The 106,048-nt window shown below is 49.4% G+C and overlaps 2 protein-coding genes across 8 annotated transcripts; one reads left to right on the top strand and one right to left on the bottom strand.

The window, feature by feature from the left end:
• Positions 1 to 7,424: 7,424 nt before the first annotated feature.
• LOC144175955 (uncharacterized) lies at positions 7,425 to 62,401 on the top strand. Of its 7 annotated transcripts, none has more exons than XR_013323731.1 (3): positions 41,903 to 61,592; positions 61,675 to 61,737; positions 62,149 to 62,401. XR_013323731.1 is itself a non-coding variant. In XM_077705025.1 (2 exons), the coding sequence occupies exon 2, from the start codon at positions 58,275 to 58,277 to the stop codon at positions 59,541 to 59,543; it is 1,269 nt and encodes a 422-aa protein (XP_077561151.1). In that variant the 5' UTR covers positions 7,425 to 7,562; positions 58,111 to 58,274; the 3' UTR covers positions 59,544 to 62,284. The 7 variants fall into 7 exon arrangements, 2 of the variants coding, with proteins under 2 accessions (XP_077561151.1, XP_077561150.1); XR_013323729.1 differs by having other exon boundaries at positions 61,675 to 61,774; XM_077705025.1 differs by adding an exon at positions 7,425 to 7,562 and having other exon boundaries at positions 58,111 to 62,284.
• Positions 62,402 to 62,583: 182 nt separating this feature from the next.
• Positions 62,584 to 64,791, bottom strand: LOC144175687 (uncharacterized). Its single transcript, XM_077704728.1, has 5 exons — positions 64,097 to 64,791; positions 63,001 to 63,033; positions 62,853 to 62,921; positions 62,735 to 62,773; positions 62,584 to 62,641 (listed from the first exon to the last, which is right to left on the bottom strand). Exons 1-5 carry the CDS (start codon positions 64,327 to 64,329, stop codon positions 62,584 to 62,586), a joined length of 432 nt encoding a protein of 143 aa, XP_077560854.1. The 5' UTR covers positions 64,330 to 64,791.
• Positions 64,792 to 106,048: the final 41,257 nt, after the last annotated feature.

Below are 106,048 nucleotides of genomic sequence, written 5' to 3'. Positions count from 1 at the left end.
CGTTTTAAGTGCAAAGCACCTTAGGGGCTCACCTTGTCGTCATAGCTCGCCCGCTGGACCAAAGTAGAGCCACGTGCACGGCGTTCCGTCGTAGCGGCTGTCATCGCTGCGTAATCCAGAGGCTTTCAAAGCCAAGCAGTTTATATAGTCATAAGCGTTCAAAACACCTGAACCGCTGCCGCTTGTCATACTTCTCCCCGTTGTTTAGCGCAAGGAAAACTAGGTACATTTGAGGCAAAATATACATAATTAACCGGCAGCGCCCGCATTTATTTAGTTTGGAACGCTCGTTGGGTTGGTTTTTATGATAGTAAACAAAAAAAAAGTGGCAGTGCAACACCGGCAAATGTGGATGGAAAAGCAAGATCAGAGAGAACAGAACTCCCGCTGGTGCAGTTTCAGGCAGGGGGTACGCGAGCACTGCGAAGGCGGGAAATAACGGCACTACAGCCAATTATGGCGAATCACTGCTCTGCACTTCCGATAGCTTTCACATTGAGTGTAATGGCTTTAATTTTTTTGTCCATCTGTGCCAGAGGATCCAGTAGTTCTGCACTCTTTGCGGCACTTGTATTACAGGCAGTGTCGACGTCACCTTCAGTAACTTAAATCCCATCTGTTAGGCTATTCGAATTACCGAACTGACCTTTGTGCTGCTGCGTGTGTGCCTGCTCTGCATGACGACGATGTACGGGATGCCTCGAGCTGTTTTTCATGTGTAAGCACATGCAACAAGCCAGGGGGAGAACACCTGTGAAGTGCGAGCATGCACATGGCCAGGGATTCTAGGCTGACTTCTGGGAGGCAAAAGCTCGCCTTAATGAGTGGCCTTTAATTCTGGCTCGGACAAGGGGGCTAGGGACAGGCTGGTGACCTACAGACATCGCTCAGCACTGTCGCTTGGAGCGCCAGAAATATCCCGCAGCGCTTTTATTGAGCCACATTTATCCCGACCTTTTTAATGACCAATGGAAGTGGTGCGCCCAGGGAGCCACACTCACTCACATGATGTGGGCTTGTGATGCTTAGCCATGAACTATACAAGCATGCTTACGAATCACCAGTGTGGAGCAGTGGGAGACCTGTTTGCTTAGCTCAGACCCTGAAATACAGGTCAAGGTCGTCCAACTGGCCGAAGATGCCGCTCGAGCCGAAAGCTGCAGGCCGCCATCTGAGGGGGAGGAATTCAGGAAGGCTCCCACTTCCCCTTCCTCCTTTCACCCAGTTTTGGGCAAAATAAAGTTATCATCACCACCATTCCTGCATTTGGGCAACTTCTGCACCTTGATTCCTCCCATTTAGTATTAACTGAGTTAAAGTTCTAGTGTGTGTTCAGTCTCTTCTTTATTTAGTCCTGTTTGGCGTTAAATGATGAAGTCCTTCTCAAGTAACAAACTTGCACAACTTTCTGCCTTAGTTAAGCAGATTTCTTTCGTTTCGGTGGCTGAACCGAGGGATAGACAGACGTATACGTTCCGAAATTTTTGCGTTTCAAGTGCCCAAGAATGACTATTGTCTTTAATATTGTTGTAAACATGAACTGTCTGACCCAACACCACCAACAACCAGCTGTTAGACGGTTCTGTTGGTCCCAGAGGCAAGGTTGTTTTAGTAGATATATATTCTTGGAAACAACGCTGCCTGCTGGTGTCACCAATTTAAACGTGCTGTCGGAAAAGCGCCCGCTTAAAAAATGGTCTGCTCATGTTGCTGCAAATGTTGTCAAAAGACCCTGCCACGTAACTGCCTCTCCTCTTTCCACCACCCACACCGGTCCCCTCTTGCCTCTGTCGTCCCATGACCAATGCATGGCTGCCATCTAATGGGCAAGACCAGCTGAGTTCCTCCAAAAGCAGTTGGTGTGAAGATTGCACAAGTACGGGAGACTTTTGACGTCTGGATGGGTCAAACTTGAAGAGGTGATTCACCCTTCTCTCAGTGGAACTGCTGCTTCTGTGTGCAACACAAAGTGGGCCTGAAAAATGGTGGCGACGGTTGCAAACACTATTGTGGAACGTGTTACGGTCGGAGTAAGCTCGCCGTGAACTTGAGGATGAAGCACGACGACCTGTCGCAACCGGAAGAACCTCGCTTCTTCGCTCTGATTTACAAAGTCCATGATGACTCTGAGCTGGCTGTGCTCGTGCACCAAGGAAATACCTAGAGGCAGGACGAGCTGCCGGAACTGTGCATGTGGCCCATCTGTTAATACCTGGTTCTTGTAGTGCTAGTGTGTGTAATTAGGCCAAGCACCCCTTGCATATCGATCAACTGCACAAAAGCACATGGAAATGGAAAAACACGAGCATCAACTCTTGTTTTTATACAAGAATCACATAGTAGTATTGAACCATGACACACACCATTCGCCGCAAACAAGTACACGAAACAACTTCTTGGCTAGGTTTATTGAGGAACGTAATCTCTCTTTCCAACACGTTAATCAAAGCCTGGCTCACGCATTTGCTGCCTCTCTTGCTAATGTGCTATGCTTCCACTATTTGTGTGTCTTGTGTCTGAAAATGATCTTCCTCTCAGTCAGAACTGGATAGCACTGGTACGTGCACTCGTGGCAGTGCGCACCCAAGTGAGCATGCTTGTTTTGTTTAAATGGCTGTTCCCCTAGCCTCGTGTCAGTTAACACACACACTGGCATGTCTGCGTGCTTCTCGTGTTAGCGTGCCACATTGCTCTGAAAGGATGTCGGGAAGCTTTCATGATCACATTACCAGATTGAACTCAAAGAATTATTCAGATTCATTGCTTCGCATGGCGGGGAACAAACTGTTGAAACAGGTAAAAGCACAAGGAAAAAGCAGTAGCCCGGATCAACAAACAAGCGAAAGCCTTGCTGTCATCCCTTATATGCACAAAATGGCACAGTCTTAAAAGGTTGCTATGCAGTTTGGTGTCAAGGTGGCATTTTCGGCGCCTGTATAAGATTGGTATTTGTTCGGCAGTCCAAAAAACGCTCTGAAATGAGTGCACGTGGTGGGAAATGGGTATGTGGCATCGCCCATCAAAAAGTCTTCGTTCAGTGCTCCACAAATCAAACTCCCTTGTCGTGCGGTGCCTTGTACATCGGCCAGACTGGCCAGTGTGTTAACACGAGGCTAAGGGAACACAGAGCCACACTAAACAAAATTAACGGGCATGCTCACTTGTCTGCTCACTGCTGTGAGTGCGCGTGCCAGTGTTATCCCGTTCTGACGAAGAGGAAAATCATTTCCAGACACAATTAATGATCATACGATTCGCGAACTAGTGGAAACGTACCACATTAGTAAGAGAGGCAGCAAATTTGTTAGCCAAGCTTCAGTTAACCTGTTGGAAAGAGATTAGGTTCCTCACCAAAACCTCTAGTCGTGAAGTTGTTTTCTGTACTTGTTCGCGGTGCATGGGGTGTCACGTTGTGTCAATACTATATATATGTGATTCTTGAATAAAAACAACAGTTGATGGTCGGCGCTCATGTGTCTTTCCTTTCTTCCATCCGTTGCGTTTTCGCTGTTGCAAGGGCATCCACAGAACTTTTTGCAAGGGGGGGCATCCATCAGCGGGGGGGTACGGTTGGATAGCACCAAAAATGCGTTATTTGTGGTTACAAAAAGTACAAACAGCGAATTAGAACCACACTTGGAGAATATACATTGGATTTTATTACCAAACAAAGAAATAAAGTTAATTAAGAAAATGCGAAAAGTTACTGTCACTTTGTCACTTTTAAGTCTCGCTGCGTGAGGGTTGTCGACTCACGCCAACTGATCACAGCACACAGCACAATACATCCACATACACACAACTGCACTCCGTCAATCTTCCTTGAATAGCAGCTGCAGACGCCTCGGGTTTTTCTGGGCAAATTGCGAAGGGACATGTGTGATGAAGTCTTGAAATGGCTCATACAATAAAGATACTACCGGTCTCCCTGACTTTCAGTGCAGTACAGGCATACAAGCGTTTCGAGGTGCTGATTTATAGGTTTTGTTTCGCGGCTTGGGTGGTGCCGACATTTCTAAATTTCGAAGGAAAGGGTGTACAAGGTGATGGGATGGCACGGGAGGATATGTTACACTCTCCCAACTAATTCGGTGAAGATTTTTGCTAGATATAGCTGCAAATTTGTCTGAAAACTGAAGTTCTTAAGGTAAGATTGCATAAATCTAGAGTTAAAAAAAAAAAAACTCAAACCTTTCAGAATTGTTCGCTATCATCAATAGCCAGCACAGGCAGTCTGTTTCACTGCCGTCATATGACCGGCAATGTTAGTGTCTAAAGTGCAATGTTGACTGCAGTCCCGATCGAAGGGCGTTCCATACGGATACGTAGGACCTGAGTGTGCTAATCATTTGAGTAGCGTGGATTGTTGGGCTAGTTAGTTCGCGTACATAAATAAAAAAAACTTTGCGCTAAAGGACGGGACAAAGGAGGGAATGTCAGTGTCGTTCTCTCCTCTCTTCTGTCCTTCAGGGCAAAGTTATTTATATATGGGCCAACCAAGCTGTGCAGCTTTTTTGTAGTGCATAAAAATATCCGTATCTCCAGGGAGGGGCAGTTGCCGCCCCCCTTCCGGACGCCCATGCGCTGTTGTACAATATGAAGTCACACCAACTCGCCACTTTACTCACCTCCTGCAGTCGCGGCTGCAGGAGCTAGGTGCATAGCAGACTGGCTCACCACTTGCTGAGGCGATGGCAAAGTTTACATGCCTTATGCTTCCTGGCGATTTCTGTTTTAACGTTCATGCTTTTCACCAATTGGGCGGTGCGTAAGTGAGACACTTGTATTTGCATACCCAAATCATGCGGCTACCTGCAACAATCGCTGTCAATGCAAGCATCGCACTCTGCCGCTGAGCTACCTCTGCAATCTGCCGCTGACCCTCTGGGAACTATCGGGCCTCTCAATACAGTTCTGTCTCTCTCTCCTGGCATAAAGGGCCACACGGCATCTGTGATATCAGTAGAAGATAAGCATTGTCGGATCCAGAGGGGGTTTTTTGCATTTTTGCATTCATTTTTGCATTTATACCCCCGAGAAGATGACCCCTTAGGTCGTTGAAAAGGTCTAGTTAATGATTTTTTCTATTTCTTGAATATTTGCTTTTCCGAAATGTCGGTGAATAAACACGCTCCTCCTCCTCATCATCATCATCACTGATAGAAGCTGACCCCGTATCAGGAAAAACCTGGATCCGCCCTTGACAACTAGTGAAATCGACCACACCTTATGTGCATCTTTACAATGACGATTATTTTGAGGTTTAACGCGCCGACGCTACACAGGTGATGAGGCGCGCTGTAGTAGAGGGCTCCGGATTAATTTTGACCACATGGCGATTTTTAACGTGCGCCGAAACACGGGCGCTTTTGCTTTTCGTCTCCATCACAAAAGCAGCCACCGCGGCCAGGAATCGAACCCGCTTCCTTGGGCTCAGCAGCATAACGTCTTAGCCTCTGAGCCACCGCGGCGGGCGCGTCTTTACCATGCACTACACAGTCACCGCAATCACAATCACAAGCGGCAAGCCGAATGCGGTAGTACCACATACGTCGAGCTGAACGCCCCGATGCACACGGTAATTTTCACCTTACTGTATTTGCTTACATAACAGCACGGAATTTCCTTCAGGAGGCGGACTGGTGCCGTCGGGTTGTCGCCGATTCTCCGGCGAGGGCTCATCACGCCGGTTTCACCCGTTAGCTGTCTCAGGGCAGCTCACAACGCGAAGCCGAGCGTTAACAGCTCGACGCTGCATTTAAGGGATTTAAGTAACCCGCCACGACAGCGTAGTGCAAGAAAGTGACGTAAACATGGAGGAAAAAAAAGCTTAGGAGAGGCCCCCAGCTATCCCCGCGCATTGGCAAAAGTGTGGAGGAAGTCACTTGTTTTCGGCGGCCATTGGAAGTCGCGTTAGGAACGGCGTCCTAGCAACAGCCCGCCCGCCGTTCGCCAGTCATGGAGGAAAGGCAGCGCCTGCCTTGTCGTCCGATTGCGAAGATTGCTGCTTCGCTTTGCTGCGCTGTGGTCTTGCGGAACTCGAAAAGGATGCTGCGAGTTGCGACAGCTGCGCCGATGTGAATATGTCATTTAATTTCTACTTGCAAGTGCACCTTGTACCGCGTCAAGCTTTTGCTCCGGTCGCGATCACGACACGCCTATTGAAGTGCAGATATCATGAACGCGCCGTCACGTCGTACGCGCGGACACCCGTCAGGTAGATTTTCGGTAAGTGATACACGGTGTGCAGTACGTAGGCGACTTGCAACCGAACGATTCGCAACTCAATTTTTTGGTTATCGCCGCTGCAATGTATAGTTTGCTAGGCCGGCAATGCGCGGCAGTGCCTTTGCAACTGTTACAAGGTAGACTTCTATATAATTCCATCGTCCTATTACCTTAGTAGGTGTCCGTCTGTTGACTGGAAGAGTGTTGGATCTGGAATCTGGATCTTTTTGTGGTCTCGCTCTGGATTTCGCTTTTCAACGCTTCATACTGCGAGGTTAGTGTATCAACGTTTTCAACTGATATCACCTTGAATTTATTGACACTGAGACAAGTTGAAACTTGGCGAAAAAAAGTTTATTGATGCCACCCACCCTGTCATTTTTTTTACTCAATAAAACGTTTTGCCTCCTCCTCCTCCTCCTTCGCAAAAAATTCTATCGAAGGCACGCGAACAACGGTAAAAACATTCCACAATTTTTTAGCGTGAAATCTGCATGAAGTACTGCTTACCTATATATAGAACGGCCGTTTAATTGGCTAGTCATCTCTGGGATTGCCAGTGAAACTGCAACGCAAACTTGGGCACTTTCCAGTCCGGTAGCCGCACGGCGTTCGCCCACTGTTTGCGGCGTTCTCCATCGCTTGGGAACCTATAAACGGCGGCGATTGCAAACAAAGGATGAATGCACACCAATGTACAGCAATACTTGTCAGCGGAATGATGCACTAACCGGTGGAAAGTGACGCCCAATTCCTTGGGTACCGATCGCGACTTGCAGCCTGGCACCGAGCATTGCGGCATTGTTAGAGCGAGCCGCTTCGCAAACCTGCTGCGGCCACACTGAAGACGTGTAACAGTGTAACCGCGCGTTTAGGTTCGCGGTCACGCGCTGCAAAACGGCCTTCTACCTGCCTATCAGCTGATTTCCGCCGGCTCGGCGCTGGCAGATGCAGACGACAAGAGAGGCGATACAGGACGGAGGAGGCGGAGAAGGTGCACCGAGAGAGAGAGGCAAAAAGAGTCCGCCAATGGCATGGAGGGCCAATGGTCCGCCATTCGACTTACAGAAATGGCGTTTCCGGCTGCGCTGGGTGTGACGTCAGGGCCTCTCCTAAGCTTTTCTTTCCTCCATGGACGTAAATGTCTTTGTCACGTGACTTGTGACCATGACGTCACGTCCTTGTTTGGAGTGAAAATGCAATGGACGACGGTGTGCGGAGGCTATTGTTTGTTGTGTGTGGTGTTTCAAAGCAGCGCAGACTGTCGCATTTCTGTCAGCCCACAAAGCTCTGAGAACAGCAACGACAGCCGCGTTAGCCGCGTCGACACAGCGGTATGTACTGTACTGTCATGCTACGCTCCCCCTAGCCGGTCGCAACCGGCTCTCACCGAGGCGTGCCGGGGGGTGCTCTCGCGCGTTTTCTGAAACACGTGCGCATGCTTCGCGCGGGAACCAAGGAAACGATGCACGCAAATGAATGTTTTTTCATCCGAAGCGAGAAGCTGAAACTGTGTTTGCACCGTAAGTCGTCGCACTCGTGTGCCAGTACGTACAAGAGGACTGTGATTTGGGCGAGTTGGTGAAAGTTCATGATTGACAATCCAGCGCGCGAAAACACGGCACAAAAAGAACGAGAGTTAGACAGGACAGCGCTGCACTCACAACTGATTGTGAGTGGAGTTGTGAGTGCAGCGCTGTCCTGTCTAACTCTCGTTCTTTTTGTGCCGTGTTTTCGCGCGCTGGATTGTCAATCATGCCAGTACGTAGTTTGCGTGATAAGCTTTCGATAAGCTTTCGGGATGTCTATCTGCCCAGACGCAACTAGCTGGCTTGCACTGGTACACCGAAGAAGTAACCACGTGGAACTATTTTTGTAATAATTTTTATTCGTGCTCAGGACGGGTGGAGGAGCCAGGCGGGCAGTGGCGCAAAAAGAAGCTGTTGCCATGGGCGTCGGCAGGATTTTGTGTTGAGCGCCTGTCAATTTTTGCCACCGTCCTCGTCTTTTTGCGCTAGCCTAAGCCTTCCATTCTGTATGTACCAACTAGCCCAACAGCACGTTCTGTTGAGGTGTTGAGGGGGCCTAACCCATCAAGTGCCCCTTTTGCACCTCCCTACCAACGCCCATGGCGCACTACGTAATACACTGCCGCCGCACCCTCCGTCGGTCGTTTCTGGGCTGATTCTGGCATCATGCCATTATTTTTTCTGATACGAAATGTTATGTAGAAGCGTGCTTGCTGCTGCATTCAGTAGTAGTAGTGGTACCACTTCATTTTAACATTACCGACTGTGGAGTGAAGCCATTCTTATACACGTGCACGAAAAATGACGTGAAGTGCCTTAGGTTTCAATGCCATTAACTCGCTGCTACACAAGAAACTGTAATGCCATTTTATCAAATACCATTATTGGTTTAAGGCCTTCACGTTAAACATCGCCTCCTGTATTTTACAATTCCAACGCACCGCCCTCTTCCCAATGCGAGCGAGTGGCCTGCAGTGCCCACAATGGGGCCCCGAGCTAAAGTAACCGTAACGTGAATTCGAGAGCGGCTTACCGTTGTCAGGTGGTGGGGGGGTTGGCACATGAGTGCCGTGCCCTAGAGCTACAAGACCCATCCACCGATCATCACATCATTCAACTATGCCACTCATGGTAAGCCCCACGCCCCGAACCTCGAGCGCTGGGGGAGTATTTTTTTTTTTTTTCCGAGTGGCGGCCCTTCTCCCTGGGCGGAGGGAGGCGACTGTCTGCCATATCATCATGCCTGTGAGATTAGAGAACCATTACTGACACAATACTTACGAGGCGAGATTTCTCTGAAGAGAAGCATTAGTAGGTCACTGAAATGTTCCTCCAGGGGTTCACCTGGTGTTCCCCCAGGTGAACACCAGGTGGAGATGAAGCCCTGGGCCCCAAGCCGCTGCTGCTCTCTTTACAGGTGGAACCAGAGCTCTTTCCGTACTTTTGCCAGTACTTCATGGAGGCCTGGCCTCCGCTTAGAGTGACTGTGCAGCGGTCCAGCCAAACTTGGTACGAACATTTTACAAGGAGCAGAACAAACTGGTTTATAGCTGGCGCAGGAGCGGGTTGAGGAACCGTACTGTTTCGTATGGAATGCCAGGGAGATCGAACATTTTTGCTAATTTTCGGAGGAGCGCCTGCGGGATTGTGCATTCCAGAAAGATGTGCAGTGTGGACTGAACAAACAGTGTCCTGCGGTGTGCAGGAACTAATCCCACAGGGGCACGACGGCGTCTGATGTAGAAAACAAGATTCTCGCGCGCCAAGAGCCATTGGAAGGATGCCCTACAGGGCTCTAGAAAGTCTGCGAGGATTGATTTCCATCTCGGAGAGATGGGATGCTGGGATTTCCACCAATACCTTCAGTGGGGTGGCAAATAAGTCCATATCGGGAACCGATTGTTGGATGCTAAACAGGGCGTTGGCTGCACCATTATAGAACAGTGAAGGCGTACCGTCGCGGACGACGACTTTGCAAACGGAACTCTGAACAAACAAACGGAGACGGGTACTGAGAAAGTACGACGCGAGACAGCTGGTTAGTGGAATGTCACAGCCCAGCGCCGCCCGCATCCACTTTACGTGCAGTGCTGTCGATTGCACTCCCACATTGGTGAGGCCGAGGCAGGCCTCGGCCCTGTCCAGTTTTCTGCGCCAGCAGCTTCACACAAACAATAAACCTCTGGAAAACTACGATGCACCACACATCGGTCACGTTTTGAAGGCAACACGGTGCTTCGTACCTTACTGCACATTTTGGGGCAACATTTGGTTCTGATACGTACGTATTTGATATGAAAACATTGCGCTCTGCGCAAGCGCTGACCAGCATTCGCGTTGCTGCCACGAATAGTCATTGGACTTTGAAGACTGTGAATTACTGCAGAAGATACAAGCAAGGTGACACAGGCTTGGAGCTCATATGAAACACCTCATATGAAACGAAAACACAGCGCAGCACCACACCACTCGTGAGCGACTCCACACAACGCCGACGCTCGTACATTCTTGCTTGCCTCGGCACCACGTGAAGCCGGAATATCTGAAACAGGCCAACGGAACAAACTCGGAACAGACGTACCACGGAACAGACAAGCCCGTACTAGAGTGAACTCTACCCGTACCAGTACGGGGCCAAAATTCGCTCGTCGATCGAATTCGGCCTCTTCTCCATGCCGCTCGTCCGTAGGTCATCCGTAAAACCTGTTGTAAATCTATAAAAAGTGCTTTGTTTACACAACTTCTTCTACTCGAGTTTCGCAGAGAAAAATATAATGCAAACATCTACAAAGCATGTGTATGATGTCACGGTGACTAGGTGATGTCATATTAAAAGTCAATAAACTCAGGCTAAAAATAAATCTTGATATTGTAATATTAATTTGTTGCTGCCAAAAATATATGCAATACTATTAAAATATTTGCTGTGAGCAGGTCCATGGCTGAGGGTTAGATAAAGTGTTTAATACTTGTTGAAGCAAGTTACACGTCTTCTCTCATCCGTCTTCTCTCATCGGAGCCATTGTGATCCCCGGCCACAGGAGCTGCTCAATTTAAAGGGTAGGGGGGGAGAAGGGGGAGGCCTTGGCGTACGTGCCTCGAGGCTCGTTCGCATGGCGCGAAGCAGTTCGAGTATCCGTGAACATGAGACCGCAATTGCATTACGCGCACATGGAGTGGCAGGCACGAGTTCTCGCATCACTACACCGACACATACACTTCACACCTGTCTGGCCTACGTGACTCGATGCACGTAGTGATGACAGCGAGTGTTCTGAGGCACAGAAATATGTGACTGCGTTGTATCACACACATGGAGTGGCAGTCACGAGTTCGCACATCACTGTACACGGAGATGGAGGCGCGACTTCTCACATCGCAGTGTAATGCAATTACGCAATTTTTTTGTTGACGTACGTCACTTCTGTGGGGCGCAGGATCCAGTTCGGGGGGAATCGGCTTGGGAGCCCCGGGTTGCAGCAGACGCAGCCTTTGTAAAAACAGGCATCCGTACACGTCTGCATATGGTGGCCATACACCAGAACGCATGAGCGATTCATACAGCAGAATGGAAGTTTTTTTAACTCTCACAGAAGCAGGTCAGTCCCACCACCTGCACTTACGGGGGGTACCAGCCATCTGGCCAAATTAATTTCAAAAAATTAATTCACAAACTGCCTCCCACCCTCCCCGCTCCTTTCTTGCAGCCTGGGTTACGGCTTGTTTGTCAGATTGGGGCGAATAGCTGACACTCTCCTCCTACTTCTAATGGTCCCCATGGCAGTGCCCTTGGTCTTTCCTTTAAATTTTCTGTAATGAATTATTTCCATTGTAAATCAGCCCAGCCAGATTTCGCTGTATACAGGCAATTTCACTATTTCTCATAATATCACATCCTGGAGTCACGAATGGGCTACGGGGTTAAAACCGGATGACCCAGTCTCCCTTCATATCGTCGACAAAAAGAATCCACTCACGTTTTTTTACCCTTTTTCAGGAAAACTTGCCCGAAGCTCAGAAATGTACTCGTCTAGCTATGGCATAAACTAGCAACTTGAGCTGAAGTCACACATAAAAACCAATGATTTCTCATCTTGTGAAGTTGGTTTTATAAAGCACAAACTCACCGATACTGTAGCAAAAGTTAGATGACTTTTGTACCCTACTTTAATTTGATAGAAACTTCAGTATGCCGCACAGTCTCGGACCCCTATAAAGGAAATAATATCGAATTGCTTGAGAAGGCTCTAAGAAAGGCTGTTGACTTTATTTATTCTAAATATAATTGCACACATTCTCTTTGCGAGATCATCTAAGCTTATGGGATTCAAGTACTAGCCAAGGAGAAAGTTTTTGCATCTTACATTTCTTCACTGTTCAGAATTCTAACTGTAGTCGCATGATATGGTCGCACGGATTCTGTCAATGAGCTCATGCAAACTGGTGTGATAGAAGCACCAGAGAAAAAAGAAGTCTTAATGCCATAAATTTTTTGCTGTTATGCTACAAACTTGGTCTATATACAAGACGACATACTTCAAAATATTATTCATCATTACAATTTCCATTCTTTCACCCATTCTACACACCACTTAAAATTTTTTTTCCCCACATGTATATCGACTGGAAAAATACACCTGAACATATGTCATGATTAATTTGAATAAATAGAAGCAAAATGTTTAGTTTATTATAACCTTTTGTTCTTTCGGAACGTTTCGGAACGAAAGACTGTTTGTCAACTCCTGCGGCCGCGTAGGCCGTGCAGCACTCTTCAGCTACCCCAACCACAAGGATCAGGGCGCCCAGGGGACACCACGTGGAGGCGAGTGCTGCTGGCGGTTCGCTATACAAAGTCAAACCACCTGTACATGTGGCAGCGCTTTCTCATTGCTGCCACATGTAGTATCCTGAACTGCTGGTATCTATGATCTTGTTCACACCTCTATGCCCCTCCTTCTTGGGCCTCTGCAGTTTGCAGCATGCACTTCAATAAAAATTTAAAAAATTAGTGACAAGGGCAGCTCGAGGTGATGAAGAAAAACTGGCCTCACACTAATTGTAGAAGACTCTCTGCAGAACACAACGTGTATACCCCACACAAAATGAAACTCACCGATCAAATTTTATTTCAAAACAAGACAGCTATGTACAAAAACAGATAGGCCCCACAGATTTATAGATACATGAATTAATAAGCCTTAGCTATAAACAAAGCTGACTACGTTTTGTTAAGAGCAGTGATGCCTCAATGAGTTACCAATGTCTAGTTCATTTCTGTAATTTTCACTTTTAACGCTGTCTTCTGTTTTGAAATGAAGCCTCTGTTGGCCAAAGTTAGGCAAGTAAAAACACAACAAAAAGAGTTAGTTTGTTTAATGCTACCAAATGCAACAAGTATTACAGACTTGAAACACACAAGGTTAAAGGCTTCATGCAACAATAATTTAAGTTTATGCAGACTACAAAAAAAAAATGATCGACACAATGACGCTAAACTGCAGCACGGTTTATTGACATTTCATCAATGGGCACACAACTCGTAATAATCAAGTTGTCCCATGCATGTTGAACCCTTTCATTTTGCACCATTCATATTTTTCTTCTTCTGGGTTCCTTAAATATAAATTGATATTTGAGCATCATCACATAAACTATGTTCTTGCGATCAGTAAAAATTCTATGCACTCAACACCAACGCAATGGCTTAGAAAAGTGGACAGTCAGATTAAACCAAGTTGAACGCTGCACTTCTTCTGTTTTTGTGGGGTGCAAAAACTTTGACACCTGCTTACAATAGCATGTACCCAATTAAAAAACGTACAGATCATATGCCAAATTTTTGTAGCTCACAATGTCCTTGTTTTATCTCGTTGGTTTATTAGCTTCTAGTTAATCCTATTCCAGAATTTTCCTTGGTCACAAGAGGGCAAGAAGAACTGGTATGTTGTTCTGACTGCCTGTCTCCCTTAAGAATCGTGAGGCACCATGGTCAACAGAAGCTGAATGACTTGCCCGATGTGCTGGTTTGTGCATAACATGCATGGGCAAAACACAAGTCATCTTCAAACGAGTGGACGTAGTGCAAAAAACCTGGTAGGGTTCTTCAATAACCCCAGCAACGAAATCATTTGCAATAATATCTTGTATATTTCCTCTGCAAAGTAACAAATTCCCTACCTTTTTGATAGCTGCGATTTGCCGCATGTTCCCATGAGTCTCACACTATATCCACACACCACTACAGGTACACACCACATCCTGGACCAGGACTAATTTTTCTTCAGCTGCGAAGTTTCAGAGAGAGCTGTACAGCTTTCCTTTGTAGCCATACAGCTGCATTGAGGTGTATGTTTTTTTGTAGTAGCGAATATGTGTAGATCCTTTCGGTCGCTGTCGTCGTTCAATAAACACCACTACTCGTTCGAGTGCAAAGGAAAACAACAGGATTTCTTTATACAGAAGCACAGAAGGTTACAGCGTTCCGTCTTACATGCTTTCAACGAACCCACTGGCCCCCCCCGCTCCCCTTCGCCGCAGTCCCTTCTTTCAAGGGAGAGGGGGCCACGTTCCCCGGTGAAACAAGAACCTTATGTGGCGCGCGCGCGGACCCCGCCGGTGGTCCCAGTTGACAGCCCCCGGTGGCGGCGGCGCGCGCTTTGCTTCGTCCCTTCTCCCGCTTCTGCGGGGTTTCTTTCTTCTTCACGTTCTCAGACTGAATCTGTCGCAACAGATGTCACTTTCCTTCGTAGTCACTCGCCTCACTGCCTGTACCGAGACTCCTTTCTTAAATCAATTTGAGTCATTACTTGCAATCCACCCTATGTGGTGTGTATCGTGTCCTCGCCTAACAAGGCAGACACATTCAACATAGATGATTCATCTAAGCTGCAAACATTTACTATTGGGTTAGGTATATAGGTTGCTCTAATGTTTTTAGTGGAACTTCTCTCATGTTGAAGGAAGTATACGAGAGCATCTTCACACGAAGTCGTTTCATAAACGAGGCACGAAACCTTGGGGTGCGTCCGAACCAGCAAGGCGCACCGGGCAAAGCACTGCTGATGCCGACACAAGCTCTTTCCTGGTGAGGGCTATGGGTCACAAACACTATTAAGGATTCAAGCAGCGTACACGACAACTGCAAACAGACAACACCTGTCGCATCCTGGTGCCGTGTTGCTGCTACAAGCCGGCTGCCCGCCCCTTGAATTCTTGGGGACACTAGAACGCAATGCGAGAGGTATGGGGACATTAGAGAAATCTTTGCTCTCGCTGCAGAATTGAAAAAATTTCCTGCAAGACATCGCAATGCCTGTCCTCTGGAATTTTCGCAAACACAATGTCTGGGGCACACAGCGCTTGCAAAACGGGTGATCGAAGGTCGTCGATGTGCTTCTGCTTTCACCGCATGAGAGACTGCTCGGCAACATGCTTAGTGCACATGACCATGAGGACTTGCGCCTGGTGCGCCTGGTCAGCATACAAACGCCGCCTTTTTTGCGGCTGGCAAGGTGAGACGCTTGCAGGAGCCTGTTGTCTCTGGGACGTTCCTGGAATGGGTGAGGCTTGCACAGAACAGCCAGCTGGAACCTGCTGTAAAAGGCAATTCAAATAATGGACAGTTATAGCTTCCTGTGCTGGGCCATATAACATTTGCTGGTTGGAATGCATTAGCATGGTGACATAAAGCACGATTTTAACTTCCAGAATGTGGCCTCTATGCTGAACTTCATTCCGTCTCTTTTGCCTTATCACAACCAATGGTTAACGCGATTGGAAGTTACTACATACACTTTATGGAACTTGGGACTGCAGGTTGTCGTCATCGTCAGTGACATCTCTGGTCCCAGGTTCGCCAGCACTGTTCACCACGTCACAATCCTGATCCTCAGTGAACGTCGTCGATACCAGGTCTGACCCCTCGTCGACTGGGTCCCAGTGGCCCGTGAAGTCGGCGCCCTCCAGTTTTTGAGACCCGCCTTGTAAATACGCGGCATCAAGAATGACACGTGCGTGATAGCAGATAAGGGGAGGGTGGTGGTGGTGGTAGGGGGGGGGGGGGGGGTTGGGGTTGGGGGAGGCAAAAAGGATGCGCTGTTCTAGTTGCATCACATCAAGGTTGGTCAGGATGTGGCAGATGCGTGAGTGTACGTACCTTCAGCCACGCTTAGTGCCGTCTCCATTGCAACAGCAGCCTCAGTTTGCCCGGCAGCTCGCCCCTCGTCGTAGGCTTTTCTCCTTGACATAAGAAAGAGAGCAAGTTTTTCAGAAAGGAACAGCACCAACGTAGTCTGAATGTGTTCACAGTTGTAATCGGCTCCAGAAGGGGATTGAGCCAACTCCTGGTCTTGGCACGTTTAAAGAAGTTATGGCTCAAAAATAAAAAAAGAACTTACTGCAGTGGTCTAAAGTACGAGGCTTAATGTGGCTGAGTCATTTAGCCAGAAAATACGACCCGTCTGGCAAGTTTAATCTGCTGAATTCCCAATTTGCCTTTTTTTTCTTCTTGAAATTTGTTGCTGACACATTACTACCACTAGAGTTTTGCTGCTCTTGTAAGGACGAGTAGATGTTTTTTTTTTCTTGTAATTTTACTCACAATGTCGATTGCATCGTACATGGAAGCACTTGCAAGTGCAGTTTGAGTGCCACGCAAAGGTAACGATTGCTCCTCCATAACTTATGAGAATGATAAATGTAATGATTATTTTATGCAGGATGTTTCAAATGGCACTGTGCAGTTAGGTAAAAGTATTGTTTGAGTCAAGATTCATAGAAAAAGTCAGGGCTGACCTCTTTGCAAAAACTATTTATTTAGGACGCTAAAAAAACAAACGCGCCTCTATAGCACAAAATAAAAAATAACCATCATCTTCACCAATTGGTTTGCCCCCAACTTGAAAACACTTCCGAAGCTTCTGCTTGTAATGAGTGAATAACTAAAGCTGCGCCTATTATTCATGAACAGTAGAAGGGGACTGCCTGAGGCCAAAGTACTGTTTTCTGCACCCAATATTATGAGTACTGGAGGGCTGAGGCAACTGATGTTATGAGGAAGTGCCTTGTGCTGGACTTGGCTAATGGCGCAGTTGGAGGTCCTCTATGACATGCGGCACGTGTGGGTAGCTATAAATAATGCACAAGAAACTTCATCCTAGGGTGTCTCGCGGGTTAGCGGTGATGTGGGGCTTTGGAAATCCCATAATGATGACGTATGCCCACGGGTCCTTCTTCTGTGACGCTGGAGCACTGCTTGTTTTGGTTTCTTCACGGATCACCCTTGCATATTGGTCGCGAATGGTCTGCCACTTTTTCATGCACTCATCAGCTTGCAATGACAATTGTGAGCTGTGGAAGGAAAAATATTGTTACGTGGCAATATCACGTAACAATATCAGTTCAATGCACTGGAAAATGCTGCAAGCAAGTTTTTTTCCAGCCTGTCATGCCTCAGAACCACTAGGTGGTCTCGGTAGGCCTAATTACATAGGCCTAATAACCACACAAAGACCACGAGGAAAAGCGTGCTCTGGATATCAGAAATTCACCGAACGGTTGTTGAGATGTATAATCACGCATTCTGTTGCCTATTTGTATCACAAGAACTGGGCAGTACGCCGCAGCTAGGGAATGTTGATGCTTGTAAAAATTATGTTTATCTTTATTATTTCGGGCATTGTGACCACCATGGTCGTAGTTTCTTATTTCACCACGCAGGAATGAAGCAAATGCTGGTAAAAATTATGTTTATCTTTATTATTTCAGGCATTGCGACCACCATGGTCGTAGTTTCTTATTTCACCACGCAGGAATGCCATAAATGAAGTGCAAAAAAAAAAAAAAAAAAAAAAAAACGTATTGAGCACACAGGCCTCGGTACCGGAACACGTGAGCGTGTATTGTGGCTGCCGCTTGCAGTTGTGCTTTCACCACACGTCTGTTGCATTTCAAGTGCTAAACAACGGTTAAACACTACATCAGCATCGCAGCAGGTGCGCCAAAAGAGCGTGCCTCGACACAGCAGTAGCATTGTCACTGCGGCTGTCGTGCGGGCGCTCATAACTCGACAGCAGCAAAACTGAGTAGCAGCGTGCAGTGGAGCGCGTCACTCACCTGCATAACCAAGAAGTTGGCTCAGTTCCTCCCACGCTGCGTTACACTTGTTCGTGCTCTGGTAGTCTTTGTCCTTCTTGTCATACAAGAAAGGCAATGTCTCCACGGTGATTATTAGACTTTCCATCTTGTCAGCCAGCCAGTGCTCGGATTTGTTGTGAGACGTCGACGCGGGGGCTTTCGTGGATAAAGAAGGCATGGTTTTCCAGTCCGTAGAGCAGGGAAGCAAGAATTCCGGCGAGGCTTGACAGCCATATATATACGTGCATGGGATACGGCGGTGCTCGTGTTGCAGACAACGAATTGGCGCCATTGACGACAAGCTTCGCCGAAGGAGTTGCTCAACGGCAAGCTTCGCCAAACTATGGCGTTGTGTGACGGTGTGCTTTCACTCGCATAGCAATAACGTTTTCGTTATTTGAACATACCTGATGTGCTCATGAGATAACCAACACCCACAAAAATAAATGCACCAAGACAATTTCTTGACACCAGGGAAGATAGCCTATTTCCCGATAGAACGTAAAACAGCACCGGAACAGATCTACAGGCAAAAGTGAATGCCTTCATGCTGAGTACGATGCACACACGTTAATTTGAACAAGCAAGGTTAATCTGGGAGAAATGGTTCAACTCGCGCGTGCTTGAACAGCAAGAACGGATCTGCATCAGATGGTTGCAGAACTTTTTAAAGGCCAATTTTCTCGCAGTTTTGAATGAACATAATATGTCCACAGTTGAAAAAATAACTAAGAGGATTAAAATTCTCAAAATATACCAATAAGGCCAGCTCATTCGGCACCTGAAACTGTGCGGAAATTTGTTTCATTGAACGCGCAGTGCACACAAAATTGTACAAAAAATGGATCTCGCACTGAGGAAGAGAAACAGCAGCGCAAAAGGAGGGTAGGGCGCTGCTGCAAGTGCAGTACGAGCCGCCTCGAGAGTTCAAAGCACCGATGGGGGCTCTTGGCAATGGTGAGCGAGCGGAACGAGCTTCGCAGGATGGGCCGGTCAAGTGGTGACGCGAGCGGTCGCAAATTTCCACATATTTCAGCAGCAGGTCAACAGGAAGCTCCACGAAGCTTTCGCCTTCAGATTCTTACAAAATTCTAGGCATCGTCGGTCTGTTGCGGCTGTGGCTGCACATGAGCAAAAAAACTGAATTTTCGGGGAAGCACGTGGAGGCGCGTGCACCACTTCGTCCGAATGCCAGTGAAATGGATGTACTGAGCCCATCTGGTGTCCGTCATGCGGCCAAGTCTCCCCTCGTAAGCGATTTCGCTTTGGGCCTTGCGGGCCTCGAACAAGGACCAGCCTATGTCGCCTTGAATGGCAACTTTTGCCACGAGGCCGTGGCAACCCAACGCCACACGTCCCACTTCGCTCTGACAGTGCTCCAGCCATACTCTAGCTGAGCGTGGCAAGCAGACGACGGCATTGCAAATGTTAAGCACGGTACATGCACGGCTTTTTAGAGCTCGCGTACCATCATGTACCGGCTACATCCCCATAACGATCACTTGCGTAAGATGCGGCATGCTCGCTGCACTGACTGTTGTAGATGCGCTGCATGTTCCAAGTACTGATCCTGTCCCGTGCTGGGAGTAACGGCGAGGTATCGATGCGTTACCTCTTGCGGCACTATGTCGCCACTGGAAGCGTGATGCGTGCGTCATCGTCAGGGCCAGAGAAACGGAAAACAGCTGACTACTTCGCATTGCAGCAGAGGCCTAGTTCACCGAGCTGAGTCGCCGGCACAGTGACAAGCCCCTGTAGGGAAGTGACGTCCTCAGCCAGGAGAACCATGTCGTCGGCAAACACCAATCCTGGCAGTGTCCACGTCTCTGGCAATCCTGCCGCAGTGAAACATAACGTGAAGCCTAGTCCTGAAGTGAGAAAAGTGTGTTCTATCTTTGTGGCATACAGCATAAACAGGATTGGGGTAGATGGCATCCCTGCTTTGGACCCCTGCGCACAGGCACAGAGTCTGTTACCCTTCCCCCAAAGGAGGCCACAATGGTGTTGTTTCTGTATAGTCTGCGGAGCAGTTGAATCCATACAGGGGGCATGTCGATCTTGGCCATGTGTCGCAGCAGCCCATCATGTGGTACATTGTTGTAGGCTTTCGACATAACCCCCTCCGCGAGCCCCCATTGGTGGGCTCGGAGAAAAGCTTCCGCTTGGACTTCCTCCTCTCTTTCTTTTTTGGGGTGCTGAGGCGCACCGTCACCTGCTTGCATGGTTCCGTGTTTTGCTTCACAGGGGCGAGAGATGGTGCTGCTGTCTCGTCGGCGGCTGCTGTGGCCTCGTCTGCCACCGCGACCTCTGCAGGCACCTGCTCGGCTTGTTTTGGCTGCTGCTCAGGTTCGGCAGCGGCCGGCGCAGCAGGTTCATCGCTCTTGCGCCTCGAGGCTATTGACCTCCTCGCTGCCGTTGGTCGGCTCGCTTGCGACTGCGGGTTTGCAGGCAGAGTGCACCTCATCCTTCCGCGGTGTGCTGACGGCTGTCCGTCCCAAAACCGTGGCCGCGAAAAACTACACGTCATTGGCAGCAGCGTGGTCTCCCTGGCACAGCATGCACGGTGCCTCGCATGTCTCGTGCCCGTACTGTTCGCACCGCAAGCACTTAGGCGTGGTACATGCGGCTGCATAGTGGCCCGTGGCACCGCAGCGGACACACTGATGTACGACCCTGTCGTACTTGTAGCAGGCCACGTACCTGTCCAGCACCTTTATGAGGTTCGGGACGGGCCGGGCCATGTCCATTCGGACGCACCTAGTTCCCGAGAGGAAGTCGACGAAGTCCGGAATGGTCTCTCACTGCATGCCATGAACCTGGCCGTACTCGCTCAGTACCCTCCGCAACTCGTCATCTGGCTCCTCCAAAGGGTACTGGAAGATTCTCACTACTTTCACCTTCGACCCACGATACTCGAACTTGACCTTCTCATCTCGCACTTCAATGACGGGATCAGCTAAGAACCGCTCAACCGCCACCTTGGTCTTAAAGACCACCCCAAAGCGACCACCTGAAAAATCCTGTACTCCGCTCAATTCAGCCTTCGTGAAGTGCTGAACAAGGATCTTGACCAGCTCGACGTTCGTGACTTCTCGAGGGAGCCGCGCATAGAAAGTGTACGGCCGCAGCCGTACGTTATAGCTCGCCACGGCGGCTTGCTATCGGACACGAGATGAACACTCTGTCCTAACAAGACGTGCCTGACAATCGCTAGAAAGAGGGACCCTCCTCGCCACTCACCGGCCCGACTTCGTACTTGCCGTATCCAACTATCCAAGAAGGAGGCTGAAAATAAGACAAGTTATGACATCAACCAGCGAGCGAGAGAGCGAAAAAACACAACACCAAGGTGAATGCCTTGCGGCTACATGCCGCCACTGCCACCACACGAGACGAAGAACAGAGCAGCTCTATCCAAGGGGAGAGAAGCTCGCACGACCACGCTACCACCACCGCAATTTCTGCGGCTTGTGCCTGGTTGCCAAGGTAACCGATGTTTTGAGATTGCCAAAGTAACGGCGCTCTTGCCAGCGTGAAAAAACTCAGATCCGTGGCTGAGCACGTTCTGCCAACGTTGCCGCTTTCAACCACGCGCCGCCGCAAGATTAACCGGTCACATGACTGAAGCACTGGGAAGGCTAGCGATTGGGGAGAGTGCTTGAATGGCCGGTCCGGGCTGAGCAGCTGAGGTTGGCCTGAGAAACACGTTTCTTCAGGTTAAAATTGGCGTCAACACCATAATGTGATCAAGTAACGTTGACCTAAAAGCGAGTGAACAGAGGGTGTTGAGCAAAAAAAATGTCACAATCTTTTTTGCCATATCTGTTTTTCTTTCAATTGCTTTCAGTGACTTAGTTGAGCTCTCTGCTTCAATGCTAGCTTTGTTTGCGTAATCGCCTTCCCGGCTGTCACCGCCGCCACGCTATCGTCTGCTGCTACATTTCCATGTTTATGGCGTGATCACAGAAAAAGACGGCCGTGACCATTGGTTGTAGATTCGGAAAGGAGTGGAACGTTACGCCTGAAAACAGCAAAGCGCACTGATGCCGCCTATTCACTCATATGTCAAGCTTGAACTCAATGAGCGCAGTAATGCAGTGATGTGATAGCTGCGCCACTTGCGCCTGACTGCGCTGAGAGGTAAATTCTGCTACATCTTGCTACAAGGACTTTGATTTCAAGCAATCTGCGCCAGTCTTGCGCCAAAGCTTAGTTTCACCGGGCTTCCTTGATGTGTCGTGCTCTTTACGCCATGAGCGTTGAAGAGGAGGGAATCTTGGAGTGTTTTCTGCTCGCGAAAACGCGCCGTGCACGCTGACGCTGCCGCAAAACACCCGCACGCTGCGTGCGGCGCGGCCGGCGGCGGCTTCGGCTGCGACATTGCATGATTGGCGATGTTAACTTGCATAGGTCGTCGCACAATGCTGGTGATGGCAGGTAGCTGCCGTTGTCCTGGTTAATTTGCGACGCAAAATCGCGCACCTGATTTCGCGTCGCATTTGCTTCGGCGTGCTGAGACGCCACTGACTGGCCCTTCTTCCGCCGCAGCGAATAGCCAAACTCTGTGGCCAAGGTCCATATTTCGGTGAGCAGTCGCACCTTTCCATTGTAATCTTCCTCTGTGCCGGATTTGCGAATAAAACAAGTGCAACGCATCAACGCACATCAGTGTACCAGATACAAGATGTAAATATGCGGAGCAGCAGAACCACACGGCAAATTTGAGCCCGCATATTTCAAGCTTTATCAACATGGTAAAGGGGTGTGTATTTTCAGAATCATGCTATCTGTTTGTCGTAGAAACGCGAAGCAATAATGTGGAAATAAGTACTTACTTTTTCAAGTTCGTTGTGTCTTCGTTCACGAAGTGCCGCAGCAACAGCTCCAGACGCTCGCGCAGAGCGCGCACGGTAAACTGCTTCCGTGAAGCTATTTGAAATGTGTGCGCAAATAGTTGGCCACTTCGATGGCGTTTTGAAAGGGTTCGCACTTAGTACTTCTGTAAGAAGGCGAACATCGTCGTCCGGAGAAAATCGAAGCCGCTGCGCTTTCTCCGCTCCGGAAGCTGCCATGTTGCCCTCTGAAGCGGGTCTCGCTTTCCGTGATTTCGCGAGAGCGGCACGCAAGCGCTTTAACGTACGCTCGCTATTTTGCGGAAATAGCGTACGTAGGACGAACGTACGCTAAGCGCAAAATTAACGTAGCGTACTACGCATGCGCAGTGCAGTGACGTAAGGAAATAACGCACGCTATTTCTTAACGTTGTGCTCCGTACAATATACTAAAACTCTCTATTAGGATGCTGTGCTTGTGTCGGCAGCAACTACTCATCTCGTTCTTTGCATTTCAGAATCGTGAATATTTTTGAAAGCTCAGTCTTGAGTAAATCACAGGTCGTCAGGGTGCACTTGTGGTTCTCGAAACAAATGCAAGCAGAATCTTCAAGATAGAACACCTGCGTCTATGTTTTGTCTTTGTCGTCGTCCCATCGGTTAAATGCCCAGACCAGCTCGAGATGTTAGACATTCATCAGGATCTTCTGAAGGTGACCCCGTGAAATGATGGTAGCTCCCAGGGTTGCTGCCGAACTACAGAAGCGCTGGCAGTGCTGTTCATCAAGGCTGCATTGTTGGTGGCACTGGTTGCAACGTCTTCCATCTTCACTTTTTCCAATCGTAGTCCAAACTCCGATTGGAGGCTTTTCTGTTGGCTTGAGTTGGGCTTGGTTGATGACTGGAAGAAGGTTTAAGGTGCATGTTACACCACACCAGATGTTGTGAGCCAAGGATGACTCGGGTTTCTTCTAAGGAACAACAGTTCATTGGAGCGAACTTGTGCTCCTCCAAGAACTCAAAGCGTGCACAAGTCAACGTGTGCAAACGAGCGTCGGTGAATCAAATCGGATCTACAACATTGGTGATCGAAGACATTCTATTCTAGTGACCCAAGGCGATACTCTTCCTGTCAAATTAGAAAGCCTGTGCGGCATACAAAAAGAAGAGATGGAAACGTGCGCTTCACTTCTTAGACAAGACAGCTTGGGTGTGGCGATGTGTGGGCAGCAAAACACAAATAAACAAACCAGAGGGTATAGCTTGTGGCAATATAATCTGCAGGGAAAAGCATTGCAAAGTTTAGTGGATCTACATTGCTGCTGCTTTTGTGTGCCCACTGTATAAGCATAACAGTACGCTTTGTGTGGGGGGGGGCGGGGGGGGGGGGGAAGTGGCGGCACTACAAAACAACTGGCAGACAATTGCAGCAACGGGTGAAGATCAAGAAAAAAGGTTCAGAAGTGCCACAAAGACCATAGAAAAGCATGAAAACCAAAGGGAAGGACAATGGCATTGCAGAAGCTGCAACACAATGAAACATACTACAAATAGGCTTTTTGAAAAACGTAACACTTGAAGATAGAAGAAATAAAAAACAAAATGCGCACACACATACTATGCTATGTGCTGTAGGCGTACCGTATTTGTAAAGGCAATGTCAACATAACTCTTTTCGGAGCCCCTAACCACTTTGCTTAAAGTAATTGGCCAGTGCAGCCCGCACTTCCTCCCCATTGCCTCTCGCAATCGGCGGTGCGGGTGGGCTGGGCTGCCTGTACATTGCGTTGTGCATGGCTACTGCCTCTTCCCATCGTGGGTCAATGCCATTCCTGAAGTATTCGCATACGTTATTTAAGACGCAGCAGGCTTTATTTGCCAGCACAGAAGTTTCCCTTCATAATGAAGCGAAATCTTGCCTTGAGTCGCCCAAACGCGTTCTCGACTATTCTTCTGGCCTTCGAGAGGTTATGATTCGAAGCTGCTTCGGGCGTTCCTAGAGAAGCACTCGCATAAGGCTTCTGGAGGTCCTGTGACAGGGGATTCCCTCAATTCTCAACGTTCCCTCAATCTCGGTAGTTAATCCTTGAAACGCCCTTTTCTCCCCGAACTTACACAGCTTCGACCGCCTGTATATGTGTGCGTCATGGCAGCACCTGGGCGACCCAATGTTCGTGTGGGGAAGTCTGTACTCGTGATCCACCAGCGCCAGCAAAATAATGCTATACCTGCATGAAAACAGAGGTATGTAGATCATTCATACTGATGAAAGTCTCTTTCGTTGTTTTTTAACTTCAGATGAATGAACAGCTGCAAGCATTTTCATTACGTGGATGATTCTCGGCCTTTTGGCTAAGATCAAAGTGTAGTGGAAAATAAGTGCTTTTACCAAGCAGCCCGTGGGAACACTATAAGTATACATTATTAGTCACAATTAGGAGATGCCCGGAGAAGCTTTACCTAACATCCTTTGTAGTTGCAATAATCCATAGCGTCTACTTGGGTCGTTGACGCAGCTAAGTGGCACCTGTCCAGTGCTCCGATGCCTTGCGGAAACCCAGTAACCGTGGCGACTCCCTCGTGTGCTGGGGCATGTTGGAGGGTGAAACAGCACGTACTTGCTCGTCTTCCAAATTGTCCAAGACGGCGGCGCAGAACTCTTTATATATCATATTCACCGTTGGCCGCCCCAAAGCGAACAGCTCCGCGACAGTTTTCTCTTCGGCGGTGGAGCTTAGTCGGTAAAGGCCAATGGCCACTTGCATCATTCGCATCAACGGACGCCGCTTGCATCATTTCAGTGTCCTGGCCTGTGAGATCAGCACGGCACGCTTCACCTAGTGAGGTAGTGTGTTCTCGAACCACCTCTCGTTCTGCATGAACGCAGTCTCTCAACGGTCACCAATTATGCACTGCCACAGCGGTCACAATGAAGGAATTCGCAAGAAAGAGCTGCTCAGTGCTTAGCAAACGCTGTTTGGAGGCTTCACGTCGTCGTTCCGCTCCACACCGGGAATGTCAGCACACGACTACCTTCTTGATGCCGATAATCGGCTTCACACAGGAGCCATTTTTTCTTCCTTTGTCCCTTTTTTTCTGGTTGCCGTCTAGCACGAAGTTCACAAGACGACGTTCAGAATAAGTTCATGAATATAGTGGCGAAAGGGCTCCATACAAGACCTCCACCCCAAACGCAAACTCTGTCAGAAACCTCCTGCTTTTTTCTCCATCGTGCTCACCGACAGTGTTTCAGAAGGGGAGATACTCCTGTCTTAAAGAGGCTCTAGTGTTCTTGTACACACTATCCAAATTACCGCTGGGGCATGGTATGCCATAGTGAAGCAACCAGCCTTGCCATCCCGAGGCCTTCCACTTCCTCCTCGTTTCAAGAGCCCTCGGATGGTGGTTCACACATTCCGGCATTGTCATGGAGCGCAGACTTTGGCAGATGACCACTACTGGCAACTCCTTGGCACAGTTGTTGTCTCCGCCACCACTTCGCCACAGGTCAGTCAACTGGCCACTAACACTCATGAGAATGCAATGCGTGTAGTCGGGAGGCCATGCCCATGCAGGGCTTAAACCTGGGAGGTTTACGCCACTCACCGTGCTTCCTTCGGTGCGAGCAGGTCTTATGTCGTCCTCAACCTTATCTGTTCAGTCAGAATATGGTGTGCCCAAATTGTGCTCCACAGTACCTGAAATAAAAGTGGCAAAAGCGCGGACAACCTATATAAAGCACTGGGGGATACATCAGGATACACAAAGCATTATGCAGGCCACAAACTTGAGATGGCAATCGGCTGTTCTAGTGCTATACCGAGGAATGAGTGGCAGGAATAAACGACTGCTATGCACAGTGGTATAGAGGTGAGGGTAGCAAGATCACGGAGATGCAGTACTTTGTGCAAAGTGCCGCCAATTCACAAGGTGTTGCAATATCTGTTGCTAACAAAATGCAGCATGTATTTGATGCAAAGCACTATTCTACAAGAACTGAGTTTACTGTAACTAAAGACATTGAGTAAGAATGGCAAAGTTGCCAACCGGTACCACCTAAGTATAACCGGTAAAATAAAAAAAAAACAGGATAGAGAAGGAAGAAAGTTAGGAAAGGTCTAAAAAATATTTTTTTGGAATAAACACAGAAAAAGAACTATGTAATAAAAAAACCAAGAAGAAAAGCAGCAGAAAAAAAAATTTCGCTAAGGACAGAAAGGAGAAGAGAGCATTCCGCTCCGAAGAGTGAAAATGAAGAATTTAGTCTACTACTGCTTACCACAGCCTCGGGAGGCACCAGACAAACAGCGGCATTTATTAAAAAGCCAATAGGGGTGTGCAGGTGCAAGTCGACAGAGTCGGTTAGAGTAATTTAAGTTAACTGCACTCGAGTGTATGGGGCGTACTAGCCCATCCCTGGGGGGTGAAAAACCATGCCTCCCTCTCCTGGCTGGGCTAAAAAACACCCCCCACGGTGATGGGACTGGTCTCGTCCTCTCCTGACCAAAATTTAAGGGGACACTGATGGCTTCAAAACTTGTTCCAGTCCTGGCTATTGTTGAGAGGGCTCCAAAGGTAACATTCAGCTCGTTGGTCGGCGTTGTTGAATCTTGAGGGATGAAAGAAGATCCAGAGCCACCACTGCCGTTTCTGCCGTCTCTGCACCTGCGGTTTGCCTTAAAAGAAACTAGATTAGATGCCCCCCACCCCAACCCCCGTTACTGAAGACCCCCTGTGGCGTCCAACCAGGGCTACCACAGCACCCGCCGAAGATGTCAACAAAGAAAGAACGAAAGGAGAACTAGAGGCCACCCCATGAATATGTGATGACCCAACACCACAAAAATACAAAATACTGCCACCCTTATGGCAGCCACCCTTATGGCAGTAAGCACCATGCGGGACACGAAAACAAAACAAAAGCGAAAAGAACCACAACCTACCCCTCCCCCCCCCCCCAGCGAAGAGCAGAACCTATTCAAGGTCATGCTCTAAGGCCGGGGGGGGGGGGGGGGGGGCAAGGAGTGGTGCTCGCCCCTCTCTCCCCTCCAGCCCCACTCCCGTGCTTCGAGAGATGCACCCAGGAGTGTCTTGCTGCCCCCCGTGGGTGCCCTGCCACGGTGGGGGTCTCAGGCTAGCCCACATACCCTGCGCGCCAGTAGCGCGGCGGCTGAACCATCGTAGTCGGTGAGACTGGCGCCCTTGGCGGCCACCTGACGGAGCTGCCCCTGAATTGGGCCACGGTCTACGGCCGCCAAATGGGGTCTTCCTTAGCCATGCTCATGCATGTTGGGCCGATGGCAGCTTACTTCTAAGCAGCTACCAGATCGGGGGGGGCCCGCCCTCTAGACCTCTCCCACCGGGCAGCCCAGAAAAGCATGTTACTGCTCACGAGACCCATGAGCCGGCAGCCAGCCCATCTTTACCCCTGGAGACCGCATGGCCCCCCCCGCCCTACCTGCTTGGTGCCGACCTAAATTCCAATTTCCCACGGATTGCTTGTAACCCCCTTTGCCCCTCAAAACGAGTGCATGGGATGCTACTGGTGATGGAGAGGGAACTGCCTCCGGGAGGCCTGATTTTCAATCAGGCCACCCAGAGGCAAAGGCAAAAAAACAATGCTCAAGAATGCAGGCAGAAGCGTGCTCGTGAAATTATACTCCCTTCCTTGCCCCGCGTCCCCAAGGCATTTGAGCCCTTCCGCCCTTCAGAAGTCATTCTAAATTGCCAGTGCATTCACTATTTTGATCATCTCTTCTATTATCAGTAAAGATCCTTTGTCTTTTGCTATTTCAGGCTTCGCCTCTACTACTCTTCCCCGATGTCGCTTCGCTAGGTCTTCCCTTGGCTGTTTTGTGAGGGTACATTCCTTTAAATAGTGATCAATGTCCTCTGCAGTGTTCCCGCACTTACAATTCATATTCTCCCGTATCCCAAATTGCCAAAGGTAGAAGGGAAACTTCCCATGACCTGTTAATGCCTGTGATGTCGGAAAGTGCTCCGGAATTTGCTTTACATTTCTTACCCATTGATACAGTGATGCCTCCCTGTTGTCTGCCAACCACATTTTGTTCCATTTTTCATAAGCTGTCGTTGCTAATTCTTTATTTATGAACTTCTTCGAAATTGGTACTTCAAGATACGTCCCCGTTGTGACTGCTTCTTTTGCCAATTCATCCGCAACTTCATTTCCGTATATTCCGCTATGTGCCTTCACATATGTCAAATAAACTGTGACCCTTGCTTTAACTGTCCTGTATGCTTCCTTTATCAGGTTGATAAGTTCGTTTTGATTGCCTGGGTTCGCCAGAGCCATTAATGATGACAAGCTGTCAGTGAGAATTTGTATGCACTGGACCTCTGTGAGGGTTTGTATGTATTCAATTGCCTTGAGAATTGCAACTGCTTCTGCCTCAAAGTTGTTGCTATATTTTGGTAACTTTATTTTCCTGGCCTCTATTTGACTTCCTGCCGCGTTAAAAACCACAAAAGCCGCCCCCACCCCCTCCTCCTTTTCTGACCCGTCTGTATAGATTCTTAATTCTATGTCTCTGTTGGACTGCGCATCAAAAGGTATGCTGATTACTTCGCTCAGGTGTTTTTTCCACTTATCGAATTTTGTGGCTATTTTGTCTTTCTGGAAATTGATCCCCTCCCAATGAAATGACTGTCCTTCCTGTAACATTCCATATAGTGCCATTTCTTTTTCTATGGTGAGGTGTACTGGCAGGACCCCCGCCAGGACACACAATGAGTTGTTGGGGGCCGTACGGTATGCTTGTGTAATTTTAATTAAAGAAGGTCTTTGGATGGCCCGCAGCTTACGTAGTTTATGTGGATGATTGGAATACCATACTGGTGCGGCATATACGATAATCCGTTCAATGGCATTTTTGTACACCCTTTTTTAATTTATTTCCTGCAAAACCCCAGTCTATGCCTGCGAATGCGCATAGTTTATGATTGAGACTACGTACTGTTTTTTGTATATACTCTAAATGGGGCAAAAATGTGAGTTTTGGGTCAAAAACGACCCGTAGGATTTTCATTAAATTCTCCTTTTTAATTTTTTCGCCATCCATGACCACTTTCGGTGGCTTGGTCCCATACTTGTCATCCATCACGAGCATTTTGCTTTTTGCCGTATTGAATTTTACTCCCGTGTCTCTTGCCCATTTGGCTGCAATTTGTAGGCTAGAATTTGCTCTCTACTCCAGTGCTCTCCTGGAGCGGGCGGCCACTACCATTACGATATCGTCAGCAAACGCCTGTACGTGTACCCCTCTGGAAAGGATCGATCTAATAATGAGGACACCGGGGTGTTCCATAACAATGGACTTAGGGGGAACCCTGAGGGGAACCCTTACCAATTTTGAACTCCAGCTTGCTGTCCCCGCACTGATACATTAAACTTCGGTTCCTTACAGCATCTGTACACAACGCACGCAGGTCACCGGGACATTTGTAACTTAGCAATCGTTCTTCAATATGGTCTGCGCTAATGGAGTGAAATGCGTTTGAGATATCCAGTGCTATTATTACGGCATTTTCTCCCCTTTCTTTTATTTCCCGCACTCTTTGCGTTACTTTTCTTAATGCGTTCGTTGTAGACGTGAGGTGCCTAAACCCAAATTGATGCTTGTGCAAGAACCATTTTTGATTCATGAAATAGTACAGGTGATTTTTCATTAACTTTTCCAGGAATTGAATCGATTGCAATGGGTCGCGTGCATTTCGTAGCATCTGCTTCAGGGGCGGTACCTGACTTTGGGATTAGTATGATTTTCGATGTTTTCCATTTCTTCGGAAAATGTCCTATTCTTAGTGCTGTAATAAAGATATTTTGAAAAAAAAAACCGGGTGGTAACTATAATTTTTTCCAAAAAGGTGTCATGCCGTCGGGTCCCGGAGCTACGTTATTACGTAGATTCTGAAAGCAGATATCAACTTCCAGAGTTAAATGGATGCTCAATATCCCCGTCCCCCTCCTGTTCTATTGGCTCCTGCTCTTCTGGTCCCGGGAACTCTGACACGGTTGGGTACAGGCTTTCAATTACGTATCTCACTGTCTCCTCCTCTGTCTCCGTCCGTTCGGAGTTTTCCTTTTGGATTGTTCCCAAAGCAAGAGGTTTCCGGAGTTTATTTCGAGCAATCTTGTAGGGCAGGTTGAAGGGGTTCCCCTTGGACATTGCTGAGCACATTTCCTTCCAGCTAGCTTTTTTTGCTTTTGATATGTTCTCCACATAAATCTTGTGGGCCTCGTAGTATTTCTTTTTGTGCACCTCCCGTTCGGGTCCCGTTGATTTTTGGTATCTTTTACGCAAAGCTATGTTGCGCTTCCTTTCTATTTCGAGCTCTACGTTCCACCATGGTTTCGCTTGCTCATTATTATTCTGCACCAGTTCAGTGTATTTCTCCCGCACCTTCTCGATTTTTTGTACAATGCGTCGACAGTCTCATCCAATTCCCTTGCTGTTCTTAATTCTGCTGCCCCCGCTTAGGTAAACCATCCATCTTCCTTTAGACTATTAAGCACCTTTTCTTCCCCTTTCATTGTAAGTCTCCTTGTTTTCTCTTCCGGGGCTTGAAATAATCTGATTTTAATGTACCTGTGATCACTAGCCGTCGGATGATCCAGGACGTTCCATTCCTGGACCTCCCGTATTAGGTTTGGAGAGATTATAGTAAGATCTATCCAGCTCTTGCCGTTGACTGTCTGAAAGGTGGGGAGTGAAGTGCACTCATTCTGAATGTACCAGTTTTTTGTGATTATAAATTCTGATAGGACTTTACCTCTGTCATCTGTTTTACTTCCCCCCCAAACCGTGCTTTTTGCATTAAAGTCACCTAACACTACTATTCTTTCGTAGCTGATTGATTCCAACACCTCTTCAATTTCCTGTATAGTGTCGTTTATATCCTCACGGGGTGGTGCATAGCAGTTAATAATTAACATTTTCTGTTTCCGCCATGTTATGCCCACAGCTATCAAGGTTTGTCGAACCCGAATGGGAAGTGCCTCTGTGTTAGTATCGTGAATTATGGTGGCCACTTTAGCTCCAGCCGAGGCAGCAATTATTCGGTGTTTTATTGGGAATCCAATGAGGTTGTTGTGCAATAGATATGGTTTTTGAATAAGGGTGATTTTGTTTGCGTTTTCTTGCTGAAAAATGCTTAGATTTTCATTGGCTTTATATGATCGCGCTAGGTTAGCTTGGATAAGGCTCAGCGATTCCATTCTTCAACCCAAAACCTGGTGGCTTTAGCCACGAACTCCCTGTACACTGGGCACCAGGCTGACGACATCGAGCGCTCGCGATCAGCCTGGCGACCCTGGCGCCGGCAGGTAGAGCAGTTGCGGCGTTCCGCCCTACACTCGCCTGAGTCGTGCATACCCGAGCAATGCATGCATGTGGGTTGCCGTTCCGGACATGCCACTCTGAAGTGTCCATAGCTTGCGCATTTGCTGCACCTGGGCAGATTAGGGCTCAGATACACCGCACAGACCGCCCACCCCACATGCACCTTTTGCCTAGCCCTCAGCTGCCGGCCCACTTGTTGTGGCACTGAGATTATGACCGTGCGCGCTCCCCCCCTGCCCACGAAGTCCTTCAGGATGGCACACTCCTCCGCCTGGCCTTCCAATTCGTTCTGTGCAAACAGTTGTGGAATGATGTCTGTTGTGCCCACGCCCGGGTCCACCCCCACGAGTTTGTAGGTCGCCTTCCTGTCTCCTCCCTTTCTTACTGACAGCGCGCCGGCAGCCGAGGATTCTTGAATGGCCTCTCCAGACCTGCCTCATCATGAGACAGTACCGCCACCCCCTTCGAAATCCGTCGCAGCCCCACTCTTTTCAACCCAAATTTCTCCGGCTGGAACGTTTTCCGAAGAAATTCCCCCACCCTCTCCGGATGTATGGCTTGCGAGTCAGTCGACTCTACCAAAAGCGCTGCGGGATTTGATGCCTCATTTTTGAACAGTATCCCGCTGTGTTAGTCCTGCTCCAGTCGATGCTGCCTGACAGTAGGTCACTGCCCTCCCATCCGTCTGCGTCTGTAGCTGCGTTTGGGGCTGCTGTTGACTTTCCCCGCTAAGCATCCCTTCCAGGCGGGCCGCCCTTAAAGCCTGCCTGAGTGCAAGTTCTTTCATTTGTTGGAACGCGGACAAGAGCACCCCTGCTGCCTCGTTCTTAAGCCCCTGATTTTGAGCCTGCAACAGCTGTTTGAGGAACTCTGAGTCTGTCCTGACCAGGAGCTCCTCCTCTGTACCTTCCTCTAGGTTGGGGAACTGTGTGCGTTCCCCTACCCCTGGTTTATGGCTGGACGCACCCCTTGCCGGCGTACTGGTGTTGCTGCTCGCCTCCTCCGTTTCATCTTCTGGCTGCGTGTCGCGGTTGTCTGACTCTCCGCCACCCACCTCCTCTCTCCTGCTCCTGCCGCCTGCACCGTCCGAGCGGGCTGCGCCAACCCCACCGTTCACTGACCCCTCATGATCACTTTCGCTGTCGGAGGTGGCTACGAACTCCTCCGACTTGTGCTGCTGCTTCCCTCGTTTCGGTGTGCCCATCGCCTGCTCTGCTGGCTTGAGTCGCCCAGCCTCACCCCTTTTCTTCCCTGCCATACGTTAGCTCGTGTGTGGCCACGCGGCAGCCTCCCCGCAACAAAATTGCTTACAAAAAAAGGGGGGGACAACAGGGGGGAAGGGGCCGCAGGCGCTGTTTGCGGCCCTGGCTCACACCCTTGATGAGTCTATGCAAACATCCCTGGGAAGCCTCACTTACAGGCAGAACCGGCCTTCTGAAAGTTAGGTTGTTCTGGTGAAAATCCCCAAGTCGGCAAAACTGAAAATTCGGTTAAAAATCGATAACTACCCCATTTTTGGTTGGATTTTCACATTGGAGGTGTCCCCTTAGCCCCGGTCAGCCGAACACGACGGTGGCACTCCCGCCACCCCGCCGCGCCTGCCCCCGGACCCAGCCGACCACGTGCGTGGCCGCCCCTTCGATCCGAATTCAAGAGCCCACATGGCGGAAAAACACGTAAAAACTTGTCCCAGCCGCTCGCGGCTAGTGTCAACCCAATCGCGCGGGCGGGCGCCCCACGACCGCGTAACCAGCCTGGTTCTACCTTGCTTACTTCCTAAGTTACAGGCCTCAGTTTCATGTGGCTGTAACCCTTTGTTGTTGTAACTCAGTCTAGAAAACCGTCTCCAAACTCGCCAATTCCCAACCGACCCCGGCGACTCGGATGCGGCTGTGATCGGGCCCACATTGCGGAAACCGTGCTGCAGCCGGATTCCAGCGGGAACCCGGAAAAAGTGGTTTTTTGAGAGAAGTTAGTTTTTCCCAAGTTCTTGCCTCCCAATCAAAAACTAATTAGCCGATCCTTGCAATCAAGGTGCTACTGCCGCCGGGCGCCCCCAGCGAACACCCGGTGCAAACTTGGGTGCTCTAGCCAGCAGCTGCGCGGAGTTACAGGGGTGAGTCAACTCAAAACAACCAAGTCCTGGGGGATGCCTCTGATTTTAAAATTCCGCCCAAAAAATCCCCAACTACGTCATTTTTCCGCGGATTTTGACTGTGCGGGTCTCCTTTTTTTCGCGACGGGACGCCGGACACGTCGGTGCCACTCCTGTTTACCCATCTAATCCAGCCCCTGACCCAGCCGACCACGTGGGTGACTGCCTTGTTTGCTAGAAAAGTCACAGGTGTACATGCTGTCTAACTCACAGAAAAATTCACCAATCAAGCCGCGGTTGGTATCAAAATGATCGCGCGGACTAGCGCCACACCGTCATGCCAATCACTTTGTTATACCTTTCCCGGTTCGTACGCCACGCGCGAAAGCCCAATCCGGGCAGGGAGGGCGAGGGGGAGCCCTCAGAAAAACCGCTATCAAATCGTTATTTCTGGGCCGATCCACACAAAAACGGTGTCTATGGAATCGCCAAACATTCCATGAGTCCATATTAATGAGTGAGACATGTTTTTGCCTGGATGGCACCACCAGCTGCGGCTGAAGCAACCATTGTACTGCATCACGTTCTGCATCAATGCTTTTGCCAGGGCATCTGTGCAGCATCAAATGCAGAACACCTGAGAAATGGGGGTTAAAAGCATTTATATACCGGTGAAATGTGCATTATAAGCTTTTGAAATGGCAGGGCATGAAAGAAGCTCCTACCTTTGAGCATCATCCCCAAATGTCCAGGCGACACCCCTTTTGTTGACCTCCTTCATCTCAAAAACAAATGCTCGAAGAAGCAGGGTCATGTCAGGATGCTCGTTCCCATACTAAAGCATGGGCATCAATACATTCTTTTACCGGAGGCAGGGAGGAAGCTCGTTAATGGTGACTTGTGCAAGGCAGCAGATGCTGTACTTGGAAGGCTTAAACGCGTGCTGCCGTCTGAAGTTATAGTCAGTGCAAGGGCGTGAACACCTTTTTTTCTTTTGAATAGTGTGGTGGCAGTTGCTAATGTCGCGTGTGCTGGTCACGGGTTCATTGTTTACTTCCGCTAACAAGGCCATTACTGCTGACCAAGCTTCCTTGCTCAAAAGGGCTGTGGAAAGCTGCTTATAATAGGGCAAACCTACAAAAAAGCTGCCTGTGCGCACAAGGCTACGTCCTTCATAGTCCTTGCGTATTACACTCGCATACTGCTGTATATTGGTACGCTATATATCGGGCTAGGGTGCACGTGCCCACGAAAGACGAAGACGAAGTCCTGGCGCGCCAGAGCGGGCAGCTGACTGACGCCATGTTTTAGCTGCAGCCAGCGGCTGGATTCTTTTCTGGTTCCTGCTGTTGTTGTTGTTTGAGGTTATTGGAGAGGAAAGGGAGTGAGGAAAAAACCTGGTAACTGTCTCTCAGAGAGGACACCTTAACTGGGTTTTGGTTAGGAGGGGGGAGGGGAGGAGGAGTGTAGGGGGTGGAAGGTGGTAGGAGGTAGAGGGAGGGTAGGTAGGGTTGAGCTTAGAGGAGCTCAGGGAGGCCGGAGGCTTCGACGAATTTGACGATGAGGGATGCTACTTTGAAGTGGGTGGAGTCCGGTCCATTTGGGAAGAGCACATCTTGAAGTGTGGAGTGTGGTAGTCTGAGTCTTCTCAGTGCGTTTATGAGAGAGGTGCGAGGGGCGTCAAGGTGAGGGCATTCGCAGAGGAGGTGTTGAATTGTCTCATTTGCGCCTTGGCATAGGTGTCACAAGGGGGAACCTGTCTTTTGTAGTTGATGTCTGCGTTCGGCGGTCCAGGAGTAGCCTGTCCTGAGGCGGAGAAGGAGAGAGCGGTCTTTTCTGGAGAGGCCGTGGGCTGGGAGGGTGTGCGGAGGGCGTGTGTGGGAGACTCGGGGGTCGGGGTGGGATGTACTGAGGTGTCGTTTAATGTTGCGGGCCTCGTCGATTGGGAAGACGTCGAAGGACTGCTGGTGAGAGTTGTGGGCAGCGCGGGCCGGGGCATCCGCTTTCTCATTTCCTTGGAGACCTATATGGCCTGGGATCCATTGGAAGTGGACCTTGCACCCTTCTTCAAGTTGGTGAATCTTTCCAATTAGGTTGTGAATGCACGGGGCAGCACGATTGGGGTTGAGGATCTTTTGCAATGCAGCCTTTGAGTCGGAGAAGATGGTTATAGTGTCAAGTGGGAGGTGGTCTTTTGCCATGTTACAGGCCAGATGTAGGGCTGTGATTTCTGCTGTCGTGGAGCTAACAGTAAAGTTGAGATGGCAGCTACGATTGTCGTTGAGGGATGGGAGTATACAAGCAGCTGCGCCTGTTCCGGTGCTTTGGAGGATGGATCCATCTGTGTAAAAGTGTGTACTGTTAGAGAAGGTTTCGTGTATGCGTGCCATTGCCTCTAGGTACATGGTGCATGTGGGTGGGGTACGTTTTGACGTGGTACCTGGTAAGGTGGTGCTGATGCACAGTGGGGGTCTTTTATGAGGGGGAAGGCCAGGTTTTGAGGTTGAGTGGTGTTTATGTGTGGAAGGGAGGATTTCTTGGTATAACGTGGCCAGTGCTCCCATTTGTGAGTGAGGTCGAAACTGGAGGCGTTCCAAGAGTGCCATTCCTTGTTGTGTTTTATGGAGGCGGGCAATGTGTTGGAGACCTCTTTGTTTGGCTTGCAGGGAAAAGGGCCACGCCTGAGCTTCAAATAGGGTCTTGGCTACTTGAGAGCTGCGCGGAAGTCCTAGACATAAACGAATTGTTGCGCGTTGGTGGGCATCGAGGCGCTGCCATTGAATGGCATTGAGGTTGATGAGGGGTAGCGCATTATAGAGGATCCGGGAACCTGCAAGGGCTTCGTAGATGCGGAGTGCCAAGGTGTGTGAACAGCCCTTGCCGTGGGCGAGGAGTTTGCGAGCAATATTTTTGCCAGAGTTAGCCTGTTTTTCGAGGGCATTGAGGGCAGGTCTCCAGGTGAGTTGGGGGTCGATGAGGAGTCCTAAGTATCGCACCTTTGGTGCCCATGGTATTTTTTGGCTTCCAATGGTGAGGTGTGTGGTTTCTTGGCTCCTCGGGGACAGAGGAAGAGGGCTTCTGTTTTATTTGGCGAGGCTTTGAGGCCGAGGCTTGAAAGTGTGTTGATAACACTGTCCAAGTTTTCTTGGAGACAAGTTCGGATGAGATTTGTCTCAGTTCGAGGTCCGCGGACGAAGAGGGCAATATCATCTGCATAAATGGTAATACAGTGAAATCTCGATATAACGAACTTCAGGGGACCGTGGAAAATTGCTCGTTATTCTGAAAGGTCGTAGCGAAAATCGCAAAATTTAAGACAACAAATAGTATTTCAGTGCCTAAAATGACCTATGTGTACATCAGTCCATCCTTGAAGTCATTTTTCACAAAAAATGCACAAGTGATCATGAAACAATGCAGGTTTATTTAAAGTAGTTGGCAATTTTCTTCTGGTGCGTGCAGCACAAGCTTCCTAGCACGAAGGACTCTAACTCTTCCACATTCCGGTGGACTGAGTCAGTGGCCGTGCGGTTTTTCCCCGGAAATGTGCGGAGTTTTCGTATGCTGTCCAGCACATCTGTATTCGTCACGTGCTCGTCGTAGTCTTCGAGTGCTGCCGCGGTACCCTCAGAGGCATCGCCGTTCATGCCGTCCTCGCTGCCTTCTTCATTCTGAACGCTCACGCTCCGCTGATGTCCGTGCATATCCAGCAAGCCACCTGAGCAGCGGCGGAACGTAGAAAAGCTTGGAGTGGGGCACGAATAGCACGGCCGCGGCTTTCTGGACGGAGAAGGCCACCCATGCTTTATTTTTTAAGTGCGAATGCACTTCTTAAGCGACCCTGAATCACGCGTCCACCGCCGTCCGTCCGTCCGCACCACATACCCACTTAGGGCGATTGGCCAAGAAGAGTTCCTAATTTCTTTAGCACATACCCACTTAGGGCGATTGGCCAAGAAGAATTCTTTCGCATCACCCGTGCATTCCCACTTCCCCATCGACGACTGCTGCTTCGCCAGGAGCGGAAGTCGGGGCGAGTACTGCGGCGTCTACCTCGTCGGTCAAGTCTACGCGAACCTCGTGTCGCACGCCGTGTCCACCTCGCCGGTCAGGGACGAGTCGCCGTACAGTGCCGTCTACACCGACGCGTACTCGGGCGACGGAATCGTGGTCGTCACCCTCTACCTCGCGCCAAACATCTCGCGCGACGACGTCGTCGAATACGTGGACGCGGCGATGGAGAGTGTGGCCAGGCGCGTAAAGCCCTCGGACCCGGTCGTGGTTGTTGGGGACTTTAACGTGGACGTGCGAAAGGGCGGCGAGTGGTTGATGGAATACATGCTCGCCAACCACTCCATAACGTGCCTACCGCTAGAGGCTCCCACCACCATCAACGGCAGCTACATCGACCTGGCCTTTGCGAGGAACTGTCTGATACGCGCGGTCTTGCAACAACTCTTGACCGTACATTTCAGTGACCCCAAGGCGGTCATAATGACCGTCAACTACGACAACACCAACAAGTGCTGAATAAAGAATACTGTCGTTTCACTTTACTTGCGTGTGTGTGTGATCTCCTCGAACATACACTTTAATTCACCAATATTTCCAGAGAACGACTAACGGGGTGTGTGAATCCCCACTTGATCACGCGGGGGTGTTAAATGCAACTAACGGGCGAATGCCAACACAGTTCAACATAACTCCCCCTCATAGCATCACCCGTGCATTCGCACTTCCCCATGCTCCCCTTCGGGGAAATGCGGATGTTTTTTTCTCTTCTCCTCGCCTTTTTTCTCTCTCTCGCATCTGCTCACGCATTCCGCGGAGCAAGTTTCAAGACGTCCTCTTCTGCGCATGTGCTTTGCCGTGTCGTCTACTAGCATATGACTCTGGTTGCCGCGATTGTTTAACGGAAATCTAAGAATCTCCGGCCTTGAAAATATGAGTTCGTAGTACTGAGGCGTTGTTAACATGGCACGGAACTAAATAAAATGATCGTTATTTTGAAAAGTTAGCTATTCTGAAGTACGTAGTAGTGAAATAATTTTACATTAAAACTATAAGCAGTCGGTGTGGGATTTCTTAAATGCTCGTTAATCTGAAAAGTTCGTTAATGTGGTGTTCGTTGTATTGAGATTTGACTGTATGCACCTTGTATGTTTGGGTCGGGGAGATGGCATAAGGGAGTCGGGCGAGAACAAGGTTAAAGAGAAAGGGAGATAGTTTGCTTCCCTGGGGTACCCCAACTGTGACCCGCCGTTCTGTGCTGCTTATGTCTCCAATCTTGACTGTGAAGGTCCTGTTGGAAAGGAAGGCGTGGAGGTAATTTCGTAAGTGGCCCACGATTCCAAATTCGTCAAGCGCGTTTTCGATTTGAGAGTGTGGTAGATTGTCGAAAGCTGCTTCAATGTCGAGGAGGACAAGGAAGGCAGCTTCATTGGCATACTTGGCTTCTTCGAGGAGAGAGACTACATCAGCCAGGGAGTCGGCTGTACAGCGGTATCTTCTAAAGCCGCTCTGTTGCTCCCGGAAGGTCCCAGCAATTTCAGTGATCCATGTTAGATGCTCTAGGGTGATGGCTTCCATGACTTTCCCTATTGTAGAGGTTAGGGCTATCGGTCGATAGGACGTTAGGGACGAGCTGGGTTTGCCTCTCTTTAGGACTGGGGTGGTTACTGCCAGGTGGGTGTTGGTGAAGAGCTCTCCGGAGGCCCATGCTCTGTTATAGGCATTAAGAAGTCGATGTTTTTCGGGGTCGTCAAGATTTTTTAGTGCTTGATAAGTTATTCCATCATGTCCCGGGGCTCTGCGGCGTTTTGTGTTTCTTAGTGCTGAGTGGAGTTCAGTGATGGTTATTGAGGCATTGCAGGTCGCCGATATGAGGGGACTGTTTCGGCTGCTGAGACATGGTGATAGGGAGGCGAGGCGCTTTTCGAGGGCGTGGGCAGCTGGGGTGATGGCGAAGCCGCATCTGTCCCTTTGAGGGCGTGGGGTGTCAGTTGCTTGAGTGTTGCACCCGACGTGTGTGAATTGGTCGGCAAGTAGTTCGACCAGTGCCTCCGTAGAGATTCCATTTGCAACTGCTATGCTTAGGGCTGGTTGGCGTGGATTGCGGGGATCGAGGAAGGAGCGAACTACTCGCCAGGCCCGTGAAGAGTTTGACAGTTCTTCAAGCGTTGAGCAGAGGGATTCCCATCCTTGTCTGCGACGTTGGATGGCGTGTCGACGGCAGGCAGCGTCAAGCCGGTTGTATGTGTTCCAGTCAAGGGGTTTGCCAGTTCTTATTGCTTTGCGCTGTGCTCTCTGTCTGGCGGCTCGTAGTGCTAATTGTTTTATATCCGGGACAGGTTGATGTGGTTGGGTTTCAACTTGGAGGGTTGCCTTCTTGAGGCAGTTGCTGATTTTTGAGACGAAATCCGCATCTTCAGGGATGGCTTGGGTAAGGTGTCTAAAGTGGGGCCATTTGGTGACATGGTAAATTTGTTTTGGGGTGTCGTTTTTTCCCCCAGTTGGGGTTAGGATGATTGGATAATGGTCTGATCATCAAGTGTCGGGGGTAGTGGACCAATTGTATGTGCCACTGAAGTTAACGAAGGTAGAGCACTGCACGGGCCTGATTTTAAGGCCCGAGCCCGGCCCGGGCCCGCTTTGTGAAGCCCGAGCCCGACCCGGGCCCGTAACACCAAGCCCGGGCCCGGCCAGGGCCCGGGCATTCATAAGTGAGCCTAGCCCGGGCCCGGCCCGGGCCCGTCGTCTCAAGCCCAGGCCCGGCCCGGGCCCGTCGTCTCAATCCCAAGCCCGGCCCAAGCCCGTCGTCTCAAGCCCACACCAGCCCGGGCACGGTCTTTTTTTTTTTAGCCTAGGGAGGGCCCGCACGTGTGTGACCAGGCCTGGTCTTAGACGTTGAAGAAAATTTGTTTATTATATTTGGTCGAGTGTCTTCGTAGTGGGAAATCAGACGGAGCATCTAGTCTGTACAAGCACACCCTGAATTGTAACGCAAAAAATAAGGGTTTAAAAGTACACGTAGTTTAGCTCACACCATCTGCAGTTCACGCCACATGGGCGTAATAATAGCTCGTATTCTTACACGAGAGACACCATCACCTTCGATGACCAGACTCTTGGCAACTTCATGTGGTTGTTTCGGTCACAAGTTGGTGTTAATGAAATTTCTTGCTCTCCATTTGAATCCACGAGTATGTGCGTGCGTTGAAATATTTTCTCTAGAGTGGTTGTTAGGCGGTGGCGCTTCTCTAGCAGGATAGTTTGATTTCCAGCCATGGCAGCCGCATTTAAATCGGTTCGACATCTAAAACACGTACATAGACATAGGTGCACAGCTCCAGGGTGGCTTAATTAATTCCTTCCCCGCTAGGGCATTCCGTGTGACCGTATCTTTGATATGTTATACACCAAAATATAAAATCTTGGTGCAGCAAAATGTCATTAAAGTTACAGTATAGTGATTATCAGCCCTAGCAGAACACGATTTAAAACAATGTGTACAACTAACATCAAGAAGCGCGTAAAAGTATACTCAGAATATTGAATTTCATGCTCTTTTCTACACTTCACGTCGGAACTATTAACGGCCCAGCCTATGAATTCAAGCCTGAGCCCGGCCCGGGCCCGTGGCGTCGAGCCCGAGCCCGGCCCGGGCCCCCCGGCACTGAGCTCGAGCCCAGCCCGGGCCCGCGGCACTAAGCCCGGGCCCATCCCGGGCCCGCCGATAATCGACTTCGGGCGGCCCGGCCCGGCCCGCGGGCCGGGTCGGGCCCGGGCTTTCGGGCCGGCCCGGGCCCGTGCAGTGCTCTAAACGAAGGAGATGTCAATAGCAGTTTTAACTCCGTTGCGACGGACCAAGGCGGGTGCCCCAGAGTTTAGGATATGGTAAGAGGAGAGTGCGTCCAGCAAGGTTCTGCCTCTAGGGGTGCATGTTTTGCTTCCCCAGTCGGTATGGTGAGCGTTGAAGTCCCCTATGATTAATGCATCTTGACTAAGGTGAGTGGAGAGGGTTTTCATAATACCGGCATCCCATGGTACGTTCGGCCGGACATAGACGTTTGCAACTGTAGTATCCGTGCCCCTCATGCGGACGGTCACGGCACAGCAGTCCATGTATTCGCTTGCTAGGTCGTGGATTTGGATTGCAGCTTGTGGAAGGTCTTGTCGAACATAGGTGCATACTCGAGATTTTCCGGGAGAGTGTGAGCTGTCGGTGCATTGGATGAGTGTGCAGTTGGGAGTCTAGCAGTTGGGGGCACCAGTGTAGCATACATATCCTTGTAGTGGCATGTCACCTCCTTTTATGTTTGATTCCTGGAGGGCTATAACGTCGAAGCGTTCTCGTTGGAGGTGGCAGACTAGGTCGGTGTAGCGACTGCGGAGTCTGTTTACATTCCATTGTAGAATGCGTGGTCGGTTTGGGGGCTTTGGGCGCGTTGGTCTTTTAGGTAGTACGCACATGTTTCTTGAAGATTTCGATGGCTGTTGCGAGCGTCTCAATTGCCGTGTTTAGCATGCTTGTTATGGCAGGGTCGATAGCAGTTGTTTCTTGGTTGTTTGCAGATGTTTGTTGCGCTTGTTGGGTCGTGTTGTGGGTTGCTGCTTGGGCATAGGTGCGTCCATCGTTCGCTGTTTTTCTGTCATCGTTTTTTGTGGCCAAAAGTTCGATGAGAGCTTGTTTTTTAGGGATCTTTTTTGCCGCAGCCTCCATGAGAACTTTTTTCTCCTTCTGCCAGTGGGGCATTGGGGGGAGGAGAACTTGTGATCCTGTTGGCAGTTGACACACTTGAGTTGGGTTTCGTTGCAGTTGGCTTCATCGTGATCGCCTGCGCATCGTTCACAGCGGGTTGCGCGGAGACAGGTAACGCGGATGTGGTTGAATCTGCCGCACTTGTAGCATTGTAGAGGCCGAGGCGTTGTGGGGTGGACAGGAGAGCGAACGTTGGCGAGGTAAATATGCTCGGGAAGTGTGCCCCCAACAAAGGTGAGGAATAGAGAGTTGCCACTCCTGTTGGCCTAAACGATCTCCTTCGAAGACCTGATGTGGGGGACTAATTCGGCAGCGGTGCCTGGGATATCAATACCTCTGACGACGCCAGTGACTTTGTTTGGCTCTTTAGAGGCAAGTTGAGGGGCCACAGTTATGCCACAAAGGGAGGTCATTTCTAGGAGGGCGATTTTTGATTTGTTGCTCGTGGTGTCAACGGCCACAATGTTTCTGGCTTTGTTGACCCTGATGTCCTTGATGTCCCAAAGGTGTTCTGTAGCAGTGCCCACGGAGTAGGCGCTCACCGTGCGAAAGGTGGACTTGGGGTCTGCGGGTTTGAATAAGACCGTATGTAAAGTGTCGCTTGTAGGGCTTTGCCGGCTTGCAGTGGGTGGGCGGGCTGCGACCGTTCGTGGAACAGGGCGTGTTCTAGGTGGGAGAGGCGGGAAGGAGTCTAGGTTGGTTTGAGCAACTGCTTGCTTTTGTTGACCTTCCAGGCTTGTCTGGGGGCAGCTTTGTGGCGTTGGAGATGGGTCACGGGTGGTGTCTGTCCGCCTCTTCTGTAGTGAGCCAGCAGGGGCAACCTCCTTCTGGGTGGTTGTCTCGTCGAACCATGGGATGTTGTAGTTCTCACTGTTACTATTAGCCAGGGGGGTTGCTTGTTGAGGATTTTTATTGCCGGATTCAGTGGGTTCTGAGAGATATTCGGGGTCCTGAGTGCCCGCCTTTCCAAGCCGTTCTGCACCTTGCGTGGACTTGTCCCGCCTGTGTGTGGGCTCATGGTTCGTCGTGGTGGGGTCCTGTGCAGTGGTAGAGGCCGTAGAAGTAGGAGAGTCTCCCGTGACGAAGGCTGCTCGTTGCTTGCCCTTAAGCCGGCGATGGCGAGCTGCTGAGCAGGCTAGCCAGGATTTGGTGGCTAGACGGGTTTGTCGTGGGGAATGCCTGTTGTCCTTTTTCTTGCTTTCTTTGGGGTGAAAGGTGCCTTCAAAACGTCGCCTGGATTTCTGCTGGGTACATTTCCAGGCCCGCCTAGTAGCTGCGAACTTGTGAAGGAAGCTGTCGCAACTCCGACTTCGTCTTGGCCATTCTAGTTTCGGGGGGCGTTTCGTCTCAAGGGTTTCTATCAGGGGCGAGGGACTATCATTCCTGCTCCTTCCGGATGAACTGAATGATGAGGTCGAGCTTGGAGAGCCATCGGGGGGAGGTGACTCTTCCTCCGAGTCGGGTGGGCCCATTTTAGAGGGTATAGATTCCGCCCATGTGGCGAAGGCAGCGTGGTACGGGAGAAACGTGTTGGCCCTCTGTTTGAAGCCTCTGCTTTGTATAAACAATGGGACAGGGGTGGGGGAGGAGGGGCGAGAAAGTAGAGAGCGATCCGGTGACAATTACTCACCAGGGAAGGGGCTGGGTGGAGGCAGAAATAGATCCTCAGGGTTAGAAGTAATCGAAGAGGCGAGAATAATCCATGGACAGTGTAGAGTTGGACAGTAAAACGAAAAACACACTCGCGACATTGTAGCGAGCCTTGGGGAGCAAGCCGAAAGAGCAGCGGCACGCGAGAGGCGAGAGTTCACCAGACACGAGCAAAGCGAACTCGCGACACTCCTCGGGGAGCCGGCCTAGCAGCGACAGCCCGCGAGAGGGCACAGATCGAGGCGAACTCGAGGCGAACTGATGCCACGGCCTGAAACCACGACCTGAAACCACGACCGGCTTTATAAATACATCGCCTAGCCGACTAAGAACATCAGCATTTTGATGGAACTTGCCGGGGCGGTACGCCAGCTCATAGTTGTACACAGCCAGATTGATGCACCAGCGCTTCATGCGCAGAGACGCAACCGCCGGTACCAGTTTCCCGGGACTCAGAAGCCCAAGTAGAGGCTGGTGGTCCGTGTAGATAATCACGTGCCGGCCTGCCAGGTACTGGTGGAAGTGAATGGCCCCAAAAACGACAGCAAGACCTTCTCTGTCCAGTTGCGAATAGTTCCTTTCGGCTGGCCCTACAGTTCTGGACACAAAAGCAATGGGGGCTTCCTGGCCTTGACTGTCTTTCTGGGTAAGAACTGCGCCAATGCCATACGGAGAAGCGTTGCAGGAGAGGATCAATGGTTTCGATGAATCATAATAGCCAGCACAGTTTTCTGCGGCACAAGCTCTTTGAGCCGTTTGAAAGCTGCGGCATGCTTGGCTTCCCATCTCCAAGGCACATTCTTGGCGAGTAACTGGTAGAGCTCGTTGGCAATGGTGGCGCGATGCTCCAGGAACCGGTCATAAAAGGAAATCATGCCAAGAAACGATTGCAGTGTAGCCTTTGATGTAGGTTCCGGCAACTCCTTAATAGCCTTAATCTTCTCGTCCGTCGCTGAAATCCCCTTGACGTCAATCCTATGTCCGAGGTAAACAACCTCCGGCAGCCCGAAACGGCACTTCGACATTTTGGCTCGTAGACCCTGAGCCTGTAGTCTTGCAAGGACTAAACCCAGGCACTCATTGTGCTCCTCCTGCGTTGAACCGGTAACTATGATGTCATCCAGCTACGCGCAAACGCCTTTGATTCCAGCCAGGGTGGTTTCCATACATCGCTGGAAAATGGCAGGAGCAGCCGAGATGCCAAACGGCAACCTCTTGACATGGTACACGCCCTTGGACGTATTAATCGTCAAAATTGCGGCGGCTTCATCCGTGACCTTGAGCTGCTGGTAGGCTTGGGTCAGGTGCAATGTCGAGAAAATCTTCCCGCCTTCGAGCTTTGCCAGCACCTCACTTTTACGAAGATACGAAGCTTTTGTCGATGCCTCGTTGACAGTGCTTCGATAGTCGCCACAAAGACTAGTGCTCCCGTCCTTCTTCAGAATGATGACAACGGGAGTGGCTCGTTCAGAGTGTTGTATCGGTTCGGTGATGCCTTGCCTGGTTAGCCGATTGATTTCTTCCTCGACACGCTCTTTAAGTGCAAACGGCACAGGACGAGCACGGAGGAACTTCGGTGATACCGAGTCCTTGAGCTCCAGCTTAACCAATGGCCCCTTGTACTCATTCAGGTTGTTGTCGAAAACCGAACCAAACCGCTCCAGAATGGCCTGATGCTGCTGTCACAGGCTAGAAGGGTAATGCCATGGATGTTGATGCCTAGCGGATTGCATCCAGGTGTATTCATAATAACCAGAGGTAAGCTTTGGGTCGTATTCTTGTACTGCACCTTGACAACAGCCGTTCCCAGTGCTTGGAGGCCTGGGGGATTCCTGGCGTGCTCCTCGAGAGGAAAGGCCTTCACTCGTGGTTAGTCCAGACGTCTACTGGACCGGTTCGCAGACACCTGAACCATTTAGCGTAAGGCGGATGGAGTACCCAGGTCAGCCGTCTTCTTTACCGCTGCCGTTAGCACTAGACACATCGAATCCAGAGCTAACCCGGAACGAGAGGCTTGATGCTGAAGGTAGCACAACCGCTGGGAGCACTTCTGGAGAACAGCTATCAGCCGGCAAAGCAGCATGTCCTCAGCCAGCATTTCAACGCCGCACGAATCCACCGAAGAATAGACGTCCTGCAAGATACAGAGATTGCAACTAGGAGGGGGGAGGAGTGCTATATATCGGTACGCTGTGTACCGGGCTAGGGTGCACGTGCCCACGAAAGACGAGACGAAGTCCCGGCGCGCCAGAGCGTGCAGCTGTGTCTGACGCCATGTTTTAGCCGCTGCCAGCGGCTGGATTCTTTTCTGGTTCCTGCAATAAACGGCCTCAAGACTTGACACACACACACACAGACTGCATATTACACTTGCAACTGTAGTCGCTCCTGCAGGGTTCTTGTCTTCTCTGCGAGGGTGACTTTGCACCGTGGGTAGTAAAAATAAACTACCTCTACAAGGTTTACACCGTGGAGCTTTATGAAAAGGTACTTGCTTTTGAGAAACACATTTTTTTTGGGGGGCTTGCGTCTGGCAGCTTCTGGCTGGCCTCTGGCCTCACCAAAATGGGATTGTGGAGATCCTGCTCTCACGGAGTGCTAGAATGTGTGCTCTGGAATAAAAGCCAAAGACAGGTAAAAGCTGTAGGGGGTAAGAAGCGCCGTCAGCCCGACACCCGAGTGTATGGCCACTTGTGTCCAGCGGATGTGCTGGGCTGTGGCCATGGCACGGAGATGGAGGATTCCCAATCACCCCTTGGCTCTTGAGAGCTGCCAAGGAGGCAAGCTGCCATTGAGAGCTGTCATTGGACTTGATTTTCTATACTCCCACTCCGCAAGAATGGAGGCACCAAGCCCATTTTTTAGACTGGTAGACGCGGGCATGATGGTAGCAGCCACAAATGTTGACACCAATAGAAGTGTGCAAAACAATGCTTGCCTGGGCCAACACAACTTATAAAGCCTGTCCACAGTTTCGTATGGTGCCACCATTCACTGACTGTCCTGGAGGTTTGGCTTCTGCCAAGTTCTGCAAAATGACTATGCTATTCAAAAAGAAAATTATTTCTTTGAATTGTGTTTTGCTGATGCATAGCCTAATAATGTTTTTGGGGGGTTTTCTTGAAGGTATAGCCAGTTTCATTTTGACAGACTATTACTGATAAACATACTATTACTGATTATATAGCATACATACTATTACTGATTATAAAGATGGCCGTCCACACCAGTACACAGCATATAAAAAAAAGAAGGAAGGCTAAAAAAAGCAGCGAACTGAGCAAACAGGCAGCGAAATTCCCCATCGTCATCAACTGTCCCAGAGCATGGCGGAAGAAAGCAGGCAAGATGACAGTGCCCTTTGAGAACGCTTTGGGAATGGGTGAACAGAAAAATTTAGGCTCAACGAGGTATTCTTGCACCAATCATGCTACTGTCGGTGTTAACTTCAAACCCAAATTTTTAGCATCAGCCCTTTTGCATGGGTTCTACATTTACCTTTCACATCAGACTGAGCAGTGTCATGAACACCAATCTCAAAGCATTGTCCTTGTCATTGCTATCTACCAATGATTGGTAGCCGTAGAAACCTTTTGGCACATGATCTTGTAGGCACACTGCTGGGACACTTGCATTGACCATTGCAGGTTGTTCATGCGGTAAACGCGACCTGCGTAGGCACATCGTAGGAATTGGTCCACAGGGTGCAGGAAATCACTACACCGTCATTCTAAACTGCTAAAGCCCATGGCATCTGAGTTGAGATCTTAAAAACGAAATGATTAAGTATATATTACAATTCTTTCAATGTAAGAAATGTATTTGGGCGTTACGGTTTGCTGTATTCGAGTAACAGAAAATCTACCTCTGCTCTTTTCTGATGATAAGCTTCAGCCTCTTGAGGGATTTCTTGCAATTGTGGTGACAGTGCTGTGGGCATTTGCGTATCTGCTGTCATCTGGAGCACCACCTCTGGAAGGGAAGCGTGACAACGGCTTCTTTTTCACAGTTTAAGTCCACACTTGCTACACCTCCATCGTGCGTCTAGCTCGTGAGCGCTTCTGTAATGCTCGAGGAGAGCCGTTCTAGACCTTGGTACGTAGTCACATCTGGTGCACTGCAAATCTTTTGGTGGGTAAGCCACTATGGCCATGTTTGCGAAGCCCAACTGAGATGCATACACACAGTACAGTCACAACACAATAAAACAAAACAAACTTATATGCAAAGTCACACTGCAATAACAATGGTGGCAGCAGAAATAGTGTGACAGTCTTGGAGTGTGATAGTGCGATAGTCTTGGCAATGCAAACAATGTGCACAAGCGGGCAGCAAAAAACTTTGCAATACAAAATAAAAAAAAAAAGGTGGGGCCCCCCTGATGGTGCACCATGACAGGCAAGTGAGAAGAGAGGGAAAAAAAATTCGTGACCTGGCAAGGGTTAAATCCAGTCCCGCTATTTTGATGGCTGAGAGGTTCTAATCCAAGCCCCGTGGAGGCGTTTGAGGCAGTTTCTAAAATTACCTAGAGGAGCTGAAAGTTTCCCAAATGCGCGGTCGGGGCCAGAATACTGAACCCACTGAAAAGTGGGCGGGAACGCTGAACCCACACGGAACCCAGTATTTGAGTGTGACATGAAAATGAATTGAATGCCCTCCTCTCAGCCCCATCCGTGGCCGAGAGGGCACGCCGCCATGGCCGGGGACTCCCGCCGCCGCCCTCCCCGGGTCCGAAAACCCAGAGAGGCCGGCGGCAACACCCCCCAGATGCAAGGCAAATGAGCCCTCGAGGCCCCGGCCGTGGCCCAGACCGAGGCCTAAAGTCACTAAGTTTGAACGAAACTGCGGTGCCCACACCTTGGCGCGCACGCACCGAACACCAGCAGCTTAAAGCCGGCACCCCGAGCGCGCCAAAGGCTGACATTGCCCTCTCAAGAGCTTGAAAATAACAGAAACTAGGTAAAACAGAAAAATGCCAAAAATTCCAATATCAAAATAAGAACCGGCTGGCCGTGTCAAAATGCACGGGACGGGCCGAAATGAGACTGAAAATAAATAGGTAGCGTTAATAAGGGCCAATTAACAAAGAAATGAAATTGCAATTCAAAACTCCCGCCACCACCGCGAGCATTGGCTACCATCCACGCAGATGGCGCCACGTGAACTTGCATGTAGCAAACCATGCTGAAAACACATACTTGTCACACCTGAGAACTGGCACAATTGGTGCAGCCCGCTTTGACGACTTTACAGGCACCAGGATGACCTCTCGCTGCAACCATTGCAGCTCCTGTGTGACTCCATGCATCAGGGCAATTGAAAAAAACAAGGCCAGGCTCCTTCAGGAACATGGATGCTAGCCGCTGTGCTGGTGAAAATGCCCGCCCCCAGCTGAAATAGGGACTTGAACTCAGTCAGGAGGCTTGAGACATGTTTCACCAGATGTACTGCTTTCTTGTACTCAGGCAACCGCACGCCCAATGCCTGGATCCAGTTTCGGCCCAGCAGCAAGTTCCCCATATTATTGTCGAACTCGTAGTATGAAATTGGCCATAGTGGCCCATTCAAAAGCACACTCTTGTGCATGTGCAGCAATGTATGAACATTAGATGTCATTTCTGCTTCTTCATAATGATACTGCATCATAATCACAAATTCTGTGTTCTGCTTTGTGCTCCGGTCAATGTCTTCCATGGAAACGAGGCTCTTCAACAGGAGGTATACAGCAGATACCAAAAAGCACAAAGTGGTTGAGGAACTGCGCAGGCAAGATGTCTTGGAAGCATGGAAGGCAGTAGTACAGCAACCATGACTCCCATTCTGATGCCTTCCAGCGAAGCTTCCTAAATTCTGGGAAGCATCGGAATGGGGGTCGCAAAAGCTTCAGGTTGAAGCTTTCGAATTGAGGTTCTTTCTTTAGCAATCCACCGCAATTATTTTAAGAGTGCTCACTGTGCCCAACGTATTTCCAGGGCACAGGCACCATGAACAGCCATTGTTCGTATTGTTGTACTGCACTACATTCTGCATGAAGGCTCTCACTGGAGCATCTGCTACACTGGTTATGCAGTGGACCAAAATGTCTTCTGCATAACCAGTATCCAGTTAGCCAGCTTAAAAGTATCACTCACTCAGTGGGTGATTTGTAGGTGATTTACAGCCTGTGATACAAAGAGCACGCATAGAGCAAGCGCATTTTTATTAGATTTAAGTAGTTGGCCAGTGCGTATGTATGCATACCAGTAAACATTTTAAAAGTTATGTCCATAGTATGAAAGAAGGCAATTGGAAATCGTTATATAAAGGACAAGTTCGGATATGACCAGCTCTAAATAATATAAAGTCACGTTGGCTATTGGATGGTACCAGAGTCCTTCAATGCTTTTCTAGTCACGAAACTCCGGCTCCCGTTTCATACAGGGACAAAAGTTGCCGCTAGGGTCGCCGTTGTCAGCGCGGGGGCATTTCATGCCCGCGCCACCCGCGCGCAAGCATTCTGCCGAAGCTGGTACCCATTCGAGGCAGTTGTTGATAGCTCATAAAATATTCTGCTATCATTCATATTTAGCTTGACGTACAATGTGGTTGCTGCACTCGCGTATGAAAAGGTTTTCTCCGCTTACCTTTGCATGATATCAACGCTTTGATCGAGCCAGTCGTGCCGCAGCAGTTATGAATGTACCTGTTGTTGCGACAGTTCTTTCATCTCGGGCAGGGCAGTGTAAAATTGTGCTTTAATTGTGCTTTGTCGGAGACTTCGCGTTGGCTTTCATCAGGCACTGATCAAAGATCAACTTTTCACGAGCAGACAGCTTCTGGGTGTCAGTATGCTGCCTTTTATGCCTGCTCGCTAACGCGGTCATTTTCGCGAGCTTCATTTGGCTCCGGCAGAGTCGCTGCGTCGTGCTCCAAAGCTGGCCCTTCACTGCCAGCAACTCAGAAATGGGGCAGATGACCTCTTCTGTTTGGCAGGCTGTCTCTGCGTATACACCAATACCCACTGCCACATCCTACAGGAGGATGAAACGTAATTATATAGCGCTTGAGGCTCCTGGGAGCTTCAAACTCTGTCCAAACGAGCAGAATCGCCACGAAAAACTGTTTAGCTTACCTGCAGCGCTTGTTACTGCTGTTTGGGATGCTTCCGTGCTTGAACAAGGCAGAATTTCTTCTGCGATAGCATCAGGCGACGACAAACGACGTCTCTTTGTTGCTGGCTGGACCCTCGTTGAACGGGATCGCGGCTTCGGCTTGCTCAAATACGCCGGCAGCCCGTCGAAGCGCCTTGGAACGACGTCGGGCCGCAGCTTGGGTTTCTCACGTCGCAAAGAGACGACGTCTCCTTTCACCAAAAAAGTGTCGTTCCAAACAACGTCCGCAGTGTCAAAATGTTTTTCGCAGACACGGACATGCTGTGAGTCGAAAGAAAAGCCGCCGGCTTCCTGTCGCGGTATTGCACGTTTCCACTGCTCGCGCTTATCGGCGTCACTTGGCAGGAAAAACAACGAGACCTTTTCACTCGTACCTCTGTAGCCGGAGCGGCATCCCGGTACGCAACAAGTCTTGGGCATTTCCGCCCAGTGTCCTCGCACAATATCACCAAAGGCGTCACATCAACTGGTAACTTAAAACTCAGAAAACAACGCGCCGATGCTACCGGATTCCGTGGGAGTGCAGCTTCGCCGACGCAGCACGCAGGTTTCGTCTGTCCCCCACTATGCACTGAGCGCCGCCCCGCGGCGGCTTCGGCGACATAGCAAACTGATCCCATAGCGTTACGGCGGAGTTTCGTGACCAGAAAAGCATTGAAGGACTCTGATGGTACTAGGGGGAAGAAAATTCAGACATGGGCCTTAGAGAGAGTTTTTGCTTTTTTGTAACCCGAGTGGTAGAAATAGGTGTTTAAACACTATTTCAATACAAATGGGATAAATGCAGGCCCGACTGAACCAGGTGCTGCCTGTTCACTACTTGCTGCAAGTGGTCACCACTTGCAGCAAGTGGGGTACCAGTTCAGGTCCCACTTCAAACCAAGTGGTGCCTGTTCGGGGACCACTTGCAGGCAAATGGAGCCACTTCACATCCCACTTTGAACCAAGTGGTGCGTGTTCTGGGTCCCACTTGCCTGCAAGGGGTCCCACTTGCAAAGCAGTACCACATCGTTTCCATTTTTCTATTTTTTTAATTGCGCCATTTTGCCCCATTTACTGTTTGGCCGCGACATGCGCACATGTTATGCATTTGACCATGCATTTGACTGACCAACTGTGGACAGCTGTGTAGGGCTGTGACACCTTTCGTCTTGCCCGTGGAGGGGAGATTGGGAGATTCAATGTGCGTGCTGAGAGGCTGCGCGGATTGCCGACCCCGTTTCTCCTTGTTGCCGCCCTAATGGGATTTCGGGAAGCACTGCTCCCGTTTAAGGTGCTTCGACAGGATGTGCCCAATTATGGCAACAAAGCGCCGCCGTTGCTCTGGAGTTGCGTAGCTTGGGGCCAACGGGTTACGTGTGCATTGTGTAAGCGTGGATGGCGACTTTTGTGGGCGCCGTGACACCTAATAGGCACGCTGACCGTGGGAATCCTGCCTCTTTGACGTGTTTGCGTTCTCAATACGTCTGGGAAGAGGAGGAAAACGTTTGAAATTTGTTGAGAGGGCGTTTGGCTCCTTGAGTGGATGATTCGAGATTCATGTGATTCAGAAACCACTTGCCGGCAAGTGGGATGGACCACTTTGGATGAAGGAGGACCACTTTGAAAATACTTAATTTTCCTCTGGGGCCTGAGTCTCTAATGCTCCTAAATTAGGTTTTCCTGTCAGAGCAATGATATAGGGGAATTACCAATCACACTAAAAAAGCCAAGTGTTTGAAAAAGCACTGCAACATGTGCAAAAGAATACCGGGTCTGGAGGGATGGAAGCTTCCAGAAAACATGCAGTTTCTTTGTCATCGGGGTGTTGTACCCTCTTGAACATATTGCCACGTGGCAGCAGGTACAAAGGGAGTGATCCATAAACTTACAGAAGTGATACAATTTTTTAATATAAATCTTGCAATTTCCAACCAGAACGACTTTCTGTCCACCCGGGGCACAATTTTCTCTGCCTGCACTACCTAAGTAAAACTTGGCAATCAAAAATAGTCTCAAAAGGCTTGTGTGGGGGGGCAGAATGACTGGCTGCTATTTTCATCCCTGTTTGAGAACAATGGTCACAGATAAGCAGACATACGTGACATTCATGGTTCTTTATCTTTAGGCTGATAGGATTTGCTTTTATTTGGTGGGTTCCATCCTCCCTCACTTCCAACTTTTACCCTCGAAGATTTGAAAGATGTGAAGGTGTAAAGTGGAGCCAGGTGATGCAGTAGACTGTCACAAATAACATTTTAAAAAGTTACAGGTTTGGGTTTGAATGATTGCTGCCAGTGCTTCCAGGTCCAAGATTATATGTCTACCATTACTGAAAGTCTACACTCAAGCAGTGCGACGTGGTCAGCTTGTGATTGCCGCTAAAACGGTAACATTGCTTGAAGTATGACTTTAGTCTCCTGGCAGTAGCCGGTGTTTTCCTGTGGTGAAGAAGTTGGTAATTTGTGACTTTTACAGCCATGAGTGCGAACTTTCCTGAGATGAACTGTTCACCTCAGCACCCCATCTGTGGCTGCTCAGAAAGGGAGGATCACTTTACACTGTTGTCATTACTCAACAGATGGTTCGTCCTGGGTGCTTTGTGCACTTTATGACAAGAAAATCTGACACTGCAAACGGTAGTGATCAGGTAGCTGAGTCCACCTGTTGCTGGACCGGTGGGTGGGTGAGAGTGCACCCAAGAGCAGGGCCGTGTTTGGAGCAGCTGATGGGCATTGTCAGCCCATCAGCTGAAAGCTTTGTCACCATGATCAGCCTTTTTTCCAGTACATCACCAGTGGTAATGAGAGATGTGTTGTTGGGCTGCATAGAGGCTACGTTGCACACTGCCACTTCTTGGACCTGTGCTGGTGGCAAGTGGGTAAGGAATGGCGATGAGCCCCTGGCAGATGACAAGGTTGGAGATCCAGTCAGGCCCGACTTTAGTCAAAACAGCGTGTTGCTCTTCAGTGCTACTACAAATCTATCCCAGCATGATGGAAGGTATCGCTGGCTGATGGAAGGCCCACACATGTAGTCATTAGTTGTAAAATGCTGGGGGCACACTGCTGCAGGCATTGGATTTTGGAATTCAAGCTTACTCAAGTGCACAGTGTTCAGCCACTGGCTCCGCTGAGGCTCGTCCATCCGCTGTGCTCGGCAAAATATTATCCATCAACCTTCGCTTTTGGCTTTTCAGACAAACGACAACAAATTCTGGAGGGTTTAGGAGTGTGCAATGCGGAGATGAACGAAACTGGCAGTAAAGTTCCACATTTGGAGATGAGACGTAGGACAAGCGAAACCTGCCATCACAACCACATGTCCTGTGGCTTGGAAGAACAGGGCCCTTTGTCAACTTGAAGTGGCAAAGGAGACGAACAACCTGCACCTGCCAGCACTGCGCAAGCATGCCTGCAAAACTTTGCACTTGGAAGTGCTGTGGATCGAGATCTGTGCAAGTGCTCAGAGAGAACTACTTTTTTGGGAACATTGTACTTATCATTTGCGCGGCAATTTTTCTATGGAGTTGGATTTCTAATAAACAAAGAATGTCTTATAGAACACAAAGGTCATTCATAGAGAAGAAGTTTACCTAGAAGAGTCTGCAGCAGGTGGTGTTGTGGAAGTTGATGTCACTGACAAGATGAATTATACGATCTGTTGTTTCATCATCACAGGTAAAATGAATTGGAGGAAGAAGCAGCAGTGGCCCAATTTGTTGGTCATTCAACTCCCATATGAGCATCCGATGCTCATATTGTGCAATCGGGATGCGCCCTTTTAGTGCAATGGGCCAATGAAAAGCATCCAGTTCCTCCAGTCTGATGCCTTAAAATCCATGATTTCATACAAACACCTAGGCATCCTAGACAGCTCTCATAAGCCAGTGAGCATCAAAAGGCAGCCATTGGCCTCGTGAAAATGATTTCGCAACCTGAATTTTCTACACTTTTGCAACTCCAGTTGCACAGACATGGACAGACATGGTTGGTTTCACAAAGCCAAGACACTGAACACATGTAATTAAGCACAAAACCAGGGCCAAATGAGAAGAAAGCAAGCAGCGTGCGCACACTTGCTCCCGTGACATCACAGCTTAGGGCTGCCAGTCTTGCCTTGTCAGCATGGCTAACAAGAGTCACAAGTCCTCGGTATTGGTGCAGAATCAGTTGGAAGTTCCATGCGGCAAGATCCTTTTCTTGTTGGAGAGACCTTTCCAGCATCCTCACACCATGCGCATCGCTGGGACACATTGAATTGCACCGTGTTCATAACATTGTGCCCGGCCATACTGCCGACTGTGCATGGGCCAGGGTACGCCCTCGAGACATGCGAAACAGCAGCTCTGTTTTTCCACACTACCCCAGTTGATGAGGACTCATTCATGGTCGTGACAAGGGGAACTAAACAGGCAATTCATCTCTGGCTTACTTAGGCCGTCATTTTTTGCAACATGGCTGCAACGTAAATTTGGCTGCGGCTGTGGTCAGCTAGCATCTCATCATAAAATAAGAGAAAGTGTTGTACAGACACAGGTTTTTCAGGAGCAGTAGTCATGCAGTGAGGGTACTCAAAACAGTTGTCCTTGAGTGCAAACATGTGCAGTAGTGAATGCACATACTCCTTGCCTGCAACATGCACAGCAGGTAGTGCATATGCCTTGCCTGCAGGTAAGTTTATATTGAACAGAATTTTACAACTTCGTTGGTATTTCGTTCTCATAATTGTGCAATCACATTCTTTCCAAAAGCTCACCATTGCAATGTGTGATGGTTTAGTGATCTTTTGCAGCTCAGTTTTTGGTGGCAAGGCCTATGTTGGTGACAGCTACAGTACAGTGAACTAGAAGAGGGCGGTGAGTGTTCTCAGCAAAGAGCACTGCACAGGGTCTGATTTCAAGAAAAGCAGGATTACTTTAGTCCACAATGAAAGTCTGCTTTGGAGTTATTTTTTATTTATTGTTTACTAATATATTATACACATAAGGACTGACACACACAAAAGGGGGGGAGGAGGAAGTAGAGAGCAGTGTTTAAGCTCAGTCTGCTCGCTTGATGCCATACACTAGAAAGGGACACAGTATTATGTTACTCCCAATATTTGATCAATTTTTTAAACATTGCAATTCAGCAGGCAGAAATGTAAAACATTTTGTCTTGCCTCTCGGCAGGACAGGCCACTTAAGCATTCTGGGATCTAAAGCCGCATGCATATCGTGGTCGTTGTTATAAAATTGCACGTGTTATTGAGTTATTGATAACATTTTGTGGGAATCAACACATTGACATCTTTCATGGGTACTCTGCATGGGATTCTTGATTTCGCACCTGAAATTACTGGGGCGTAGCTAAAAATCCCTCAAATCGCAGTTCTGCAAAAGCTCTATTTCAGCTATGAGGCATGCAATAGGGGCAAATAATGAAATACCTTTGGCCACATGGGTTTGGGTTTTCTGCGAGTTCTCATCTTGCAGACCCAATGGAAGAGGCTCGAATGGCTGAGTTCTGCAGCTTATAACTACCATACACAAATAACTGTCCTCCAAGGCTACCTATGATATTTATTTCATTAAAACACCAAGAAGCACCAAAAGTGAATCTTCATAAAATTCATGGAAGTGAACAGCGTAGGTTGGTGGCAGTGCACTTTGCACGTCCATTAGGAGGCCTTCGTGAGCAGCATCTGAAAGGTAGAATAGCGAATACTGTCCATATCTGATTAGCTAATGGTGCCATTGCGATGGGGATTCTTCTTTCAAATATGTGGCAACTGTGTCTTGCTGTGTCTTCTGTGACTTCTGTCACTTCTGTGTCTTGCTCCTTTGAGAACTGGCCATTTTGTAGGAAAGGTGGCCCATGGGTTTCAGCAGATCCTTGATAGTGAACCCTTTGTCAGCCATGACTGCGTCCCCTTCGTGAAAATGCTGCATAAGTCCACTGGCTTTTACGAGCTTTTTGTCTGAGATGCAGCGTGAAAAGCGCAGACACAGATGTCAGTGTGCCATCTTGTGAAACTTCAAGAATGCCCTTGAACCTGTTTGCCAACTTGAAGTTAAAGAACTGGGCACTTCACACTTGACTAGTCGCATCGATGATGACTTTAGTACTAGAATACTTCTTGAATTCTCGTGGGATAAACTTGCCAACCACATTACGTCAGGGCCACAAGGACACATCACCCAACTGGTGAAACAGGTTTATCCACTCATTGAAAATTCTGCTGACAGTGCTCTGGTGGATGTTGAACCGATGACCGACGTCTGTGAAATGACTGGTTCTCTGTGCAGAGAACAGGAGGCCGGCCTGGCTCTTTTCTCGATGCCGCAATGATGTCTCCGGTACAGGCCGCTCGTCAGTCAAGACCTGTCCTTTCTGCTCCCACAGGCTGGTGTCGCTGGAAGACATCACGGAACACTGCGTCATCGCCCACCAGATCCGCCTCGGAATCTCTGCGATTCTGGACCTCATGCTGAAGGCAACGCACGTGAGCATGGAAAGGGACGAATCGTTGCGCTGTCCCTTCTGCGACGTTGCGCCAAGCGACAAGGATGAACTGGAGCGCCACAATGTTTGAAGAGTTTGAGTACGCACCCATGCAGTGCGAGGCCTGCGGCTACTCCACAGTGAGCAGGGAGGGCCTCAAGGAGCACTTCCGTGTGGGCCATCCTCAGAGGCGACCCACATACATGGTGCGCAGGCATGACGACTTTGAATCCTGGGTGGCGGGTTTCGTCGCAGCGCAGGAAGCTCGCCGCACAGTTCTGGAGAAGCCGTACCAGTGTTTGCAGTGCACAGAGAGGCACCGTTGCACCAAGGAGTTAAGAATGCACCTCTACGCTCACCTCCAGTACTTCCCACACCACTGCACCATCTGCGAAAAGTGTTTCACCAGCCAGCAAGATTTTGAGGAACACCAGCGCACACTGCACGCGGTCACCGACGTGTACTCAATCGAAGAAGTTCAATTCGAAAACAAGGAAGTGAAGATTGATGACTTTATAGACGAAGCCACGGCAAAGCTGAGGGCTGTTGTGGAGAGTCCTCCTGGCAGGCAGTGCATGTGGATGGGTTGTCCGTACAGCTCGTCCAATTCGGCCGAGCTCATCGCTCACATGAAAGCACACATTGAGCAGCGCAACGTGTGCACCACGTGTCAGTTCAGCTCGTACTGCGACGACGTCCTTGCTTGGCATAGCAGGCAGCACAGCCCTGTGTCAAGCAGCACTGAAGTCCTCCCAAACTTCCCCGTGGTGGCGAGCTCCATGCAGAAGGCCAAGTTGCGAGCCTACGCGTGCTGCTGGTGCAGCTTCAGAGCTCCCACCTCCATGGAGATTCGCACGCACTGCAAGGTTACACATCCCGGCAAGGCAGTCAAACTGGTGGCCCCAAAACGGAAGGACTTCCACGCCCCCGTAGCCAGAAGGGTGCCGAGTACAGACACCAGAAGGCGAGAAGACACCACTAACGAGGGGCTCAGAACCATAGGGGTGAACGAGATGATGGATGTGGGTGAACAGCGCAATGTTCTTACGCCAACCGCACAAGGCAGCGTTGTGCGCCAACGACAGCCTGTGTACTCTACCTCAAGGGGGAACCTATCGCAACTTGCCGACCGCACACTGGCAGTGCAGCAGTTCAAGTGCGGACAGTGCAACTTTCTCGCATCATCGCCACGTCTGCGACATTTGCACGAGAGCATCTTCCACGTGGGCGGCATGGCCTTTTCTACCCCGGGGTTGAACGTCTTCAGCGCACTCTCCAGGGGGGGGAGTGGCAGCACTACAAAACAACTGGCAGGCAATAGCAGCAATGGGTAAAGATTAAGAAAAAAGGTTCAGAAGTGCCACAAAGACCATACAAAAGCATGAAAACCGAAGGGAAGGACAACAGCGTTGCAGAAGCTGCAACACAATGAAACATACTACAAATAGGCTTCTTGAAAAACGTAACACTTGAAGATAGAAGAAATAAAAAACAAAATGCGCCCACACATACTATGCTATGTGCTGTAGGCGTACCATATTTGTAAAGGCAACGTCAACATAACTTTTTTCGGAGCCCCTAACCACTTTGCTTGATGTAGTTGGCTAGTGCAGCCCGCACTTCCTCCCCATTGCCTCTCGCAATCGGCGGTGCGGGCGGGCTGGGCTGCCTGTACATTGCGTTGTGCATGGCTACTGCCTCTTCCCATTGTGGGTCAATGGCATTCCTCAAGTATTCGCATACGTTATTTAAGACGCAGCAGGCTTTATTTGCCAGCACAGAAGTTTCAAGCTCACACTCCATTCCCTTCATAATGAAGCGAAATCTTGCCTTGAGTTGCCCAAACGCGTTCTCTACTATTCTTCTGGCCTTCGCGAGGTTATAATTCGAAGCTGCTTCGGGCGTTCCTAGAGAAGCACTCGCATAAGGCTTCTGGAGGTCCTGCGACAGGGGATAGGCCTGATCATGCAGGATGATAGGTGGCACTAACGTTCCCTCAATCTCGGTAGTTAATCCTTGAAACGCCTTTCTCTCCCCGAACTTACACAGCTTCGACCGCCTGTATATGTGTGCGTCATGGCAGCACCTGGGCGACCCAATGTTCGTGTAGGGAAATCTGTACTTGTGATCCACCAGCGCCAGCAAAATAATGCTATACCTGCATGAAAACAGAGGTATGTAGATCATTCATACTGATGAAAGTGTCTTTTGTTGTTTTTTAACTTCAGATGAATGGACAGCTGCAAGCATTTTCATTACGTGGATGATTCTCGGCCTTTTGGCTAAGATCAAAGTGTAGTGGAAAATAAGTGCTTTTACCAACACTATAAGTATACATTATTAGTCACAATTAGGAGATGCCCAGAGAAGCTTTACCTAACATCCTTTGTAGTTGCAATAATCCATAGGTGAAGATTGACACAGTTGACACAGCTAAGTGGCACCTGTACAGTGCTCCGATGCCTTGCGGAAACCCTGTAACCGGGGCGGACTCCCTCATGTGCTGGGGCATGTTGGAGGGTGAAACAGCCTGTACTTGCTCGTCTTCCAACTTGTCCAATACGGCAGTGCAGAACTCTATATATCATATTCACCGTCGGCCGCCCCAAAGCAAACAGCTCCGCGACAGTTTTCTCTTCAGCGGTGGAGCTTAGTCGGTAAAGGCCAATGGCCACTTGCATCATTCGCATCAACGGACGCCGCTTGCATCATTTCAGTGTCCTTGGATGTGAGATCAGCACGGCACGCTTCACCTAGTGAGGTAGTGTGTCCTCGAACCACCTCTCGTTCTGCATGAACGCAGTCTCTCGACGGTCACCAATTATGCACTGCCACAGCGGTCACAATGAAGGAATAAGCAAGAAAGAGCTGCTCAGTGCTTAGCAAACGCTGTTTGGAGGCTTCACGTCAAAGCATCACATTATGTTTTATGTTGCACTTAGATTATGTTGCATCCAATATCGGCTGGTGTTTCTTTCGCGTTTAATATACCGATTTTCTCAATATACCGAATTTCTTTCAGACCTGCAGAAGTACAGAACGCTTGGAGCAGATCGACAGGAGTACCTCAAGAGAGCCACCTTCAATTATCGCCTCAGCCGTGCTCGACGCCTTATTGAGAATTCGTTTGGTATCCTGGCCAGCAGGTGGCGAATTCTGCGGAGAGCATTCCGAGCTTCGGAAGAGACAACGGAGAACATTGTGCAAGCCTGTGTGGCGCTTCACAATTTTCTCATGAAGTAAAATGGCCTTTCGAGAACGACTTACAACCCTCCAGGCTATGTCGATCATGAGGATTGGCAAGGTAACGTAATACCTGGGGCGTGGAGGGCGGAGCAACCAGCACTCGAGGGAATGGAAATCCAGGGACATCACTCGTCCAGGTACACGTGTGTTTTTGAAGTTTTAAACTAGCGCACTGAGTAGAATTGCCCATTTTACCGGGCATTGTGTTGATCATTGCAGGGATGCCTTGGAGGTGCGACATCGGCTTGCAGAATATTTTGTGACAGAAGGAGCAGTTCCTTGGTAAGACAAGATTGTCACCCGTGCTGGGTAGCATAAGGTGAACACAGTCAAATTCCCAGGCTCATTTTGCAGTAGTTTATTTTTCAATGAAGTCTGAAAGATGAATTATGCACTACTTTAAACGGTTTCGTCGTACAGGGCCATTTCAGCTTTGTGCAGAATTGAGTGGATATCATTCATGGCCTCACACTTTGCCCTGTTTGGAAGCAATCGAAGCCGGGCAGCAATGTAGTTGGCCACGTGTGCCTCTGTGTCTTCAGCGCTCCTGGCCGCCAGTGCTCTCATGTTTATTGAGCAATCTCCCAGGACATCTTGGACGGCCGCCTCGAAGTCATCCGCTGGCTTCCGTTTTCTGCAGGGCACGAAATGCACATGTATTGGCAAACTATTCTCTTTCTCAAACTCGCGCAGGAAATGGGACTGGTGCTACTACCGGGACGATGTTGGCGTGGTGGCGGGCCTCTTCGTTGACCTTCGGAAAAAAGCACAAGAAAGTTTGTTGCTGTGGCTTGAAAAAAAAAGCATTTCTTTACCTTGGAGGAGGTGCACGTGCTGCTGCTGCTGCGTTATTGCGGGATGCGCTGCAAAACAAACACATCAGTCTGTAATTTTGCTGCAGTATCACTGTTCGCTTGAGTCATGCTATGTACCTGTTTGTGTAAATATTCTCGTGCAATACAAATATCTGTATGTAATGGTGACTCGTGTGTGTCCTTTTCCTTCATCTTTATTAGTGTAAACACAACATTTACTATCTGGAAGTTACACCCCGTAGCAGAAACCTAAACACTGGCTATACAAACTTCGCAATGAAGCCACATACGCTTATAAGAGCAACGTGTTATCTTACAGTTCGACGTCATCATCGTCATCCTCGAAAATGATGTCCGCCGGCTCACTGTAACTAAACAACACAAAAGGCAATGTGCGGCTTGTTAGCTACCACGCCATGTGATGCTGGGAAAAATAACGCCTAAGTAATGTGATATGTCCTTACATGTCATGCAGCAACTGCTGGGCAGCACTGGCAGAAGAGCTGCGACAAGGGAAGACATCTCGTGAACATATTTCATTGCACCGTCACAACGCGTAAATGTACAAGCGTATCTACGTACCCAGCTGAAACTTCAGAACTGCTGTGATCTGACATTGTACCCGGCGTCGACGGCAAGTCAGTGGTAGCACTACAGAACAATACAAAAGTAAACTGAATGCATCCTTTTTTCCATGCGGTGGCGATCACGCCAGAAATCTGTAACGTACCTGCCTTCCATATTTGGAAGGTTGGTTGTGGTGCTGAAATGCAAGAAAGAATACCGTATTTATTCGAATGTAGGCCGGCCCCGATTCTAAGCCGACCCCCGAAAGTCCGAAGGCGCGAAAAAAAACAAACTTACCTCGAATGTAGGCCGAACAAAAAGGCGAGGTTAGCGTTCACAAAAAGAAAACACGTTTATTGAACATGAAGATGCGATGCTGGAACTCAATCAGTTTCTCTTCAAAATCACCGGGCAACTTCTGGACGATTGAGGTTCGACGACGGAGGCTAAAGCCGAAGTGCTTCATGAATTTCTGTAGCCAGCCCCGACTGGCTTTGAAGTGTGCCCGCGATAAGCCTCGTTCCCTTAAAAGCTCCCTTGCTTTTGCCTGGAGCACTTCCGTCGTTACTGGAAGGGCAGCTGCTCGCTGCGTCTGAACGAAGTCAGCCAATGCCATCTCCATTTCATGGTGACAGCATTTTCGTGGTCCGGTGATTGCCAACCTCGTTGCGGCGCATGCAGATATCCTCTCCCGTTGCGTCCTCCAACGACTGACATTTTTTTCATCCACGCCGAAGTCCCGCCCGGCTTGAACGTTCCACGACAACTCCGCGGCTAAAACAACTTTTCTTTTAAAAGCGGCACTATAATGGCACCGCTTCTTTTTGCGCTGTCAAAACCAAACGCCACACTGCACGCAGGCCACTGTCCGCACAATTCAAAATGGCGGCCTATGGCTCTTAAGTGGCTACTGGCTCGTCTAGTAATGGCTACAATACTGTCTTTTCTGGGTGGCGCTAGCTGCGCGCTACTTCACTTGGAAATTGGCGTGTATTTCAAAATCCTCGAATCTAAGCCGACCCTGGAGTTTGATATATCAGTATTTCAAAAAAACTATCGGCTTAGATTCGAATAAATACGGTAACATGTTATTTTTGCGAGATAAATTACACTTGCGCCTTGCACCCCTTCTCCCACACGCACTTTTAACGGAGACACTTGACGTAATCACGTTTATTACATCCCTGCTAAATGCAGTTAACACTTGACTCAAACGAAAGAAATGCGTATATTTACATGCATTCATTCTTGCCATTTACCTTTTCGCGTAGATTGGTGCATCCCTGAGCACGCTGTCCAAAACGTCAAATAGAGCCCACTTGGTCTCAACTCTCCCAGCTTTGCCTGGGGCTCCACTCTTCTGCTTCACGTCATGCGCGGACACGATTTTCAGCCACCTGTCCCTGAGATTTTTAAATTTTACAGCTGCTTGTTCGCCTGTAACATACAAGAACATCAAAAACTCATCAACGGGCATGCCGTGCGCGATCATAAAGGGCAGCAAATAAACTCACCGGTTATTCCGAATTCAGTGCCGATTATATCCCACCGATTTCTCTTCGCGTGCTTGTCTTTGAACTCCGGGTGCGTCTTGTTAAACAGAAACGGGAATTGTCGCACTGCCTCAACGAACCGCTCTGTAACCTGGACGATGTTCATGCTTGCAGCAACAAGTGTCCGGCGCAGACCACGGTGGAGGAATGTGGCGCAGACGACGAGACAGATTTGCCCGCGCGCTCCGACGGCCCGGGCAGCCGGGCCCACCGGTGGGGTCATTTCCCTCGCTGCTCACGTGACCGCGGGCATTCTGATTGGTTCCTGGGGTTTCGCTCAACGCGGCAGCGAGCGGAAAATGGGTCAAAGACCCATCTTTGCGCGGCAAGGGAAAGTTGCCGCGAAAGGGCGTTTTGCGGCGCGCGATTCTGAGCGCGCTTATTGTCGCAAGTGAGGACGTACCTATATAAAGCACTGGGGGATACATGGAGATGCATGGAGATGCAATACTAGGGATGCAATACTTTGGAGGCAATCATGGAGATGCAATAATACTTTGTACAAATTGCCGCCAATTCACAAGGTGTTGCAATGTCTATTGCTAACAAAATGCAGCATGTACTTGATGCAAATCACTATTCTGCAAGAACCGAGTTTACTGTAACTAAAAACAAGTGAACCTTACAGCTACAAACATTCCATGAGTCCATAATAATGAGTGAGACTTGTGTTTTTGCCTGGATGGCACCAGCAGCTCCGGCTGAAGCAACCATTGTACTGCATCACGTTCTGCATCAATGCTTTTGCCAGGGCATCTGTGCAGCATCAAATGCAGAACACCTGAAAAATGGGGGTTAAAAGCATTTATATACCGATGAAATGTGCATTATAAGCTTTTGAAATGGCAGGACATGAAAGAAGCTCTTACCTTTGAGCATCATCCCCAAATGTCCAGGCGACACCCCTTTTGTTGACCTCCTTCATCTCAAAAACAAATGCTCGAAGAAGCAGGGTCATGTCAGGATGCTCGTTCCCATACTAAAGCATGGGCATCAATACATTCTTTTACCGGAGGCAGGGAGGAAGCTCGTTAATGGTGACTTGTGCAAGGCAGCAGATGCTTTACTTGGAAGGCTTAAACACGTGCTGCCGTCTGAAGTTATAGTCAGTGCAAGGGCGTGAACACCTTTTTTTCTTTTGAATAGTGTGGTGGCAGTTGCTAATGTCGTGTGTGCTGGTCACGGGTTCATTGTTTACTTCCGCTAACAAGGCCATTACTGCTGACCAAGCTTCCTTGCTCAAAAGGGCTGTGGAAAGCTGCTTATAATAGGGCAAACCTACAAAAAAGCTGCCTGTGCACACAAGGCTACGTCCTTCATAGTCCTTGCGTAGTACACTCGCATACTGCTATATATCGGTACGCTATATACCGGGCTAGGGTGCACGTGCCCACAAAAGACGAAAACGAAGTCCTGGCGCGCCAGAGCGTGCAGCTGACTGACGCCATGTTTTAGCCGCAGCCAGCGGCTGGATTCTTTTCTGGTTTCTGCTGTTGTTGTTTGAGGTTATTGGAGTGGAAAGGGAGTGAGGAAAAAACCTGGTAACTGTCTCAGAGAGGACACCTTAACTGGGTTTTGGTTAGGAGGGGGGGAGGAGGAGTGTAGGGGGTGGAAGGTGGTAGGAGGTAGAGGGAGGGTAGGTAGGGTCAGTCTTTGGCAGTAACTAGTTACTAGTAACGCATTACCGGTAACTAGTTACTTTTTTCAGTAACTTGCAACTGTAACTAGTTACTTTTAAGTTATAGGAAATTGTAACTAACACTGTTACTTTTTTGTGGAGTAACTGTAACGAGAAATATTGTTACAGTTACTTTATTTCTATTAAAAAAAATTATCCAATGGCGACACTCATTAACGACCGATGTACAGTTTGCGCGTTTCACTTTTTTGGCCTTTCTTCCACAGAACCTTCGTCTACTTCATCTATGCCAGCTTACTCCCTTCTCATGGGTGAAAAACATCTGGAATGGAAATGTTTAGGCGTGCATGTGTGCGGGGTGTCCCACACGGTCTACTAAGGGCTCGAAGGTTCTAAGTCTAAGCTGCAGTATTTTCCTCAGCAGCGCGACATCGTTCTCACCCAGGCCATAAATAAAGCTGCGACACGCGCCTAAGCGCACGTGGATGCATATTGATGCGCCACAACCTATAGTCCGACGCGCGGCTGCACCATTTGTGCCACATCTCGAGTGCTGTAAAAGTGTTTGACACAAAGGCGAACAGGAAAAAAAACACCCACAAACGCCTCAAAACGCACTGAAACCTTTTCACTTTCGTGGAAGCCTGGAAAACTCCGGTCAGGGCGTCGCTTTCTCATTAGCGAGATGCAGCCCCGTTTGCAGGGTCATAAAACGCCTGTTTCTGCCGTTTTCATAAGTAGTTCATTGAAGATAAACTCGCTGTTATAGACAAGTGTGTGGCACAGTACTCTGTTTTGTTGTGTGCTGGGTATAGCAACGCCCCAACATTATTTCCGAGTAAGAGCCAAAGGGGTTGCGAAGTCTTTCATCGCATGAGAATCCCTAGACTTGACTTTAGCCGTACGAGTGCATACTAAACTAATGCCGCGACAATATGCCCTGCGAGAGACTGAAAAAAGCTGCGAGAAAGTGAGACGAAACAGCGTCCCGAACAATGTACAAAGCAACGTTTGTACCTTTCAGTTAAGGAACACAGATAGCTACAATGTGGTTTTAACGTGATGAATGGCGATCGCTACAGGTCATCAATTTTCTCTGTGCAAAGATTTTGCTGTAATTAAATGCCAAGGCAGCCAGTTGTCTCATCCGCGTCGCTGGCTTCCTACCTGCCTAATGTGTGCTGCGTTTTCTTTCGTTTGCATTCAGATTGAACAACCAGATTGTCTGCGAAACACCAAAGATTGGCACTATTAACAGCTAGTGTCAACGGATTCCAACAGTCATTAGATGCTGAGGTAAATTTACAATGATCGTCCGTTTAATTTGTCCACGCGGATCGGGTGTGAAACCTCGTGACAAGTCTCGGTCTCGTGGCGGACAGCAAAGAAGGAAGCGTAGAGGTATTAAAAGCGTTGAATCGTAACAAACTGGTCGTATGTACTCGCCACTCACCATGTTGCATCGCTGGCGATCCGTTGGTTAACCCGCCGCTGCTGAAAAACGACGAACGCACATACGCTACAACAAAGCCGCCATCACGAGAGACAAAAAAAAAAGGAAAAGAGAAGTACGCTTGAGGGCGCAGAGATCACCACCGAGCACTGGTCTGGTAGCGAGAGTAGACTCACGTTTTTATTGTTTTTTTTACGGAATGTCGCAGCGGCGAAGCTCTCGTCCGTTCCCAAGCCAGGTGGTGAAGCCGGATGGTTGGAGGCCCTGGTGATAGATTGCAGGCGAGCCATATGGTGCAAGGCTGAATTTTGTTGACACCATGGGTCCAGCATCGCTCAACAGGACAGCTGCAAAAGATGTCTTCCCCAGAGCCATTAACCTCTCACCGAATTTCGTGCAAGATTGAAGCACTTGCTCGTCATCCTTGCTTTGGGCACCACACAGATTCACTGACTTAGGGATTTCACATCCACCGTCATGCACCCTCCGCCATTCCATGGACTGGACACCGGCAGGCTTAATTCCTTCGTGTCGGGGGCGCCTCCACCGCAATGTAACTCCGTGCAAGAAAGCACGGGTGGTGGCTCTCTCTAACAATGTCATTGGAGGAGGACCAGCAAACGCAAAAGCACATGGCTGCATGCACTCCCACTACCAGCTGGACACTGGACTGTGATGGCTTTGACAACACCCGAGCTTCTGTCCAGGGTTACATGAACTGGGTAGGGCGCACATGCCTTCTTTTGGCTCCTGAAGCACATGCCACAAGCGTGGACAAGACCGCAGCTAAAAAAAGAAAAACAACAAGCATTATGGAAGCTTTAAGTTTACTACATACCTTAAAAGAACCCTCAGTTCAGTGTTTCTTTTGCATAAATGGGTGAAGTTTATAAACAATGTGCCTTGTGCGGACAAAAATACATAACCCCTCCATTTGTTCTACACTGATACTTGCTGGGAAATGTGCGTACTGGCAATGTACAAACCCCCGCTACACGCACACACACACACACACATTGGTGCTTACTGCTTTTGTGCTAAAACTGAAAAATAGACAGAACATAAAATGAATAATACATTGGCTCAATACTACATTTTAAGAAGCAGCATGCAGACTTACTCCTTAACAAAGGGCTGACTATATGTAGCCGGCATCATTTAGATCCATCTGTAAAGCTTTTGCAGTTTTGGTACGAGCACAAAAATCTATAATTTACGCTCAGGAGTGAGCGCTTGCTTCTACCGGGTTGCACTGTGGGTAGCTTTGTAAACAGAACATCCGCAGGTATGGGAACGAACGCCAAGTGAAACTACAAGCAGCGAAACTAACGAATTAACAGTACTTATGACATACCGTATTTTCCGGTGTATAAGTCGCGGTTTTTTTCTGACATTTTCGTTGGTGCGTCTTATCCACCGGTGCGACTTATGTATGGAAGAAATCCGGTTCGCGGCGGCCACGCCTGGCCAGCGCACGTTGAGACACAGCTCTATGGTCTAAATGAATACAAAGCCCACCGCTACGGCGTTTCTCATAGCCCATATGTCGCTTCAGGACGTTAAACCAGAGAATTTGCAACTTTTCTAGTCAAAAACAATCATAATAGCCTGCAACAACTGCGCTGACTGCGCGTCACTTTCTGCCATGCGCAGTAACCAGTAACTACATTTTAGAATAAATTCAAAGTAACATCGAACTGGGTTGCAAAAACAACATGCAGCTTATAAATTATTACAAAGTTACTCTGAAGGAGGTAAACGTGCTGCTAATTTTTAAAATGACAGCTTGCTGATAAGTTTCGAATTTCGGGCTGCTTCCGTTCGCCATGACACCTTTGCGCGGATTTACGACAGCACGCAAGACCCGCGCGACGTTTGAAGAGGTGGCCAAGTGGAGTGGGTCTCCGACTCTTGGGACTCCATTTCTACAAAAACAGTTGTAGCCGTGTTGATAAAGGCCAGAGTAACCCGGTCCGCGAGTGGTGACGATATTGGCGAAGAAGACATCAGTGAGTCGGAGGGCGATAGCGATACGCTGGCGGAATTCCCACTTGAAGTTGCTCAATTATTTGTTAGCGAGTCTGCGGAAGAAGGCTTCGATGGTTTTGTCTAAACACCGTCTAAGTACACTCCATCTGTGTGTATCAATAAACCATTTTTGAGAAGTTAGTTCTGGCTAGACTTTGGACGGTATATGCACGTCTAGCCCTCCTTACCGAGGGGTGCGTTCACAGGCGGCAGCTGCAGCAACCATGTACTTTCGCCGCACTTTCTAACGATCTGATTCACTATGAGTTTACCTAATTAGCAAGTGCGTCATGTATACCGGTGCGTCTTATACACCGGTGCGACTTGTATACGTTTTTTTTGGAAAAACTGTCATTTTGAGGGGGGTGCGACTTGTACAAAGGTGCGACTTATAGACCGCAAAATACGGTAATCCACATTAGCACACAAGAAATAACACTTAGCTTAGGTCTGGTATGCAAGAAGCTACCGAAGACTGCTTGGCGAACACCTCCATCGTGAAGCTGTGCACTCGCAGCTGCTGCCGTAGGGATGCGTTGTTTTCAGTGCAAAAGTTTGTTACCATTGCATCGCTTAGTTTAGGCAGGACGCTTATATCACGGACCCACCGAGAACTTGCCATCACTAGAATCCACAGCCCCTTAATTGCCACTTATGATTTTCTAAAACGTTTTCTAAATCGCACGTCTCCTTGGGTGCAGCGATTGTGCCCATGGCACATATGGCACACTAGAAGGAAAGTCAGTTATTCGTTTTAATGTGCTAAAAATCTCTAAAATAAAGGGAGTTGCCTAATTTTGACTTGAAAATACACATGCAGAGTAAAAACATAAAGCGATGCCAGAGGAAGGTGGTTTGTGGAGCCACTTTTCATTGACACTTGCAGTCTACTTTGTACAAAGTTTCCTGAGGCAGCCACCTCGAATGGGCATTGAACAATATGTAGCCAGCATTTTGCTATTTAACAAATTTAATAATTTTTTCACTATTTGTGGTGACTGATAGCAGCAATCTGACATTTATAATCCTTAGTGCGGTTACTACGACCTTGGTGCGCTTGCCTCTTAGACTAAAAAGTCTAGATCCTTTGTACAAGTCTAGAGGAAAACGGCATTGTTTCTGCTTAAAAACGTGTACAAGAGCATGGCCTATGCATTTTGGAGTTTAGTCTAGTAGGGTAATCAAGCCCTTGAAGTGATGGATTAATGCAAAGTGCCTGCTTACCTCGTTGTCCACAGCCTTGTAGACGGGAGTACAGGGTTTCTCAGCTCCAAATCGTCGCCATTCGCTGCATCGTCTGTAGATGGCGAAGCTGCCAGTGTATTTGCAGGCTGCAGCATTGCGGTCTTGGGCTGCTGCCTTGAGGCCACAGTTGTTGGCCTCGCAGCCCCATTTGTTGTTTTCGGAGCCCAGTTATGGCCGCAGTTACCGGGCGGTGCACACTGCGACCATTACTCCGAGGGGGAACAGTCTGTTGGCTTGAGTTCCTGGCCTGAAGCTCTTTCAGGAAACTTTCTGCGTAAAACAGTAAAGATTTGTTACTCTGTGAGGCCATATCTTTGCACATTTTGCCGATTGAGTACATGTTTTCAATTGAATCTTTGGTAACGTTACAATGCTTCTAAATGCTTGTATGCACCAATTTCGTGCGTCCAAAGCAGCTAGTTCTTGTGTATCCTTTAGTTCTTTAATTTAGTGCCAAAGGTTATGATAAACTACATAATTGCAAAGGTACAATTGAGAACATACCAGTGTCGAAGATCTTGCTGCATGGTGCCTTTTGCAGGATTTCTACTTGTGCCCGCAGTTATTTTCTGCCTTTAGTGCCTCTACCAGCTCATTCTCGCTAGGTGGCTGGACGTCTTTTAGCTTGTCCAGATGCCACTTTCAGAAATTTTCTTGGGCTTCCTTTCTCTTTACCATCTCTGCTGGCTTTCCTATCTGGACAAAGCAAATCAGAACAAAGGTTGACCATATGTGCCCAGGCTTTCTGAAATTATACTGAAAAAAAAAGCTTGCGAGTCCAACTAGTATATATTACTACAACAGAACTGCAAAGCTTCCTGCAGCACATTTTCCTGGTAATTGAAATGTTGCATTTACTATACCTCATATGCTAACCCGGTAGTACTAATTAAATGAAATTAATTTAAGCAAGGAAATGTCTGACAAAATGAACCACTCCAAAAAGTTGCTATTTTTCCTTACTTTGATGTCCACAACCTGCAGTGGTGAATACACAAAAAAGTGACATGTCAAGGTTCAGTTTGTACAGTGGGACCTGCACTTGGGTGTAGTAGATGGGACTCTTTTTCAGCTGGAGCTTTCTATCGTCAACGTGCAAGTAATCTACAAACAAGTTACCCTGCTGGTCAAAGATGGCCTCTTGCGGCACCTTATGGGGCACTTCCCAGCAAATAATCTCATCTGCAAGCACTAGACCATCTGGGCTGCAGCAAAGGCTGTACCTTGCTGATGACTAACCCAATGCATGTGACAGTACAGTCTTTAGCTTTGTACTGCTTTCTTGAAATAAAAAGGGCTAAAGTGAAATAAAAACAGTTACACACCGTAATTGTGATGGCGTACGCTGTTTGTTAAGGCCCAACCACATGCTCGCGTAAAATCGACGTACTGGCGCAACGACGTACGTGTGCGGTGACATACGCCGCTGTCTTTATGCTGACCGACGACGTCGGAATGGGCGAGTAACCACATATCGCCACAACGCGCGTAAACCAATGCGCCGCGCAGTGTGGCTCGACTACTCCGGACTCAGCTTTGTTTCGACCAGTTCAACTACATTTTAACTCAAATAAACCAAATGCCTATTCCCACAAAAATATATTTAATACAGAAATAACTAAAACAGTCCTTGGGACATTTTAAAAACGTTAAGAATTAGTATGCATACTTGGCAGGCACAACACCCTCAGCTACATTTGGCGTAAACTGCCTTGCTCTCATGCTCGTTGCTTCGTGTGTTTTGTCCGGTTCTTGGGTCTCCGTATTTTAGAAATTACTTCGTTTTATCGCATAATTAATAGTAAAGTTTGGTTATTTATCAATTTGCTGTCTTGTTATGTGACCTGACCGCCGATAACATCACCGCCAGAGGTGTGCGTCAACACCGTGCGCCCGAAAGTTTGCGTCGATGTATGGCGGGCTCTGACTTGGGTGTAACAAGCGCGTACCAATGCATTCGGCGTACGCCGGTTCCTTACGCGCTTACGCCGGTTTACGTCATTGCGTGAGTACGCCGGTTCCTTACGCGCTTACGCCGGTTTACGTCATTGCGCGACTACGTCGGTTTTATGCGTGCGTGTGGTTGGGCCTTTACAGTGCACTACAAACAATGCCTAAGCGCAGCCAGACTGGTTAAACTTAACTTTCTTTTCACGAAACTCGAGTGACAGACAAGAATTCTTCACAAACTTAGAAAGAGTTAACACAAGGCTGTGAGCGGGCATTGAAGAGCCAAACGGTGGTGTGCGACGCGAGGTTTACGTACCATCTCGAACCTGACGCGCCAGCAGCCGGGGTCCAAGCAGAACACACGGACGTTGAACTGCTGCGAGCTGGCCGCCAGAGGCCCCATGGTGGACCTGGCGTCCGCTGAAGAGCTCTAGCGGCGAGGCATCTTCATATGGGATATCGCAAGGGCTCAGGCTGCCTACATTATTCCCTTTCAGTTGAGTCTACTGCACCAAGCCCATCAACACTAAAGCATAGCCGAAGTGTGCAACTTACTAGTCCTTAACCTGAGGCATTGTAAGGTGTGCCTTGTTCATTGTTGATTTTACTCTTAATACCTACATTTCTGCATCATCTTGTAACACTTTTTCTTGCATAGTGCAGCAATGAGCATGAGCAAGTTACTTATATTGTTACAAACGCTTGGTACTCACAGTATGCAAGAAACGGTTGGGAACTGGATTTGTAGCATTTAGCATACAGTAATGGTATTTATAACAAAATGTCCAGTTTCCACTTGTTTCACCCGTAGAACCTGTCGCGGGTGTGGCCCATATAGTATTTAGGAGGTAGGAAGCTGCTACAACCCATCGCTACACGAACGTGTTCTAGAAGCTGGGCCACGACGTTGCTGTGAAGCACTGTGGACTTTTCATCGCCCTGCTTCTCCGCGGTTGGGGGCAACGCCCGACAGGCTTGTTTTTGACCCTGAAGAAGGCACATTTGGGGTGCTGGAGGTGAAGTGTCCGTATTCGTTGACGGGTTCTGACCCAAAAACCGTGCCTGCAAAGAGAACTTCTATATGCAGTTCACTAATGCCAGTTAACCTCGCCTGCTGCGTGACCATGGTTACTACCAGAAGGTAGTAGGCCAAATGGCATTAAGCAGTTGTCAGTGGGGAGAATTTGCTGTCTTCTCTGAGGACTGGATTTTGATTGAAAGAATACGCTTTGAAAAGTCGGAGTGGGAGGCAATGTGGGCTCGGGTCTGTTTTTTTTTTAATGATATGCTGCGTTACTTATGAAAAACGTAGGAGTGCCTTTGAAGTGTGCTTTTTTAAAACACGAATGGAGCAGCTAAAGTATAATGTTGCTAGTAAATAGCTGTCTTAATCTTATCTTTAAAAAATATATCCGGATGGCGTGTTTTTACATATATGTGCACTTAACTTTCCTCAAATGAATGTGCACAAATGCATGTGTTGCAGATGTTTTGTAAGCTACAATGTGCATTTGCCTCATTAAGGAAGACATGTTCGTGAATGATTGCATTAAAAAAGCCCTATAAATATCTGGTATGCATTTGCGTACTCCAATTAAAACCTGTACCGTTTTTTGTTACTGCCAGAAGCAAAACTTCCGACTCCAACTTGTGTGCATACCTGCGAGCCAACATGTCAGCGTCTATTCTGCCTGAAACAAAACTGTTACCCCCTTAAACTCATGGGAATATATTGCAAGCAACCTGTCAGTATCACCATCATCAAGTAGAATGACTGATTAAAGAAAGGTGTTCAGTTTCATTCTTTTATGACAAACATTATATTCACGCATTATGCTTACACATGAGCTACATGTCTTGACTGAATTCAGCCCTGTGTGCCAGTCACATCTGTGATCCGAACAACTGACTGGACATCTGGGCTTGAAATCAGGTCCAAACGCAAATTTGTTACTACAGTAAAAGCTCACTAATTGAATTGCAAGGGGACATCGTCTCAGTTCGAAATATTGAAAGCTCGAAATAGCGTACAATTGCAGTCGGGAACCAGTATGGCATGTCAACACTTTGACGCTTGAGAAAGCCTGTGATTGCCGCTTGACTTTTGTTCCTAAAGGCGACAGTTGGCACTTTTTGCTGTGTCGAATGTAGCCAAAACATCATCTCTGCCTTCTCGAAATCCGCTGAAGAGATATGTGGCATTTCATCCAGCCACGACTTCATAGTGGACAGCAGCACTATGCTTCATTTTTTCTCCTCGTCGTTTTCAGTGACAGGTTCAGTGCTTCTGACCTAAGATATGATGCTCTCATCTTTCTGTGCACGACACACCAGAGCGTCCTCGCGTAGTTCGCGGGTCTTCCGAAACGTCCATCATGTGGAATAGATTGATTTGACCATATCTTGCATTCTACAGAGCCTTGTGTGCAAGCAGTGTGCGTTTCTCTGCCCATTTGCGAAGTGCCGGCACATAGTTTGAGTTATCCGTGGCAGCACCTACTGGGGTTTGACATCAACGGGCATCTTTTATAGACTTCTATGGAGCCCAGACGAAGAGCGGCAGTGGGTGTTGTAGTAAACCAGCAGGGCAATACAGTCGCATCATGCTGCGTCACAGAATCTAATCCCGAAATTGGGGAAGAGGTAGCCATCGCTCTGGCCATTGCGGGCACGTCGGCCACGACCATTATCTCCGACTCCAAGACCGCACTACGAAATTAGTTACGAGGAAGAATATCCACAGCTGCAGCCAAGATAATTCAAAGCAAACCAATCCTGCCCTCACGACATATCCTTTTGATATGGGCACCAGCACACTCGTCTCTCCCGGGAAACGAGGTGGCACACGAAGCAGCCCGAGGAGTCAGCTACTAGGCAGACTTCGAAGACAATGTGCCGTCATCGACGGGGGGGGGGGGGGAGGGACAGGCTGGCTACATATGAAATTACCCAGCATTATACATTAGGCTGATGCACATTTCCAGATGCTCATCGTACACTTAGCAGAAGGCAATCGGTTGCTTGGCGCAGGGCCCCGAACGGGGCACCTTGAGCAATCTTGGTGACGGTACTGGCGATACCGCGGACCCCGAGCCCCCAAACATAAGCTGGATCCAACCGTGGCGATGTGTTTATAGGTGGAGGGTTAGAAACCACGAACGGTGGCCTCCCCGCACGGGGCACCTTGAGTATTCATGGTGACGGTGAGCAGCGACACCGCGGACCCCGAGCTCCCAACATAAGCCGTGTCCAACCGTGGCGAGGTGTTTAAAGGTGAAGGGTAGAAGCCGTAAACGGTGGCCGTCGGAGCCTTGGTCAAGCTCCGGCCGATGGGCTCCCTGCCTGTCTACCAGGCAGGGAGCTCCGGGACCTCTTTGACTACCAGGGTAAGGTCAAAGGAGAAAGTACCCCCGTCTCCCTGCTTTGCAATGTATCACATGGCATTTTCCAAACCCCCCCCCAAAACGTGATCGGCCCCCGAAAAGGGGCCGCACCGAAGTTTCTTTTCCTCCTTTGCAATCGATCTCTCTCCCAAAGCCTGATAATTTCTCGCGGTTTTTGATCATGGAATCTGTTGACAAGGCAAAGCCCATCACTTCCCAGTCTGTGTTTCTAATATCCAAGTTTCTTGAAAGCCTTATCGGAAAGTCGTACAAGGCTAAGAAACTCACAACGGGAGAAGTTTTGATAGAAGTAGAGAACAAACAACAATCCTCCAACCTCCTCAAACAAACGCGCATGGTAGATGTTGACATCAAGATCACGCCCCATCGCAGCCTCAATAGCTGTCAGGGAGTGATCTCTGATCGGGATCTAATGAATGAGACTGAAGCAGATCTGCTCGAGGGCCTCCGAGATCAGGGCGTAACAGCGGTGAGGCGAATCACCATACGTCGAAATGATGAAATAATTCCAACCAAGCACATAATCTTGACACTTGACCGCTCTAACCTTCCTGAGTCGGTCAACGCAGGTTTCTTGAGATGTCCAATCCGACCCTACGTGCCGAACCCACGCCGCTGTTTCAAGTGTCAGCGGTTTGGGCACGGCACAACCTCTTGTCGTGGTAAATTGACGTGCGCAAAATGTGCAGCACATGATCATCAAACTGACAATTGTAAATCCGAGAACTTCACCTGTGCCAACTGCCAGGGACCACACGCTGCCTATTCTAGGAGCTGTGAAAAGTTCAAACAGGAAAAACAGATAATTGCCTTGAAAGTCAACGAAAACATCACCTTCCCAGAGGCGCGGAAGAGGTTCACCTCTTTCCCTCTGGGGAGGTACGCCGACGCAGCTCGCCGGGGGGCGGAGCGGCGTCTGGTTTCGGCGGGGACCCAGTACCGCGAGTCGGACTTGGTCCCGCCCCCGCCCCCCCCTGGGTTGCCTCTGGTGGCCCAACCCGCCACCGCACCGCCTGCTAAGTCAGCAGCGGCTGTGGTGGCATCCACGTCCGTTGGGGATGCTGCTGCACCCTCTGTTTCCTCCTCTCCACCGGCCCAAAGCACATGCGAGGGCCCGGAGGAGATGGAGCTGGAGGAAACCGCAGCGTTTCCCACCTCCGCCGCACCGCCTGTGCCACCCGGGGCGCTCCTGACGCCCTCGGCGGTCGCGGCCAAAACGAAGGGCACCGCAAAGGGTGCCAGGTCCGGGGGGTCCGGTACGCCGGGTACCCCTTGCAAATCAGATGATGACTTGGATGTGGGACCCTTCCTGTCTGCTTCGCAGCGGAAGGAGCGGGTTCCTCCATCTAAACCTCCAGATGAGGTAAAGAAAACCCGTCCAAGAGTCCAAGCCCCGAAAGACCCTACATAAACAGTCACACCCCAGTAGCTCTAATACATCATAATGGGAAGAGAAAATGTCGTTCAATGGAACTGCAGAGGCCTTCTAAATAATCTTGACGACGTGTATGAGATTCTGCATGCCAATCAGCCAAGTTTAATGTGTGTCCAGGAAACACATCTGAATTCCAAGAACACAAATTTCTTGAATAGTTACCTGGTATACAGAAAGGACAGGGTTGGCTGCACACACTCTTCTGGCGGTGTGGCCATAATCGCCCGCAAATCCTTAGCATGCCACCCTGTCACCTTGAACACTATCCTGGAGGCTGTGGCAATTCGAACGATAATATTTAATAGGTTGATAACGGTATGCTCCATATACATTCCTCCTGATGTTTCACTTTTAAGCTCTGATTTCGAGGCGCTGGTTGACCAGCTGCCCGAACCATACATCCTGACAGGCGACCTTAATGCTCACAACACTCTTTGGGGCTCTTCTCGCACGGATGCCCGAGGTCGCCTCATAGAGAAATTCCTTACATCTTCAGGAGCATGCCTTTTCAACAGTAAACAGCCTACATACCATAACATAGGACACAACACATACTCATGTCTTGACTTGGCGATTGGCTCCGCAGTTCTCTTTCCTCTTCTCGAGTGGGGTGTGGGAACCGACCCATATGGCAGTGACCACTTCCCCACCTCACTTACATATATAGATAAAGGCCCAAGCAGTTCATCTTCCCATAATAGGTTCAATGAAGCACGAGCTAACTGGAATACATTTACAGAGACATCCAAACTACACCACACATCCATAGGACACCTACACGTTGAAGAAGCTACCCAACTCCTCACGGCGCACATCCTCGACGCCGCCGAAAAGTCCATTCCCCACGTCTCTGGTGCCCCGCGCAACCAGCGGAGGCCGTGGTGGAATGAGGACTGTAGGCGGGCGCGAGAGGCCCAGAACAAGGCGTGGGGTATCCTTCGTCGGTACCCCACGTCGGGAAACCTCCTCTTGTTCAAACGGGCCAAGGCATTAGGAAAACGTGTGCGCCGTGAGGCAAAACGAGAGAGTTGGCGTACATTCATAACATCAATAAACTCCTACACAGACACACGGAAAGTATGGACACGTATACGCAAACTCAAAGGACAACAGACACACAGCGTGCCCCTGGTCAGTACAACAGGGGACACTCTGGAAGACCAGGCTGACACACTCGCACAACACTTCCAACACGTGTCCAGTTCAGCACACTACACGAGCACTTTCCTGAAACATAAAGCCTCTTGTGAAAAGAAGTCCCTACACGACAACAACAAATCACAGACTTCGTACAACTCCCTGTTTTCACTATATGAGCTGAGGGCTGCTCTGAGCACGTGTAAACCCTCAGCTCCAGGCCCAGACAACATTACATATACAATGATACAGAACTTACACACAGACACTCTTGTAACACTTCTTCACCTCTTCAACAAGATATGGCTTTCGGGGCACATTCCAAAGTCTTGGAGGGATGCCATAGTTGTTGCATTCTTGAAAGAAGGGAAGGACCCTTCTTCTCCCGCTAGCTATCGACCCATTGCCCTGACCAGCTGCCTGTGCAAGCTTCTCGAGAAGATGATAAACCGGAGGCTCGTGTACTTTTTGGAGTATAACGGCCTTCTCGAGAGCTGCCAGGCAGGCTTCAGGGCGGGGCGATCCACGAATGATCAACTTGTGGCACTAGAGTCGTATATTAAGGATGCCTTCGTGCATAAACAGTTCTGTTTAACTGTGTTTTTCGACCTAGAAAAGGCCTATGACACCGCTTGGCGTTATGGGATCCTTACTGACCTGAAGTCATTCGGTGTTTCTGGTAATATGTTTAACACCCTTGCTAGCTATTTGTCGGAGAGAACCTTTCGCGTCAGAGTTGGTTCGGCACTGTCAAAGGTACACGTGCAAGAAAATGGCGTGCCGCAAGGCGGGGTTCTAAGCTGCACTCTCTTCATAGTAAAAATGAACTCCCTTGGGAAGGCACTGCCGCCTACAATTTCTTACTCCATGTATGTAGATGACGTGCAGATATCTTTTAAATCATGTAATATGTCCATCTGCGAACGTCAAGTCCAGCTCGGCGTCAAGAAGCTTGCCGGCTGGGCTGACAAGAATGGCTTTAATCTTAATCCCGCGAAGAGCTCTTGTGTTCTATTCTCCAGGAGGCGTGGCGTCCCCCCGGACCCAGACATCACTCTTGCGAATGTGCCAATTCCTGTGAACAAGGAACACAAGTTTTTAGGTATTATATTCGACGAAAAACTTACATTCATCCCACATATCAGACAGCTCAAATGCAAATGCTTAAAAACAATGAATATTCTTAAGGTCCTCTCACATCAATCTTATGGGGCCGACAAACAACTCCTGCTGCGCCTGTACACAGTGTTGGTGGGGTCTCGGCTCGACTACGGCAGTGTCGTGTATGGGTCGGCGACAAAGACCGCACTGAGAATGCTCGACCCAGTGCTGCATCTTGGCCTTCGCCTCTCATGTGGCGCATTCCGCACTAGCCCCGTTGAAAGTCTTTATGTCGAGTGCGACAAATGGTGCCTAGGGCATCAGCGGGAGTATGTTGACCTGTTGTATGCATCCAAGATCGTGTCACTGACCAACCATCCTTTTAATCCCATCATGAACGATACATCAAATTTACAACTCTTTTTAAACAGGCCATCTATTCCCTTACCATTCTCTCTCAGAGTTAGCGAGGAGGCTTGTGCTTCTGCACTCAATGTCCCCCTTTCAGACACGCACAAGACACCCATTCATAATTTTATCGCACCATGGCATCTTCGTCCTGTAACATGCGACCTGTCATTCATTCGTGTAGAAAAAATAGGGTACCCAGGAATGCAATTCTGCAGCACTTCCTGTTCCTGCAGGACAAGTACAGGTGCGCAGAATTCTATAGCGACGCGTCCAAAACTAATTCTACTGTCTCTTGTGCAGCGCACGGACCAAATTTTAGAGTTACCAAAACAATGAATTTTCACAGCAGTATTTACACGGCAGAAGCATATGGCATTTTACTCGTGTCAAATCACATCCTCGAACATAAGATTCCAAAGTCCATCGTCTACACAGATTCTCTAAGCGTTGTGCAGGCATTGTCATCAGGAAGGTCGTCAAAAAACTATGTAATCAATGTTCTTTTAAAGGTCATAATGACTGCATATGCTTCAGATTTAGAAATAACCATATGCTGGGTACCAGGTCACTGTGGGATCCCTGGCAATGAGACCGCTGATCAAATGGCTAGTGCTGCTGCTCTCATGACCACAGTTGACATATTAACAGCACCTTACACCGACCTAAAGACACACATCAGACGACAGCTTCGTAACTCATGGCAACTACATTGGAGTCAACAGACAGACAACAAACTACACGTAATAAAACCACAACTGGGACGCTACATAACTGACTCACACAACAGATACATTGAAGTTGCCCTGGCTAGGCTGCGGATAGGCCACACACATGCGACGCACTCCCACCTGCTCACTGGAACTTCGGGACCCACGTGTAGCAGGTGTGGAAAGGGCCTATCCGTAGTCCACATACTAATCACATGCAGAGCACTTGACACAACACCACACAAACATTTCCCTGAATTATACAGACGACACATTCCTTTGCACCCATCATATTTTTTAGCCGATGAACCAATGTTTTCTAGTCAACGTGTTTTTAAGTTTTTAGCTGAGGTAAACTTCCTGCAGCTCTTGTCATATCATGTGTAATCACCCTGGCCCTATACACCAGCCATCTCCATTGTCTTTTGTTTTGCATCACCTTTACTTTTAGTTACATGTTTTAGTACTTACAGTGTGATGAAAACTCAATAACTTCTTCTTTGGCGCTCTTTGCCCTCGTTGGCCTTGCGCCATAAAACACCAACCATCATCATCATCATCACATCATCACGAACGGTGGCCGTCGGAGCCTTGGTCAAGCTCCGGCCGATGGGCTCCCTGCCTGTCTACCAGGCAGGGAGCTCCGGGACCTCTTTGACTAACAGGGTAAGGTCAAAGGAGAAAGTACCCCAGTCTCCCTGCTTTTATAGTATGCCCTATGGTACTTACAAACCCCCCCCAAACGTGATCGGTCCCTGAAAAGGGGCCGCACCGAAGTATCTTTATCTTCATTGCCATCTTTAACATTTCCTGAACCGGATAATTTTTCTCGATTTCTTCTGATGGAATCGCTCAATCCAACCCAACCTCTTGTATCACAGTCAGTATTCTTGATCGCAAAATCTCTTGAAGCCATAATAGGAAAATCATATAAGTGCAAAAAACAAAGGACTGGTGAACTACTAATCGAGGTAAATAAAAAACTGCAGTCCACGAAGCTTCTAGCTCAGACTGGACTGGCTGATCTAGACATCAGGGTCACACCACATCGGAGCCTCAACAGCTCGCAAGGTGTGATATCCGAGGCGGATCTCTTGAACGAAACAGATGTGGATCTCCTTGCCGGCTTGAAGGATCAGGGCGTCACTGCCGTGAGACGCATCACTATCCGCAGAGGCGACAAGGAGATTCCCACCAAGCACATTATCTTGACGTTTGACCGCGCAGTTCTTCCACAACACATCAATGCAGGTTTTAGCCGTTGCTCCATCCGTCCGTACATCCCGAACCCGCGGCGCTGTTTTAAGTGCCAGCGGTTCGGGTACGGTACAAACCCCTGCCGTGGCCGAACGACGTGTACAAAATGCGCGTCGCATGACCATCCGAGTGACAACTGTACACCTGACACCCTCTCTTGTGTGAACTGCGGGGGGGAGCATGCAGCCTACTCCCGCAAGTGCGAAAAATTTCAAACTGAAAAAAAGATAATCAACATCAAGGTAACTGAGAACATCACCTTCCCAGAGGCGCGGAAGAGGTTCGCCTCTTTCCCCCTGGGGAGGTACGCCAACGCAGCTCGCCGGGGGGCGGAGCGGCATCTCGTTTCCACAGGGACCCAGTTCAGCGAGTCTGACCTGGTCCCTCCCCCGCCCCCCCCTTGGTTGCCTCTGGCAGCCCAACCCACCACCACGCCGCTTGCTGAGGCAGCAGCGGTTGTGGTGGCAACCTCTTCCGTTGGGACCGGTGCCGCGCCCGCCTCTGTCTCCCCGTCCTCCAGTGCGTTCGAGGGTACCAAGGTGATGGATACCACGGGCCCCGCACCGGTTCCCACCGCACCGCCCGTGCCACCTCTGGCGCCCCGGACGCCCTCGGTGGTGGCGGCTCAAACGAAGGGCTCCCGAGGGGGGGCCAAGTCCGGGGGGCCCGGTCCGTCGGGCACCCCTCGGACATCCGACGAAGAGATGGATATCGGGCCGTTCCTGCCTGCAACGCAGCGCAAGGAACGCGTCCCGACGCCAAAGCCTCCCGACAAGCCAAAAAAGGCGAGAGTCACAGCCCCGAAAGACGACACATAAACAAACACACACACTCCAGTAGCTCTCACACTAAATAATGGGAAGAGAAAACATAATTCAATGGAACTGTAGAGGCCTTCTTAAAAATCTTGACGATGTATACGAACTACTGCATGCTAATCAGCCAAATGTAATGTGTGTTCAGGAAACACATTTGAATTCCAAGCACACAAATTTCTTGAATAGTTACAGGGTCTTCAGAAAGGACACGGATGGCTGCACACACTCTTCTGGCGGTGTGGCCATAATTGCCCGGAAATCCTTAGCCTGCCACCCTGTTACTCTGAACACTATCCTTGAGGCTGTAGCAATACGCTTGATAATATTTAATAGGTTGATAACGGTATGCTCCATATACATTCCTCCTGATGTTTCACTTTTAAGCTCTGACTTCGAGGCGCTGGTTGACCAGCTGCCCGAACCATACATCCTGACAGGCGACCTTAATGCCCCCAACACTCTTTGGGGCTCTTCTCGCACCGATGCCCGAAATCGCCTTATAGAGAAATTCCTTACATCTTCAGGAGCATGCCTTTTCAACAATAAACAGCCTACATACCATAGACACAACACATATCATGTCTTGACTTGGCGATTGGCTCCGCAGTTCTCTTTCCTCTCCTCGAGTGGGCTGTGGGCACTGACCCATACGGTAGTGACCACTTCCCCACCTCACTCACATACATAGGTAAAGGCCCATGCAGTCCATCTTCCCATAATAGGTTCAATGAAGCAAGAGCTAACTGGAATACATTTACAGAGACATCCAAACTACACCACACATCCATAGGACACCTACACGTTGAAGAAGCTACCCAACTCCTCACGGCGCACATCCTCGACGCCGCCGAAAAGTCTATTCCCCACGCCTCTGGTGCCCCGTGCAACCAGAGGAGGCCGTGGTGGAACGAGGACTGCAGGCGGGCGCGAGAGGCCCAGAACAAGGCGTGGGGTATCCGTCGGTACCCCACGTCCGGAAACCTCCTCTTGTTCAAATGGGCCAATGCATTAGGAAAACGTGTGCGCCGGGAAGCAAAACGAGAGAGTTGGCGTACATTCATAACATCAATAAACTCCTACACAGACACACGGAAAGTATGGTCACGAATACGCAAACTCAAGGGACAACAAACACAGCCTGCCTCTGGTCAGCACTACAGGGGACACACTCGAAGACCAGGCTGACACACTCGCACAACACTTCCAACACGTTTCTAGTTCAGCACACTACACACTTTCATGAAACACAAACAAACGGCCGAAAAGAAGCCTATACTAGATAACAATAGGTCAACATCTTATAACTCAGAGTTTTCACTGCATGAGCTGAGGGCTGCTTTGAGCACGTAAACCCTCAGCTCCAGACTCAGACAACATCACATACACAATGATACAACACCTGCACGCAGACACTCTTCTAACACTGTTACATCTATAAAACAAGATTTGGCTTTCGGGGCACATTCCAAACTCTTGGAAGGAGGCTATAGTTGTAGCTTTTCTGAAGGAGGGAAAGGACCCGTCGTCCCCCTCAAGTTACCGTCCTATTGCCCTGACGAGCTGCCTGTGCAAGCTCTTCGAGAAGATGATAAATCGCAGGCTCGTGTACTTCCTTGAGTACAACGGTCTTCTCGAGAGCTGCCAGGCAGGCTTCAGGGCAGGGCGATCCACGAATGATCAACTTGTAGCGCTTGAATCGTATATTAAGGATGCCTTCGTGCATAAACAGTATTGCGTAACTGTGTTTTTCGACCTCGAGAAGGCCTACGACACCGCTTGGCGCTACGAGATCCTCAGTGACCTGAAGTCATTCGGTGTCTCGGGTAACATGTTAAACAGTCTTGTCAGTTACCTGTCAGAAAGAACGTTTCGAGTGAGAGTCGGTGGGCCATTCTCAAGGGTTCACGTACAAGAAAATGGCGTGCCACAAGGTGGTGTGTTAAGCTGCACTCTCTTCATAGTAAAAATGAACTCTCTTGGTAAGGCACTGCCACCCACAATCTCTTATTCCATGTATGTAGATGACGTCCAGATATCCTATAAATCATGTAATATGTCAATCTGCGAACGTATTGATTGATTGTAGGGTTTAATGCGCCGACGCAACGCAGACGATGAGGCGCGCCGTAGTGGAGGGCTCCGGATTAATTTTGACCACCTGGGGATCTTTATCGTGCGCCGAAATCTCGTACACACGGGCGTTTTTGCTTTTCGCCTCCATCAGAAAAGCGGCCGCCGCGGCCGGGAATCGAACCCGCGACCTCGTGCTCAGCAGCGCAACGCCTTAGCCACTGAGCCACCGCGGCGGGTCAATCTGCGAACGTCAAGTCCAGCTTGGTGTCAAGAAACTTGCCGGCTGGGCATACAAGAATGGGTTTAAATTGAATCCTGCAAAAAGCTCCTGCGTTGTGTTCTCCAGAAAGCGCGGGGTCCATCCGGACCCAGACATTCATCTTAATGGCGTGTCGCTTCCTGTGAATAAGGAGCACAAGTTCTTAGGTGTGGTGTTTGATCACAAACTCACATTCATTCCCCACATCAGGGAACTTAAAAATAAATGTCTCAAAACAATGAATATACTTAAGGTTCTTTCCCACCAATCCTATGGTTCCGACAATGAACTCTTGCTTCGCTTGTATACTGCTTTGGTTGGGTCTCGTTTGGACTATGGCAGTGTGGTGTATGGGTCGGCGACTAAGACAGCCTTGCGAATTCTTGACCGAGTTCTACACCTGGGCCTTTGTCTTTCGTCGGGTGCTTTCCGCACTAGCCCTGCTGAGAGTCTTTATGTGGAGTGTAATAAGTGGAGCCTTGAGAACCAACGAACATACATGGACTTGCTTTATGCTTTTAAAATTTCATCGCTGAATAATCATCCTTTTTATCCTGTCTTTAACGACACATCCACATCTCTGCTCTTTGTAAATCGCCCATCCGTTCCTCTGCCCTTTTCACTTAGAGTGAAAGAGCGAGCCTCGGATCTCAGTGCTTCGTTTTTAGATGTGTACAGGTCATCTTTTTCAAACAGTTTACCGCCTTGGCAAGTTCGTCCTGTGTCGTGCAACTTTTCTTTTATGAAACTTGACAAAAATCGGGTACCGCGAGCTGCAATACTGCAGCACTTTCTGTCTCTGCAGTTTAAATACCCACTTGCAGAATTTTACAGTGACGCGTCTAAAACCTCCACCATGGTCTCCTGCGCTGCTCATGGTCCGGATTTCAGTGCAGCCAGAACCATGAGCGTCCACACAACAATTTTTTCAGCAGAAGCGTATGGAATTTTACTGATTGTACGACACATACTTGAAAATCATATTCCAAAGTCTATCATCTACACAGATTCCTTGAGTGTTGTTCGCGCACTGTCATCGCATACACCCCCCAAAAACCACATAGTTAATCTTGTATTTAACACTATCATGTCTGTGTATGCGCAGAAGCATCAGCTGCTCCTCTGCTGGGTCCCAGGACACGCTGGGATCGCTGGAAACGAGTTGGCAGACGAGAGGGCAGCTGCTGCTGCACGCAGGAACACTGTAGACATAACAACCGTACCATATACAGACCTCAAGCCACACATAAGACAGCACTTGCGTAGAACATGGCAAACACACTGGTGTGAATAGACAGACAACAAGTTACACGCTATAAAACCACGCTTGGGACCGTACACCACTGACACACGCAACAGACACACGGAAGTCGCCTTGGGTAGGCTGCGGATAGGGCACACCCATGCGACGCACTCGTATCTGCTGACGGGATCTTCTAGACCCCAGTGCAGCAGGTGCGGAGAGGCCCTATCCGTAGTGCACATACTAATCACATGCAAGACACTTCACACAACACGACACAAACACTTCAGAGAACTCTACAGACAACATATTCCCCTACATCTATCGTTTTTCCTAGGCGATGATGCCATTGTTTCCGTGAAACGTGTGTTTGAGTATTTGTCCGACGTCAAGTTTTTAAACCTCATTTCCTATCACGAATCATGAAATCTGGCCCGATACACCAGCCATGCTCATTGTCGTGTTGTGATTTTACTTTTGTTTTTGCTGATTTTACTTAGTGTTTAAGGTTTCACCCTTATCATCGACTATTGTTTTGGCGCTCTTTGCCCCAGTTGGCCTTGCGCCATAAACATCCAACGATCATCATCATCACTCTGAACACTGTCCTTGAGGCTGTAGCAATTCGAACAATATTATTTAATAGGTTGATAACGGTATGCTCAATATATATTCCTCCTGATCTTGCACTTTCGAGCTCTGACTTCGAGGCGTTGGTTGACCAGCTGCCTGAACCATACATATTAACAGGCAACCTTAATGCTCACAACTCTCTTTGGGGCTCTTCTCGCACGTATGCCCGAGGTTGCCTGATAGAGAAGTTTCTTACATCCTCCGGAGCATGCCTTTTCAACAAAAAACAGCCTACATACCATAACTTAGGACACAATACATACTCGCATCTTGACTTGGCTATTGGTTCTGCAGTTCTCTTTCCATGTCTTGAGTGGGGTGTGGGCACAGACCCATATGGTAGTGACCATTTCCCCACTTCCCTAACGTACATAGGTAAAGGCCCATGCAGTCCATCTTCCCATACCCCGCACGGGGCACCTTGAGCAATCTTGGTGACGGTACTGGCGATACCGCGGACCCCGAGCCCCCAAACATACGCTGGATCCAACCGTGGCAATGTGTTTATAGGTGGAGGGTTAGAAACCACGAACGGTGGCCGTCGGAGCCTTGGTCAAGCTCCGGCCGATGGGCTCCCTGCCTGTCTACCAGGCAGGGAGCTCCGGGACCTCTTTGACTACCAGGGTAAGGTCAAAGGAGAAAGTACCCCCGTCTCCCTGCTTTTCAATGTATCATATGGCATTCTCCAAACCCCCCCCCAGACGTGATCGGCCCCCGAAAAGGGGCCGCACCGAAGTTTCTTTTCCACCACTTCCTGACTTGAGTCCTCCAAAACCGAACAACTATCCTCGCTTCATCGTGATGGAATCTACAGACCAATCAAAACCTCTTGCTTCACAGTCGGTATTTCTCATTTCAAAGTTTCTTGACGGTATTGTTGGAGGGTCGTATAAGGCCAAAAAACAACGAACCGGTGAAATTCTTGTAGAGGTCAGTAGCCAGGATCAGGCCAATAAACTCCTTGCTCAAACCAGCGTCGCCGATCTGCCAATCCGAGTCACGCCCCACCGCAGCCTAAACAGCTCCCGGGGCGTGATTTCCGAGTATGACCTACTAAATGAATCTGAAGCTGACCTGCTGGAGGGCCTTCGTAGTCAGGGCATAACAGCGGTCAGACGCATAACCATCCGCAGAGACGATAAACAAATACCGACAAAGCACCTCATCCTAACCTTTGACAAGTCCACCCTTCCAGAATTTATCAACGCAGGTTACATCCGATGTTCAGTCCGGCCGTACATACCGAACCCGCGGCGCTGTTTCAAGTGGCAACGGTTCGGGCACGGCACAAACTCCTGTCGCGGCAGACTTACCTGTGCGAAATGCGCCCAGCACGACCACGCGTCCGAAAATTGTAACGTGCAACAATCTCTTTGCGTAAACTGCCAGGGTCCACACGCGGCCTACTCCAGGAAATGTGAAAAATTTACACTTGAAAAGAAAATCATAAACATCAAGGTAACCGAAAACATCAGCTTCTCAGAGGCGCGGAAGAGGTTCGCCTCCTTCCCTCTGGGCAGGTACGCCGACGCAGCTCGCCGGGGGGCAGAGCGGCGTCTGGTTTCGGCGGGGACCCAGTACCGCCAGTCGGACTTGGTCCCGCCCCCGCCCCCCCCCTGGGTTGCCTCAGGCAGCCCAACCCGCCTCCGCACCGCTCGCTGAGCCAGCAGCGGCTGTGGGGGCAACCACGTCTGGTGGAAGCGATGCTGCATCCTCCACTTCCACTCCAGCGTCCCAAGCCACAGGCGAGGGCGCAGAGGAGATGGACTTGGGGGAGCCAGCGGCAGCTCCCACCCCCACCGCGCGGCCTGCGCCATCCGAGGCGTTCCTGAATCCCTCGGTGGTTGCGGGCAAGGAAAAGCGCGCCCCAAAGGGTTCACGGTCCAAGGAACCTGATCCCCCCGCACGGGGCACCTAGAGCAATCTTGGTGACGGTACTGGCGATACCGCGGACCCCGAGCCCCCAAACATAAGCTGGATCCAACCGTGGCGATGTGTTTATAGGTGGAGGGTTAGAAACCACGAACGGTGGCCGTCGGAGCCCAGGTCAAGCTCCGGCGGATGGGCTCCCTGTCTGTTCACCAGGCAGGGAGCTCCGGGACCTCTTTGGCTACCAGGGTAAGGTCAAAGAAGAAAGTACCCCCGTCTCCCTGCTTTTATACTATGCTTTATGGTACTGTCTAAAACCCCCCCCAACCGTGATCGGTCCCTGAAAAGGGGCCGCACCGAAGTATCCTTTCCTCCGTTGCCGTCGTTAACCTTTCCTGAACCGGACCATTTTTCTCGATTTCTTGTGATGGAATCCCTCAATCCAACCCACCCTCTTGCATCTCAGTCAGTCTTCCTGATCGCCAAGTATCTTGAAGCCATAGTAGGAAAATCGTATAAATGCAAAAAACAAAGGTCTGGTGAACTCTTAATTGAAATAAATGACAAACAGCAGTCTGCAAAGCTTCTAGCTCAGACTAGACTGGCTGATCTTGACATCCGGGTCACACCCCATCGGAGCCTCAACAGCTCTCAGGGTGTGATATCCGAGACAGACCTCCTGAACGAAACCGATGCGGATCTCCTTGCCGGCTTGAAGGATCAGGGCGTCACTGCCGTGAGACGCATCACCATCCGTAGAGACGACAAGGAGATTCCCACCAAGCATATCATCTTGACCTTTGACCGTGCAGTTCTCCCACAACATATATATGCAGGTTTTATCCGTTGCTCCATCCATCCGTACATCCCGAACCCGCGGCGCTGTTTTAAGTGCCAGCGCTTCGGGCATGGTACAAATTCTTGCCGTGGCCGATTGACGTGTGCAAAATGCGCGGCGCACGATCATCCGAGCGAGAACTGCTCATCTGAAACCCTCACTTGTGTAAACTGCGGTGGGCCGCATGCGGCATACTCCCGCAAGTGCGAAAAATTCCAATTAGAAAAGAAAATCATCAACATCAAAGTCACTGAAAACATCACCTTCCCAGAGGCGCGAAAGAGGTTCGCCTCTTTCCCCCTGGGGAGGTACGCCGACGCGGCTCGCCGGGGGGCGGAGCGGCGTCTCGTTTCCACAGGGACCCAGTTCAGCGAGTCTGACCTGGTCCCTCGCCCGCCCCCCCCCTGGGTTGCCTCTGGCAGCCCAACCCGCCACCACGCCGCTTGCTGAGGCAGCAGCGGTTGTGGTGGCAACCTCTTCCGTCGGGACCGGTGCCGCTCCCGCCTCTGTCTCCCCGCCCTCCAGTGCGTTGGAGGGTACAGAGGTGATGGACACCACGGGCCCCGCACCGGTTCCCACCGCCACCGCACCGCCTGTGCCACCTCTGGCGCCCCGGACGCCCTCGGCGGTGGCGGCTCAAACGAAGGGCTCCCGAGGGGGGGCCAAGTCCAGGGGGCCCGGTCCGTCGGGCACCCCTCGGACCTCCGACGACGAGATGGATGTCGGGCCGTTCCTGCCTGCAACGCAGCGGAAGGAACGCGTCCCGACGCCAAAGCCTCCCGACAAGCCAAAAAAGGCGAGAGTCACAGCCCCGAAAGACGACACATAAACAAACACACACACTCCAGTAGCTCTCACACTAAATAATGGGAAGAGAAAACATAATTCAATGGAACTGTAGAGGCCTTCTTAAAAATCTTGACGATGTATACGAAATACTGCATGCTAATCAGCCAAGTGTGATGTGTCTTCAGGAGACGCATTTGAATTCCAAGCACACAAATTTTTTAAATAGGTACATGGTCTTCAGAAAGGACAGGGATGGCTGCACACACTCTTCGGGCGGTGTAGCCATAATAGCCCGGAAATCCCTAGCATGCCACCCTGTCGCTCTCAACACCGTCCTTGAGGCTGTAGCAATACGCACAATAATTTTTAATAGGTTGATAACGGTATGCTCCATATACATTCCTCCTGATGTCACACTTTTGAGCTCTGACTTCGAGGCGCTGGTCGACCAGCTGCCCGAACCGTACATCCTAACAGGCGACCTTAATGCACACAACTCTCTTTGGGGCTCCTCCAGAACGGATGCCCGAGGTCGCCTGATAGAGACATTTCTTACATCTTCAGGAGCATGCCTTTTCAACCAAAAACAGCCTACATACCATAACTTAGGACATAATACGTACTCACATCTCGACTTGGCTATTGGTTCTGCAATTCTCTTTCCATGTCTTGAGTGGGGCGTGGGCACGGACCCATATGGTAGTGACCACTTCCCCACATCCCTAACGTACATAGGTAAAGGCCCATGCAGTCCATCTTCCCATAACAGGTTTAATGAATCAAAAGCAAACTGGAGTACATTCACAGAAACATCTAAACTACACCACACAACCATAAAACACCTACACGTTGAGGAAGCAGCCCAACTCGTCACGGCGCACATAGTCGACGCCGCCGAAAAGTCCATGCCCCAGGCCTCCAGTGCGTCCCGCAACCCAAGGAGGCCCTGGTGGAACGAGGACTGCAGGCGGGCGCGAGAGGCCCAGAACAAGGCGTGGGGTGTCCTTCGCCGGTACCCCACGTCAGATAACCTCATTTCGTTTAAACGGGCAAAGGCTCTTGGGAAGCGAGTGCGTCGTGAGGCGAAAAGGGAGAGTTGGCGCACCTTCCTCACTTCCATCAACTCATACACCGACACACACAAAGTCTGGACACGAATACGAAAACTAAAAGGACAACAGACACACAGCCTGCCCCTTGTTAGTACAACAGGGGATACACTGGAAGACCAGGCTAACACACTTGCACAACACTTCGAACACGTGTCCAGTTCAGCACACTACACAAAAACTTTCATGAAACACAAGACATCTGTAGAAAAGAAGTCCCTGCGTGATAACAACAAGTCGCACACTTCTTACAATTCTCCTTTTTCTATTCATGAGCTCAAGTTTGCTCTGAGCACATGTAAGCCTTCAGCTCCAGGTGCAGACAAAATCACATACACTATGATACACCTACACCCAGACAGTCTTGAAACACTCCTACATCTATACAACAACATATGGCTTTCGGGGCACATTCCTCGCTTTTGGAGGGAGGCCATAGTAGTGGCTTTCCTGAAGGAAGGAAAGGACCCTTCCTCTCCTGCTAGCTATCGGCCCATCGCCCTCACAAGCTGCCTGTGCAAGCTCCTCGAGAAGATGTGAACAGGAGACTCGTGTACTTTCTTGAGTACAATGGTCTTCTCGAGGGCTGCCAGGCAGGCTTCAGGGCGGGGTGGTCCACCAACGACCAACTCGTCGCGCTCGAGTCCTATGTAAAGGATGCTTTCCTCCACAAACAATATTGTATGACGGTATTCTTTGATCTGGAAAAAGCGTACGATACCGCGTGGCGGTATGGCATCCTAAGCGACCTCAAGTCCTTCGGCATGTCAGGTAACATGATAAACACACTTGCCAGCTACTTGTCTCAAAGAACCTTTCGTGTGCGAGTTGGAACTGCACACTCTAGGGTTCATGTGCAGGAAAATGGAGTGCCGCAAGGTGGAGTTTTAAGTTGCACCCTTTTTATTGTGAAAATGAATTCCCTTAGAAAGGTGCTGCCACCGTCGATTTCCTGTTCGGTATATGTAGACGACATTCAACTCCTTTAAATCCTGTAACTTGTCTGTCTGTGAGCGCCAGGTCCAGCTTGGTGTTAACAAGCTAGCTGGCTGGGCAGATAGCAATGGTTTTAAATTTAATCCCGGGAAGTGCACTTGTATTTTGTTTTCCAAGAGGCGTGGTATCCGGCCGGATCCAGACATTCAACTCCACGGTGTCTCTATTCTTGTAAAAAAGGAAAACAAGTTCTTGGGTATTATCTTTGACGAAAAGCTCACATTCATCCCACACATAAAACAACTGAAACATAAATGCTTAAAAACAATGAATATCCTGAAGGTTCTGTCGCACATTTCTTTTGGTGCGGACAAAGAACTTCTCTTACGTGTTTTTACCAGCTTGATAGGTTCACGATTGGACTATGGTAGCGTTGTTTATGGGTCAGCAAGTAAAACGTCCCTCAAAATGCTTGACCCAGTGCTCCATCTCGGGCTCCGCCTGGCGTGTGGCGCCTTCCGCACTAGCCCGGTCGAAAGCCTCTATGTGGAGTGCAACAAATGGAACCTACAACGTCAGCGAGCTTACACAGATCTCCTTTATGCTTTTAAAATTTCATCCATGCCTCACCATCCTTTTAAATCAGTTTTTCATGATACGTCCATGACTGAACTTTTTTTAAATCGACCACCGTTCTCTGCGCCCTTCTCTTACAGAGTTAGAGAGGAGGCGTCAGAGCTTGCTGTCTCCTTTTTAGATACAATCCAAAGTTCTCTAACGGATTTTATAGCACCATGGCATCTCCGCCCTGTATAATGCGACACATCTTTTACACATCTAGATAAAAAGCGAGCTCCCACATGTGCAATCCTGCAGCACTTCTTGTATTTGCAGCAGAAGTATCATTATTCTGAATATTATATGGACGCCTCTAGAACTGCCACCTCTGTGTCCTGCGCGGCGCATGGGCCTGGCCTTAGTGTCACTAGAACTCTTAACAGTAATACAAGTATCTTTACGGCAGAGGCTTATGGTGTACTTCTTGTTAATCATATACTCCAAAGCCACACCCCACAATCCATTATCTATACAGATTCCCTCAGTGTTGTGCGGGCATTATCATCAACAAAGTCTTCAAAAAATCACGTTGTAAATCTTATCATCAAAGGTATTATGTCGGTGTATGTCCACAAATTTGAACTCGTCCTGTGCTGGGTCCCTGGCCACTGTGGTATAGCCGGGAACGAAGCCGCGGATCGAATGGCCGCTGCTGCTACACTCTCGAATGCAGTAGACATCACCACATTACCCTACACTGACGTGAAACCACACATCAGACAACACCTTCGCACAACATGGCAAGCACACTGGAATCAGCAGACTGACAACAAACTACACATTATAAAGCCACTCTTGGGGGCATACACCACTGATACTCACAACAGACACAACGAAGTTACCCTGGCTCGATTACGGATAGGCCACACGCATGCAACACATTCCCACCTGCTCACGGGATCTCCAAGACCCCTGTGTAGCAGGTGCGGGGAGGGCCTATCCGTAGTTCACATACTAATAACTTGCAAGGCACTTCACACAACACGCACAAACACTTCAGAGAACTCTACAGACAACATATCCCACTACATCCATCGCTGTTTCTAGGTGACGATGCCAGTGTTTCTGTGAAACCCCCGCACGGGGCACCTTGAGCAATCCTGGTGACGGTACTGGCGATACCGCGGACCCCGAGCCCCCAAACATAAGCTGGATCCAACCGTGGCGATGTGTTTATAGGTGGAGGGTTAGAAACCACGAACGGTGGCCGTCGGAGCCCAGGTCAAGCTCCGGCGGATGGGCTCCCTGTCTGTTTACCAGGCAGGGAGCTCCGGGACCTCTCAGGCTATCACGGTAAGGTTTGAGAAGAAAGAACCCCCGTCCCCTGCTTCTATACTATGATGTATGGCATTCTCTAAACCCCCCCAAACGTGATCGGTCCCTGAAAAGGGGCCGCACCGAAGTATCTTTTCCTTCATTGCCATCTTTGACATTTCCTGAACCAGATAATTTTTCTCGATTTCTTGTCATGGAATCCATCAATCCAACCCACCCTCTTGCATCTCAGTCAGTCTTCTTGATTGCCAAGTATCTTGAAGCCATAGTAGGAAAATCGTATAAGTGCAAAAAACAAAAGTCTGGTGAACTCCTAATTGAAATAAATGACAAGCAGCAGTCTGCAAAGCTTCTTGCTCAGACTAGACTGGCTGATCTCGACATCCGGGTCACACCCCATCGGAGCCTCAACAGCTCGCAGGGTGTGATATCCGAGACAGACCTCCTGAACGAAACGGATGCGGATCTCCTTGCCGGCTTGAAGGATCAGGGCGTCACTGCCGTGAGACGCATCACTATCCGCAGAGACGACAGGGAGATTCCGACCAAACACATTATCCTGACTTTAGACCGCGCAGTTCTTCCACAATACATAAACGCAGGTTTTATCCGTTGCTCCATCCGTCCCTACATCCCGAACCCGCGGCGCTGTTTTAAGTGCCAGAGGTTCGGGCACGGTACGAACTCTTGCCGTGGCCGAACGACGTGTGCAAAATGCGCGGCGCACGACCATCCGAGCGAGAACTGCCCATCCGAAACTCTCACTTGTGTAAACTGCGGGGGGCCGCATGCAGCGTACTCCCGCAAGTGTGAAAAATTCCAAATGGAAAAAAAGATAATTAACATCAAGGTCACGGAGAACATCACCTTCCCAGAGGCGCGAAAGAGGTTCGCCTCTTTCCCTCTGGGGAGGTACGCAGACGCGGCTCGCCGGGGGGCGGAGCGGCGTCTGGTTTCCACAGGGACCCAGTTCAGCGAGTCTGACCTGGTCCCGCCCCCGCCCCCCGCTGGGTTGCCTCACGCAGCCCAACCCGGCACCACGCCGCTTGCTGAGGCAGCAGCGGTTGTGGTGCAAACCACTTCTGTCGGGACCGGTGCCGCTCCCGCCTCTGTCTCCCCGTCCTCCAGTCCGTTGGAGGGTACCGAGGTGATGGACACCACGGGCCCCGCACCGGCTCCCACCGTCACCGCACCGCCCGTGCCACCTCTGGTGCCCCGGACGCCCTCGGCGGTGGCGGCTCAAACGAAGGGCTCCCGAGGGGGGGCCAAGTCCGGGGGGCCCGGTCCGTCGGGCACCCCTCGGACATCCGACGACGAGATGGATGTCGGGCCGTTCCTGCCTGCAACGCAGCGCAAGGAGCGGCCACCGACTTCCAAGCCTACAGACAGGCGTAAAAAGCCTAACCCCAGAGTAACAGCCCTGAAAGACGACACATGAACACATACACACACTCCATTCATTCTTAAACCTAAATAATGGGAACAGAAAACATCATTCAATGGAACTGCAGAGGCCTCCTTAAAAATCTTGATGATGTGTATGATATCCTGCATGCCAATCAGCCAAGTCTCATGTGTCTCCAAGAGACTCACCTCAATTCCAAACAGACAAATTTCTTAAATAGGTACATGGTATTCAGAAAGGACAGGGTTGGCTGCACACACTCTTCAGGAGGTGTGGCAATTGTCGCCCGGAAATCCTTAATCTGCCACCATGTCACTCAACACTGTCCTCGAGGCTGTAGCAATTCGAACAATAATATTTAATAGGTTGGTAACGGTGTGCTCCATTTACATTCCTCCTGATGATGCACTGTCGAGCTCTGATTTCGAGGCGCTGGTCGACCAGCTGCCCGAACCATTCATCCTAACAGGCGACCTTAATGCGCACAACTCTCTTTGGGGCTCCTCCAGAACGGATGCCCGAGGTCGCCTGATAGAGAAATTTCTTACATCTTCAGGAGCATGCCTTTTCAACAAAAAAACAGCCTACCTACCATAACTTAGGACATAATACGTACTCACATCTCGACTTGGCTATTGGTTCTGCAATTCTCTTTCCATGTCTTGAGTGGGGCGTGGGCACGGACCCATATGGTAGTGACCACTTCCCCACATCCCTAACATACAGAGGTAAAGGCCCATGCAGTCCATCTGCCCATAACAGGTTTAATGAATCAAAAGCAAACTGGAGTACATTCACAGAAACATCTAAACTACACCACACAACCATAAAACACCTACACGTGGAGGAAGCAGCCCAACTCGTCACGGCGCACATAGTTGACGCCGCCGAAAAGTCCATGCCCCAGGCCTCCAGTGCGTCCCGCAACCCAAGGAGGCCCTGGTGGAACGAGGACTGGAGGCGGGCGCGAGAGGCCCAGAACAAGGCGTGGGGTGTCCTTCGCCGGTACCCCACGTCAGATAACCTAATTTCTTTTAAACGGGCAAAGGCTTTGGGGAAGCGAGTGCGTCGTGAGGCAAAAAGGGAGAGTTGGCGCAACTTCCTCACTTCCATCAACTCATACACTGACACACACAAAGTCTGGACACGAATACGAAAACTAAAAGGACAACAGACACACAGCCTGCCCCTGGTTAGTACAACAGGGGACACACTGGAAGACCAGGCTAACACACTTGCACAACACTTCGAACACGTGTCCAGTTCAGCACAATACACAAACACTTTCATGAAACACAAGACATCTGTAGAAAAGAAGTCCCTGCGTGATAACAACAAGTCGCACACTTCTTACAATTCTCCTTTTTCTATTCATGAGCTGAAGGTTGCTCTGAGCACATGTAAGCCTTCAGCTCCAGGTGCAGACAAAATCACATACACCATGATACAACACCTACACCCAGACACCCTTGAAACACTCCTACATCTATACAACAACATATGGCTTTCGGGGCACATTCCTCGCTTTTGGAGGGAGGCCATAGTAGTGGCTTTCCTGAAGGAAGGAAAGGACCCTTCCTCTCCTGCTAGCTATCGGCCCATCGCCCTCACAAGCTGCCTGTGCAAGCTCCTCGAGAAGATGATAAATAGGAGACTCGTGTACTTTCTTGAGTACAATGGTCTTCTCGAGGGCTGCCAGGCAGGCTTCAGGGCGGGGCGGTCCACGAACGACCAACTCGTCGCGCTCGAGTCCTATATAAAGGATGCTTTCCTCCACAAACAATATTGTATGACGGTATTCTTTGATCTGGAAAAAGCGTACGATACCGCGTGGCGGTATGGCATCCTAAGCGACCTCAAGTCCTTCGGCATGTCAGGTAATATGATAAACACACTTGCCAGCTACTTGTCTCAAAGAACCTTTCGTGTGCGAGTTGGAACTGCACTGTCTAGGGTTCATGTGCAGGAAAATGGAGTGCCACAAGGTGGAGTTTTAAGTTGCACCCTTTTTATTGTAAAAATGAATTCTCTTCGTAAGGCGCTACCACCATCGATTGCCTCCTCCATTTATGTAGACGACGTTCAATTATCCTTTAAATCTTGTAACCTGTCTGTCTGCGAGCGCCAAGTGCAGCTTGGTGTGAACAAGCTAGCCGGCTGGGCAGATAGCAACGGTTTTAAATTTAATCCAGGAAAGTGCACTTGTGTTCTGTTTTCCAAGAGGCGTGGCATTCGGCCGGATCCAGACATTCGACTCCACGGTGTCTCTATTCCTGTCAAAAAGGAACACAAGTTTTTAGGTATAATCTTTGACGAAAAGCTCACATTCATCCCACACATAAAACAACTAAAACATAAATGCTTAAAAACAATGAATATCCTGAAGGTTCTGTCGCACATCTCTTTTGGTGCTGACAAACAACTTCTTTTACGTGTTTTTACCAGCTTGATAGGTTCACGACTGGACTATGGTAGCGTTGTCTATGGGTCAGCCACTAAAACATCCCTCAGAATGCTGGACCCTGTGCTTCATCTAGGGCTCCGCTTGTCCTGCGGTGCCTTTCGGACTAGTCCAGTCGAAAGTCTGTATGTAGAGTGCAACAAATGGAACCTACAACGTCAGCGAGCATACACAGACCTCCTTTATGCTTTTAAAATTTCATCCATGCCTCACCATCCTTTTAAATCAGTTTTTCATGATACCTCCATGACTGCACTACTCCTAAACCGACCATCGTTCTCTGCGCCCTTCTCTTACAGAGTTAGAGAGGAAGCGTCAGAGCTTGCTGTCTCCTTTTTAGACACCATCCAAAGTTCCGTAACAGATTTCATAGCACCATGGCATCTCCGCCCTGTGTCATGCGACACATCTTTCACACATGTAGATAAAAACCGAGCTCCCACATGTGCAATTCAGCAGCACTTCTTGTATTTGCAGGAGAAGTATCATTCTGAATTTTATACGGATGCCTCTAAGTCTTCCACCTCTGTGTCCTGCGCTGCGCATGGGCCCGGCCTTAGTGTCACTAGAGTTCTTAACAGTAATACCAGTATCTTTACGGCAGAGGCTTATGGTGTACTTCTTGTTGTTAATCATGTCCTTCAAAGTCACATCCCACGATCCATTATCTATACAGACTCCCTCAGTGTTGTGCGGGCATTGTCTTCTACAAAGTCTTCAAAAAATCACGTCGTAAATCTTATCATCAAAGGTATTATGTCGGTGTATGTCCACAAATTTGAACTCGTCCTTTGCTGGGTCCCTGGCCACTGTGGTATAGCCGGGAACGAAGCCGCGGATCGAATGGCCGCTGCTGCTACACTCTCGAATGCAGTAGACATCACCACATTACCCTACACCGACGTGAAACCACACATCAAACAACAACTTCGCAAAACATGGCAAACACATTGGAGCGAACAGACAGACAACAAGTTACACGTAATAAAACCACACTTGGGACCGTACACCTCCGATACACGCAATAGATACACAGAAGTCGCCTTGGCTAGATTACGGATAGGGCACACTCATGCAACGCACTCGCACCTGCTCACTGGATCTCCAAGACCTCTTTGCAGCAGGTGCGGAGAGGCCCTATCCGTGATGCACATTCTCATACAATGTAAGGCACTCGACACTACACGACGCAAACACTTCCCTCAACTACACACCCGTCATACTTCTTAGGAGACGATGCCATGTTTTCTGTTCAACGCACCTTTCAGTTCCTATCAGAAGTTCACTTTTTACAACTCATCTCATACCACCCATAGCTTTTACCCCTGGTCCTATACACCAGCCACCTTATTTATTTTTAACCACTCTTGTTCTTCACCCTGGCCCTTTACACCAGCCATGCTCATAGCTTTTAACTGATTTTATTTCTTGTTCTCTCCTCATCAAATCACTTTGTGTTTGGCGCTCTTTGCCCATGTCGGCCTTGCGCCAATAAAATCAAACCATCATCATCATGCTCCATCTCGGGCTCCGCCTGGCGTGTGGCGCCTTCCGCACTAGCCCGGTCGAAAGCCTCTATGTGGAGTGCAACAAATGGAACCTACAACGTCAGCGAGCTTACACAGATCTCCTTTATGCTTTTAAAATTTCATCCATGCCTCACCATCCTTTTAAATCAGTTTTTCATGATACGTCCATGACTGAACTCCTTTTAAATCGACCATCGATCTCTGCGCCCTTCTCTTACAGAGTTAGAGAGGAGGCGTCAGAGCTTGCTGTCTCCTTTTTAGATACAATCCAAAGTTCTCTGACGGATTTTATAGCACCATGGCATCTCCGCCCTGTATCATGCGACACATCTTTTACACATCTAGATAAAAAGCGAGCTCCCACATGTGCAATTCTGCAGCATTTCTTGTATTTGCAGCAGAAGTATGAGTACTCTGAATTTTATGCGGACGCTTCTAGAACTGCCACCTCTGTGTCCTGCGCGGCGCATGGGCCCGGCCTTAGTGTCACTCGAACTCTGAATGGTCATACTAGTATCTTTACGGCAGAGGCTTACGGTGTACTTCTTGTTGTCAATCATATACTGCAAAACCACATCCCACAATCCATTATCTATACAGATTCCCTCAGTGTTGTGCGGGCACTGTCGTCAACAGTGCCTTCGAAAAACCACGTTGTCAATCTGATTGTCAAGGGTATTATGTCTGTGTATGTACGCAAATTTGAACTGGTTCTTTGCTGGGTCCCTGGCCACTGTGGTATTGCCGGGAACGAAGCAGCGGACCGAATGGCTGCTGCTGCTACACTCTCGAATACAGTAGACATAACCACAGTACCCTACACCGACGTGAAACCACACATCAGACAACAACTTCGCAAAACATGGCAAACACACTGGAGTGAACAAACAGACAACAAGTTACACGTAATAAAACCTCAATTGGGACCATACACCACCGACACACGCAATAGATACTCTGAAGTCGCCTTGGCCAGATTGCGGATAGGGCACACTCATGCAACGCACTCGCACCTTCTCACTGCATCTCCAAGACCTCTGTGCAGCAGGTGCGGAGAGCCCCTATCCGTAGTGCACATACTAATCACATGCAAGGCACTTCACACAACAAGACACAAACACTTCAGAGAACTCTACAGACAACATATCCCACTACATCCATCGCAGTTTCTAGGTGACGAAGCCATTGTTTCTGTTAAACGTGTGTTTGAGTATTTGTCAGACGTTAAGTTTTTAAACCTCATTTCCTATCACGCATAATGAAATCTGGCCCTATACACCAGCCATCACCATTATCTGTAACTGATTTTATTATGTTCGGTTGACTTTTTTTTTTTTAACCACTTCATTAAATAAACTTCCCTCTGGCGCTCTTTGCCCTTAGGCGGCCTTGCGCCATAAAAAACCCAACTATCATCGTTTCTGTGAAACGTGTGTTTGAATATTTGTCAGATGTTAAGTTTTTAAACCTTATCTCATATCACGCATAATCAAATTTGGCCCTATACACCAGCCATCACCATTACCTTTAATTGATTTTATATGTTCGGCTTACATGTTTTAAATGCAGAGCATTTCAGTAACTCACGATGTCACCCGCGTTGGCGTCCGTAGTCCGCATCGCTCCCCCTACACTATATAAAAAAATAATACTTACCGGTGCCAGGTTTCGAACCAACGACTCTGCGGGCGGAACGCAAGGTACATGGTACTCTACCCACTGCACCACAAAGCCGACACAGAATGGAATGTTACGAACACGCCTTATATCCTTGACTCATTCAACCGTCGGCCACAGGTGCGCCCTCTCCCCGGCGTCCTCCTCGCCTTCTCTCCGCTCGCAACGCCCTCTCTCGCCGCGTTCTGTTCGGGCGCACAACAGGTGGGGACGTGCGCAACACCCTCTCTCGCCGCGTTGGGTTCGCGCTGATCAACAGTCGGTTCGCGCGCAAGAACAGGTGGGGGCGCTCGCATCGCGCTCTCTCGCCGTGGTCGGTACGCGCTTAAACCATATATGTCGTTCGCACGTGCTCCGGTCGCTAACATCTGTGGCGTGATCGTGACGTCAACATCAAGCGTTCGTAAGGTGGCGCGATTTTGGCGCTATAACTCTCTCGCGAGGGGCATTGGATTGGATTCGATTGGATTGGCTTGGCTTGGCTTGGCTTGAATTGGATTGGTTTGGATTGGGATTGGATTAAAGTGGATTGTGTTGCGTCATAGCCGCGCCACGTTGCGTCATAGCCGCGGCAGGGGGTTCACGGCACGTTTCACCAGCGACTTCATCGACAATGTCTACGCTGGAAGACAACAATTACAACAACAACCAATAAGTAATCCATACGACTTGCAGGCGCGCCCACCGCGGAAATGCTCTGCATTTGATCGTGCCCCTCGCGAGGGGGATGTTTACTTGCAAACGGGACCCGCACTCTCCATTGGTTTTCCCCCCGAATCGCACACCTCTACCTCCGACTACAATGCATTCGCGTGCTGTTTTGAGGCTGTGCAGTTATACCTTGCTGAGTTTTTATACCTACCTTTTTGTCGTAATCACTTCGATTCATTATATAACTTCTTTTCTGGCGCTCTTTGCCCTCGTTGGTCTTGCGCCATGAAACACCAACCATCATCATCATGCTTGGCGCAGGGTACAATCGAACACCTTCCCACACGCCGCCCATTGCCACCGCAACTTTCCAGAAATATACACGGATAAGTGCAACTGGTGCGGCGCCGCAGCCGCCATGCTCCAACACCCCCGCACGGGGCACCTTGAGTATTCATGGTGACGGTGAGCAGCGACACCGCGGACCCCGAGCTCCCAACATAAGCCGTGTCCAACCGTGGCGAGGTGTTTAAAGGTGAAGGGTAGAAGCCGTAAACGGTGGCCGTCGGAGCCTTGGTCAAGCTCCGGCCGATGGGCTCCCTGCCTGTCTACCAGGCAGGGAGCTCCGGGACCTCTTTGACTACCAGGGTAAGGTCAAAGGAGAAAGTACCCCCGTCTCCATGCTTTTATACTATGCTTTATGGTATTGTCTAAACCCCCCCCCAACCGTGATCGGCCCCCTAAAAGGAGCCGCACCGAAGTATCGTTTCCCCCATTGCCATCTTTGACATTTCCTGAACCAGATCATTACTCTCGATTTCTTGTCATGGAGTCCCTGAATCCAACCCACCCTCTTGCATCTCAGTCAGTCTTCTTGATCGCCAAGTATCTTGAAGCCATAATAGGAAAATCATATCAGGTCAAAAAACAAAGAACTGGTGAACTCCTCATCGAGGTAAATGACAAGCAGCAGTCCACAAAGCTTCTAGCTCAGACTAGACTGGCTGATCTAGACATCAGGGTAACACCCCATCGGAGCCTCAACAGCTCGCAGGGTGTGATATCAGAGCCAGATCTCCTGAACGAAACCCCCCGCACGGGGCACCTTGAGTAATCTTGGTGACGGTACTGGCGATACCGCGGACCCCGAGCCCCCCAACATAAGCTGTGTCCTACCGTGGTGATGTGTTTTTAAGGTGAAGGGTAGAAACCTCTAACGGTGGCCGTCGGAGCCGTGGTCAAGCTCCGGCCGATGGGCTCCCTGCCTGTCTACCAGGCAGGGAGCTCTGCGACCTCTTTGACTACCAGGGTAAGGTCAAAGGAGAAAGTACCCCCGTCTCCCTGTTTTCCAATGTATCATATGGCATTTTCCAAACCCCCCCCCAAACGTGATCGGCCCCCGAAGAGGGGCCGCACCGAAGTTTCCTTTCCACCACTTCCCAACTTGAGTATTCCGAAACCGAACAACTACTCTCGCTTCTTAGTAATAGAATCAGTTGACCAGTTGAACCGTCTTGCTTCAAAGTCAGTATTTCTCGTCTCCAAATTTCTTGAAGGTGTCATCCCCCGCACGGGGCACCTTGAGCAATCTTGGTGACGGTACTGGCGATACCGCGGACCCCGAGCCCCCAAACATAAGCTGGATCCAACCGTGGCGATGTGTTTATAGGTGGAGGGTTAGAAACCACGAACGGTGGCCGTCGGAGCCCAGGTCAAGCTCCGGCGGATGGGCTCCCTGTCTGTTCACCAGGCAGGGAGCTCCGGGACCTCTTTGACTACCAGGGTAAGGTCAAGGAAGAAAGTACCCCCGTCTCCCTGCTTTTTCCTATGCCATATGGATAAATCAAAACCCCCCCCCCCAGACGTGTTCGGCCCCCTAAAAGGGGCCGCACCGAAGTATCTTTTCCTTCTTTGCCTTCTATCTCGCTCCCAAAGCCAGATAACTACCCTCGTTTTTTGATCATGGAATCTGTGGACAAATCGAAGCCGGTTTCCTCTCAATCGGTATTTCTTGTTTCTAAATACCTTGAAGGTATAATCGGCAAAACATATGACGCCAAAAAACTCAGAACTGGTGAAGTGCTAGTTGAAGTTAAAACCAAGCAGCAATCTACAATCCTCCTGAAACAAACCCGCATGGCAGATCTGGAGATCAGGGTCACACCCCACCGCAGCCTCAACAGTTGTCAAGGTGTGATCTCTGAGGCAGATCTCCTAACCGAGACAGAGACTGATCTGCTCGAAGGCCTAAAAGAACAAGGCGTGACAGCAGTAAGGCGCATCGTCATCAGGAGAGAGAACAAAGAAATAGCCACCAAACATCTGATCCTTACTTTTGACCGCTGCACACTGCCCGAGCATGTCAACGCAGGTTTCATCCGTTGTTCTGTCCGGCCGTACATCCCGAACCCGAGGCGCTGTTTCAAGTGCCAGAGGTTCGGGCATGGTACCAACTCCTGTCGAGGCAGAACAACATGTGCCAAATGCGCCCAGCATGATCATCTCTCTGACAACTGCACTGCAACCAACTTCACCTGCCCGAATTGCCAGGGTCCACACGCAGCATACTCTCGCGCTTGTGAAAAGTTTCATCTTGAAAAAAAAAATCATTAACCTTAAGATAACCGAAAACATCACCTTCCCAGAGGCGCGAAAGAGGTTCGTCTCCTTCCCTCTGGGCAGGTACGCCGACGCAGCTCGCCGGGGGGCGGAGCGGCGTTTGGTTTCGGCGGGGACCCAGTACCGCGAGTCGGACTTGGTCCCGCCCCCGCCCCCCCTGGGTTGCCTATGGCAGCCCAACCCACCTCCGCACCGCCCGCTCACCCAGCGGCGGCTGTGGTGGCAACAACGTCTGTTGGGGATGCCGCTGCATCCACTGCTTCCTCTCCACCGGCCCAAAGCACACGCAAGGGCACGGAGATGGAGACGGAGGCAGTCGCAGCGACCCCCTCCCCCGCCTCACTGCCTGTGCCACCTGTGGTGCTCCCCACCCCTTCGGCACTGGCAGCGCAGGCAAAGAACACCCGAAAGGGTACCACGTCAAGGGGGCCCAGTCCGCTGGCCACCCCCTTGCCATCAGATGACGACATGGACGTCGAGCCCTTCCGGCTTTCATCGCAGCGGAAGGAACGGGCTGCGACGTCCAGGTCAGTAGAGAAGGTCAGAAAACCCCTTCCAAGAGTGCAAGCCCCGAAAGACCCTACATAAATAATCACACTCCAGTAGCTCTAACACATCATAATGGGAAGAGAAAACATTGTTCAATGGAACTGCAGAGGCCTTCTGAATAATCTTGACGACGTGCATGAGATTCTGCATGCCAATCAGCCAAGTTTAATGTGTGTCCAGGAAACACATCTTAATTCCAAACACACAAATTTCTTGAATAGTTACCTGGTATACAGGAAAGACAGGGATGGCTGCACACACTCTTCTGGCGGTGTGGCCATAATTGCCCGCAAATCCTTAGCATGCCACCCTGTCACCTTGAACACTGTCCTTGAGGCTGTAGCAATTCGAACAATAATATTTAATAGGTTGATAACGGTATGCTCCATATACATTCCTCCTGATGTCTCACTCTCGAGCTCTGAATTCGAGGCGCTGGTTGACCAACTGCCCGAACCATACATCCTTACAGGCGACCTTAATGCTCACAACTCTCTTTGGGGCTCTTCCAGAACGGATGCCCGAGGTCGCCTGATAGAG

This window comes from Haemaphysalis longicornis, unplaced genomic scaffold, assembly GCF_048455015.1.
Source record: "Haemaphysalis longicornis isolate Haplotype H1 unplaced genomic scaffold, Haemaphysalis longicornis Haplotype H1 scaffold_3, whole genome shotgun sequence".
NCBI classification, from domain to species: domain Eukaryota; kingdom Metazoa; phylum Arthropoda; class Arachnida; order Ixodida; family Ixodidae; genus Haemaphysalis; species Haemaphysalis longicornis.
The sequence above is the reverse complement of the archived record's forward strand: the minus strand, read 5'-3'. Positions and strand labels throughout refer to the sequence as shown.

What these genes read in the sequence shown, in the direction of transcription:
- LOC144175955 (XM_077705025.1), top strand. Translation starts at nt 58,275, where the DNA reads ATGAACTGGAGCGCCACAATGTTTGAAGAGTTTGAGTACGCACCCATG.
- LOC144175687 (XM_077704728.1), bottom strand. Translation starts at nt 64,329, where the DNA reads ATGATCGCGCACGGCATGCCCGTTGATGAGTTTTTGATGTTCTTGTAT. An exon ending in GCACCAATCTACGCGAAAAG is followed by an intron (nt 63,034 to 64,096) that starts GTAAATGGCAAG and finishes CTTGCATTTCAG; the next exon opens with CACCACAACCAACCTTCCAA. An exon ending in AGTTCTGAAGTTTCAGCTGG is followed by an intron (nt 62,774 to 62,852) that starts GTACGTAGATAC and finishes CCCTTGTCGCAG; the next exon opens with CTCTTCTGCCAGTGCTGCCC.